The sequence below is a fragment of the Platalea leucorodia genome (assembly GCF_965183815.1).
Source record: "Platalea leucorodia genome assembly, chromosome: 2".
Taxonomy (NCBI): Eukaryota; Metazoa; Chordata; class Aves; order Pelecaniformes; family Threskiornithidae; genus Platalea; species Platalea leucorodia.
Genome location: NC_138824.1, coordinates 11,790,300 through 11,931,845, shown reverse-complemented (window position 1 = coordinate 11,931,845; position 141,546 = coordinate 11,790,300). Strand labels below are relative to the sequence as shown.

General features: G+C 42.3%; 7 protein-coding genes across 18 annotated transcripts; 4 read left to right on the top strand and 3 right to left on the bottom strand.

The window, feature by feature from the left end:
• Positions 1–404: 404 nt before the first annotated feature.
• Positions 405–12,465, top strand: LOC309587087 (transmembrane 4 L6 family member 1-like; the record flags this gene model as incomplete). The annotated part of the gene is made up of 5 exons (XM_082304967.1): positions 405–575; positions 5,750–5,815; positions 11,251–11,396; positions 12,175–12,361; positions 12,421–12,465. The coding sequence occupies 5 exons, from the start codon at positions 405–407 to the stop codon at positions 12,463–12,465; spliced, it is 615 nt and encodes a 204-aa protein (XP_082161093.1).
• A 7,257-nt stretch (positions 12,466–19,722) lies between these two features.
• LOC309587086 (high affinity choline transporter 1-like) lies at positions 19,723–27,286 on the top strand (the record flags this gene model as incomplete). The annotated part of the gene is made up of 8 exons (XM_082304966.1): positions 19,723–19,900; positions 20,918–21,031; positions 22,619–22,774; positions 23,269–23,417; positions 23,924–24,067; positions 25,066–25,219; positions 26,099–26,316; positions 26,765–27,286. 8 exons carry the CDS (start codon positions 19,723–19,725, stop codon positions 27,284–27,286), a joined length of 1,635 nt encoding a protein of 544 aa, XP_082161092.1.
• Positions 27,287–46,649: 19,363 nt separating this feature from the next.
• On the top strand, positions 46,650–52,081 carry VSTM5 (V-set and transmembrane domain containing 5; the record flags this gene model as incomplete). The annotated part of the gene is made up of 4 exons (XM_082331108.1): positions 46,650–46,734; positions 49,765–50,094; positions 50,221–50,361; positions 52,038–52,081. 4 exons carry the CDS (start codon positions 46,650–46,652, stop codon positions 52,079–52,081), a joined length of 600 nt encoding a protein of 199 aa, XP_082187234.1.
• Positions 52,082–55,725: 3,644 nt separating this feature from the next.
• Positions 55,726–68,421, bottom strand: MED17 (mediator complex subunit 17). 2 transcript variants are annotated; one of them, XM_082304479.1, is made up of 12 exons: positions 68,115–68,421; positions 67,608–67,774; positions 67,035–67,254; positions 65,654–65,790; positions 65,471–65,555; positions 64,210–64,362; positions 63,261–63,391; positions 62,015–62,199; positions 61,287–61,424; positions 60,170–60,287; positions 58,712–58,871; positions 55,727–57,183 (listed from the first exon to the last, which is right to left on the bottom strand). In XM_082304479.1, the coding sequence occupies exons 1-12, from the start codon at positions 68,344–68,346 to the stop codon at positions 56,978–56,980; spliced, it is 1,932 nt and encodes a 643-aa protein (XP_082160605.1). In that variant the 5' UTR covers positions 68,347–68,421; the 3' UTR covers positions 55,727–56,977. The 2 variants fall into 2 exon arrangements, with proteins under 2 accessions (XP_082160606.1, XP_082160605.1); XM_082304480.1 differs by lacking the exon at positions 58,712–58,871 and having other exon boundaries at positions 55,726–57,183.
• A 987-nt stretch (positions 68,422–69,408) lies between these two features.
• On the bottom strand, positions 69,409–81,685 carry LOC309601841 (ester hydrolase C11orf54 homolog). 2 transcript variants are annotated; one of them, XM_082335021.1, is made up of 10 exons: positions 81,568–81,685; positions 80,476–80,567; positions 78,693–78,816; positions 76,459–76,557; positions 75,431–75,504; positions 74,524–74,625; positions 73,375–73,551; positions 72,473–72,622; positions 71,764–71,880; positions 69,409–69,695 (listed from the first exon to the last, which is right to left on the bottom strand). In XM_082335021.1, exons 3-10 carry the CDS (start codon positions 78,748–78,750, stop codon positions 69,522–69,524), a joined length of 951 nt encoding a protein of 316 aa, XP_082191147.1. In that variant the 5' UTR covers positions 78,751–78,816; positions 80,476–80,567; positions 81,568–81,685; the 3' UTR covers positions 69,409–69,521. The 2 variants fall into 2 exon arrangements, with proteins under 2 accessions (XP_082191147.1, XP_082191148.1); XM_082335022.1 differs by lacking the exon at positions 81,568–81,685 and adding an exon at positions 81,017–81,099.
• A 24-nt stretch (positions 81,686–81,709) lies between these two features.
• On the top strand, positions 81,710–96,187 carry TAF1D (TATA-box binding protein associated factor, RNA polymerase I subunit D). 8 transcript variants are annotated; one of them, XM_082334951.1, is made up of 17 exons: positions 82,170–82,330; positions 83,903–84,157; positions 84,250–84,709; positions 84,984–85,159; positions 86,738–86,795; positions 87,123–87,410; positions 88,762–88,831; positions 89,084–89,135; positions 89,467–89,693; positions 90,409–90,554; positions 90,902–90,949; positions 91,843–91,880; positions 92,442–92,515; positions 93,266–93,321; positions 94,292–94,364; positions 95,234–95,306; positions 96,050–96,187. In XM_082334951.1, exons 2-6 carry the CDS (start codon positions 83,916–83,918, stop codon positions 87,276–87,278), a joined length of 1,092 nt encoding a protein of 363 aa, XP_082191077.1. In that variant the 5' UTR covers positions 82,170–82,330; positions 83,903–83,915; the 3' UTR covers positions 87,279–87,410; positions 88,762–88,831; positions 89,084–89,135; positions 89,467–89,693; positions 90,409–90,554; positions 90,902–90,949; positions 91,843–91,880; positions 92,442–92,515; positions 93,266–93,321; positions 94,292–94,364; positions 95,234–95,306; positions 96,050–96,187. The 8 variants fall into 8 exon arrangements, with proteins under 8 accessions (XP_082191075.1, XP_082191076.1, XP_082191074.1 ...); XM_082334949.1 differs by lacking the exons at positions 93,266–93,321; positions 94,292–94,364; positions 95,234–95,306; positions 96,050–96,187 and adding an exon at positions 81,710–81,790 and having other exon boundaries at positions 82,258–82,330; positions 92,442–92,578; XM_082334950.1 differs by lacking the exons at positions 93,266–93,321; positions 94,292–94,364; positions 95,234–95,306; positions 96,050–96,187 and adding an exon at positions 81,782–81,858 and having other exon boundaries at positions 82,258–82,330; positions 92,442–92,578.
• A 1,032-nt stretch (positions 96,188–97,219) lies between these two features.
• CEP295 (centrosomal protein 295) lies at positions 97,220–141,142 on the bottom strand. Of its 3 annotated transcripts, XM_082334918.1 has the most exons (29): positions 140,885–141,142; positions 139,348–139,481; positions 137,789–137,989; positions 136,489–136,613; positions 135,497–135,590; positions 130,873–130,986; positions 129,331–129,471; positions 128,004–128,187; positions 125,984–126,175; positions 124,802–125,026; positions 123,382–123,488; positions 121,629–121,841; positions 120,705–120,802; positions 119,495–120,578; positions 118,532–118,703; positions 118,251–118,403; positions 116,722–116,946; positions 111,342–111,448; positions 109,652–109,790; positions 107,836–108,069; positions 106,265–106,419; positions 105,841–106,003; positions 102,868–103,508; positions 101,894–102,067; positions 100,688–100,805; positions 99,720–99,920; positions 99,105–99,213; positions 98,466–98,565; positions 97,223–97,627 (listed from the first exon to the last, which is right to left on the bottom strand). In XM_082334918.1, the coding sequence occupies exons 1-29, from the start codon at positions 141,117–141,119 to the stop codon at positions 97,583–97,585; spliced, it is 5,883 nt and encodes a 1,960-aa protein (XP_082191044.1). In that variant the 5' UTR covers positions 141,120–141,142; the 3' UTR covers positions 97,223–97,582. The 3 variants fall into 3 exon arrangements, with proteins under 3 accessions (XP_082191046.1, XP_082191044.1, XP_082191045.1); XM_082334919.1 differs by lacking the exon at positions 99,720–99,920 and having other exon boundaries at positions 97,223–98,565; XM_082334920.1 differs by lacking the exons at positions 136,489–136,613; positions 139,348–139,481; positions 140,885–141,142 and having other exon boundaries at positions 97,220–98,565; positions 129,331–129,505; positions 137,789–137,875.
• Positions 141,143–141,546: the final 404 nt, after the last annotated feature.

Below are 141,546 nucleotides of genomic sequence, written 5' to 3'. Positions count from 1 at the left end.
GGCAGCCACCTGCTCTTCCACCCAAGGACTTAGCCCCATCATGAAGTCTGCCAGCCAGGGCATCAGTTTGTGTGGCCGTGGTTGTGTTATTGATGTTCCAAATGGACAGACAATTGTCCATTAACAGCTAAAATGAAACTCTCCGTTCATTTCATACCAACACATGTTTAGTCCTGGCAATTTTAAATAAATTCAGTTAAACATTACAGTTTTTAATAATTCCATTTTAAATAAAGTCTCTGAAGGGAACAGGCTCTGTAGAACAGGATTCTCTGTGTCAGTCTTAACTGGAACGCTTCTTGCTTCAAAATTGATTTTTCTTTCATTAAAGAAGAAAAATGCTGAAATCCCGTGCTCTCTGTGCTGCAGTAACCCAAACCTCCCTGTGTCTTTCCTCAGCTACCATGTGCACAGGGAAGTGTTCGAAGTGCATTGGGATCACCCTGTTCCCGCTGGCAGCGTGTGCCATCGTCTCCAACATCCTCCTGTACTTCCCCAACGGACGAGTTCTGCAGCTCAGCGAGATAACCGATCTGGTCTGGTTTTTCCATGGCATTCTGGGAGCTGGGATACTGGTAAGAGAGAAGTGTTGTTACTGTTTCTTATGGGGTGTTTTTTTGTTTTGTTTTGTTTTAAATTCAGGGCTAAAAAAATCTCTGTTAACAAAAAAAGTCATAGAAATGTCTTTTGCATAAATGTGTGAGTGGCTTAACTGGGAAGCTGGGGTTCAAGACCAAGAAAGTACTTTCAAGACTGAAAAAGTCCCTAATCACAGGAATAAAAGGTATTCCTGAAATAAATGTCAGGACTCCAAGTCAGGAGGAAACAATAGGACTAACTTCTCCCTGTGGAGAAGGGTGACATGGGTGTTCATGTCTCCATGAGTCAAAGCAAAGCTGAGGTCCTAAGCTTAGCTGAAGGTGGTGAGTTTCACTATTGGCTGCACCCCCTCATTACTCCTCTAACTGATTTTATGCTCACATAATTCACAAAAAACATTAAAAGAAAAACCGAAACATGTTTCAGTAGGTATTCGTTAGAGACCCAGCCAACACTCAGTGAATGTGGAGCTGCGAATGGCTTAAATCCCAAACACCTTCTATGTTCCCACACACCCACCTACCTCCTTCTGAGTTTGATCTGGTTTGTATGTGCTCTTCTATAACCAGTTCTCCATTCCACCACTCAGGAAAGATCGCTTTTATGTGAATAACCATAACTAGAAGGGAACGTGTTTGGGAATACTGATCTTTCCAGGTCACTAGAAAGCCTGCTCCCTTTATGCTCTTCCAGTTATCCACCCAAGTGCAGATAAAAAGCCGAGCGAGTAACATGCATGTGACAAGTACTGGCTGTTACGCAGCTGAGGCAGATGGTAAACTGGCACAGAGCTGCCTACCTGTACGTCAAAAAACACGAATGCTTAAGAACAATTAACTTAGAGAAAAGCAAATCTCATTGTCCTCGTTTTGGCTGGGATAGAGTTAATTTTCTTCCTAGTAGCTGGTATAGTGCTGTGTTTTGGGTGTAGGATGAGAATAATGTTAATACACTGAGGTTTTAGTTGTTGCTAAGTAGTGCTTACACTGGTCAAGGACTTTTCAGCTTTCCATGCTCTGCCAGGTGCACCAGAAGCTGGGAGGGGGCACAGCCAGGACAGCTGGCCCAGACTGGCCACAGGGCTGTTCCATACCATATGGCGTCATGCCCAGTATAGAAACTGGGGGAGCTGGCTGGGGGGCAGCAATTGCTGCTCAGGGACAGCCGGGGCATCAGTCAGTGGGTGGTGAGCCATTGCACTGTGCATCACTTGTTTTCTATATTCTTTTATCATTATTATTATTACTATTTTTTTCTTCCTCTGCTGTCCTGTTAAACTGTCTTTATCTCAACCTGCGGGTTTTACTTTTTTTTCCCAATTCACTCCCCCCATCCCACTGGCAGGGGGGAGAGTGAGCGAGAGGCTGTGTGGTGCTTAGTTGTCAACTGGGGTTAAACCACAACACTCATTCATAGTCAGGCTATGATGCAGCTACCACTTAAGTCTATGGAAAAGCTACAATGGATGTGGTTCAGACTCGTATTTCCCAAAGCAGAAACATAGTATAAGATCATTTAATAAATTATTCTCCGCCAGCAGCTTGCCTGCTTCTTCTTCCAGCTACCACTTGGGCCTATTACTCATGCTGAGCTTGAGCGTAAGCATGAGTTTGTGGAAGGCAGCCTAAAGGAAGAAGTGGAACTACATGAGAGACCTGTGGAAAATTCGTATCACTGCAAGCCCAGGAGTCATTGGCGTTCAATGAAAGGAAAGGCAGATGTTAGGAATGAGAGCGTCACAGGCTCATTGAAAACGTGCCTTCTTTTAAGGCTTCCACAGAGGCTTGCCTGTGGCCAGCACCACGTACATCAAAAATGAGAACAGCAAGTGAGAGGGGAGGAAAAATTTGCATTGACCTTCAAAACACAGCATTAGGAGTAATTATTGATCCACAAACAATGCTGTTGAGTGTACATTTTTTCCAGAAAACGGCATGACAAATGCCCACAGGTGAAGAGAAGGGGAAAGAAAGCATTATCATCAGCTCCATTTTCCAGGTGCTGGAAGCATGGAAAAATGAAGACTGGCTTCTGGGCCTCATAGGGATCTAAGCAAGGGGAAAGACTGCCCCATGACTGGAGCCTGGGCTGTATCCTGATTCCACAGTGAGGACCAACTGGGATGCACTGTGTTCCCCCATGCACCCATCTTCTCCCCAAAGGAAACTCAGGAAAGTCATGCCAACAGGCTGGAAAATCTCTCCGTAATCAGGACACAGCCTCCAGAGCCAGGACTGTGGGGGAAACTTCATAACAGCCTGGCCTGGCTCTGTGAGCCAGAAAACCTGCCTCCACCTGAGAACTTCATCCGTAGACTGATGCCTAGGTCATCAGCGGACTCTTTGGCTGAGCAGCCGGCCCCACCCTTTCCTCCTCCTCTGCTGCTTCTCTAATGGAAATTTATATGACGTGAAAACCTCTCCATTTCCTTATTTCAAAAGTTTAGGGTGTACAGAGAGGAAGACTGGCTCCATGTGTCATAGTAACGTCTTTCCTGATGGAAAGCCCATGTGCAACACTGGGAAATGCTTGACTGAGCCATGGCTTACGCGCAACCCTCATTTTACTGACAACAGCCAAATCCGTGCAACCCTCATTTTACTGACAACAGCCAAATCTAGCAAATTCTCATTCCCATGTCAAAAGGCAGGTGTATATAATCAAGCACTGCAAAAAAAAGAAAGTTGCCAAGCAAACCCTTCATCCTGAGCCAGGCTAATAAACAGTACAAAGGTGTTCACAACTTAGATGGGAAACCTCCAAAGAAGAAAGATAGCCCTAGAGGAAAGGGAGTGTTGGTTTGATGGGCAGAGGTATTAGCTTTCCTTCTGAGTGCCAGACAGTGGCATGCTGGGGCTGAAGCTGCCTTGGGGACCACCTGTGATTATTTAAGAGCTGACTTCTTTCCAGGAAGAAGAACATCTTTTTAACATCAATGCTCTACATCTGCAGGCCTCCTGCTGTGGTCCAGCAACCAATACAGGTGCTGGAGGCTGCCTCTGGGGTGTGCATAAAAGGCAACGGAGAGAAAATGCTTTGAAAAATATTCAGGGGCCTGCAAATCTAAGCAGGTTTCATAACACTGTCCTACACAATCTAACAGAGATATTCACACACGTAAATTCCCCTGGATTCATTCAGCATGGTGTATTGGGTTTGTGAGGCAAGATTTTGGTAGCAGTGGGGCTACAGGGGTGGCTTTTGTGAGAAGCTGTTAGAAGCTTCCCCCATGTCCAATAGAGCCAATGCCAGCTGGCTCCAAGACTGGCAACCACGGGCCAAGGCCAAGCCCATCAGCAATGGTGCTAGTGCCCCTGGGATAACATATTTAAGAAGGGGGGAAAAAAAACCCAACCTGTTCAACTGCAGCCGGAGAGAGGAGTGAGAATATGTGAGAGGAACAACCCTGCACACACCAGGGTCAGTGAAGAAGGAGGGGGAGGAGGTGCTCCAGGCGCCTGAGCAGAGATTCCCCTGCAGCCTGTGGGGAAGACCATGGTGAGGCAGGCTGTCCCCCTGCAGCCCATGGAGGTCCACGGTGGAGCAGAGATCCACCTGCAGCCCCCGGAGGACCCCACGCCAGAGCAGGTGGATGCCCGAAGGGGCTGTGACCCCATAGGAAGCCCACGCTGGAGCAGGCTCCTGGCAGGACCTGTGGACCCACGGAGACAGAGGAGTCCAGGCTGGAGCAGGTTTGCTGGAAGGACTGCACCCCGTGGAAGGGACCCACGCTGGGGCAGTTCATGAAGAACAGCAGCCCATGGGAAGGACTCACATTGGAGAAGTTCATGGAGGACTGTCTCCCGTGGGAGGGACCCCACGCTGGAGCAGGAGAAGAGTGTGAGGAGTCCTCCCCCTGAGGAGGAAGGAGCGGCAGAGACAACGTGTGATGAACTGACCACAACACCCATTCCCCATCCCCCTGTGCTGCTTGGGGGAGGAGATAGAGAAACTGGGAGTGAAGTTAAGGTCGGGAAGAAGGAAGAGGTGGGGGGAAGCTGTTTTAAGTTTTAGTTTTATTTCACATTATCCTGCTCTGATTTGATTGGTCATAAATGAAACTAATTTCCCCAAGTCAAGTCTGTTTTGCCTGTGACAGTAATTGCTGAGTGATCTCCCTGTCTTTCTCTCAACCCACGAGCCTTTTATTATATTTTCTCTCCCCTGTCCAGCTGAGGAGGGGAGTGATAGAGAGGTTTTGGTGGGCACCTGGTGTCCAGCCAGGGTCAACCCACCACACGTGGACATTCTGCTCTTTGTGCCCTACATGGGACAATATCTCTCCAACATCTAGTCAGGCTGTTTTTACAGCTTTTACCTTTTTTGTTGTTTGTTTGGGGCGTTCTCCTTCTTTCATTAACTTTACAGGGATCATTTCCTACTTTCTCAAATACTCATTTTCTTGCATTGCTCTTTGAGATGCCTACACAAGCAGTGGTGGGCAGAAGCAAGGCAGCAGGAGTGCTCTGGCTGCACAGCTAGACCCACAAAAGCTTTCTTGCCCTCTAGCTACCAAACTAAATGCAGCTTTTCCTATCTCCACAGTGCCTCTGTAAGGTGGCATTATATCCTGAGACACAGGTGGTTGCTGACTCCATTGTATCGGTCCAGCTCCACCTGATAATTACCCTGGAGAAAGCCGATGTGAACTGGGAGTTCCCTGTTGAGTGAAGCCCATTTTGTAGGTTTTTCAGAAGCTTAGCACAAAGAACTGAAGTCAGATGTGTTTCAGGAAGTTTAAGACTGATTTCCCAATTATAATCCAGAGCACGATGCTTAGAAGATTTAAAGTGACATAATTCTTACTCCTGTGATGCATCTTTTCTGAGCAGAAATTCCATTTTCTCAAAACTGACATGTTTGTTCCTGAAAAAAAAAACCAAAAAAACAAGAAACCCCTGCTGAAAAGCAGTATAGCTTCAGCAGCCAGAAGTACTGTACCAGAAACTTGCCAGCCAGCTCTAGCTGTAATCCCACGCTTCTTCCTGAGTTACTCTTCAGTAAGCACCAACATCTAAGTGGGTGTAACTCACAGAGAAGAGGCAGAAGGTGCTTTGCATTTGAGGAACATGATGCCCCAGCTCCTAGACTTTAAAAACCATCCCAGCAGAAGTCCTGCACACCAATTTGTCTTGTGCTTTTCTCACAGGTTATTTTGCCGGCATTCATGATGCTGGGAGCAGGCGGAGCAGGATGTTGCGCTAACAGATGTGGGGTAAGTAGATACTTATGTGTTGAAATGGCACTATAGGATTTGCACAATAGCTCTTAAATGGCTGCTCATCAGGTGGAAACGTACAGTGACAAACCATCACACCACCATCAACAGCCATGTCAGGGAAATGCAGAAGAAGAGCTTGATCTACAGCGTCCCTGGGCTGGGGCTGAGAGCTCAGTTAGCCAACAAGAATGTTATGATACTGCAGCCACTGATACGAGGGAAATCATACTCAGCCAGAGCAGGTACTGGAGCATTTAGCCACATCGCTGAGGGCAGAGGGGGACGAAGCTACTTCACTTCACCCCACATAAAGTAAAGCACGGCTCCAGCTTCCTCCTGCTCAAGGTGATCCTAAAGATTGAGACAGCTGCCTGCTCCTTCTGCTTTCAGCTGGTCCTGTTTCCTCCATCCCCTTCCATGCCAATTTGCTTTTTATCCCTGCTTACCTCTGTAGGGGCAGATAGCTCCCCTACTTTGCAGGCCCATGCTAAAAGCCTGAGCTGCTGCCGGCACTCAGGAGCCAGCACTGCTTCCTGGAGGCTGGTCCCCGTGGAAGGCTTTGACCCGTAGCGTGCATTTGCCCAAGCATTATGCCCATGAAAGGTGCAAATGCAATTTGGGCTCTCTGTAATCCTTTGTCTGGCCAGAGAGACTTTTTCCCTTGATAATTAAGAATGTTATAAAGCAACATGTTATACAGGCATCTCTATTAATCCTCAAGCCCTGGGCACAGACTTCTATGTGGCTATCATTATTAGCAAGAATAAATTGACTTAGAAATGTTTTTTTAGTCTGCATCCTTCCCAGAAGCAGCCTGGAACAAGAGATTCCACACAATAAAGCATGTATCTTCTGTACTCTTCAATTAATATTTAGTTTGATCCATGAGAAGACCTTTACCCCTTCAAGATGTTTTACTTAATTTAATTCATTATTCATAATACCAAAATAATATTCTTCATTAGGATGTCAGCAAGTGCATCCCAAGGGACATGTCATTACATTGATTTTACCAAATGTCACATGCACAATGGGGATGCTAATGATGGCCAAGTAGGCCAGTTGCAGAGCTGGGATGTGAACCCAGGCCCTGAACCCAGTGCTTGAGCCAGCTGCTTCTCCTGGTTTTGAGTGATGTAGAAAGCGGTGGTGAAAACCAGCCGTACCATGGCTGTTCCCATGCTCTGCTGAACATGGTAAGTCACAAGGGAAAATTCAGCTGAACCACGTTCAGTTCATACAGCACCTCAGGGCTCCCTTCTTCATCCTTTATCCCAGCATTAAATATTACAGAGCCCAGAGTCAAACTTGCCCAGACTGGCTGGGTTCACTCCCCCAGCCCACCGATGCAGGTGGTAGCACAGTGCCGTCCAGCAGCCCACACCCACAGACCCACGGCACTCCTCTGCTCCCCTCCACCACCCTTTCGCTGCCTGAGCCATTCCTAGCAGCAGCACGTGGATGCCAGGTATCCTGTCTGCACCTTCCCATCACTGATCGGTTACCTACAAGCTGTTCCTCCTCTTCCTTATTTGCTGTTATAGAGGAACACAATAAATATTGTTGAGAAATAGTTTGCTTATGTGCTATGATATTTGTATAAAGAGAGCTAGCTGATGGCCAGGTGATGAAGCTACTCAAACCAGAGAACAGGCTCGATAAGGACAGTATATCTTTAAAAATGCTGTCTTCTGGGACTGTGGGAATTGCCCACCTCTTTGAGGGGGAAAGGGGTGAAGTTCTACAAGTCCCTCTACGGTTTAAACAGAATGTGGCTTAATGTAGAGATGCGATGGGGACATGAGCAAAGAGCAAGTGGCTATGAACGGAATTAAAAACAACTGTTTCCCCTGCACAGCTCCTGGGGAAGAGTGATTTCCAAGCGTGCAAAAAGAGGTGAGTATTGCAGGGAGGTCTGAAGGTTAATGAAGTGCTTCTTCAGGAGAGGAAACCTCAAGGAAGCTTTGCTTTGGGGACAGCGGGAGGAAATGCACAGACACCCACGGCAGGGCTGCTCAGATGCCCTGACCGTATGGGCTGTGTACCCAAGGCGGGGTATGCTGTGAATCACCAGGCGCTGGAGAGCAGAGGAGCCCTGGGACTGGTTCAAACATGCATGATGGCAGCAACTTCCCAAGGTGCCAGAGCTCCTTGAGAGGTGTCTGGGTGGGCCTGATACTGGGTCCCCAACTCTTGGTGGCTTGTCCACCAACCTCTGCCTACTGGCAGAAAAATAGCCCACACTGGAGCTACTCAGGAGCCTCTGTAATCCAAAGGTTAGTTTGTCCACCTTTCTGCTTTGGGGACTTTAGGTATAAAGTTATAATTTACACTGAATACTCAGCATTGCATTTCATGGGAAAAAAAAGGCTAAAGAACTAATACTGATCAGAATAATTATTCAATCAGAACATAACCATTTTCCTCAGGGTAGGGACTCTATCCTATTATATTTTGTGCAATCCTTGGTTTAATAGTTTCAGACTTCATCACAGCCTTTACATGCTGCTGAAGTATCAACAACAGTAATAACAATTACTAAACTTCTCATCCTTTTATTTACCTTATTGACCTCTCCAGCTCACGCTGATTATGTGCTGCATTGAGTAAGTTTTTTCATTAATACATTTTAAATTGTTGCCTGCAAACATACCTAGATGGCTTCTTGTCCTTGTGTTATGGAGTAATGGTTTTGGAAAGTAACAGGTTTAGAAAGCTTCTGTGTCGTGCAGCTTAGCATGTGCACATCTGAAAGCATCCACTGCACTGGCACAATGAGGAAAAAAGGTTCCCCAAAATACAGCTTCTGTCCTTGCATCAACAAACATACTCCAGTATTTCTCTCTAAGCCCTCCTTAAGAGTTACTAGTAGAACAAGAATAGCCATAGCAGCTTTCCAGACAAATAAACCGAGATAAGCAAAGATACCTGGATAACCAGACAGAATGCTAATTCCACAAAAAAGCATCTCCAGAGAAAGAAACAGAGAAGGAAGAAATGTGCATGAAGCAAGAACCAGAGCAATAAAGAGCAGCACAAGCTGGGACAGGAGGAACTTGGTAACTTCACCAAAGCAGCTGATGCAAATGCTCAAAGAATGAATGCTGAAAGTCTTCATCAGCTCATCAGAGACAATCCAACTGTGTGAAAGATAAAGCAGGGAAAACATTAAAAGAAAATCAGCAAAAATAATCAGCTAAACCTTTGCAAGAGGTAGAGAACAGGCCAACACCATGGGAAACTAATTTCAACAAACTCAAGCATCCCAGCTTAGACCTCATGTTGCAACTGAAGACACAAATGAGGAAATAAAAAATTTTTTAAAAAAACTGATGAATGAAGATGGTACAGCTAGGGAAAATGCTGAAAGGTTGAGATGATGCAACAGTTAATAAAATTGTTGGATTTCCGTAGAATATGGGACAAGCCTCCAGAAAAGACACCAGAAGAGTAGATATAATGGGGAAATGCCACTGTGTGTCTAGAAAATGCCCAGGAGAGCCAATTTAACAGCTGCAGCAACTTCAGACTCCCCTTTCAGTGACAAGTAGTCTTTGTCTGTATAAACGTGTATAAACAGTAAAGGAAATAGGTGAGATGAAGGTGGCCATACAGCCAACAGATTTCAAATGAGAAAATCATGTGTCAAAGCACTAATGAGTACTACTAGTACTAACCACTATCATAAAACATAGTAGTAGCAAAAGACCATTTGACTTTTTCTGTCATAATTGTCTTTGGGATGCCCATACTGCTATGCTGTGCTAAAACAAATCATTAGCATAATTAAGATCCTTCAACCAAGATGCAGAATGCACAGTTGAAGTAAATGAGAAAATAGGTGGAGAGAAGTGGTTCAGCGTAGGCAGGCATTTCAGACAGAGTATCAGTCACCCTCACCGCAAGGCATGGCTGGTGATGTTATGAGAAACGGTGCATCAGCTACAACCCAGCGCTGCTTTGGTCTGGGACAATATACTAAATTACCTACATTTTGCTGACAATGAAGCTCTGCTAAGAGGCAACTCAGCCAACATGCAGATAAAGACAAAAAGGGTGTTCAGCTTTGCAAAAAAAGACAGTTATTAGTTACGATGAAATAAATCTCATGAGAAATCCCAGCAACTTTTAACTCAAGGATTGCTTTAGAGGCAAAAGGACACACAAAATTTGTCAATTCACACACTGGCAGCACGCAGGGTTGTACAGAAAGCAGTAATGTCATCGGCTGGCAAGTTGGAAACGGCATTCACCAGCTTGAACGCGTTTGGATAGTGAATAGTTTTCAAGACCATGTCACAAATCTTCAGCGTGGATGGTGGATATTTCCATTTGACTCTGTACCACAGCACTCTGTGGAGCAGCTGGCATTAGGAGAAGGTTTCTACCTTCCTCGTGGGCTATTAGATTTCATTGGTATTTGCTGGCAACAGGGAAATGTTGCCAGAGGTATTTGGCTTCAAACCCAAGTTATAGATGGGAGTGTTTCCCATGTACTTCCTCAGCCATGCCTCTGCCCTGACTCTGCGGCAATCTTGCTGCCTTGCCCCTAGTCCAGGTCTTCCCCTGGCTCTGTCAGTCTGCTCCAGAGTTTCCTTTTCTCTTCTCCTTCTTGGCAGAGTTGTGAACAACCACAGGCCGGGACTCTTAACAAGACTAGTGGGAAGCCCGTGCCAGATACAACCCCAGTAGCACGTGCCTGAGATTCTTGTTTCTATATACAAACAGCAACCAGATACATTCCATCCATTAATAGAAAACTACCCCAAAACAGAGCAAAGGTAACGTTTCTGTGGGAGTGGCCAATGTAAAACGTACAGGTGCATTACATATAACTCGAAGTCACTGCTGGTTCATTGCCACACGCAGCACAATTAGATTTCTCAACACGAGCAGTCATGCTGTTGCAAAATGAAGGAAAGCAGCAATAAGAAAGGCTCTTTTGCATTCCTCATCAATTAGCAAAAACAACTACTGCATCTTCTGTTGCTTTCATACTTGGTTTGGTAGTTGCTTGCTAGTTTCTGTTGGTACAAGGGCTGAGAAGGGTGCTCTTGGTGAAGAGGTGGAAACGCCAAGGCACATGATGCGGAACACATCAAGCCAGTACTGGCTTCATATTGGCTCTTTGAAAGACCACCACCAGATTTTTCATAATTGATTGGTCAAGTATAAAACTCTGAATAATTAAAGCTCTGGGCTTACCCAATTTTAAAAGCAAAACAAATACAGTCTGAAATCCTTTCACATCTACAATAGCTGCATTAGTCAGAAAAAGTCAACTATTTTTTATTCCCACAAATATCATACTATCACTACGAGTTTCAGCATATAGTAAGAAACAGATAATTTCCTTCCCATTCAGTGTAAGCTTTCCATGCTACTCAATGCCTCTGTGCATGCAATGTTGAAGGTCTTTTCCCTTTCAGATGCTGCTGTCAGTGGTCCTGGCTGTGCTGGGATTCGCGGGAGGAGCATATTGTGCGGTTATCTCCTCACTGGGGCTGATTGGGGGCCCTCTGTGCGACACGGGTGATGGAGAATACCTCTACCCTTTCAGGAATGACACTCTGGAGTGAGTATGACTTACAGGCTCCTTCAACTTTGCTTTCCCTAATCCCCCCCGCTCACATCTTTTTATAGCAAATTTGAATTTTTCCAAAGTGAACTGATGGTCCACCTGGTCTACAAATAAATTCACAGTTCTCTGAGCCAGCATGTTCCAGCTGGTCTTCTCTTTGACCAAGGATCATCTTTGGGCAAACAGCCCGAGTTTCTTTTGTTGTGCTTGTCAGCAGCGCCTTGTGCCAGTTGCACCATGCTTTCAAAAGGCTGCTGAACTGTGACTCCCACCGGAGTCAAAAAGAAATGTTCAATAAGTATGCCACATTAATCTGTTAAATCATCGTGAATTGAGTCTACTCTACCTACTTCCGAAAAGCAAAGCAAAAATCTTTTCTAACTCTTTAAAGTTAACCTTGGCAACCACAGTTTTCAAGCCAGAGCTAGAGATGATGGATGGACTGGGTTGAGATACCACAGCAGGAAAGGAGAACATGGAGACACATTTTAAAACCATTATGGACCTTTCCCTTCAGTTGTTAGCACTTCCATAAAACAAAAGGGAGGTTCTCGGGCATGCGACAAAGTACAGATGTTGCTCTCTTCCCTAGTCATCGATTGCACCTCTGCAAAGGCAATTCTGAAGACAATCATCAGCTTTTACCAATTGTAGTAGAATTTGAGAGTCACTTTGTGCAATCAAGTTCAGAAAATGTAATGCCAGAAAACACAGAAAGCATTCTCGAATTTTTATTTTCTAATACATTGCCAACTATTTTTCTCTATCACAGAGAAAATTACTTGTTCAACCAGACAACATGGAGCATTTGCAAAGAACCTGAAAACATCATCCTTTGGAATATCGTCCTTTTCTCTATTCTCCTGGCCATTGGTGTGATTGAAGCTATTCTTTGTCTTATTCAAGTCATCAATGGACTTACCGGCTTCATATGTGGCACATGTATGAGGAAAAGAAAGGTTGGTATGCAGCAAAAGGTATCAGAGTGCTTTACGTTCTTGCCACTTTTATTTTTCAGGATCTGGGAATGGTACATGATCAGAGAGATCTGCACAGCCCCTGAATGAGCTCCTCCGGGGAGCTGAGGCAGTACAGATGCATTTGCACGCTCTCTCTCTCTCGGTCACATTGTAGTCAGGGATAACGTGGTCCTCAGATATTTCAAAACAGCAGAGCAGTGTGATGTATTGACATACTCAGTTGCATGGTTGTGTTCCTATTCAAGAAGACTTTTTGATAAAGTGGAATGACTCCCCAGCATCCGTAAGTGAGAGAGAAGTAGAAGTGGTTTTAGCTGGTCAACAGTAGTAGAAATGTCATTTTACAAAATGGAAGAAAACCTCTTTCAAGTTTCATTTATCACCACTGCTTCCTTTTCACTGTTTATTTTCATTGTACAAGATGCTTGCATTGAGTCTGATATCCCTCTGGAATATTAATTGATCATCTTTCATTCATTGCCTTTCAGACAAATATTTCTGGAATGTGACTGATCTACAGGGAATGCCAGGACAAGCCCCGAGCTGCCGATTCACATACAATAAGGATAGTGTGCTGTGCTGTATTTATGGGGGGATGACAAAGAAAGCCCAAAATGTTCAGGAGTTTTATGAAGCAAAATGAATATTTTATGAAGAAGTCAGGGTGGAAAAAGACATTTAGATCTGAGACACCAAATTTTCATCTCTCTAAATATTCCTGCTACATCTCAGGTATTGGCAAAAACACTAACCTGACTGGTCCTGACCGCTGTACTTGTGCATAAAACACAAAGGTCCCCAGATCAAAGCTCACCACTTGCCCTCTTGTGTATATGGGAAACTGAACCATTGTTAAGGTGTGCATTTATCAGCTGCACGAAGCAGGCACTCTCTGGCTGGATGTAAATAACCTCCCATCCCCTCCAAATCCCACCTTGAGCTCACCTGTCTGTTCCTATTAACTTGCTACCCAGGCACTCCCAGATTTAAATTAGGATGCACAGAGAATATATCAAGCAGCATTTGTGACACCACAGAGGCAACTGAAGCGCGTAGTCTTCAGCCTCCCTCAGCCACTCTGGAGCGAAATCCCCTTGTGCTCATTCGGTAGCTTGCTATCATGTTTGACAAAGTCCAGCGCACTTCTCCATCAGTTCTTCAGGAGCATCTGAGAGACGCGGTAGCCCTGGAGGGGCTATCTGGGTCAATATAGACAATAGAGTTTGGAGCAAGAGTTTAACAATGTCCTGTTTAACTAAAGAGGGAGAACCTCAGCACCAATTTTGCCCTCACGAGACTGCATAGGAGTCTCACTAATTTCCACACAGGTCTGTAGAGCTGTTCTAGAATAGATCACATGGACAAGCAATTAACTGGTAAAGATAAACATTAAATTGATAAAGGTAGTAATTACGCGCAGCTTAGTAACAAATAACAGATATAATCTGAAAGGCAACAAATTACATCAGTCTTAGTGTTACAGAAACAGTAATCCCAAGCAGGAGCTGCGTAATTCCCTATCATCACTCAAGACCAAGCCCTTGATGCTACAGTCCATGACTGGCAAATTTCAGAAACCCCATCACTTCGGTGACTTCCTCAAAGGTTAATTCTTGGACATGCCACTGAATTCCCTGAGTCAGCCAAACTGTAAGATAATCTTTATCCATCCTGAAGGCATGTATGCCGTTATGAAAATCTGAAGATATTTAAAGCACTTGGAGTCTATTTTTCAAAGAGAGATATTTATGTTTTCTCAGCCAAAAGTTGTTCATATTTCTGCATTGTAGCACGGGAGCAAGTTATTTGAACACAGTTATTGCAGACCTGCATGGCTGGTTGTGCTGTTCTCTAATGCAGCGCACAGACCCCTTCATACAAAATGGAGAAGAAAACGCCAGCTGTGCTAAGATGAGGAGCACATGTACACTTCCTTGGAGCATAGTTTCACCCCTAGTAGAAGGAAATCTGACCATAAAACTTAAAAGTACCGTCTATAAAAAAAGCATAAGACTCGTTGAAGTTTGCAGTCACGACTAGGTGCATCCAAACCTGCCAGGTGGCTTAAAAAGCTCATGTTCATTGTCAGCAGTGAAGCCTGCACAGTGCTACCATATAAAGTGGACTTCAAAATAAAGCCAAGTGACTCAACCAGAAAAAGAGGCAAGGAGGCAGCTAGAAGTAAGGATATTCAGCATGTAGCCAGACCGAGAGAGATTCCTTTGTCAGCAGAGGGGCTCTATGAGCTCTTCAGAGCCCTTAAATATCAGCCCTGCCCTCATCCTTTAATTTTGTCTCCCTGACTCTCATCTCTATGATAAAGCCAGTTTGGGCTGTGCCAGCACTGGGCGAGGGAGAGGTACCCAGTGGCACACATCACCTCCAGCGTGGGAAAGTGCATGCACTGTACTGCTGCTATCTGCTTGTTCCAAGCTGTCCTGCCCTGGGGATGTTTAGTGTCACATCTGTGCGCTAACAGGGACACCCTCTGTCCTGTCAACTGTGCAATCACTGGCCTGACATTTAATATGTGTAAATATTAAATATTGTTATTCTGAAGTTATTTTCTGGCTTGATTTGTGTGACTTAAAGGACTTGTGACTTCAAACTAGCTCTGGTAGAAAGACATATGGAATAACACAGAAAGTAGAATTAAATTCATCTTGTCTAACTTGAACCACTGAAAAGGAGTCTTTTCTGGGGTAAGCATCAAGCCATGTAGTCCATGGAGAGAGGTGGCCTTCCCCCAGCCCATACTGAAAGAGATGTCTAAAGCAAGGGGGAGGAATTGCCTCTCCAGGCAAGATTCAGTTGTCCACCCTAGACAGGTGCATGTGGTGCCATTTGAAGTGCAGCAAAGCATCCTGCTCAGCCTCCCGAGGCCACTTGAGGTGGCAAGGGTCTCCCACATGTCCTGTGTCACACCTGAGAGCCACTTGCAGATCTCTAGAAACCCAAGTATCTCAGCTGGAGCTAGCAACACGGAGGTGCAGGTGACCAAAGCAAACGCCTGTCTCTTGCAAGCACAAGGATGCTAAAAATTCACTTAGCCAAGATACCTAAAGGTGGATAAAATTAGGTGAAATCATTTCATTTCATGGCTTTTCGCATCCCCCAAATCACCTTTTACATGTGTGTCAAAGCCTGAGCCCTCGGCAGTGTCCCCAGAGCCTTCTCCGGGAGCCGGCTGGTACATCGCAACAGGGGCAGCTCCTCACACCGAGCACTGCAGAGAAACCTGTAAGAAAATGGCTACATAACACTAATAACAATAATTTTGGTTTGGACAGAGAGTTGGCTTGAGTAAAGATAAAATATCATGTTTCAGAATTGGTATTACTACAGATTTTAATTTTTTTTTTTTTTCTAAAATGGGAAGAATTATTTCAGTGAAATCTCCTAACAAAGGAAAAGAGGCATTTTGTCTCTGAATGTTTTATGTATTGAACACATGAAGTATTTAGTAAAACTAAGGAACTCATAATATTTTCTATATCTATCTTTTATGTCTATTCATCTTCTATCTATCTGTCTGTCTATCTATCTACCTACCTATCTATCAATCTGTCTTCTCTATATCTACCAATATTAAATAATTAATGGTCAAAAACTCACACAGGCATAATGACAAAATATTTGTTAAATTTTTATATTTGTTACTCACTGTGCAGTATCACCACGCAGGCTCTCATACAAGGAGTAAAAATGTGATACTTTCTAATCAAATTATCCCTCTCCCTTCTGCATTTGAAACTCATGCGGAGCAGCCACTTGCAAATCTGAGTTGGTTGGAAGAGATGATACTTCTAACACATGAGGAAAAAGTGTTCCTGGGATTGACTTGGGATAGGAATAAAACTTTAGACCAAGCACACCATGTGAAAAATTGTAAATGTCTGGAGACAAATGGCCCAAGTGTTTTAGCTGCCAAGATCAAGGGCATGATTCAAATACCTGGGTTGGAAACCACAGACTAGTTCATACTGTCTCATTTCAAGAGGAACTGTCAGATCATTTTGATGCAAATAGCTTAGATGCCTCAGGCCCCAGTGCTCGGTTTTTCTTGGTGAGCAGAGCAAAGCAAACCAGTGAGAGGTTGGTCCCTGCAGAGCTCCGTGTGCCACAGCCTCTGCTCCACTGCCCCATCCCCAGCTCCTCCCAGGGAGCTCCTCCCAGGCAACCACTTCTTTGCAAAGAAACTTCAAAAAAATCCCAAAGGAAACAATGATTAAAAAAAAAAAAAAAAAAAAAGACAACCACCAAAAATTTTTACCTTTCCAGATTCTCAGAGTACTTTATTTCCTTTCCTACAGAGCACCAGCTCACTGGGTTTGTCCCTTTCTGGAGGAGTGACAGGGGACAGCCACCCTTCAGAAATGCCCTTCCCTGCTGGACCTCTCTCACCCCACAGCCCCCCTTTCCTCCTGAGCCCATGGGCCACAGAGGGCTGCCTAAAGTTTGTCATCAATAATGTAGCACATTTAACCCAGAAAGGCAGGGCAAGGACTTTATCTTAGGCACAGAGGCCACTGTTTTGTCCATCTTTATTTCTTCCTTTCGGTAAGCTTCAAAGCAGAATAGCTCTAAGTGCTCACTATGGTGCAGATCATTTCCACCATAGATAGAAAACTTCCCTGGTACACAGCACTGCTCACTTTCTCCATGAACTCTATTTTTATCAACCACCCATGTCAGAGTTTGTTCCATCAAGGTCAAGTGATAAGGAGAGAGGAAGAGCTCAGCTGAGTAACCCCCAAGGTAGGTACTCAGTACCATTGGACATATGGCAGAATATCCTGGCTGCTGCCCCAGAAGGGCATGTGTCTCCCACAGGGACTCTGTAACATCTGCTTGCCCATGTGGCCATCTCAGAGGCTTTAGAGCATCTCAGGTGGCGCCAGCCATCGCTATGTGAGCATCCGAATCAAGCCCTGAAACATCTACTGGGTACAGCAACACGGCTCTTAAAAGCAGCCCTGAGTCCAGCAGACTGAGATCTGCCCTCGCCCTATCCTGCCCCACAGGACCCAAAATAGGTCAGTGAATCACCTCCTAAAATTGCATATTTCTCCCCACGGGTTACACAGGGAGCTTGAAGTGAGTGGCGCAGCAGCTGGCACCTGAAGATGCAGCCGTCCATCATGAGCAGAGAGGTGAAACCCACCTCAAACATCTCTCCTTTAGTGAGATTTCTTTTTTTTGGTAAAATAGATGCATTAGCCATCTAGTGGCAAAAGAGCACAACAGATTCAGTGTGGAATTGGTCTTCTTGATATAACTTCATGCTTTTACAATCCTTCTTCCATGTACTGTACATCATCAAAAACACTCCAGCTTCAGATGAACTACTTTACACATACTTTTTCTCTAAGTCCCCTTCATTCCACCATTTAACATTTTCCCTTACATTTTGTCCTACCACGTCTGCCCTCCATCCCTCTGGGTAATTAACTGAAGTTTTCCTGCAGATTTTTATGCCTGCTGCTTTTTACTGTTTTTTTTTACAGACGTTCTCTGCAGATGTCAAAGAACAAATTCAAATCTTGCTTTGGATGTGTTGAATTTAGTTGATCCCTACATGAAGGACGCAACGCCAGGTATTTCGTCCCAGGAGTGCCTGGCTACAGAGCGGGCTGAGACCCGGCTGCGTGCACCTTCAGCCACATGCACCTTCAACCCGTTTCTGTTCATGCCTAGGAAATATGTTGCAAAACATTTGTTCATAGAAAAAAGCTTAGTGTGTGCCTGTGTATAAACAACATTTTAAAAGTTTTTGAAATATCCCATTTTGAGCAAGGAAGGCAACCCAGAGAAACCAATGGCTCCGTTGCCACCGACAGCTGCAGTTTCTATGACTTTGTAGCAGGTACATTTAAGGTGGAAGGGAGTGTTTCTAATTACCACCCAGAAAATGTACCTTTAAAATGCACAGCGTCCCTTTTTGTACATAAACAATTGGGTCAAAGTTAAAACCCCTTACTCAGTCAAAATAGCACTGGATTATAAATATAAACGAATATTTGTCCTAAGGCAGGATAAATAATCATCTGTTTGTCAGGCTTTTTCATCTTTTTTAATTTCCACTTTTTTTTAAACCCTTCTGATAGAGTCTTCCCACCAGATCACTGCATAACTTACTGAAACCCTTATTCTCCCCTGTACAGAGAGGGGGTTCCTGCACTTCTCCCCGCTTCTTCCCACAGCCATCGCCCATGTGCCCGTGTGTTCCTACCACGTCCTGCCCATGGGACGTGCTTAACCTGTGCCACTGTCATTTCCACGCACAGTTACTCCTGGCTGGCTGCAGGAGATGGCACACTGCAGAAAACCTTCCTAAAGATTTGGGCTTTCAAACTCCTGCTCAGAGCGCATCTGTGAAGAAGAAATCTGTGATTTCCATGTGGAAAGGAGTTACCTGCTCCACAGATGAACGCGAGTATCCAGGAAAGCCAAACAAATGCCCTAAATAGGGCAGTTTTTACATAGAATTGGTTATGAAGAGTCATACCTGGACAGATGAAAAACATTCACAGGGCAACTAAAAAGATATCAGCATGGCAACTCTATAATAAACATAACTGACTTAATTCCTTAACGCATATATGAGTTTTTCTTGGAATTATGTCAGTTTAAAGGGAGCTTCACAAAGTAGTTTTAAAAAGTCTGTGTCTTTCCTGTAGTTTTTTTGCAGGGTCTAACACCACCTTGCTCTCCTGCCTGTTCCCTGCAGTGAAATGATGATGCGCTTGCTTTGAATATCAGCATGGATCTCCTTCGGCTGGTCGGTGGTAAATCTTCTTTTACTGTTTCCTAGGTTTATTTTGATGATTATTGTGGGTTTAGTTCAGTCAACTTTAAACAGACAAATTCTTAGCCCTATCTTCTGCATTAGCCTTGTGCCTACAACCTAGAGAAATCTGGATTATTTTCATACCATTGCATAACAGACAAAATATAACATTTCCCCTCCTTTAAGCCGAGCTGGTATTTTCCCTCACATTAGTGCTCCATTGCTCTTATCAACACTAATTCCTACCCTCTTAATCTCTGCGCCCCACAAAAATAAGATTGGATATCTTCTAAAGAAGGGGGAAGACTGAAGAATTGCTAGTAGTCCTCCAAAGACTTTCCATCCAGTTCTGAAGACTTTTGGGTTTATGGCTCTCTTTCGTATGGCATCTTTCCTCACAAAATACAGCAAACTAATACTTAGCAGTTTCTTTGCAAGGCGGCACTATTTTTTCTGATTTTTTTCTATTTTTTTCTGATTGTGGACTCAATCAAAGAATATTATCATCAAGCCATTATTCCTCTCGATGATCTAAATTAGGCAACAGAATATGGCTCTAAATATACCAGGCTTAGTATCTTTGATTGGGTTTTTTATGTTAACTTTAGCTACTGGAATCTGGGCTTCTTGGAAAAGCAAAAAGGACCAGCAGAACAGAAACCCAACTGAAATGGCCATAGTTGGAGGCAGGAATGTAAATGTTTTCATTGGATTGTTTACTGCAACAGGTAAGTTTTCTTAAAGGACTTTTATAAATTCTTCTTAAAACACATGCATTACATGGATCTGGGGGACTTTTCTTTCAAAGCAGGTGAACTCCTTTAATGTCAGGGCAGATTTTACCTAAGTGTGGCTTTAAAGGAGTATGGTTTCATGAATCATTTTGGGATGGATTCTTCCAAACCTCTTCACACTAAGCAGAACGTAATGTTTATGTAGATTCTTTTAAATTAAAGAGATTAATTTAAGAGTTTAGTTAAGAGTTAAAGAGTTTAATTTAAGAGTGACTGAAGAATACGACAGTTTTCATTAAGGAGGACTGTGGTCTTAATCTTGAACCAGTTTCTGTTATCCAGCATAACAGAAGAATTTTACCTCTGGAACAATCCAGTTCTGTGTGGAATAAATTGCTACTCATGGCGAGCACTGGCCTCTCTCCTAAAGAGAAAATGTTTCTCCACTGACCGCTGCCCTCCGCGTCCCTTTTCTCCCCTTGCTGCCTGGCATCATTTTTTGTCAAGGCTTCCCCGAGTGGTATTTGCCTGGCTAAGACACTTAAGTCCATGTTGTAGGTTTGTATTCTGACAGCAATGTCTGCTTGCATTTTTTTTTCCTAATGTCTGTTTTCTTAGACTGTGTAAGTGATGCTCATGAAGGATGGTCTATATTAGACTTGGCAGAATAAAAAAGGCAATTCTGTTTGCTCTAACAAAAGTCTTTCACTGAGAAAAACGAAATTAAAAATGATTATATTCAAATTGCCTCTAGATGTTTAAACATTGAGCTTTTCCATGCACACATAAATATTCATTCTTGAACCTGGCAAATTATTTAGGGTGAGATTCTAATACTGTTACCTGTACTCAGCAGCATGTCTCACTGTGGGAGCAAACTTTTTGTAAAGAAAATAGAAGCATGATTAAATATTTGTATGAGAAAAAGGTTTACAAGCTCTCAGAGTGTTCTACAAGACTAGTCGAGAATATGTATCACAATTCTTACCTTTCCATCTTCCATGTTTACAGCCACCTGGGTTGGAGGAGCATATATCAATGGCACAGCTGAAATTGTCTACCTGCCTTCAAAGGGACTACTGTGGGTCCAGGCACCTGTGGGATTCGCCTTGTCCCTTGTTATTGGTAAATAATTCACGTAATCAGGACACATAAGCTTTAAAAAAAAAGTCATATGAGTATATTAAGATGCATAACAGAGTATAGAGTACATTTTAAAGGTGATTTTGTTTCTTCAATCTCCCATAGATCCAGAATAAGCATTTATAATGCTATCCTCCAAACTCAAACATAAGAAATGGGGTAGCTTGGACCTAGTGTAGAGTTTTGCCTGCTTGGAGCAATTTATAGGACAAAAATCTTATCTGAGAACTTTAGAAGCATGTGGCTATGTGCATATTGCTTTTCTGTCACAGTCTCTTATTCACAGACTATTGAGAGTATTGGTATCATTTTAATTTTTTCTTTGAAATTTCTGTGTGGTGAAATAATACTATCTTGTTTTTTCCACTAAAAATGCATTCTTCTGAGTAGTCTCATCTCAGGATGAATTTGTCGTGCATCCAGCTTATTCCACTTTACAGCTGGTCACTATTATTTATTTTGTTGAAACTAAGCTGAGTTTGCAGTGTCCTATGCCTAAGATGCCATTTCTAACTCCAAGAATTATTGGACTCATGCTGAGGTTCACCTGTCTTGCCAAGACCAAAGTTTCTTCCAGCCCACACTGAGTTATACCATAACTCTCTAGGGACACAGGATGATTAAAGCAAGGAGACCTGTGCAGACCTTGCACAGGAATTTCTAAAAGAACAATAACCTTTATTCTCAAGTGAGAGAGAGGAGTCCAACTGACGTGAATATGAATCAGGCTTGGAAATATACTGCCAGCATTTCTTATGTGAGTAATTCTTACTAATGAAATTGAGAAGTGCAGGTCTGATCCTGCAATCTTTACTCAGGTCAGCAGCGCCCAGACAAGCAGTCCTGTTGGCTTCAGGCTTAGGCACAATACGTATTCTTTGGTTTTAATGAGACGGCTGTACATCTGAAGTCTAATATTTAGATGATGGTGGGTGGGACTCAGCTCAATGTGCAGATTAAAACAATATAGTTCTGGGAAGAGACAATGAAGCCACCAAAATGAAAATGTAACCAGAAAAGGAATGTATATCGACATGTTGCATCATATGGTCAAGGACAAAAGTTTGTCTCTTTTTTTAGCTAAATATGAGTCTTCAATGCCTCACTCTGCCTACTGACACTTTCCACAGGAAGCATTTCCGAAAACTATTCTGTCTCAGGTTGGTAGGTCATTGGAGATGGAGAGGAGATTGTATGTGGGTGTCCTCTGAACTAAGTTACAGTCACACAGGTATCTTATGCCATTTAGGGTGCCCTAGGGGGTCCCACCTGGCCTCCAGTAGCCACTCCAGAAAGCCACTCCAGGTCTGCCAAAAGTGGTGGGTCGTATCTGCCAGCTGGAAGCAGATGTCCTTTATAACTTGGAACCTCTGAAATGGATGAAACCCCATACTTAGGCAGGTGAATTGAGGCCCCAGTGTCTGGTTGGCTGCATCATTCTCTAGGGTCCATTATGTACGAATTCCACACGCACTATATAGGTCTGATACCCAAATACCAAACTTTTACGTTTTTTTCCTGGAATATAATACATGCAAAGTTCTACCAAAATGTCATCACTTCTGATAGGTGGTTTCTTCTTTGTAAATCCAATGAGATCCAAGAATTATGTGACAGTGATGGATCCCCTTCAAGAAACTTACGGGAACGTGATGGGAAGCTTACTCTTCATTCCACCACTGCTAGGAGAGGTGTTCTGGTTTGCAGCTATCCTAGCATCCCTGGGTAAATATTTACTTTGCTGTTACATTTGTTAAATGTCATGCGGCACAACTATCAGAGTATAATACACGTTTGGGAATTGTGTTGGACTAAGCTATGGAAAGCTGTGCTTCATGTCTCCTTTTGTGAGCAGAACACAAGCATTTCTCATTTCTGGAAAATATGGTTTTAGGTTTAAAACAAATGACAGTAGTATATATTCATGATATTATAATAGAGAGGTCTGGCAATATGAGTTAGTACCTTCCTCTTGCCTGTGGGAGACCAGATGTAAAAAGTCAAAGTGCCTTGGCAAAGACCATGCAGCAAGGTAGCAGCAAGAGCAGAAAGGGAACATGGGCTCTCCTGGGTCCTCACTCTGCCCACTCTCTGTAGACTGTGGGCTTCTCATACAGCACAGTGTGCTGGCATCAAGGGAACAACATATCCTTATTTATTCTGTATTCTGCATGTATAAAAACTGTCTTAAAATACTTGACCACTGTCCTTGTCTGCAGGAGCAACAATGAGGGTCATCTTGGATATTGGAGGTTCTTTGGCTATCATCGTCTCAGCATGCACTGTCATACTCTACACTCTACTGGGAGGCCTCTACTCTGTTGCATACACAGATGTCACCCAGCTGGTTTTCATTACCCTCAGCCTGGTAAGTCTTGTGCATTTCTTTGTTCCCACTTTCCTAACTAAGGGAAAAAGTCCTGCTCTTCTTTTCAGTATATCTCAGACCAAAAATAGCTCCACCAATACTGGCCCTTGCCCTACAGTTCCTCTTCAGAACAGGTATCCTGAAACGTCTTACAGTCCTTATGCATTTCAGACAGTGCTCACATAAGCTATCGGCCTCGCTGGGTGAACACACTGCTCACAAGTAAAGTCTGCAGAACCTGTCCTGAACAATCTTGGCTGGAAGGAGAGAGATCTATCTGCTGAAGGCACCAGTTGACCTCAGTTACTGACTTATGTTCTTGATGATGCCATGAACGAGAAACATGTAGATTTAGTGTAAGGAAGGGGGATAAAGGAAGACTCTTTGTCTGGGTTTAATCTTATGTAACTTTATGTTCTACATCTACCTTAATTTCAATATCTGAATAGATTCTCCAAGAACAAAGACCCTGGGGAAATGGTTCACTATTTCCATTTCTATCCTAGTGGGTCTGTATCCCCTTTGCCCTGGTGAATTCTGCAACAGAAAGTATTTATTACACTGCAACTCATCAATCTCACCAAGACCCTTGGATTGGGAAGATAGAAAAACGGTATCTTGGAAGGTGGCTGGATGACTTCTTCTACCTGGTATGGAGTATTTCTTCAACAGGTGGTTGTGAGAAGGGATTGTGGGGGGACTTTTTGTATGTAAAACTTGTGGGTTCTTCCAGCCAGGAGCCTTAAGTTGCACAGCTGGCAGGGACAGGATGATGTGTAAAACCTTCTCTCAACCACTCTGCAGCACACGGAATGGACTGGGGAGATCCAGAGCTCAGCTGTGGGATGGAAAGAAGCAGTAGGGAGACTCCATCCTTCACCCATGTGAAGGAATGTACCTCTTGAGTAAGACCATCTAGGCAACTAGTTCTACTGCTGGCACCTAAATGAGGCATTTCCTACCTTTTGAGAGGTTGGTCTTGCAGCCTCAATAGTGTGCTTTTAACATAATTACATAAAATTCCCTCTATTTGAAAAAAAATATTAAAATGGCATGGCTGCAGGTCATGAGCAAACATGGTGCCATTGGCTCCGCTACACAACTGAACTTTGAGCTACCAGTATAGCAAAGATTACAGGAGGTTGTTGTGTTCTTGCTAGACTGGTAAGAGGGACACACCGAAGCTTGAGTTTGTTTGGTGAGGACAGAATCTTCAGATTTTATCTATCTATCTGATTAAATTTGTCTGCTAAGAAAGTGAAAATGGTTATTCTATTTTTAATTTTAGATTATACTGTAGCTAAGTTTGGGTAGATTTTTTACAAAATTGCATTCCTGAAAAACTTCTCTTTTCCTTCCTCTGTGCCTGTTTCACTATGCCAAGCAACCTATTTTTCAGCTTTCTCAGTCTGCCAAACCATTAACTGGTTTTGATCAAAATTTCAATTCCATCACAATGAAAACAAAGAAAAAGGACACCCTCAACCATCAGAAATATCATCCTCAATAGTTAAAGCTGGGCAACATTTATGCATTTGAAATGAGAGTTTTATCACAGTAAAGCTTATCATCCATCTGAATGGATGGATGATGTCCTACAGCTGCCAGCAGCCTGGTGGGTACCACTGGCAACATCTGAATGTTTCAGGTGCTTGGGAGTATCCCGTGGCAAACTTACTTCCAAAGAGTGCTCTCCGCTGCCTCGCCAGGACAGGCAAGGCTCATATCCTACCTCTCTGGACTTGGGTGCTTTTCAATGGCCATCCCCTCTGTGCTCATTGGTGCAGTTGCAGCATCAACAGGTAAAACTAATTGTTTGTCTCTGAATAATGAACATGTTTTTGTCAAAGGTGATTAAAACGGGATCCAAAGAAGTCCTGATTTAGGCTTCAAATTACCTACTCCTGTGTACCTAAAAGCGTAGCCCTCGCCACCAAGCTAGGTGTTCTGTAACAGAAATGTGGAGCCCTCTGAGGTTCAGTGCACAACTACCTAGAGACATTTAAACAGTCCCAAGACCTGTTTAAAGCTATTTCATTATGATGAATTAGCTTTTCATGGACGTTGTGTTGAGAAAAGATGAAGGCAGCCCCTGTAAAACCCTGTATAATCCTATTTTCCAAGAAATCTTACGCTTGCTTCTGTTAATGCCTTCTGCATGTAAGACCTAGCAATATTACTACAGATTGTTAATAAGGTTCTGAAGAAAACCTGCTTGAAGGAATCAAGAAGGTCAGTCCTGTAAACTCACAGCCCCTGCCCAGGGGATCAGTCCTGTGAGCAACGGTTAAAGAGCAGCCAAGTCACTGAACATTTAATCAATTGAACTCATTAATTCATCTGTCACTAGGTGCATCAGAGCAAAATTCCCCTCTCCTCACGAGCAGGGTCTAGAAGGTTGACCTTTAACTGTCTCAGTTCTGGAAACACATGAAGCACAGCTATTTCTATAGGTGCTACTGGGGAAAAGGAAAATCTTTGACCTAGTGAGAGCTGCAGCATGCTAAGGGGAATCACAGGAGATCATAAGAGAATCCAAAAAATTCATCCAAGTCCTAAAATACCGAGTGGGTCTCAGTCCTTAGCCCTGCTGTGACTGGTACCTGCGGAAAGGCAGCTTCAGAGACAGCAGAAATGTCAATGAAGGATTTGTTGTGATTTTTCCTTGTTCTGTTTTAAAGACTGGAACCAGACAAGCTACGGTCTTCCGAGTCCACTCGAGAGAGGGGAATCGGCAATGATACTGCCACTTGTTTTACACTATCTCTGCCCAGCATACATCTCCATTGCTGGTTTGGGAGCCATCGCTGCTGCTGCAATGTCTTCTGCAGATTCAGCTCTTCTCTCCGCCAGCTCCATGTTCGCTCACAATATCTACAGGAAAATCCTGAGGAAAAAGGTACTTGGTTACAGCATTCAGTAGTTTTGGTGTCAGGAAAGATGTTTTTGTTTCAAGACTATTTCAAATACAGTGTGTGTGGTGTGTGATTAGAGGTGTCTGTTCTTCAGCTGCTGAACTCAGTTCTGGAGCCAGAGCTTCAAACATAGGTCAGGGGTGTTCATATCCTTGGTAGGGATACAAATACCCACACTGGTGAGCTTTGCTCTTTGCAAAATGACTGGTATAAAATTTGGACTAGGATATTAATGGAAACAGCATGAAACCGTGACCCTTAAAATTACAGAGGGCAGCTGCATCTCCAGGGGTGCCTGCCCTGGGCAGCTGCTGGTGGCAAGCATTGCCTGAAAGCAGCGAGGGCTTGGTGAGAACCAGCTCAGGGCAGGGCAGTGCTGGTCACCCCGCCAGTAAACACCATGTCTGTAATGTGACAATCTCTGTTTTACAGGCGACGGAGATGGAGGTCTTATGGGCCATGAGGACCTCCATGCTGGTGTTTGGGGCCGGGGCTGCCGGTCTGGCTTTTTACTCCAGCTCTGTCTATGACCTCTGGTTCCTCAGCGGGGAGCTGGTGTACACCCTGCTCTTCCCCCAGCTCTGCTGTGCCCTCTTCGTTCCCAGCACCAACACCTACGGCTCAGCTGCTGGCTTTTTGGTTGGGCTCCTCCTGAGGCTGCTGGCGGGGGAGCCTGCCCTGGGCATCCCCCCTGTCATCTGCTACCCAGCCTGCTCCCTGGTGAACGGGACTTACAGTCAGCTCTTCCCCTTTAAAACATTCACCATGCTTCTCACCTTGGGGACAATTGTTGCTGTTTCATACCTGGCTGCAGTTTTGTTTCAGAGAAACCTCCTTCCCCGCAGGTGGGATGTTTGCAATATCATGGGGGGAACTGGCACCCTCATCCCCCTGCAGCAGATGGAGAAACAGATGGATTCACCAACGGTTGCACTAGAAGAGAATCGTGATTAACTGTGGGGCCTCGTTTGAAAGGTCACCGTGCATTCAGCAATTAGAGTATGGCACAAACAGCATCGCTCTTCCCTTTGCTTTCTGCAGTAATGAATTATTTAAAGTCCTCACAGAGTAATAAAGACGCACTCTGTTCATCCAAGGAGAATGTGTGAGCTTGAAGTCTGCAGTGATTAAAGGTGATGGAGCATGATCTTGTGGTGGTGACCACAGGGCACCTCAGGCCCCAGCAGTGTTTGCTTCGGGGTGCCCCTGGTACCCCACCTGAAAGCAAGGCTACAAATCATACTCCAACATTTATGGCATTCTCAAGTCACATACTTTTCTCACCACAAAGGAGACAAATTAATGCTTAATAGATTGGATATTCTTGATTAAAAAAAAAAGGTGAGCAAACCTGTTCCCATTTGTGCTGGTTTTGGCTGGAATAGAGTTGATTTTCTTCATAGTAGCTAGTATGAGGCTATGTTTTGGATTTGTGCTGACAACAGTGTTGATAACACAGGGATGTTTTTGTTATTGCTGAGCAGTGCTCACACAGAGTCAAGGCCTTTTCTGCCTCTCACCCCACCCCACCAGCGAGGAGGCTGGGGGTGCACAAGGAGCTGGGAGGGGACACAGCTGGGACAGCTGACCCCAAGTGACCAAAGGGCTATCCCACACCATATGGCGTCATGCTCAGCACAGAAAGCTGGGGGAAGAAGAAGGAAAGGGGGGACATTCAGAGCGATAGCATTTGTTTTCCCAAGTAAGCATTACGCATGATGGAGCCCTGCTTTCCTGGAGATGGCTGAACACCTGCCTGCCGATGGGAAGCAGTGAGTGAATTCCTTGTTTTGCTTTGCTTGCATGTGCGGCTTTTGCTTTACCTATTAAACTGTCATTATCTCAACCCACGAGTTTTCTTACTTTTACCCTTTCAATTCTCTCCCCCGTCCCACTGGCGAGCGGGGAGTGAGCGAGTGGCTGGGTGGAGCTTAGTTGCCGGCTGGGGTTAAACCACGACACCATTACAACAGCTAGAGTTTTAACATAATCATCCCTGGGGAGCACATCAGACCTATAAAAACACAGATTACTGAATGCAGTGCAACCACTACAGCAGTCCAGCAGAAATATCAGTTCTGCACCATTCTTTGTATACTCTACAAAGCTTCCCTTGATACCGCAAAAACTTTTGCATATGCCTCTCCCCAAGCTCAGTCTCAGGCCACACAGCCAGTCTGCTGCCACATGGCTGAGGAGAGGACATCCCCTCTCATATGACCTGGTAGGGCAGAAGCAGATGAGCAAGATGAAGCAACAGCCCTTAATTACTGGATAAGACAGTTTTACATAGCCACTATTTACAAAAACTCAACCAGCTGGAAAAATGGAGGTGCCAGAGAGACTTTTGAATGAGTCTTCTCAAGAACACCTGATTAAATCACTCATGTGAAGCTGTTACCCAAGCACAGCGGTGGGATGGCATGGGACACGTACACAAACTGGTGTGTAATTCAGAGGAGGTTCAGAAGGAGGAGGTTCAGAGGTTCAGAATTCAGAGGACTGTGATGACAGAAAGGTGCTGGAAACTGACCCTGAACCTGCCTGCAGGGACACAAAATCCTGAGGGCAAGATCCCAAAAGATTCAAACCACCAGGTCTGTACAGAAAAGCCCCTGACACCTTGTTGGCATAAATTCTCAATGGGTCAGAAGAAAAGCAACTCAGCTAACTAGTGAGCTTGGCTTCTAGCCTGAAGTCTGATGGACCAAGACCATCCTACAGTGGGATGGGTCGTTAATATGGGAGCTGAAATAAAGATTCAGAAGGATCCTGCAGTGATGGCTCAAGGATGGCTGTCATTTTATACTTCCCTCGGCAGCTGTGCAGTGGCTCACCAGGGGTCAGGAGCAATCCACCCACAACAGCCAGCAAGAACTGCGCTCCGGGCAGCCCCTCGCCACAAAACCTTTACAGAGTGGTTGTGGGAGCTGCTGTGCGTGGAAACACCTGGCACCGTTGGAGGGAAGATATTTACTGACATATCCAAAATACCCCACAGCAGAGCAACCCTGACAGCCAACTGAGCTGCTGAGGGTGAAAACAATATGCTGCTCAGTGAATTGCTTCCAGCACGTGCTGAATATGCACGCCATGTATGCCCAAGACAAAAAACTCTGCTGGTGCCACCATGCACGGCCGCAGCAAACTCAGCGAGGAGCCCTGTGTCACTCTGAACTGTACCAAGGCAAGTGCGGTGGCTCGGGAGGAGGACTGGCAGCCCTAAGCTCTAGATATAGCTTTCATGACTCTGCTCCCCATGGGGAGCATCCTTCTCCTTTAAAATACCCATCCTCAGCAAGGTGGAGATTCTGCTCTTCATCAGAAAAATATCACATAGCTTTATGCTTTTCCCTAGGGTTAGTAAACACCTGGACACACTTAACTTCCTGTGCACAGCAGTCCTGTTCATATGCTTTGTTAAACCAACACCAAAAATTCTTTTCTGTATCTCTAGAGACTGTCATAATATTAATTCTGTATCTCTAGAGACTGTCATAATATTAATTCTGTATCTCTAGAGACTGTCATAATATTAATTATAACATGTGTCTAGAAAAGGGAAAAAAACTGCTTTGAAAATGAAAAGCATTACCATTAACTATGGCCCTAGGCGGTCACCCACTGAAGTCTTTCACACCCCAGTGATCTGAGTGGGAGCACGTAAGGTCGTGCTTAGCTAAGGGAGACAACAAAGCTATCATTACCATCATGCCAGAAGAACTGGGCTGCTGTTGTTAAATCACAGTTACTGTATGCTGATCCAAGCATATACTCCCCTGAAAGATTTAGGGATGACCTCGTTTGGAGACCTGTATGGTCCTCTGTGTGGAGCAGACCAAAGCTGGCATAGTGCACTTGCACAAGGGCACAGACCTGCTGCATGGCCCAGATGAGGGTGAAACTCCAGTGTCCTCATGTCAAGGTCAGCATCCCACTCACTGACCATCCCACCTAGCAACTCTGAAAGGCAAATGACTACATCTGGAGATAGATACCTTTTCTCCACACCACTGTGCCCAACTTCTCCTGCTGTTCCCCTGCAGAGTCACAAAGTTCGATATTAAAGCCTTTCCGTGCTCATGCGCTTGGCCTGGCGGGCAGTAGATCCACAGCTTCCTGAGACTGTGTCGAAGGACAGCACTCCGGGGTAGGACATTGCTGAAGAGCGTCACCACCACCGCTACGTCACCACCCAGCGTCACCGCAGAAAACTCCCAGTGACTTCAAATAGGAAAGTCTTAGCGCTGTAAGGGGTATCTGGCATACTCAGCAGAGACACTTTGCCCTTACAAAGCTTCTCTGAATTTCATACCACTAAAACAGGCTCTGCTTTGTGTGGAGAGACAAAAATGTCAAAGACACAATTACTGTAACTCTCCTAAACGTTTACCATTTTCCATCCTTCTATGACTCCCTCCTCAGAACATCCCCCAGCAAGCTTAAAAAGAAAACATTCATCAAGGTCAGGCAAAGTTTTGAAAGCAATTAGCTGCAAGTAAAATAAATATAAAAGCAATTCTAGCCTATACTTAATGACAAAATGCCTAGTTGTTCCAGCCCAGCACACTTAAAGTCCTTGAGGTGTTGCCAGCACTGGGGATGATGACCCAGCTCCCATGAAATCATTCCTCTCATAGGTTACTGCTTCCAGTTCAGTATTCCTTTTTTTTTCCTTGCCCCCTTTTTATAAAAAAATCGCTCAAGCACTGGAGAGTCCCAGTTTACCCCTCCACTTGTGGATTTACCTCCTTTGCCTCCTCAATGTGTCCATGCCAATGATTCTGTACAGTTCCAGTTTTCATTAACTTTTCCCAGCCTAGACAGCTGCTACCTGTTTCTGGCATTTTTGAGGTTAATAATACCCTATCTGTCATGTCTAATTAAAAAAACAAAACAAAACAAAAAAAAACCTGCAATTTGGGAAGCATTTGGTCTGCAGTGAGTTCTCAGCATCTCATCAGACCCTCACCAGGCATCTTTGGATGTCTGATTTACGTAGATGAGAAAAATAGGAACATAACACTTCCAAAGGGAAATCTGCATCTCTTCCCCTTCTCACTTATGCTCATTTTTAGGGTTTCCTAAATGTGTCCTCACTGGAATAACAGCTGGTGTCCAGCAAGAAAGCAGAGAAACACTTGCAGGTTTGCCAGACATTTCTAGCACTGTCAGGGAGATACTTCCCCGTGAGCGATGAGCTGCGTGGGGCCAGGGTGATCCTCTCATCGTTTCCACATGAATGCCATGCTCCCTGGCTTTATCCCATGTGCCACACACCAATCTTCCCTCACAGTTCTCAGACTTTACTACAACCTCTGCTGAGAATAGCTCAGCTAGCAGAGCTTTTCAGTCTTCTAATAACTTTCCCTGCTCTAGATCACCACTGACTTTTGTGCTCCTATAACAAGGGAAGAATTCGAAGGCATTAATCCCCCACAGCAGGACATTTGTAAATCAAAAAGAAAAGCAAGCTTGCTTTGCTGATCTTTAAAACTTCGAGGCAATCCATCATCATCCTCAGGGATGGGAATGCTGCTGCAGCAAAGCCCCCAGGTAGGGGCCAGGATCATCTTTGTGACTGGAATTTGGGCTGTCTGGAATAATCAAAAAAAGGAGAAAAACGTGAACCGGATTAATGTTTCCATTATCAGACACAAAAGCATGAACATGCCAAATGATGTATAGCTAAAGTCTTCCTTAAGTCTGCTGGGAAATGTCTTTCTTCAACATTAAAGAACCTCAAGAACAGACAGTATTTTGTTTCAGTTCTGTGGCCAAATGGCCAGATGGTTGTTTAGCTGTTTTAAATCTTTTGGCAGGTCTCTTGAAGTAATACAGGATCTGCCTTGGCAGAGATGTCCATTTTCCTCCTCCCCTCCTCAGTTTCCCTCCACCAGCTGTCTTATCTGACCCTGGAGGTATTGCTGCACAAGTTAGACTTTGCAGATCTACCTTAGGCAACTCACTTGACTCACTCATGCTCTACTTTCCCAGTCTCTTGAAGAGGGACAGCATTTTAACTGACTGCAAGAAGGATTTTGAGATCTTTGGAAGAAAGCTCTGTTATACATGGTGAACACTCATTTTGCATGAGTTGAGAACTTCTGTTCATAGCTGGAGGGCAGTTTTCCTGGTCAGTTTAATTCACAACTCTGAACAAGTGCACATTGTTTATCTTTGCTTTAGCAAGGCTTTTGACACTGCATCTAACAAAATCCTCACAAGCAAACTGATGAAGTACAGGTGAGATAAGTGGACAGTGAGGTGGACTGAAAAGTGGCTGAACTGCCAGGCTCAGAGGCCTGCAATCCACAGCACAAGGTCCAGCTGGATGCCAGTCACTAGTGGTGTACCCCAGGGTTTGATGCTGGGACCACTACTGTATACCATCTGCATTAACAGCCTTAGTGTTGGGGCACAGTGCACACTCAGCATGTTTGCAGATGATACAAAACCAGGAGGAGTGGCTGATACAGCAGATGGGTGTGCTGCCATCCAGAGGGACCTGGACAGGCTGGAGAAATGGGCTGAGAGGAACCTTGTGAAGTTCAGCAAAGGGAAGCGCAAAGTCCTGCACCTGAGGAGGGATAACCCCGGGCAGCAGGACAGGCTGCGGGTCAACAAGCTTGAGAGCAGCTTTACAGAAAAGGACCTGGGGGTCCTGGTTGCCAGCAAGCTGACCATGAGCCAGCAATGTGCCCTTGTGACAAAGAACACCAACAGCCTCCTGGGCATTGCCAGCGGGTCGAGGGACATGACCCTTCCCCTCCACGCAGCCCTGGTGAGGCTCATCTGGAGTGCTGTGTCCAGTGCTGGGCTGCCCAGTACAAGTAACAAGCGATAGGACAAGAGGAAACAGCCTCAAGCTGCGCCAGGGGAGGTTTAGATTGGATATTAGGAAAAATTTCTTCACCGAAAGGGTTGCCAAGCACTGGAACAGGCTGCCCAGGGAAGTGGTTGAGTCCCCATCCCCGGAGGTATCTAAAAGATGTGTAGATGTGGTGCTTAGGGGCATGGTTTAGTGGTGGACGTGGTAGTGCTGGGTTAAGGGTTGGACTTGATGATCTTAAGGGTCTTTTCCAACCTAAACGATTCTGTGATTCTATGATTCTAAGAGAGACATGGACTTACTGGAGAGAGTCCACTGAAGGACTATGAGGATGATTAAGGGCTTGGCACATCTTTCATACGACAAGAGGCTGAGAGAGCTGGGACTGTTCAGCTTGGAGAAGAGAAGGCTCAGGGGGATCTTATCAATGCATATAAATACTTGAAGGGGGGAAAAACAGATGACAGAGCCAGACTCTTTTCAGTGGTGCCTGGTGAGAGGACAAGAGGCAATGAGCACAAACTGAAATACAGGATAATCCATAAGAAAAGTTTTTTCACTGTGAGTGTTCATCAGGCATTGGAACAGGTCACCCACTCCATCCTTGGAGATATGAAAGCCAGCTGGATACAGGTTTGAGCAACCTGCTCTCGCTGACCCTGCTCTAAGCAGGAGGTTGGACTAAACAATTTCCAGAGGTGCCTGGAAATTCAGCCACTCTGTGATTTTGTGACCCTGGAAGAGTGCCAGTCTCATGGCAGGATCAAGAAGGTAAACTCCTTCAGCAGCAGCATCTCTTCAGTGGGCTGGACTGAGGCTCTTGTCAGATATATTCTCACTTTAGTCATTGGTAATAACAAAAGTTGAATCTTAGAAAGTTTTCATTTTGAAGTTATCATAAAACTATGGGGTTTTTATTGCTGTAGAATGATCTGGACTCCAAATTCTCCAAGATAACAGAAGTCCAGCTTAGCCAGCGGCAGGCAAGTGTTTATGAAGACTAACAAAGCTGGGACAAAAAGGGCAGAACAGTCTGGATCATTTATGTGAATATGGGTGTGATAAAGAGTCTTCAAGGCTCCTGGTGCCATTTTGGTTTGTGCATGACAATGAGCAGAAAAATTCTAAAAATGGGAAAAGTAGCTTCCAGATGAAAACAGTGGCTGGACTGGGTTTTGGTCAGCTACCTCAAAGGAGGTGAATTGCCTCTTGAACATTGCTTGTGCTGAGTCACTCCACGGAGCAGGGAGAGGACCCAATGGACTCAAAGGTTATGTCTAAATGACTAAATGCTTCTGCATGAAGGAGCAGTCCTGGGCTCCTAGGTCAAGTTGCAGAGTGAATGCAACCAGTCTGTAGGGGTGCAAAGCTTGCTGGAATAGAAGTGTAAGACTGCAGAAGCTGGAGGAGCCAAATCCAGTTCAACCTTAGTCCTGTGGAGTGATCTGGAGTGAACTTTCTCCAGAATAGCACCTGAGTTTTGGTTTTGAAGAAACCAGTTGGTTCACTCCAAAAAACACCCAGGGAATGCACTAACATTCACGCAAAGTGGACCGTCAGTGGCCTGGGACCTGGGACTGAACTAAGAGGATAAAGTATTTGCAATAGACAGACTTAAAGCAGCAAACACCAGCATCTGGGCAGCACTCTACTGTCGCCTGGGCTGGCAGGATCCTGAGGCTTCCATTGTCTTGGTTTTCCTTGACTTTTTTAGATTTCATCTCCTGTGGAGCATCTGTGATAGTATCAGACAGAAATTTGATTAAGAAACAAGAACAATACAAAATCAATGCCATGTACATTAGGTGGATTAACAACTGGCTAACTGACAAGTCTTGAAATGTAATTACAAGTAGGAAATTATCATCCAGCATCTGTATCTCTAGTGAGACTGATTCTTGGCATTATGCTATTGAACTGCACTTGTCAATGACTGGGTAGGCAATGAGGAGCAGTCCACATTGTGTGCTCAGCTGGGCAAACAAACAAGACACACTTCAGTATGGGCTAATGGACAATCTAACACAGACGTCTATAGACAGATCAGGTGAATCACAGCCTAAAACTGACTATTGCCTGTGTTGTCCTGCAAGGAAGCCCCAAGTGATGCTATGCACTGTAATGCTGAAATTTAGATGAGATGAATCATACCCAAAGCATGTTTCTGCTACTTTGGTAATGTCTCTTCTCTCATAGGCAGGGCTTGTGACAAGATCCAATGTCTGAAAGTTAAAACTAGACAAATTCAGACTACAAACAAGACTCAGCTTTTAAGGACCTTTTAAGGTCCTTTAAATGTTAGAACAAATTGCCAAGGATTGAGGTGGATTCTTCAACACTAAAAATGTTACCGTGAAATTGGAAGCTTTTTGGAAAGTTATCTTCTTTTTTAAGGAGGAATTCATTCACAGAGCCCTAGGGTAGGTGATGTTCAGCCCAGAGTTCAGACTGGCAAACCCCAGTGATGTCTTCTGTTCCTTACTTCTTCCAACCCTGACCTCACGGCTGGAGATGGGCAACCAAGTACCATCCAGGTAACCACTACGGCTTTTAGCTTAATGCTGACAAACGCTCAAAGCCTTGCTGTTACCCTTGAGCTTCAACCATGGAGAAGAAGTCAAGACCATAGTGCGACTTGGGAACTCTTGCTATGCAACTGCAAGCTGTGACACTTGCGTTGCATTGCAGAAAGGGCACGACAGGGTTTTCTTTAATGCAAACATGGGATTTATTTTCTCCCAGAGTTCACCTATGCTCATAATTCAATAATAACAGACCTTGACTTCATTACAGAACTGGAGAGAAATTTTACACTGTGGGACTAAAAAAAACTGAAAAATTTCCAACTTTTCCACATTTTTTACAATTTCGGTGAACTGTGCAATGTTGTGTTGTACATCGCATAATGCAGCTCTGGACAGGGCTCAGATCACAGTGCGATGAGCACAGTCCAAGGATTGATATGCAACAGAACTGACCAGGACAGTTTGAAACGATGCCTAGCAGAGATTAATTCCCCTGCACATCCCTTCATCATGCTAAGTTTTCAAGCCAAGATTAACTACCTAATTGATGATTACCATATTAGATGGAATTAGGAAGGAACAGGTAGGGAGCCCTGCCAGTTTGAAAGTGTTCATTGGTACAGGCAAGGAAACAAGAGGGAAGAGCAGAAGAGCCACAGACAGGAAAGAGAGGGAAACACATAGGAAACGGGATTGAGGAGCACAGCACAGGATAGTCATAGATATGGTGCTCAAAGCGAGAATATTTTCTATGGGGAAATATTCCCTCCTTGAGGATGCTTAAATGGCCTCAAGCTGCACCAGGGGAAGTTTAGGTTAGATATTAGGAAAAACTTCTTCACGGAAAGGGTAGTCAGGCATTGGAACAGGCTGCCCAGGGAAGTGGTTGAGTCTCCATCCCTGGAGGTATTTAAAGGACGGATAGATGTGGTGCTCAAGAACATAGTATAGTGATGGACTTGGCAGTGATAGGTTAATGGTTGGACTTGATGATCTTAAGGGTCTTTTCCAATCTTAATGACTCTATGATTCTAAAGTAGCAATAAGGTAGCGAACAATGGCCAGAAGCTCAGCAACTAGTAACATCCACCTTCACCGAAACCTGCCTTTGACATCAGAAAAAGGTCTGTGTTGGATAAATTTACCTCGTTGTCCCACAGCATCATTAATTAAAGGAGAACTGGGATGTAGGAGTGGGAAGTTTATGGGTGGTAAAGGGAAACTTTCAGTTCTACTTTCCCAAGTAGTATTCTGCTCAGATAGATATCACACATACTGGATCTTGAATATTAGGAACTATGCAGTTGTCATCGTTTCATTGGGTAGTGAAACAGAGATAAAGAAAATGGAGCCGATTTAGGTACTGAAAGGGCTTTTTAAATTTTTTTATTTCTTGGCCTCACTACCCAGTTCCTAATTGTAAATGTAAGACACACTTTATGGACATGGAGTTATACACTGGACATAAAACAGAGACATTTGGTTTCTAGAAATGAGTTATTTTATGCACCACTGGTGTGTAGCTTCTCCTTGGATGGATGTGGCTGGTTAGAGACAGGCTTTCGTACCTCTGCTCTGGACCCAAGGAGAAGGGATACGGGAAGCAATCATTGGGTCTGTAGTGGGAATGTAGGCAGGGTGTATTAACTGTGCCCTCTCTGAGGTTCTCAGGCACTGAGAATAACACACTACTCTGAACATGAAGTCTTTAATGTCTGTGAGCACTGGTGGCCACCTGAACAGCAAAGCATAAAGGAAAAGATAGCCTTTAGCAGCACCGCTGTCACCAAAGGCCATGCAGAGGTTGTGTCCTGACATAATTGAAGGAAATTAATGCCACCTTAGCACGAATTCATACTAACTTGCATGCAGTCTATAAGAGATTACTGCTCAATCCCATCAAGGCAGATCTAGACCAACCTCACTGAAGCTGCTTTGGCTATATAACCCCCTCATCAGGGGGAAGGTCACCTTTGTACATATCAGCCTGGGAATAAGACTGTAAAAAAAGTGGAAATGAGGCTGAAATCAAACCTGCAGTCTCTGCCCTGGGGCTCCTTCAGTTCATCCAATTAAAACACAGGTCCTCCACAGGCTTATGAGAAGTTTTCTGAAAAGCAGGAATCAAATATTTAATGAAGTTCAGAGATGAATACAGATTGAATATCAAACTTTTTCCTCAGTTGCTGTATTGATTTTTCTACATCAATTCATTAAGAGACTACCTTTCCAAAGCCCTTCCAGGTTCAGAGAATTGTTTAGACATTTGAAATAGAAATCTGAGATACAGAAATATACCGGTAAGCTTAAATTTGCAGAAAACACTAAATTCACAGAACTAAAAGGCCTCTTACAAAAGTAAAACCTACAGGAAAAAATAAATGCTGTTTGAAGTAGATGAAACCTGAGCAAACCCTTCAAGAGCACTAGATGAACCATCCCCGCTTGCTGTCCTTAGGACCAAGCACTTTTTAATTCCGTGTGTAACAATTTATAGTACTCCTGTTCACTTCATGATGGTGATTAAAATCTAGGAAACACTACACAAACTGAGGTCATGGTCTTGCAGTGATCTCTCTGGATGCAAGGGTCAGTGCACATGCATGAAGCTCCAGGAAGCCCTGGGGCTTTGGACAGGGCTCTGTGCTGATCAGCTGCACGTGCCGCTGTGTAGCCCTGTCCTGGAAACTCAAAACCAACCCCACAGGTGACAAGACCACAGCTGCGGAAGGGTGTAGAAAAGACAAAGGGCTACAGCTTGCAATATGGAGCATAGGTTTGACCGCATTAGACCTTGCTTTTAACTTTGCAGTGGAGATTATGTCTGCCAGATTGACACACTACTGTTAAAACCAACCGTAAAACTTAAAACTGGCTAGTTGGATATAAAACCTGGAATTTCTAGCTGTACTTCCACTGTGGAGTCCAACATCATCATACGCTGGCCCTGTTGCTATGAGGGACCAAATTCTAGGTCCTACACATTTTTCATAAAGCAAGTACCATGTCTGAGAGCCCTTATCCAAACGCTGGTACGCCAGGGCTATAAACCACCCAAGAGCAAAAGGATGCTTACCTTCAAGAGGTGAATAGGATACTAAAACTCACTCAGGCTCCAAATTCCTGCAGGCAGACTCGATATGGGAGAAGCCCTGCCATGCTCTGCCGAAGATGAGCACCACCCTACCCAGTTCTCCTCTCCCCCACACAACTCGCAGGGCAATGCAAATGCCTGGTGCCAATCCTGAGGTGCCTGGCAAGAAAGGAGAATGGGGTTTCTTGGGAAGTTGGAAGAAATAGGACCAGCAGGAGAGGCAGGATAGAGGCTGCGCTCGCCACTCCCCCAGTTGTGTTCTTATGGGCAAGAGAATGCATAAGTCATGTTTTGGGCTGCGAATTTTTATTTGGACTATATCACTCTAAATACCTCTCTGGTGGAAATTTCAGGGAAGGATTTTGTCACTGGATAAATCTGGAGGGTCTCCTGTTCTTCAAATCAAGTTTTGAGAACACACTAAAAAGGTAAGACAATTTAAGTTTCCTTTGCCTTAAACATCGCAGCCCTGGCATGTCCTGTAACGTGCAACTTATTGGGTAGTGTTGAGTCCACCCAATCACCATTCTTCACAAGATGTTTGAGGGACAAACGTTGCTGAACTCCCCATCCAGACACCCAAATTGCAGAGACATTTTAATTATTTACTCTCTAGCACCACCTAAGCTCAGCCCCAAGTAACACAGACCAGCGCTTCGCTTTCAGAGCACTCCTTTCCCCATGCCTTGATGAGGCTCTCCCAGTATCACCAGAAGTGTCCTCACCAGGAGACGCAGACTGTCACCAAGCACCATCGCCTGCCACTTGCCAGTCAGATATGCACCTCCCCAAGTGGCCAGTGGCCTTTGGGCCCTGGCAAGGCACCTGCAGCCCATCCCAGGCCACCATGCACTGGGTGCCTCTGGTAAGGTTCTTGGGAGGTCTTCTGCTGTCAGTGGTGGTGCTGCATGACCTCCTCCACCAGCCACCTACCCACACTGCACTCCTGCAGATTAGAAGCAATGAAAATAAATGAAGTTTCCATCTCTGATATGTTTGGAGCAGTTCCTAAGTCCTCCCAACACACAGGCTGAGGTGGGGAGCTGAGGCCAAGGCTATAATTGATGTTGTGACGTCCGTGGTGCTCCAGGAGGAAACCAGCCATGGTGCACGTGCAAGGGTCTGAGCTGTGACTGCCCTGAGTTACCCACACTTGCTTCCGTGGGAGACACCATAATGACACCACCATTGCTCAATCATAGTCTTTATTTGAAAGGCAACATGCCTAAAATGCTTCAGCAGTCATTCTGCAGGGCCAGATGGGCTTGACTGAATTTGCTTCGGTGCTGCATATTCCCAGCTGCCCCGCAGGCACCGTGTCCAAACATGGGAGGCAACATGGGCAGCGAGGCTGCCCTCAGCAAAGAGCATCAAGCCTGGCTCTCCAGAGAGACCCTGTGGGCAGCCCCCGCGCAGCCCTTCTGCAAACCCAGAGAGAGCCTAAATCAGTGGTAAGAAAAGAGGGTTCTGGTTTCGGCAGCTCAGTTAGGCCACCTGAGGACACAGCTGTGCTGACAGGGCAGGTCAAAGTAAATTCTTTGCACCAAATTTACACCAAATGAAACAGAGAGGTGCTCAGGTCATCCACATAAAAAGAGCTGTTGAGACTCAAGTGTAGATATTTAAATGGTCCATTTCAACTAGACCAGCTTAATCATGCTTAATTGTTGCCTTGTTTAACTATTTACTCACGCTTAATTCTATTCAAGTTCTCACCTCATCTGTACATATCACTACTCCTGCACCTTAGGACAGTGACCGAATTCGAGATGGGAGACAGGCTTGAGAGCCTGGGGCATCCCAAGATTTTGGATGACAAAACTGTTCCAGTAACAGCAAGGAGAAAATCAAAACTCACAGGGAAAAAAGGGAAGACACAAGAGTGCCTTTGCGTATTTTCCCCTTTTTGAGATTGTTTTCATTCTGCACACAGCAGCTAGATGTGCCATTTGCTTTGCTGAATTCTTCAATTGAAATTATTCACACTACTAATAATCAGTAGTGAAAGTGACCATGGATCAGCAAAGTAGAACTGGAGTATCTTGGAAAATGGTCAGATGGTTCTTACGTGATAAAAGCTCCTTTTATATTTTCTTTGTATGGTGTAACACTAACCAGGCCCTTTTCTAGACAACAGACAATAACTTCAGACATTGGTGTGAGGTGAAGGGTTATATGAATGACTGACCTTCTGGCGTCCTGGTCAAACTGGAACACAAATATTTTTATTTAATCAGAAATGCATGATTATTTTGTCTTTGTTTTCTGAAATTAAGCCTACCTTGTTCTGTGGAGTTAACATGTCAAAGTAAAAGAAATGGGCATCCAGTTATCCTCCTCCATCCCACCTCTCCAGAAGTGTCCACATTTGACCTGGGTCTCCCATTTCTTTGGTGTGAGCTTCTACCCCAATCTGTTGAATATAAGGCAAGAGGAAAAAGACCGTACACCCTGCTTATGGGCTTTTGGACGGTAGCCTGGGAAAAGAATCCTGAAAATATTCAGCAAACAAGATTCAAATTCTTGAGCAGCTTTAGATGAATCAAAACAAGTTTTTGATAATAGATTTACCTACTGGGCAATGCCTGAGATTCTTTAAGCCTCTTTGATTTATAGAGCTGGACTATAAAATCTGAGAAACAAGCCTTCAAGTGACACAAATACAGCTTTCTGGGACAGCCAGCCTGCCTGTGTCACTAGACACAGCATCTCCGAGGTCCCCGGAGGCAAGCACCGACTGTGCCAGGCTGGAAATCCCAACCTAGCAGTAGTAGCAAAAGTGAGGTGCGGATGCAATCATCGTCTTCCTTCAGTCTCTGGGAAGATCGTGATGGCAGAGCCATACCAGAAAGCCATTGTAGCCAACTCCTACAAGATTTACTTCTAATTTTGCAGGATTTGAGTAAGTTTTCATGGCTCTCACACCTGCCCTGATTGGTGCCGTAGCTGCTTCTCTGGGTCAAGCAGTTTTTCTTGGCATTGCTTGTGGCACAAGAATTGCAGCTGGTGTTGATAACCAATGCCCCAGAGCCTTAGGCATCCCCTGCAGGCAGGCGCATTGAGCATGATGAACTGGCCAAAGGAGGAGGAAGGAAGACAGAGAGAGAGAAAAACGCTAATGAAGAGCTCAATGAATTGCAGTGGTCATATAATGGGTCCTGATACCATGCAAGCCTGCAGCCACTGTCCCTGTGCTGGCTGTGGCCTGTGCTCTTGCCACATCTTCTGGGAGGGATAAAGGCCACCTCAGAGGCTCAAGAAAGCGAGGATTTTTTTTTTCTCTGTTTTGCCATAAACTTCCTAGAAAAAAGCAACTTCGTGCTTTGGTTTCCCGTTGAAAGAAAATGGAGGTATTGCACTCTCTGTAAATACAGAAGGAAGATGTAACATCTTGGAAGAGTTTTAATGCCACGTAGTGAAAGCCTGTTTCATTTCTGACACTGAACAGTGCCTCGGGGGCGAATGCAATGACCCAGCTATCCCCACTCAAAGGTGTGCTTTGAGTACCTCCCATTTGATAAAAGCTGTTTCCAAATATCTCCCTTCTACTAAGCATCTGTGCATCCTCAGATATACATTTCTGCATCTTTCAAGGTTGAGTTTCACTTAATTTCATTTTTTCCTCTATTTTCCTAACCCCCAAAACCACAGACCAAAACCACAAGGAGACTCAGGCAGTCTAGATAGCTTAAAAAGGGGAGGAATGCTGACAGATCAGGACTGCCCATGGTTTCTCCTCTTACAGGTATTGATTGATTTGGGGTAAGAGAAGGGCTTTTTGCACTGTGCCTCTGCCAAAAAAATAAAAGGCAAAAAGAAACCACTGACAAACAAAGTGCAGATTTGGCCAGGTTCTACTTCAGATGCTGAAAAAGCCTTTTTTTCATCTTATATAGATGGAAGGAATGTTTTTACCCACTGAGACCTCCCAAGGAATGTTCTTTTCGCTTCCAGATCAGAATAAAGTAAGCCTGGACCACCAACTTCATGTGAAAGAGGGGGGTCCAGCAGGATGTTACCTATTTTTCTTCTATACCTGTGCCTGGTGTACCTTTCTGTTGCCGGTTCAGAAGCCTGCGGCTGTTCCCTGCTCTCTGCCAGCTGTTTGCCAGCTCACTGCATCCACCAAGAGCATCTCAAGGCAGTGGTGAGCAGCCTCCGCAGCCCTCTGACCCTTCAGATGCAATGCCCTGCAGTCCCTGTTAACATTGCTTTGCTGAATTTTCTCCCATCGTTTCTTGCAGGATGAAATTATCTCTAAAGTGCTATTGCAGGTCTGGAATCTCTGTGAATTTTTAACTCTGGTGTTTTTTAGCTTTTCTTCAGCAAAAGACAAGGTCAAGCATTTTTTGAGTCCAAAAAGACATCAAAGGAAAAGGGCAAGAAAAAAAAAAGCAAACCCTCTGTATAAAGCATTTCAGAGTACTCATGCAGCATATTAGAGAGCAAAAGGAGCTTTCTGGCTCCTATCTGGCTGTTGTTGCAACTGTTAATGTGGTTTTGTTCCATTATTAATGACACCAGAAAGAGAAATTAGGCCTTCCAGACAAACTTGAGAGACTCTCAGACAGCAAAGAAAAAAAATAACAAACAAACCTTAAAATAATGGAAATAAGCAAAGGGAAGGGAAGGGAAAACTTAATATACATAGCATGTAGCAATAAAAATCTGCAGGTGTCTATAGCACCATAGGCATGGTGAACCAAATCTCTTACAAGCTTGTAAATCATTCCCAGAGCCTGCTAGTTTAAGGGCACTTTGTAATTAAACCAGGAAAAATGAATTTCTTACAGCCTATACTATATTGCTTGATACATTCGTGTTTCCTAGAACTGCTGTTTGACAAGCACAGAAAAATAAAACCAGAAAAGCAACATTAATGGACAAAATACCTGTAACCCAGAGCGGCGTATCATTAGCCTCATCTGAATGTGGTTGAACAGGATTTCAATAAAAAGCTTTGTTAGGAAAATACATCATGAATATGCCAAGGCAAGTAATCTCAGGATTAGCACTCCAATCTGGCTTTCCTGTAAAGTTACTGTGAGTTAGCGACCAAATCAGCATCCCTGCAGAAGAGGCGGGCAGGGCGCACCCCTTTGCTCCCACTCCGCAAAAACAGCTCCACTGCTGAAGCCTTGCACTGATGCCCGAGTACTGAAGCCCGGGACCCACCACCGGCTCATCAGCAGCATCCTCTTCAAATGCCATCCCCAAGAGAAGAAGAGATCTGCTGAAGCTCATCCCCCATTGCATTTGGGGTGCTGGGAGGCAGGCAGATGCTGGGGGGACTCAGAGGGGCCAAGCATCAAGGCTAAATTTGGTTAGACTGGCTGCTAATCAATAATAAGCTGTCATTGGTACTCCTTTAAGTCAAGTGCCTCTCTCTGCAGTCACTTGTTGATGGGGCTGCACCCTGTGGTCCCCAGCACCAGCCCTGACAGTGCTTCTTGCCACGGCCACACTCCTTCGCAGGCTGCTAGCGGGGAGCCTGCCCCAAAAATCCCCCCTGCCCTCTGCTCCGCTGCCCTGCCAGCGGGCTCCCACCCTGCCCAAAGCGCTCTCCCACTGTTGCCATCTCACACCCCCATGCATCTCCTTAAGAGAAGCCTCCTCCCTTGCAGAGGGAATGTCTGTAGCACAGCGGGAGAAAGTCTTGCTTGCAATGAGCTCTCAGGGAGAGAGGAACCAGCTGGCTTTCAGATAAATAGGGTTTATAAAAACCTGATTAAATGTTCTCTTAATACTGGGCATTTTGTCATATTTGTCACTGTATTTCTTGAAGTGCAGTTTATATTAAAATAAAACAACCTCTAGACTTTTTATAATTTTCCCTTTAAAAAGAAGGCATCTGAAAGCTTTTTGCTGTTAATTATTGATGCTGAAAACACTCGTTTCTTGTCCCAGGACTGAACACTTGACCTATACTGCAAAGCCAAAACTGCCAATATTTGGGAAGAACTCCAGTCCTGGATTTCAATTTCATGACTAACATCTGTCTTTCCAATAGAGTGGATTAAATCAATGAAACCAGTGTGATATATTTTAAATTACTTGAAGTTCAATTCATTTTATATGAGTGTATGCCCTGTATGTTGTACTGCCAAAATAGGTCACTGGCCCAAGAGCTCAAAAATAATTTAGATAAAGGTTTAAAGAAATGAAGAAGGAAAATGACATAGATTTACATTACCATGAGACCTTCTTTATGCTTTGACGAATAAAACTGCCATGAAGCAATGGGATCAGAAAGCAATTTTGCCCCGAGGATCTCATTTTCAGCAGGGACACCCAGACACAATGTCGGCCTGACGCAGCAGAGGGGATCTGGCAAAGCCCAGCAGCAGCTCGGACAGATGGGGTGGAGGGGAAGCACTTTGCAGGCTGCCTTTGCAGATGAAGTGCAGCCATCCTTTCAGGCACCACGGCAGCCTGCAAAACCTACGTGAGATCAAATATTCAGGCAGTATGTCTTCACTGACCTCTCCTCCCCCTGTCCCTTCAGCTGACTCCCATTGCTGAAGCTTCAAGAGATGTACCAGAAGTCAGGGAAGCTGGAGATTTTATTGTACCCTGAATAAAAGATGGTCCCTGGAGCCCATGCAGATTGCACCCTCACTTGCCAAGGCCTGACCTAAGTCCTATTAAGATCCCCCCTGAGGTGTGCAAGTAGGAAACCCTAATGTCACACGGAGGCTTTCACCTGGCTGCACCTGACAGCATCACACTTGTTGGAAAGCCCCAGCGGGAGCAGGTCTCCCTCAGCCAAACCCTGAGCAAGCCCAGCCCTGCCCCTGCTCGGCCCCCTGCCTGGCACTGTGCTTCGGCCACCCAGACCCCCGCGGGACTCACTCGTCATCCTCGCAGACAACCAGTACATGGGGAAACCTGCGCTAGTCCGTACAGCGCAGCGGGAGATGCGGCTGTCCGGTGCAGAGGGCTCCGGCAGACCTCAGCCATCCCTCCTCGTGCGAGGAGCTGCCCTTTCCTCCCACCCACCCTGAGAAGCCCGTGCTGACCGGCAGATCGAGGTGTCTCTTTTATCCACACCCTACTAAAGAAAACTTGAGGACAGGGAAACACGAGGGAGATGGAAGATCTGCAAAAGGGCCACCCCGGCGTGTAGCCCCTTCGCCGGTCAGAGGGCGGCTCTCCCGGGGGTACTTAAGGCCTCTGGCAGCATCCGCCCCTGGGCGAGGGTCAGTTTTCAGGATTGGGGCACTCAGGTGTTTTCTAATGATGCTGCTCCCCAGCTCACGCTGTTCCATGCTTTCTGAAAGAAGGACGAGCATTTCTGGGGACCTCCTCTGGAAGCCGGTGGAAGGGAGAGAGGAGCGCCCAGTGGTTATGCTGGGTTGGGTGGGATGGAGCGGGGCTCACTGCCAGCGTGGTCCCCCGAGGTGACCCCTGGGAACACAGAGATGCTGCTGCCCAGCCCCGCCATCTCACCCCCAGCATCACCAGCCTCCTCGGGGCAATAAAGTCATTTTTTACACCCCGAAGGGAAATTTCCCTTGCGAGTTCGTGTTCCCTCAGCGATCACAGGAAAAAAAAAAAGAAAAAAAAAGGCATCCCCGCCGGCGGCCCATTAGCGCCCATTTCCTGGCCGGGGCGATGGCAGGCGGCCGGGCAGCGCTTTCCCTTCCTCAGCCAATTGCATCTTCAACCGGTATCGCAGGATCGCGGGGTGGGAGAGCCCGGGGCGCCGGGGGGGAGCTGCCGCCGGCCCCGGCGCCGCGGCAGGAGGGGGAGGAAGAGGAGGGAGAGGAGCGAGGAAGAGGCCCGGGGCGGGCAGCCCCCGGGGTCGGGCGGCGCTGGCCGGCCCAGCCGCTTCAATGCAACCCCTGGGGCACCGGCTTCTCTCCGATGAGACCGCTCCAGGGCTGCCGGCGGCGGGGCGTCGTCGTGGGGACCGTCACCCTCTGCCTGGCCGCCGGGTGGGCTCTGCAGAGTAAGTGTCCCTTTCCCCCTCCGCTTCCTCCCCCTGCCCCTTCCTCCTCCTCCTCGGCCGCCCCTCCGCGGGCTCCGGCCGCGGCCGCCCGCGCCGGGCTGCCGGCGAGAGCCCTCCCGCAGCCGGCCTGGAGCGGGAGCGCCCGGAGGGGCGCCGGGAGGGGCCGGGGCCGGGGCCGGGGGCTCAGGCAGGCAGCGCTGCTCCCTGCGGGCTGGAGGCGGCCTGGGCGGGCTCGTCCCCGCTCCGGCCGCGCCGAGGGAGCGGGGGAGCGGAGCGGGGCCAGCCCCGAGCAGCCGCCGATCCCCTCTGCCTGCCCCACGACGCGGGGAAGCAAGGAGGGGGAAAGAAATCCCGGTTAACCAGCCCGAAGGGGCTCGGGTCACGCTGGGAAGCGCGGCGGTGAAGAGGGAGGGTGGATTTCAAGCCCGCAGCCCACGGCGGGGCGAGTGGGGACGGGGCAGGAGGCCCAGAGCCGGCCAGTCCTCGCCAAGGCAGGGCTGGAGGGGGCTGCAGCCAGCCCCCACGCCTGGGAACTGGGGTGGGCAGTGCCACCGGTGGGTTTGGTTTGGACACATCATGCCACCTCCTTCATCATCAAGGTGACGCACAAGCAGGACACCGAAGGATGGAGGGACTGTCCCCAGGGTTTAAGAGCTCCTTTTCAGAATGGTTCCCCCCATTCTACAGCTCCTGCGTGGGGGCTGCTCGCTGCCAGCCCTTTCCCCTGCTCCCCAGCACGCTGCAGGCCCAGCTGCGTTGCTGCGGCCAGCTCTGGTCCACAGAGCCGCGCTTCCAGCTTTGGCGCCAGCTTTGACTCCGGGCCAGGCGAATACTTTGGAGTGCAGCAGCGTGCCAGGGACAGCAAACCCGGCACGGGCACCCTGCTCTCCCCCGTCGTGTTTTACTGGGCGTGAAGGGTCTGGTTCTGCAACCAGGAGAGCACAGCAGCCTTGCGCAGGGCGCTGCAGGTGGGTGGGACGTTTGCTCTCGAGGCTGATGCAGCTCTCTCTGGGTTAGGCTGGTTCAGGTGATCTAGGTGGACTGCTTATTAAAAATATTTTTGAATGGTCAGATATTGCATTGCCTTTTTTGGCTTTGTGTGCTGGATAGGGACAGAACACGTTTGCAAATAATTTAATGGAAGGATTATTTTTTTTTTTTACATTGACCTTGCAATCAGATATTCAAAACAAAACCATGCCTTTATCAAAACATAAAAGGGTCACTGTGGTGAGACACTCAGCTCCTGTCTGGTCAGAAACAGGGCAAAAGGCCTTTAAATAAACACATGGAGCAGAAAACAATTGGAACAATTTGCAGCGATTACCCGAGGTTTCCGTCTGTTCTGTTTCTCTGGCTGGCACAAACCCCTTTTTCGCAGCTCTGGTTAGTCTCTCCTGCTCACGGGCCGAACGGCAAACCACAGCTTAGCTGAGGGTGCGCTGGGCTACCCGGAAAGCGTGGTGTCCCTGCAAGGGGACTGGGCAGCACGAGCGTGACAAGGTGCCCAGGAAGGGGGAATCCCAGGAGTGTTATCTTGGAAAAAGCCTAGATCCTATCCGTTAAAAAAATATGGAGTGGCTGGGGCTTTCTCCTGTGTTGGTCCCATAGGTGAGGATCTGGGAATCAAACTGGCTTCTCGAGCTTCCCTGCCTTACCTTGACCAGCAGAGTTTCTGAATTCTGCTAGAGATCCCAAATAGAGCAAAGTCAGCTTGTAATTCATTTACCCATCTCTCTCCATTTGTGGTTGCTCTGAGGTTTTGGCCATGGGGGGGGTTTCTTATTTTTTTATAAGATTTTTAAAAATAATTTCTTTTCCTTGGTGATTTTTTTTCTTTACCTTTTTTAACCATTCTTTTCCCTGAAGATGCTGCAGAACCTTCAGGAGCATCCCCCGGGGTCCTGCTTTGTGCTCCTGCGGCATAGCTGTGGGTCTCGTCCTCCCTCCCCGCTGGGTTACAGACATTTGCAGCTCAGCATTATTTTTTCAGCTCTGCTCTTGCAGTCAGGCTGTTCCCACAGTATGAGAGGAGAGCGGGTGAGCTGCTCCAAGCCAAACCAGGAAAAGGCATTCAGCGGTGAGGCTTACTCTGTGCTTTATCTGCCTTTTGTCTGGTTTGATTTTTGTGGGTAGATTACAGGATTTCAGTCTCTAGCCAAGTGTCTCAAACATGCTGCTAATTATTAAAACAAAAGGTATGCCAATTGAAACTCAGATGTTTGGTGTTCATCCAAATCTCCCTGCAGAAATACCCACATGCAAGCAGAAATTATTGCAGTTACACATTAAACTAAATGGTCAGTTCAGTTCCACAGTGTTATGAACAGCTCCGTAATCACATCAGTAGGAACTAGGTAAGAATTAAATGTTCTTTCACATGCATTTTTGCCTGGAAAACATCAGGAACATGAGGTCCCTGACTTTGCATGAAGCTGTGTACCTTTGATTACATGCGATTTATCTGCACTGGCATATAACTGGCTGCCTTTATGAAGCTGTTGTCTTAAACATTGATTACGCATCCCAAAAACATGGTGAAGTCCTTGCCAAGTCTTCACATACCTTGCTTTTGGGGGATGGTAATTAATTAATATAATAGGTTACCTTGGCCATGGAGATTAAACTTTCCATTTAAATGCAGGATTTTAAAGGAAAGCCAGTTACTGATGAATACAAGAGCATTGCTCAGTTTTCAGAAAATATTATGCTCCCTTACTCAGAAAGACTCTTCCAAACTCTCTCCTCTTGGGTATCGAAACACTGAAACACATGCAATTACTTGTCCTGTATGGTGGAAGCGTTTCTCCTGACTAACACCAATTAAAAATGTGTATTTAGTCTTTAATTTAAGTATGTATGTTCCTTTTATGGTCAGCAGAAAGAAAGAGAAACTGCAGAGCATAATCCATCTCTCTTAAAACAGACCACTGAGACAGGTGGGATGAATCACGCCCCAGAGGTCCCATCTTGCCCTGGACGGTTGGTGCAGCATCACCTCCACACTTATCGTCCTCCTTTGTCTTTCAGCTCCCGGAGGAGTATCGTTACTTGTCCCACAACCCAACATCAACGCAACCGTGGCACAAAACATCCTCCTCTCAGTTGAATACTCTTGCAGAGGCGTCGCCACCATTGAGTGGAAGCATGTGTCGAGCTGGGGCACCACCAAAATTGTTGAGTGGAGAAGTGGGAATTATGTCAACATATCCACGGTCTACAAGGACAGAGTGACTACTTTTGAAAATGGCTCTATAGAGCTTCTGAACGTGGGCATGAGAGATGCCGGCTACTATTTTATCACTGTAACAGAGGAACATGGAACCAACACCTATGGCACTATCATAGTCAACGTTTACGGTACAAGCTAGATGGGACTTCTTGGCTTTACCCTGTGTTTAAACATTACTCTGCTTGTAATCAATTTTATATTAATCAATATTATAATATTAATTTTTTTTATTAATTTTTTTCTGTCCTCTGCAGAGATTATCTATGAAGATTTACATTTTGTAGCAGTTCTCTTTGCATTTCTCGCTGCAGTATCTGCCATTTTGATCTGCTTCATGTGGCTGTGTAATAAATCTCTGCATCTATTTCAGAAGAAGACGACACACAAACTAACAGGTATCTCTCTAAGAATGCAGTCAAGGTGTAGGGTTCTCAAGTCTGAATTTTGAGCCTGAAATTCACTTGTGATTTGAGCCATAAAGGTGCTAAGCAGGGACACTGAGAAACAAGATGGGAAGGCCTCGTTTCAGTTATCCTGTTCAACTCTTTACTAGCTGAGGCAACTGAATAAGAGGTATTTAGTTGCAGAACAATCCACAGAAACCACAAAACACGTCCCAACATTGCTAACTGCAAAACTTAGGGAGAAAAGGCCAGAGCTACAATAGCCCCCATCAGAGGGCAGGAGACAAAGTCAAAAGCATTCAGCAATGCTCTCAGGGTCTGCACCAGAAGGGTATCTCCTAGGGGAAAGTACTCAAATGGCCCTTGGGAGCGGCCCCACCTCAGTTCACGGAGGACTGCACCTCTTCTCCTCTCAACTCCCCCCTTTCATCTGTCTTCATGTTTGATCCAGTTGCGGGCTTCAACAGACACTAATATCAAAACCAGACTCTTAACGCGCGCCAAAGACACCAGTCATGAAAAGCAGATCAAGGGGACATAAGGGCTGCACTGAAGGGAACGTTCACATATTAGAGAAGAAATTTCCAAGCCACAGCCAGGGATATTCATAGAATCATAGAACCGTTAAGGTTGGAAAAGACCCTTAAGATCATCGAGTCCAACTGTTAACCTAGCACTGCTAAGTCCACCACTAAACCATGTCCTCGTTCAGCCTAGGCAGCAAGACAAGGTGCCATGGTACAGGCCTCGGCTCAGGCTCTGGGCACATCCTTGGAAGGGGAGGTTTCTTTTGCCACTTCAAAACATTTCAGGTGTTCACTTCCCTTCTTTGTTAAGGGCAGATCCACTAGTGGTTTTTTGCCCTGTAGGAAAAAGGTCTGTATTTCTTCTCTAATAAGCACTGCTTAAGCTGTTACATTGCAACAAGCAGCCTAAATATCAGTATTTTACTAGACCAACACAGATGCTCAAGAATCCTAAGCCTCATGGCCCAGACTTTGTCTCAACTCTGCAAAACCTGATACAAGAAGAGATGAATTTGGCTGGAGCTGTCTCTTCCTTTCTGCCGCTCGCCTACAGCTCTAAGGGCTGCTGCTGTTTTCATGGTGCACACACTGCTCACAAGCTTCTGCAGCTCCTGAACCTTTTTCTATCATGCCAGAATATACAGGCTTTTGTTTGGATAAAGCCTCTCCTTCCTCCAGTTAAAGCCACTCTTCCTACAGAGCCAGAGTTTTACAAAGTCTGAATCAAATACAGTTATTTGGCAGAGTTCAGGAAAACCACAGTTCTGGAGACTTGCTCGGTCATCTCCCAGAACATGATCCAAAGCAGGGACCAAACTTCTGCCCCGATTCCACCTCAGAAAAGCCCTCCTTTCAAAAGTCACGAAGAGAGGTATAAGGACTGGCCCTGTGGACTTTAGTTTTCATAGTGCCTTTAGTCTTGTATTGGAAGAAATCAGTGTCAATGTAAAGATTGTGAGGAACTCTTCATGCAGTTAAACATTTTGAAAAGATGTATTTAAAACCTAATTGTAGATGAGTAAGCTTGAGCTAATATTAAAAAGTTCAAAATGTCTCAGCTATTAACACAGCATTGTTAATTTTGGAACGCTGGCCTTCCAATCCATTTGCCAATCAATAATAATATCCTTTTATTTGCAGCAAGTACAACTGAAGAGATTGAATTGGAAACCATTGAGTGTTAGCCAAGGACTCTCTCATAACAAAAATAACAATCCTACCTCAGGAGAAAGTATTGGCAAGGGAAGCGAGAAGAAACCTAAAAGGTAAAATGTTTGTGACTACTGTAGAAACATCCTGACTTGCAAAGCTCATTAGACATGAAAGCAGCAGTGGCTGATGGAGCTGTTTTGACCTGTTAAGATTTCGGCTCTGCTAGCCAAGGTCAAAGTAAGAAAGAGTATGCTTTCATGCTGAGCACGAACTCATTTTTGTGGCTAATTAATAAAATCTACAGCCTCTACCACACTTAAAACCAACCAACCAAGCCTCTAAGATGAACCCATAAAGGAAATGATCATGGTCTTGAAGGACACCTGTATTTTGGCTACAGCAAGTCTCCTATTACAGACAGAGCAGCCATTAGCATCCTTCAACATAATAAATTTAATGTCTAATTACAGTATTACATTAAAAAATTAATTGCAAGGATTGAATCCTGTTTATTGTGCCTATGCTGCTACTTTTGGGCCTAAGGAATTTCCTGAAGCTCTGAAGACAAACTGTAATTCTTCGTGAGACAGAACTGACTTTGAAACAACACGGAGCTGGTCAAAGTTCCCCCACTTACTTACATTTCCAATTGTTTACGCTGCCCCGGGATATTAACACAGATTTTATGACATTACTAGGAAAGGTTGTTGAACAAGGAACTACACACAGGCACGGAAGAGGATGCTGTCTGTAGTGATTAGAGGGGTCAGATGAAATACTCACAACATCACACTGGTGGGGTGGCAAAATACCAAACGGTTTCATTGTGAAAGATGTCGAGTCCTTTGCAAACTTAGCCCACCGACGAATTGTCTATCTGGGAAGAAAAGTTAAAAGAGCATTACTTTGAAATTTAGTATTTACAAATACAGTGCTGAAATTGCTCTTGTTGAGAAGCCACCTTTGCTTTCCTATGTTATGTTGTAAGAAACCATGAAGTGATCTAACTAGTGTTTTCGTGAACTTGCATATCACACATTTTCCACCTGCAGAGCTTCTGGGTGGAATAACATTTGGTTTTGTCAGTGAGAAAGCACTACACTGATCAGGCTTCAACTTAATCCTGTTTTGATTTTGTAAAGGGAAGAATTTTGCAGTGTGAAATAAACTTTGAACATATAAGAGATCACGGACTAGTGTGTGCAGATTGCCACGTGGCTTTTTGAGCTGAACTGCTGCTGCTGCCTCTCACACGTCAGCTCGCCTCTTCGCATAAGGCTTTCACAGGAGAGGCTGACAGAGCTTCCCTCTGGTCAGGGACTGGGATGCTCAGCTGCAGAGGTGCGACGGGTTAGATACGGAAAACCAAAGGATTTCTCACCAAGTGCGTGGCAGTGCAAACAGGCTTTTCCCAAAGCACCCTGTACACAGTACTGTATAAAAGTCAGCCCCGCATTGAACTGGCCGTTTGCAGTACAAAGTACTCGCTCACTCATAAACTCGGGTACCGGCTTCAGCTGGTTGCTGCTTCCTGCCTTGAGGATAAGAGGTCAAAACAGGCAAGAAATTAAAAAAAAATATCCCAGCTACAGCACAGCTTGGCAAAGTTAAGTTTGCTCTGATTCTTCGCTTTAAGTATATATTGCCGCTCTTTTGCATCTTTGGGTGAATTAAGCTTTGACAACGCAAGTGCGTCTGTTTTAATCACCAAGCTTGAAGTATTTTGTGAAGTATCCATATAGCATAAGGAAAACATTATTAAATATGGGTGTTTTTTCTGTTTATCTGTTCCAGATTTTTTTTTTTTAATCCCTGAAACTTAGAACTTCAAGTTACACATTAGGCTGAGCTGAGTATATAACAGGTGCACTGCCAGACTTAGAAAGGACAGAAAGAGCAGCTTACACGTAACACCGTTACGATCTGCTGACGTTGGCCTGAACACTGCAATTGTCAAAGGAAACGTCAGGAAATGTATGCAGGCGTGAATGCCCGTTTGAATGCGTTGCTGTAATTGGAGAGATCACTTACGCCTTTAATCTACAATATTTGAAAGTTGCGATGAAAGTAGGAAACGACCACTTCAAATTCTTCAATTTAAGATGCTCTAGAACAGCAGGAAGAAGTTTCTTGTACGTCTCAGCTTGGCTAAAGATACAGCAACTTCAGGCACCCATCCTTGGCTATTGACACTGGTGCCAACCTCGCTTTTAGGTAGTAACGTCCTAGATGAACAACGGGGAATCAAATAACATTCCGTGAGGACACACAGTACGGGTAGCCTATGCACTGCTTTCCTTATAGACAACGCCTCACCCACACGTTTTACCCAGAATTTAACATGCTCACTCTACATAGCGAGGGTCACTTATAAAATAGCCGCGTTTTCTGAAACTGATGTTTGTCAATATGCATTATTAACATCAATAATATTTGATATAGGGAACGTGAGGCTAAGCTGGCTGTAGCAGTTTCTCGCTACACTGGAGGTGCCTGAAAGTGTCCGAAGATCTTATGGCAAGCTGTTAAAGTGGAAGTTTAGAAACGAATAGCTATTCTTACTCCAGTCGTAAACTCCATGCAGAACAGCAGCAAACTTAATATTTAGAGCATTCCAAGTGATCAAAGGGATTAAAGCATTTTGCATTTAAACTTTAATTAAAGAGATGTCCAAGTTCACAAGATTGCTTTGGCAATCAATTGTAAAGGTCTTAATCATCCACTAATGTCTTCATTTCACGTTCAGAGATGCACTACCAAGAATTTCAAGACTGTTGCTCTGGTAGAAGCCTAATCAGTCTGTTTTCCATTAAAATTAGGAATCTCTGTGTATTCGACACTAAAAGACAGATTCTCCAGGTCCCTAATAATTCCTTTTTTTTTTTTTTCTTTTTCAGCTAGGCCTGGAAGTCTTGACAAATGTCTTCACTGCTAATGTGCAGTGCTTGCACTTCTGCAACACAAGAGAAGTCCTCTTGCATCCATTGTTTCCTTTCAGAAGGGGACAAATCCTGCAACTATGAGATCGTAATAGCTCCAGAGTGATCCTGTTACTTGGTAATGAAGAACTCATTTGACAAAAAGGCTATCACTACATGCAGACCTGTCAATTTAGGTTAAGAGCAGTGAAGTGTAAAGACACCTTAAGTTTCATATGCTCATCTTCTAATTATTAGTAAGAGAAAAGGTGTTGTGTTGCAGAGTCAAAGCAGCCTCATATAATCAGATGCACAAGCAGATGCATCAGGCTGTTGGCTGAACTGTTGACCAAGGAACAAACCCCCCGGCTGCCTGCAGCCAAGCAGTACGGGACCTGGCATCGCAGGTGCTGCGTAAGAGTCGCCCATCTTTCAAGATCGAGAGGCTATTTTCCACTAGTACTTCTTCCTTTCCGTAAGTCATCTTGGGCAACTCATCAGAACCTGCAAGGGAAACCCTTTCAGGGGTTCAGTTGCACAGAAGTACTTCAAGGAACTGAAATAATGAGATGTTCTACAGCGGCAAACACCAGTGTAAGTACAAGAGCTGCTTTGGATACACACTGAGCAGCGGCTTGCCACAAGCAGTTGCTTAATATGTATTTCCTACAACTATTCTTTATTGCTCAAGAATACAGCAAGGTAACAACTGTCACCGTACAAGTATGATGTTCAATTCAAACATGTTCTATGTGCAAGAAGTTCTCATCTCTATATACATATATATATACACACACCCCTCCTAACACACAATATGGGCGTAAGTCTTAACCAGTTCATACAGACAGGTTTCAAAGAGATCTTTAGCAATTAATCGTCAAACAAAAGAAAAGCTTTGTGCAACACCTTACTAGAAGCTTCAAGAAGGGTACAATTACAACCAAAAAAGACAAGAACATGACTTTTTTTTATTTTAAAAGAACTCAAAAGAGCTGATCTTCAGGACGATATTATTGTTTCGCTGGATGATAATCAGTGACAGTGCAGAAAAAAAAACAAAAAAAACCACAAAAGCAAAAAACCTAGCACAAGTGTGGAGATCCAAGGTCTGCATGAGAGTTATCTGCTTCTGTACAAACATGAATTTACACAAGTCACCCACAAACTCCAATTGTCGGAATTTTGCAAGCAGAGTAAGACCCTTTCCTCTACATGTTTGCAAAAAGCAAGGACAGAAAACAGAAGCAAAGTAACCGACACCACATAGGCTCATCTCTAGGCATCAGAGAGGAAAGATGTTTGCCACAAGCTGTGACTTCTTAACGCTCTCAACTTAAACAAATACCTAACTAAATCTCTCTCAAAAAGAAATGGGTCACCCAGAAGCCACATCAATGTACAGTTAACACAAACAAACCTCAACTCAAGAACGTCACGCAGTGAAGACTCTTCCTTGAATCTTCAGTTTTGTTTAGTCTTCGTTCTTGACAAGGGAGCTCTGCTTCTCCTGTTGTCCCACTTTTAATCAGACAAGTCCATTAGCTTCCACAAGGATAGCCATTCCCTGTGGTATAAGCCACTAAACGGCTTATTGATAGCACAATTCAATTCTAATCATTTTCATCTTTCAGAAATAATTGCAAAGATGTATTGAGAAAACGTAAGGGCATGAGGGGAAAGGGAATGACTCTGAGCAGACACCTTTCATGTAGCAAAGGACTACTGAAATCAATTTTATAAAAGAAAAATACCTTAATTACTCAGCTATGTTACTCTAGATAGAGCAATCTGCAAAGATACAGCTGAAAGGAACTTTTTCAAAAAGTTGTATTTTATCATTGAAAAAAGTTTTATTACAAACACTACGATGGGCATATCTGTACAGGAAATAAATTTGGTTTTGCTTTCTTGTATTGCCCCATAGGTTCCATTCCCCTTTGCTGCACGGGCAGTGATCGTTCGCAGCACAGCGATGATTCAACGCCCGCCCCCGGAGAGGCTGATGGATTATTAGCATGGAGTTAGGGCGGCCATGAGGAGTTCCATTTTATACACAAAGTTACGGCCTTCCATTTTATTCCACTGCACTTCCTTGAACGGCCCTCGAAGATGATTCCACTTGTTGTCTTGCAGTACGTCTCCTTTGGGGAGATCCTTGCACTGACTCCGTGGAAACTGAACCATAACTTTGCTGCCACTTTCCGGACCATTACGGACTGTGAGGAACAGAGATTTTTATGAGCATTTTTACACTGTAGGAATTCCTCATATTAAATATCCTTCCTCACGTGTGCTATACATTACTCCTACTCAATTCCAAACATGCTGAAAGTAAACAAAGGAAATTACCTTACTTTTTTTTTAAAAAAAGTTTTTCTCTTTGAATTTTCTCTCTTGTCTCCCACTTCTCTTATGATTTTGTTGCTTTAGCACCGCATGCTCTTACAGCAGACCCGAGAAACTTTTGACAAAAAACCTCACACATACACTTTACAAAAGCATTTCTTTTTCCCTAATGATGCCAGGAAGGGCAAAGGGTTTTTTTGCTGATTCTTTCCTTGGATGTATTCCCCACCATTCTGTTGAAAAACGTGACCAAAAAGATATTGTTTCTAGTGGATTTATCTCAAACAGACAGGAATGAAGTCACTCAAGATAGCTGTTGCTTTTAATCACAGAATTCTGCAAGACTGGAGGGGTGGTGGTATTCTGTTGGCTTGGATGGGGTTTTGTGTTTTGATGTTGGGGGGTGGTGGTGTTTGTTTATTTTTAAATAAGCAGTTAGGGAGATACTACTTTGCTTTCCCCTCACCTACCAAGCTAGCCTTCCACAAAGAGATGACTATCAGGCTGATTGAACATGATTTCTCCTTCATAAATTGATGCTGACTATTCCCCATCACCTTCTTGACCTTTATATGTTTGGAAACTGCTTCTGGGGCTGTTTTTTTGCTTCATCTTCCCAGTAATTGCAATGAGGCTGACCAGGCTGTAGTCCCCTAGATTCTCCTTCTTGCATACAGGATGTGACATCTGCCTTCTTCCAGTCCTCAGGAACCCTTCCTGATCACCATGACCTTTCAAAGATGATCAAGAGTGGCCTTACAATGACATCAGCCAGCTCCCTCAGCACGCATGCACTCAGCACTATCTTCCTCCCAGGTCAACTGATCCCGCTTATAATCTCTTGCAGCTTCCTTTTTATGTCATGAGTTTAGTCATAAGCTCCCTGTTCATCCACACAGATCTTCCGTCACCTTTGCACAAATTCCTGGACATAAAAATGACTTGAAAGAGATGAGCCTTGGAAAAAAAAAAAAAACCAAACAGCTCTCTTGGACCCTTCCTCTCTCCATCCCATAGGATGGTATCCCATAGGATTCTTCCAGGAAGATCCCTGAAGAGACCAAACTCTGTTCTCGTTAAGTCCAGAGTTGTGATCCTGTTGTTTGCCTTGCTCCCTTCTCTCAGGATCTCGATGGTTTCTGTAATCTATTTTACTATGCTAATTCTAAGAAATATTTTCAAGCCCATGTGAATTGAATCAGGTTTACATTAAGTGGCTTATGGGTAAAGTATTGATTCTATTTAGGTGTCAATTCCATACAGAAAAGAGATTTTTTCTACAATATTTTGCTATAAATTGACATTCTATGAAAGTCTAGAGACCATCTCAGAAAGAGACTTACAAAGCCTGTGGAATTCGCTTAAGATTTTCCATACATTTGGAATAGAAAACACTACCTGAAATGGCATAGTCTCCATTTGGTGATGCTACAGTTATTGCTGATGCATTGCCAATGCTCTCCACTGGCCCCAGACCAACATGATTACTGAAACTCAGCACATGCCATCCCATAACTTTCGCAAGCTGCTGAACTGCATGTACTTGGTGCTGTGACATCTGAAAGATAACAAGAGGTTCATCTTCTGTTCAATATTTGCACACCACAAAAAGAATTGCTTACTGGTTTTACCAGCTTTTTTTCTTCTAGTGTAGTTATTTAGAAAAGTGACTTTGTCTTATAAGTTCTCTAGTTTCAGAGGAGCTTTTTTTTTCTTTTTTTTTTTTAACATACATGCTGTATAAATGCTAGTAGAACTTTGTGTTATTTGAACTTAGACTAGTTCCTCTGGAGACAGAGAAGACCACTGCATTAAGCACACTATGCAGTTAGATGAATTCTTCATATGTATATGGGTTTATGCATTTTATTTAATGATGGCTTTCAATTTACAAAATCCTTTATTTAGGTCTCAAGAACTAATTGAAGTGATAAACAGGATTTTGAAATAATCCTTTCTTTGAATGGAAATGAGATTTCTGCTGTAAAATATAAAAAATCTGTGAGAGTATTATCATAGCAAACTCAGGGGAAAAAAGTTGAGGTTCGCAGATTCATGATTATCTCCATTAATGGTCAAGTGTAAGCATTGAGCTTTAACAGCTTAAAAGTTTAAATGCTAATGTTTTTCTGTATCATGACTTAACACTTGTAACAGGGAACTATCTAGCATTGTTTAGCAGTTCTCTGTGAACAAGTCTGGAAACACTTAACCAAAAAGAGACACCTTGAGCAGAATCTGTTTCAACTTGTTTTCCGTGTCGTAGTTTCGTATAACTGCAACGGGCCAACCACTGTTATTAAAGACCTGTATTCAGAGTATTTATAATGCATAGTAGGGAGACTGTCACTTCTCAATAAAACCAGCAGCTTGCTCTAATTAAGAAAACAAAGTTCATTCAAATATCAGCTGATTTAGCAATGGCTGATGCAAAGTGAACATTAACAAGAAAATGTTGAAATGACAGTAATTGTGGGCTCATTAAGATCTCTACTCTAGACAGGACTTGGTTACAGTAAGTTTCATATATTGAATACCTTATTGTCTGCTACGACTTTCACTGACTTGTTCTGACGTAAGCAAAAATCTTAGTGCTCCCATAATGAGTAGCATAAAGAAATGTATTTTAAATGGGAGGGAAAATTAATTATTACTACTGACCTTAGTAAAAACTGGCATTATATTTTAGTAACAGTTGCTAAAGTCACTATACAAACATACTGAAAAATTCAGTCATCCACCTTCCTATTTTCACTATCTTTATTTGAAGTTTTCTACATAGATAAAGGTGAGATTCTAACAACTTCTCTTTCCCAAACGCTACAAGAAAGGGAAGAATGACGTATATGAGTCTACCTGAGATAAAAGGAAATCCTGCAGTTCTTGCTCTTGATGGGACAACGTAATAACTCTTCCATCTCTATGCACAACTCTGATCTGTTCCACTCCGATGTTCAGCTGTAGTTGAATGGATCTTTGAAGACAAGATGCATATTTATTCAAAATGCATTACAACACTTCAGAAAACAGGAAACTGCGAACACAGAATCCCTCCCATTCATTGACAAGAACTCTAAGATGAGGATGGTGCAAAGCCTATGGAATACGACAGCAACTCCAAACATTTCAGTTCCATCACTCACCAGTTCCCTCTATACTGCAGGGGACACATTCTGTGGCATGTTCCCAGACCTGGCCCACTGCTTCTTCAGGTCAAGGAACCTCCTGGAGTGCCTCACAGCTCCCTGCCTGCCACTGTGCCCACGTTCCCTTCCAGAAGTGAAGGGGAAAATGGTGTGGGCCTGTTCTATCCTACAGCCAAGACTTGGGCAGCGTATGTACTCTGGAACTGAGACTGCAAATTGCACCAATGAGCGCAGTCTGCTCCACACTGTGGACACAGCCAGAGGGGAATGCTCAAAAATGGCAAAAGCAACTGGGTCATCCACTGTCAATGCATTAGTTAATTCACTGCTGGGCAGCATGTAGACTTTCATTTCTGGAACATGAAATCTCTTATTTCAATGACAATATGCATAACTAATAGCATGAATTACACGAGTTTCGCGTTTCAGTACCTATGCAACCAAGCTAGAACTGAGCACTGACCAGCTCTCCATGACCAAACTGGAAGTTTAGAATCCAGCACATATAAAGATACTTTATATAGCTACCCCTATCCAAAGTAAATCCCCCCTTGAACGGCCACTTTCACCTTCAATTCCTTCTTTGCAAGGAAACTGTGCTAGTTAATGACTTACTAAGTTTCTTCATTCAAGTGTGAAGTGGGTGAAGAGTTTTCTTAGGGTGGCTGCTCCCCCCACAACTCAGAAAAACAAACACTTGCACACAAATAACAGGCTCCTACTTGTCCCTCTGAAGAGAATCTAAACCCGTAAACCACAAATTGAATGCACTCTACCATTGCTGCATGCTGCTACAACTAGAAAGATATATGCATTTTCATACTTACTTGCATATTTGTTCGTATCCTTGAGAAGTTATTAGAACTTTAACACTGGATTCATAAACATCATTTATATTGGACCAGTGGGCCTGAATCTGAGGATCCTCAATACGACTAGCCAGACTGTCAATGGTTCGAGCAGTTCTGGAAGATAAAGATGTATTCCCTGCACAATAATCTAGACAGTTTGTGCTGTTATCTTGTTTAAAGGAAATGAGTAGGTTATTAGTTTGGTTAGTTTGGGGTATTTTTTTGTGGCACACAAAAAAAAAAAAAAAAAAAAAAAAGGCAAATTTAACAGAACCATGTGGATTGAAGTTCTATTTCAGCAATATTCCGGTGCCAATGAAGTGCACTTGTTTACTCTGTACATTTCACATATATCCTGCAGCAGTATTAAAGTGGTATTACACAGTACTGGCTACTGTACAGCAAAGAATACTAAAAAAGATTTAGGCAGTTTAAGAAAAGTAGGGACAATTAGCAGCAGCCTGCATCAAAACTGTCACAGAGATCTCGAGGAAATCTGATTTTTTTTTCTTTTTTTTTTACTAGTCAAGTGTTGTTTGCTCATATTGCATGATATGTTATCAGTTCTTAGTACTTAAAAATTAAGACTATTTTAGCAGTGAAGGAAGAAGTACCTAGTTTTAAGAACACTGAAAAAAGATCAATTGTATTCTACATAATGGTACATTTTATTGTAACTTCAACAAGTATAGCTAGTGACCCACCTGCGTCTCAAAAAGATATGTTTTGCCTGCTTTATTATCTTTTCCAGAAGTCCTTCATTTGACTGTAGAGAGCTGATATCATTTTTATCAAAAGCCTGGGGTCCCGCGAGTCTCATTCTCTTATGGCCAAAAGGTGCACTAGCTGGATGTGGCATCACTGTTGAGCTCAAGGTTTGCTTGTGACACTGCAACAAACAGATGTTATAAAAGGAAGTGACCAAATAATGTATCTACAAGAAATAATATGTACACTACAATATGCTGCTTCACATCAGGTTTTTTAAATGTACGTACTTTCAAAAAGTGCAACTTTTTTACTTTATAAACTTGACAGCACTTTAAAGCCAGCTTTACATTCATACTTTGCCTCCCCTGTTTATGCAGGTCTTTTCAAACTTTACGGAAAGTGCGTTTTAAAAAAAGGTGCTAGCTAACAAAAATTTGGTAGTATGGCAGCAGCTCCTACTAAGAAGTCTGCCTTGTATACATCTCTGGAGACAGACAGAAAGGTCAAACAAAAATAAAGGAAGCATTTTAGAGATAAAAAATTGAGGCACAAAAAGATTTAGCAACCTGTTCAAAGTCAAGAAAGGAAATGCACAACAGAGCTGGGCACTGAGCCAAAGCTTCATGAAACCTAGTTCAGTGTTTAAAACACTGGACTATTCCACACGACTCCATGACTTGCAGAGCCACGCTCTAAGGAGATGAACGCTCTGGAACACAGTTTCACAACTGCTTAGACATCTAAAATTGTGCTCCTTTCCTGAAGAGATGCAACCTCAAACTTCTACCCCAGCTCCTTCTGCTAGATTAGATGAGAATCTAAAACACTGAAGCAGAGAAGTAAGTGGACCTCAAAGGAAGCGAAGTTATTATGGTAATTGATTGTTCTTTCTCCATGGGAGTACTGTCTGAACAGATGCTCACTTAAAGTACTTGACAAGCACTAATTAGACACAAAGAAAAAAAAGGAAGACTGATGAGCTGTACTGGAAAAACCTTGCACTGCTTTTCTGAAGTGAGCAGCCAGGCCTGAGGTTAAGTAAAGAACTCCTACCATTCTTAGTAAAGAACTCCCTAACCACCCATACATACTAAAACTGACCGGTAGGTTGCCTTACGCAAATGGATAGAAAGTGACTGGCCTCTAGTGGCACTCTGTTGTTACAGCAGTGCTGCACAGTATGTAGAAGTCTGAACAAAAGCCCAAAAACTCTTCAGTACTTGACCATAAATGCATTACCTCTCTGATAAGTTGATGCAAATTGTGTTCCAGGACATAGAGATGATCCTCTGGATTCTGTTTTTCGGAAGCGGACTTTTGTGATTTTTTGTCATTGGAAGAGTGACACAGAGAAATAGACAACTGCAAACCTGTACAAAGCAGATGAAAAAAACAGCGAGGACACTGACAATTTCCAAGCAGGCTACTTAGAACTGCTTTATCTTCACATTTTATAGTTTTACAACCAGTATTCACCGTATCAGAGAAAAATCAAAGAATGATGTTGGACAGCACAGCACCAAAGGCAAGACTGGCTACTCGCTGAAGTGTGAAAGGCCAACTAATAAATCACTAGGTGCATTTCACACCAATTTCTATGACTCGATCCCACACAAAAAGAAGAGTCCCCAGGACCCCATTCCTTCCCCAAAGAAGGAATGATTTACCATCATAGAAATTTTAAGCAATCCAGAAACATATTCTTCACATGATATAATCAGTTGTGTACTCCTTGTAAGAACAGAGGATTCACCAGCCGACTTTGAGCCATCTTCACGCTGTTTAATTATCCTCATGGAAAAGTATTAGCCTCGTTCTTCTGAAGACCCATTAACTCAAGTCTTAAATTTCACCTGCATGCAATCCAGGAGCAATGACTTATGCACAGCTCCAAACTGCAATGTGCACATGGCATTACAGCTGACAGCTTTAAGCACTACTGACAAAAAACACAATCACAAAGAAAAACAATCCAAAATCCACAAACTAAAATATTAGTAAATTAGAAACTAAAGTGCATTAGTTGAATTTTTCTATAATTATCAAGCAAAATTCAAATTATGGGAAATTACGTTTTTTAAAACCTTTGAAAAACAAGGAGATTACTTTTTTTTTTTTTTGCCCCCCAGAATTTCAGTTCATGTTTAAGCAAATAATCATAGGTTAAGAATTCTAAAAAGTTTCCTACCTGGGAAAGGCTGGGAGATTATCTGATTTTTCACAACAATGTGAGGAATTTGTGATTTAATTTGAACAGCTTCTCGTGACAGCTGGGCAAAAATTTCTTTACATAAAAGAACGTTCTGTGCAGTCTCCAACTTTGTCTGCCAGTGTGGAGAACCTAAAAAATATAAATCAACGTTTGCAGAAGGAAAGAGTAAAGAGAAGCTATAAAGGTAGCTTCAGATACCAGGTACTGCACAGTAGCTATGAGTAATTGCTAAGATAAGGTAGTCAGTATCTTCCACCCAAATTGAGTATTTTCAGAATTTTCTCTCAGATAAGCAAGCACTTTAAGATAACACTAGTGTGTTTTACTTCAATTTTATCATATATGTATATTGTGAACTGCACCTCCCTTCTGGAACTGCCTATTACACTTCCCAGGCCTTTTGTGAACTCTGCTTATGAAGCCGTGCTTCGTAGTTGCAATTTACTTTCAATGATACTTTTAGCTTTATTAAATTCACTTTACAACGAACCACCAAATGTTAAATTCACGTACGTGCTTTTACAGGATTTATAGGCCCAAAATTCTTGGAAGATTCTGGTCTGAGTAAGTACGCAAGCTCTACGCTGTGCCCTGAACACCACATGAAACATCTACTTAATACAACATCCTATGTTCAAGACAGCACAAGCATCTGTGTCACAGATCACTGTGAAACAAAATCCTGCCAGTTCTGTTTAATCCTGAGGAGTTAAGGATGAATTTTTAATCCCAAAGGCTTACACCTTCAGATACTGTCACATATCAGATGAATCAAGCTACTATCTGCCAGTGATAGCTGAGCTGTTGGTAATTAATGCACATGCTGCCAGCACACTTTCAGATTCAAAGAAAACATACGAGCCACAGAAAAAAATGATGCATTTGGGGCAAAGTTAAGAGCGAACGGACATTTAGTCCAGTTGAAGCACAACACCTTGGTTTGCTTTTGGTTATGTGCTCAAACTCTTAATGACTAACGAAAGGTGCTCCAGAATACCTAAAATACAATCCTAGTAATTTTATTTCAGAAATTGAGTGAACACACATGAAAAACTGAAGGAGTACACTTTGAAAGCACCATCTTTCCAAAGCCCAAGCAGCACCTACACAGAAAATTTCAGTTTAAATAAGAATATTCTTGTTCGCTCTTCTTTCAAGCTAGAATTTTCAAATAAACATCAGATGCAAACCCATTTCTTAAGAATGTGCTCCAAAAACAACGTATAGCCAGCTATACCTGGTTTTGATTTTGGCATGGGCCTTTTAAAAAGATTGACTGTCCCAAGGTCACCAATGTCTGGAGCTTGCTTCTGAATAGAAACCTAGGCAAAAGAGAACGTTGTTTGATGTTTGTTCAGTTGCAAGCATACAAATAACAGAACAAAACCCATGCTATATCATTAAAGTTTATCTGGCAAACCTTTATATAGGCTGATCCTTCTAAATCACTTGGAATTTGAACATCCAAAGGACAGTAATCCTCAGGTATCTTCTTATCCAAGTCAATGTCAGTGTTCTTTATCACCTCAAATGTGCCGTGATGAAGAAAAAGGGAGCCTAAGAAATGAAGGACAAAGACACACAGACTATAAAACATCTTCTGCAAATAATTAATCTCATACCGCCATTTTGGAAGAACATGTATTTCTAAGACTCCAAACCCCCATAGTTGCGCTTGACTCAAATTTCTTAATGAATTCTTAAAAAAACAGGTAAGTTAGAAAGCTCATTTCAGCACATCAGCATCTCAGTCCTCCAGTGTGTGATATGTAGTATTTTACAGTAAGTTAGCAAGTAGTATTTAATAGTTATGGGAGAAAACAAACAGTGTTTCAAAATGGTGTCATCAGAAGCAGGGAAAGAGAAAAAAGGGTATTTGGTTAAAACAAGACGAAAACATTTAACTGCCCAAAGTTTTGCAAGCAAGTAGCTTAAGGTGCAACACCCCTACTGATTTAAAGGAATGCTGATGGCTTGCAATCTTAGAACTATGACAGTGTTCAGTCTGTAAAAACCAGCCATACAGCCAGTCCTTCCAGTGGGACGGATAAAGGCAGATGCCCGCTTCTGTCCTAGTTGCATCCCTTTTACATCCAGGGCATGGTTCATCTAGTTTAGGATAAATCATCTAAAAAGAGACATCTCCCAGGTTACATCTACAGCTTCTTCATGAACACAAGATTAATAACCCTAAATTTGACAATGATGACAACTGGAGCCCAACATAACCAGTTCAGATGCCTGCTTTGTATCTACATCTTACGTTCAGCGAGATTCTGTATTCACTCATTCACTCCACAACTGGCTCTAGAACTCTGGGCTGGTTACCCTCTCTCACTGTAATCCATGAAATAATGCATATTCTCAGCATAATTTCTCACAAGTGTAGCACTAATAGGTATGACAAATCTGTCTTCACTCAGAGAAAAATGCAAGATGCTCCTCAATCTTCTAAAAATGCTTTACAGACCAAATGTAGATAAAAGCCAGAGATTTACAAGGTCTACCTGTCAATTGATCAGCTACATTGTCAATGCAGAATTGCTTCTGTAAAGGAATCTCTACTGTAATCCTACACAGCCAGCTTTTAAAATCACTTTCTAGATTGAGGATGGCAGGATATTTTCCCTGATAATAAAACAAGTTTCCTCCTTTTATAATTGTGTTATAACTATAATAATATTTTATTATCTGATATTATTTGTTATTACTAATATTCCATCTGTTTTCCCAGTTACAAAAAAAAATTTGTAAAATATAAATATCCATTCTTGAGAAAAAAAAAAGACCCTACTGTTTACCTGCACTTCTATAGCTCAGATCGCCAAGAATTTTGTCTCCCACTTTTCTCAGCTTCCAATGTTGTCTCAGTCTTAGCAGTTCAGAGTTGAAGTCTCTTTGTCGCTTATTTTCCTGGTTTTCTGCCACCGATTTGGATAATCTTTCAGCGCCTTTCAACAGGATTTGAGCTGCTCCAGCTAATGACTTCTTTTTTGAAATCAGCTGTAGAAACTGAGGATTCTAGTAACAAATAAAGAGAAAAAAAACTTATTGTATTTTAATTCTCAAAAAATTATTATTAGTGGAACTAAGTGACAGTGACTGATAACTTAGTTTTGCTGGGTGTTCAGTAGTAACTTTCATGACAATATTACATAGCCACAAGTAGCGCTTTGACTTACAGCTTCAGCAAAGAGGCCTGTGAAATCAGCCTCGCCTCCCATTCTCGGCCTTCCCCTGACCCATAAAGCACTGTACCAGCACATCACAGGGAACATTTTACTAAATCTTGCATGTATCATACATGAAAAATCCCAGTGAAATAAAATCTTTAGTATCAAGCCTTAAAAACTACACGACTAGGTACAATATACCTGTTTTGGAGGAAGGGGATCCTGCACAACCGGATCTAGAGTCATGAACTTTTTATCCTTGACAATACTAAGAACATCATACAACACACACATCTCAGTCAAGGCGCTTCTTAAGTTGTTCCTCACTGAATCCCAAGGCCAGAGGGACGGCTGAAACTTTACCAACCCTAAAAAATAAAACAAAAGAAGGGAAAACAAAGGATTGTAAAAAGATACGGTGTAAGGCTCATTCTTAAACCACGGAGGGATCATAACAGCATGAAATACAACATGACAGCACGATATCTGGATCTATTCTTTCCCGCTCTGCCACTGTAATTTGTTGGGACTCGGTCACGAATGTCCCGACCCGGTCCACGGCCATCGGCGGGCACCCACGGGGGCCGCCAAGCCGCGCCCGCGGGCCCGCAGGCCGGGCACCGCCACAGCCCGCCAGGCCTCCGTCAGGGGGCTCCGGGCACAGCCGCGGGCCGACTGACAGGGAGCCGCGGGCCCGCCGCCCCTCACCTTCCTCATCCTCCGCCTCGCCCGGCTCGGCCCAGGCGCGGCCCGCCGAACCCGGCTCGTCCTCCTCGGAGCCGGAGCCCTGGCTGAAGTCGATGCGCTGCGCCAGGCGCGCCAGGTTCTGCGACATGGAGAGCGGCTGCAGGTAGGTCTCGCTGCCATCCAGCCCCACCTCCTGCACCTGCTTCTCGCACGCCGACTCGATGCTGATGCGCACCGCCGGCACGCCCGCCATCTTGCTGCGACCTCCCGCCGCGCCGGCCCGCCTGCGCCCCCCCCGCGCCGACTACGGGTGCCGGGCGGGGGCGGGAGGGCGAGGGGGCGGGGCCAGCGCCGGGCGGGCTCGGCTGTTTCCGGAAGGCGCTCGGGAGGGGGCGGAGCCGCGCCGCCCTGAGGGGACGGGGAGAGGGGCGGTCCCGCTGTGCCGCTGCAGGGCGTTTGGCGCTGGGGCAGGCTGCCCACGGAAGCGGCGGCGTCCCCATCCCCGGAGGTATTTAAAAGAGGCGTAGATGTGGTGCTTAGGGACATGGTTCAGTGGTGGACGTGGCAGTGCTGGGTTAACGCTTGGAGCTGATGATCTTAAGGGTCTTTTCCAACCTAAACGATTCCCATTTCCACAATACACGGCCACTTTCCTTCTCACATTGCAGGCAAACCCCAGCCGGGTTCGCTCCTCAGAGATGGCCACGCAGGTCTGAGCTGCTGCAATTTTCTTTTACGGCGTTATTTTTGACCAGAAGTTGGTTTAATTCCCCATTCTAAGCATAACTTCACCTCTGGTTCTCCATCACCAGCTGTGACCACGCAGGAAGCTCAACCAAATAGCAAAAGAAAAATACACAATGCTACTGCAGTGAAATTACAGTTTGAATTCATAGAATCACAGAATGGTTTGGGTTGGAAGGGGCCTTAAAGATCATCTGGTTCCAACGCCCCTGCCATGGGCAGGGACGCCTTCCACTAGACCAGGTTGCCCAAAGCCCCGTCCAGCCTGCCCCAGGGATGGGGCATCCACAGCTTCTCTGGGCAACCTGTGCCAGTGCCTCACCACCCTCATAGCAAAGAGCTTCTTCCTTATATCTAATCTAAATCTAACCTCTGTCAGTTTAAAGCCATTACCCCTTGTCCTATCACTACATACCCTTGTAAAAAGCCCCTCTCCAGCTTTCTTGTAGGCCGCCTTCAGGAACTGGAAGGTTGCTATTTCAGTCATAACAATTCAGTTATAACAATTCCAATTACATGTACACGCTGAATTTCTCGCTTTAACAAAATTAAGAAGTCGGCAGTTTACTGCTCTCATATTTATTCTTCACTCTGATAAATGTGCATAATGAAAAGCGTTACAAAAATCAGCGTTTGTATTTTAGAAAGATTAAATTGCGATGCCTTCTCCAGAGCCTCCCTGCCTCAGTCCCTCCCGACGAGGTGCGTCTCCTGGGGCCTGTCGATGCGGAAGAGCAGCTCGGCGGGCAGGAGGTACCCCAGGTACTGCACGCTGTCGGGGCTGGTGTCCTGGTGGTAGTGCCCTCCTTCCCCGTGGTGGCTGAAACAGTGGGTGTGCTCCACACGCAGATCAAAGCCCTGTCACCAGAGAAAGGCCCATGAACACGCATTCCTGTGAACTGTGGTTAAAATTCCAGCGATAGTCTCCTTTATACTGCATATTTCCACCCATCTCAGAGCCCACTCCAACCATTAAGCAGTGCAAACTTGCAAGATGCTTGTGAAACTAAGAAGGCAAAAGAAAAGGAGCTGTACAGGGCTTTACCATAGGACATCAAGGAGAAAAGAATTTAGAAACCCTGACAGTCCCCAACTTTGGTGTCAATCTCCCAGAGATTTCCTTTTTTTTTTTTTTCTCCTTCCTTTCTTTCCATTGGGATTAAATAAAGCAGTCACACCAAGGAACTCCTACTGGAAATCAGAACCCCTTTGCACTGAATGCCACAGACCCATGCAATAAAGGGACAATCTCTACTCCAGTTCTGAGAGCCAGCTTACATGAAAGTGAGAATAGCGAATAAAATAACAACTAGCATATTAAACCGTGACATCACCCCCACCACTTTTATATATATATCACAGAATCATAGAATGGTTTGGGTTGGAAGGGACCTTTAAACATCATCTAGTCCAACACCCCTGCAATGATCAGGGACACCTTCCACTAGGTCAGGTCGCTCAAAGCCCTGTCCAGCCTGACCTTGAACACTTCCAGGGATGGGGCATCCACAGCTTCTCTGGGCAACCCGTGCCAGTGTCTCACCGCCTTCATCGTAAAAAAAATTCTTCCTAATATCTAATCTAAATCTGTTCTCTTTCATTTTAAAACCGTTGCCCCTTCTCCTGTCACTGCAGGCTCTGGTAAAAAGTCTCACTCCCTCTTTCTTATAAGCCCCCTTTAAGTGTTCAAAGGCCGCAATAAGGTCTCCCTGGAGCCTTCTCTTCTCCAGGCTGAACAACGCCGACTCTCTCAGCCTTTCTTCACAGGAGAGGTCTTCCATCCCTCTGATCACTTTTGTGGCCCTCCTCTGGACCTGCTCCAACAGGTCCATGTCTTTCTTGGGGCCCCGGAGCTGGATGCAGCACTCCAGGTGGGGTGTCATGAGGGGCAGAATCACCTCCCTTGACCTGCTGGCCACGCTTCGTTTGACACAGCCCAGGTTTTCTGGGCTGCAAGGGGATACTGACGAGTAATGCGATGGCATTTGAATGCCATCTTCTACTGCTGTCTCTGTAGTGACACTCACACATTTCCAAACCCATAGGCTTAGCACAGTGCTGTTGAGCTTGCAGTGGATACAGATGGGAGTAACCCAGCGGCATCCACTGCACAAGTTACACTGGTTCTGAATGGAGCAGCTGTTGATGGCTGTTTTCAAAGTACTCATCAGTTGATTCCGGGAAGGCGCACACAATTTAGCCTTAGGCCAAAGGCTGCCACATAATAACACAGTAAAGTCATGCCCTTGAACATATCCAAGCCTACAGCACGACTCATTTAACTCTGGAAAAAATGTTTTTATGTTACTTATGACTGCATTGTTATTTATAAAATAGTCATTTTCATCTCTGGTTTCCTGGTTACTTTTAAATAGTCTTCCTAATGACGAACATCTTAATGGCTTTTGAAACCAGATTGGTTTTTATCCTGAACTGTTTGCTGATAATTCAGTGCTTGTGGAAGATGCTAGATAACTTTCTAGCATGAGGCTTTGCAGACTTTAATTTGCATCAGCGATTATGAGACACGTTTCACATATTTCAACACAGCTTTAGCAGAGACAGCTCTTACAAAAGTGAACTACATGAACACACAGCTGAACAAGCTTCCATGCTCTTGACATTTCTCCTGGTGTGGCCAGCAGTGAATGCAAACCATGCTGTTGGGTTTGGGACAGACACTTGTACACTTGCAATTGGAACTGAATCATTCAGTTCAATCCACTATGAACAGCCACGAGGTTTCAGAACAGATTGACCTAGCCTCAATTCAGCCCGTGACAGAAATGAGAAGCTTCTATTTCATTACACCACCTCTGGAAGAGTTTAAACACAACATATACACACTCCTGTTCTTAAAAGGAAAATCACATCCAAAATTCATTACAAGTCTCAGTTTACACTTAGAAGTGAGAAAGAGACTCACCGGATCTCTGGAAACTATTACTGTCTGACAAATCAGTGGAGCCTTCATTTCAAAGAATTTAAGCCAGTTATTCACATCCTCATCGGTATTCAGAGGACAGGCAGAAAACTCTGGAGGCTACAGCAAAAATAAAAGCTTTATAAGTGAAAGGAAGACACTTGAATCAAGATACTTTTTCTCTGGCAACTTCCCTTCACTTTTCCCCTCCCCACTATTCTGTTCACATTCCTTCTCGCCTAAAAGAAGCTCGCCAGTGCCCATTACTGTGTTTCTGCCAGAAATGGAAGTGACCAGAATATTGCTTTTTTTCACTGCACAGGTAGTGGGAGAACTACTGAAGTAAGGATTCTCCTCCTGGTAGATTTTAGAAGCTCGGTTATTTTAAAATAAGTCTATTGCTTCTAAGAAGTACCATCTCAGTTCACGTATTTCATTTCAATTCATTTTACAATAGTTCTACAGTTCTTTAGCTGCCCATGGATTTCAAAAGAAAAGATGACTGTATTAAGGCCAGGTAATACAGCATCATTAGTTTTGTAATGTCAGTTTTGTAACATCAGCTCCTTACTTTAATACGCTGCTTATCTTAATAGTTTATGCAGGCATTTAAAAATACCAAACAAAGTCAAGGCACTAAGATGTTACACCCTGATTTATAATTCTGTTTTCAGAAGGATGAAGGAAGTTAGATGAATTGAGAACAACTTACCATAATGTGAATCTTTGCTTTCCCCTTCTGAATGATAAATGTACCACCCATCCCAACTGGCTTTTCTCCATAGTGTTTCTCTAAAATTTGTCTCAGACAAGACACAAAGTTAAGTTCCCCAGTTCTTCCATTGGCTTTCACTTCAATGACCTGGAGAATAAAGTTAATTTGTCACTGCTGTCTCCCGCTGCAACAGTCTGCAAAGGTCTGTGGAAGCTGCTCTGAAATTCTCCCAAGCTTATAACCCAAGATTACTTTTTGAAAATGCGAGTTTCCCTGCAAGTGCTGCTCCACTTGCATCCTTCCAGTACCTGAGCAACTCTCTTTCCTGACTTTCTGTTCAACGCTAGCTTTGCCTGTGAAGGGTGCTGGGCAGCAAGTCATTTACTCATCATACACGAGACAACGCTATAAGTAACCCCTTTCTGTCCACCAGCTGGCTTCCACTCTGTTATAAAGAAACTCTTGGAAACAGAGAAGACTGCTCAGTTTCCTTGCAGCAGTCAGGTTTTTGACTGCTCTGCCGACACCCTTTTGTGCTAGCTGCGTTGGGGGAAGCACTTCTACAAAAAACTAGACAAGTGCCCAGATCTGATTTACACAAGGACATTGTACAACCATTACCTTAAACCACTGCTAGTTTTGACTGGATTTGGATGGATGATTTATGATGGAAAAGGTTTAATAAACTAATACTTATCCCTCAAAAATTCAAACGCCTCTCTGCCTCTACCAATTCTTCCCCTCGTTCACTGGCATCAGTTCCTTATGTTTGGATATTTCTTTCATGGAATTACTACTTTACTATTATCACAGAAAACTGATAGGATAACATCGAAACATGAGTTTTCCTTCAGCCACAAAGCTCTACAAGCAAAGTCACCTTTGATCCAAGCACGTACCTTACCAGGTTGGCCCTCACTGGCATAAAGGTTGGCCAACAGCCCAAACTCACAGTCAGTGTATTTACTGCTGTACTTCTCAAGCAGGCACCCTTTATCTGCAGGATTTATCTGAGCAATGTAGCTCCCATTTACAGCAGGCTTTTTTTCACTCTTAGTTTGAACAATGGGGATAAGCTGAGAAAAAGAACATGTAAGAACAAGTCAAGTAAGTCAATAAGAACGTGTAAGAGTCAGTCAAATGAACAGAAGTCACATAAATGCAATTTAAGCTTTGGACCATGATCCCAAGAAATAATCCCTTTCGTCACACAGCTCTGTTTCTCAGGATGAGGTCTGTACTGGTAAGAAAAATGCACTAATATTGTAATGTAATTGAAAACTCCAGAAAACAGTTTTACTTTTTCTGGACAGTTACATTTAATGTTATGTGAAGATGAATGCTAGTGTTAAAAAAAAAGAAAAAGAAGAAAAAAAAGTCTAACCATTGAGATCTGAGGCCTGCATGCAAGTACTGGAATTCTATGTAATACTTTCTCAGTGTACAGTAACAACCACTATTATAGTGGCCCAAATTTAATGCTCAGAGGGACTGTCTCATCTGCAAATAAATGCATCAACAGGAGATGGCAAGGTCAGAGGTTTATGCTTGAAAAGACTCTGAGACTCTGACTAACCAAAGCCTCCACAGGCAGTAGTTTGTCTTCCACCTCTCCTGCAGGTGATCATTTTATATGTGGCATCTTTAAAATTTACAATGATAAACCAAAGCCATCCAAGAGGGCGAAAGACGGGAAGTATTTCAAAGGCATTTACCAGTAACTTTGACAAGCATTTCTAAATCTTGTCATTCAAACCTCTGGTCAGGTCTTTGTCAATCAGTTTCAAAAAAATCATGTTTCTTGCATGCTTCAAAGCAATCACATGCTTCCTGGAGAATTACAAGTTAAAAATTAATCTTTATTATCTCAGTAATAGATACCTCGTTGGATGGCCCTCATCTGAATTCCTTCTAATGTGTTTTATGTGCTTTTCGCAAGAATGGTGTTTATTAAATGTTTTATTGTAAATGTGAAATACCCAGCATGATACTGCTCTACTATTATACTTCCATGAATTCATTGAGAACCATCACATTTATTTACTGACCTCAGCATTTACTCCAAGAATTTTAGATGAAGCAGCTCCAGCTCCAAGAATGAAAGCTCCAGGCAGCTCTATGTCTTTTGCAACTGTATTTAGATCGTAAACCTGCAAGAGAAACAATCCTTTGATTTTGGTGTGGTGCTCTGATTCGGAATTGTCATTATGTTCACTGTAACCCCTGGATGCATTTAATTCACAACACCCTCCTTAGTATTCTGGATAATTAGGTTGGACGCAGTTTCTGAACAACACAACATTGTTGTAAGTAGTAACAAAGTTGTAGTAACAAATTGGGTACATGTCCATTTCTTTTCTGAAAGGTAGAGTCTGCCTGTATAGTCCCCTGCCATTTTACCCAAAATCTGAATTATTGTTCTTATTGAAATTTATATTTGTGTAAAATAAAAAATGGAAAGGAATAGTATATAGAGACAGATATGGTGAGATGTCAGAAAGGAGGCATGATATTCTTGGAAAAGGACAGTAATGTGAATCCAGTATTGGCCTGAAAATGCAAACACAGCCAGTTTTTACAAAGAAGCATGGCTGTGACTTGAAATCACAGGCATGCAGCAAACCATATATAAACATGCAGACAAGCCCCTTGTTTAGTAGTTCTTTCCATAGCTCCGGTCACAGATGGTATGTTTCCAAACCTGCCTTGTATTTGAGGGCAGAAGGTGAACCATCAACCACGATATGCTATTTTTGCTACGATGTGTAAGATTTCCTGACATAGTCTATGTTTAACACACGTCAGAATCAATCTCATAAAACGCTGAAAAGTAAGCCTCTTTCATAAGTGGAATCTTATAGTACCTGTTAGTCCTTAGTTTTATTTATATTTCAACAAGATATTGCTTTTCTTTTGACAAATGCATTATACCCCACAGCTACAGGAAAAACTCACTTTTTCTTTCTGTACAACAGGTATGAGGTATGGAACACCTCCCACATCCGCTATTCTAGGCTTTCCGCAGATTCCTGGAAGAATACAGCCAGTTAGCTTGGTAAAATATTTTTTCCTAATAATCTTAAATGAGCATGCAGTCTAATCCACCAAAGAACCGGTTCCTCACACTTGTAAAACCCTTTGAGAACACTGTTTCCCTAGCATGCTTAGGTAAAGCGTTGCACTACTAAGAAGTCCAAGAACAGCAAGCCCTAAAGTGATTCACAGTAGGATTTAATGCTAGGCAACCTGTTGCAAAATTCACATTCTCTAAGCACAAAAAAATATTACAGTGGGCAACAACTGCTATTTGCCAGTTCTCCAGTAAGATGCCCTCACCACACAGTGGATATCCCCCCTGGGACTCCACTTGCAAAATTTCAGCAGGGCTGAATGCCCAAGTCTCAGGCCAATTCATCCCACTTGTTTGGACATGTATTTTAAGAAGGGATGAATCACCTGGAGGTGTTTCTTTCACTACACTGACAACAGAGGGAACTCAGATGAGCAGCACAGGTGACATGTCTGTCCTCCAGACAGCTAATGCCAAAGAAGATGAATCCCCCTCAGAATAAGACAGCTTCACTCCACCGACATACAGGAATGGCAGGAATTTACAAATGAGTGGAAGTGCAACAACTTAGGTTCAGACAGTGATTGGCATGGACCTAAAAAATTTCTCCATCTGGAAGATAACTTAATTTCAAATCCTTTTCAGTACATGAAATAAAGCTTATGAAGTGAGTGAGTATTGCAATCATAGGTTAAGAAAAAAAAATTACAACAAGTATTTGGTAATGACTTGTCCTTGTTCATACATCAACTAAGAAGCAAATCCAGGAATAAAATGTAGCTTTCCTCTCATGCGTACTCTTTACCTGAAAAACAGTTTAAGCTCTCCCAATGTCTTTAGAAGATCAAAACCAAGTAGGATCAGGGAGAAAGAACTGGAGAAGTCTTAGCGGAAGACAGGAATGCTAGGTTACCTTTGGCAGGAAAGTTGAAGGGTTCCTGAGTCAGATCAGGACAGTCTACAACAGAGACTTGAGCATCAGCAAAGTTTTCTTTAAGCCCTTTCTGCAAAACTATAATAAAGAATAATGGCAAAGTTATTGACAATAAAAAATTACCAAGAGTTTGACAAGTTACTAACAACAATGAATATATCTGTTTAGGCTTTATGTCAGCAAGATACATTAAAGGACTTATGCTTACCCTAAGTAACTACATTGATGTAAATGTTACCGTCTGTAAGCACTTGTTTCCTGAGTCAGAGCTTCAGAGAAGAGCAAAAGCTTGTTCAGGTAATTGTTTGCTACCACTTTAATTCATTTTAAGAATTTTAAAAGCCTTTTAATTGAAATACAATAACGGACTGCTCCTAGTAGCGCTAGGAGCAGCACAATGTGAAGTAACATGGGTAAACTTAAACCACATTCAGCAGTGGTTTTGCTTCACAAAAGCAGACAATTATGATCACAGTCAAATATCATGTGAGAGCAAAGGAGGAAGTGACTGAAGTGACAATCACTTCTCTAAATATATTAATTAGACTGTTTGCAATAGTTTGATTATCACTTCAAACTGTCTCTGCTGTCTGGAAACTTCTGCTGTTACAGGATATTGTCTGTCATGTGGAGATTTTCTGGCAAGTGCCACTGTCAGTACAAGACAGATGATGAATGGTGCTGATAATAATGAACAGCCCCAAATCTAAACTTTTGGGTTTGCTTCATATCAATGTTTTTAGGCTCAGAACCTGCAAAGTCACTCAGACAACAAGGAGGATTCTGACTTAGACAGGTGCACTGTTTGGAAACAACTTCCAAACCTTAATTGAGTGTGAGACTGCCTTCACATAAACTGCTTCAAATACCACGTTAAAAGGTCCAAGTTCTTTCATGCCTGGAGGTCTGCTTTGACAGATGTCTCAAACTAAGGAGCAGAAAATCCAGTCTATGATCTCAAATCAGGCAGTTCCTTATTTACTCAGAAGACTTTCCCGTGCCTTTGTTTCCTCCAGTCAGGATTTCAGCTGTACCTTACTTCTTGGGAGCAGATTTACCACGCTGTTGACCACAAGGGTCAGTACAAGGTACTTGGCACGTTTCTAAATACATCTCAGTACCTTCTGGTAAGTGGAAAAGCACAATAAGGGACAAGAAGGACAAAAGGGCACTCCTCAAGTTATACTCAAGAGCTGAACAGCAACAAAATTCACAGCTTACTGGAGGTCCTCAGGACAGACAGGGGAAAAAAAAGAAAATTCTGCTTTGTGACTCATGTTTTCTACTACTGTTTTAAGCTGTTCTACGGCAAGTACATGCTGCTCTCTGCAGACCCCACAGGTCTGTAGCAGCCCTGGCCTGTTGCCCCAGCCTGACAGCTACTGGGTGAGAAAAGCACAGAGAACCACCCAGGGTACTGCTGGGACCACACTTTCTCAAAGCATGGAAATGTCAAACTGACACAGATTTGGGAGAGTGGCAGACTGAACTTGAGGATCTCTCTGAAAGAAAAAAAACAAACGCACCAACCAAACCAAAAAAACCCCACACTTTAGTACATCTGCTGCAGGAGACAGACTGCCAGAAGGAATAATGCCTTTCTACTAGGGCAAGGAAAGAAGCTCATGAGCCGGCGGGTTGGACCGAATCACCTCCAGAGGTCCCTTCCAACCTCGACCATTCTGTTTTTCTGAGCACATTTTGTGAAGGCTTTGGAAATAAACAAACTAAATAAAATGTTTCCTGCAGCCTGGTTCTAAGGCAATCACCAAAAGAGGAGCCAATTAGGTTCAAGCAAGAAGACCTGCCATGCTATACTGCACCTTGTCAGCTGTGGTTTGAGTAGCCCTGAAAAAGAAAGAAATACTGGTGGGTAGAAGAGGACAGATGATCCCATATGTGTAAGCAAGTTTGGTCTGTAACTGTCAAACTTTCACAACCCACGCACGAATCTGCAAATGCAGCAGACGGTGTTAAAGGGTTTGAGAGCCTGTTTGTGTGCTTAAATATCATTGGGGCTTTGGGGAGGAGTCATTGTTTGCTTTCAGGAAATAACAGCATATAGAAAAACAGTGCTTTTCTTTACAGCTCAGTGTGCTAAGAGCAGGAACATACTGAACGTACTAGCTGTAGAAATGTTTTGATAGGAGCTTTAAGATAAGTTTGAAGAGTACATTATAAGTTTGTAAAAAGTTACATGCTGCATGACTTACCCCCAGCAAGCTCCTCCAGACTTGGAACGTGAAAAGCAAATCTTTCAACTTTGGCCATTTCCTAATTGGTGCTGATTTCTTCAGGTAAGAAATTACAATATACCGCACTGTAGGACTGACTGACCTGTCAACAAGGATAATAGTTTAATGATTAAAACAGGCTGTTTTCAATATGTTACTTATTTTTCAATTTCACTCAAGAATACATAGACAGTAGAACTGTAGTTCTGCCATCAAAGGAAAGACCAACAGCTTCAATATTAATGTTAATTTTCTCATGTGCTTTGGAAGAAGATGTGACTGTCAGCTCTACAGCAGGCTCAGAGCATTACATATGCTAGTCCTCGAGCTTACAGCTGGGTGTAGGCAAAACATATCCTACGCTGAATCCAATTCAAAGGACAGGTCAGGAGATTTATCTGTCCTTTGTAAGCCTGGAGTCGTAATTTGTTTTTGAAAGAAAACTGGGCTTTTCTGAGCACATTAGCTGCCTCCTCAAGTCTTCCCTACCTTAATGTTTACTTTTCCAGCATTGGCTATGGTGGATTTTCAACCTCAGCTGTGACATGGTCTCCAATTGATTCTGGGCACGTGTTTCCCCTTCCAGAGGGGAACAGGCTAGCAGCAAAACAGAAAACAACAGCGGCAAGTTCTGCAGTATCAGGCTGTGTACAGGTACAGAGCCTGTAACAAGAAGTTTTGTTTGAACATAAGTTTAAGAACCCCTTTACAAATGAACTCTATTTCAGTTAGCCTTGCAACAACAAAGTCAGTGACTAGGACAAACCACTAGCTCAGGGCAGAAACAGCTGATTACACACTACCTATAAATCAGCCACAGCAATCATTAACTCCTTAGGCACATGCTTGCTGCACACAGCAGAAAAAGAAAATGGGTCCCACTTACCCAGATCTCAGGCCTCAGAGGAAAAAGCCAAAAACCTAATTACAGTCCCAGACCTGGCAGAGCTTTTGTTAGGAAGGACTATAATGTGAGCTAGCTGTTTACATACACTTTTAGCTTCTATTTTTTAAAAATCCTAGCTCCTATGATTGTCAAAAATTGTAACTGTCCTTGTACCATCAGCCTCTCAAGTCTACATAAAGGAAAAAAAAAAACCAGCAGAAAAAAAAGAAATAGAGTTGGGAGATCATAGCAGTCACCTAACTGAAGTCTTTGAGCTCGAAGTTCAGCCACCCCAAATTACTGCTGTAGTAAGCAGTAGAGAAAGGGAGAAATACGGCTACCCGTGTATAGTAATTCTCATCTTAGTTGGTCTTATCCGTCTCCACAAGTGACTCCCTCCCTCCTCTGGCTGTGGAGGAGAAAGTTACAGGCTGAATTTGGTGCCTCTGGTAGAAGACTACCATCAGATGGAGTGAATAACACCCCAACACTTGAAGTGTGCACCAAACACAAGAAAGGGAGTAATTAGAGAAAGAAAATGAGAAGATGGCTTTGGCAGCATTGTTTTAGATGATCCTCATCCTCTCGAGAACCTTTTTCCACATCTGGAAGGAGGCTGTGCCAGCACTCAAGACACCAGCTGAAAAAGTCCTGAAACAGACTGAGAAGACAGGCTAGAACTGCTGTTGTGCCAAAGGCAGAGGCAAGACTTGGACACGGTTCAAATAAGTAGGCTCAGATATAACACCCAGACCATAACCTGCTGTTTAAAGGACAGTAGTCAGCTCCCCACAATCAAGAAAGGAGGGAAAGACTGTGGGGAAAGCTTGGTGTACCATAATAAACCTGATCTGATTGCTAGACAGTAGTCCTTACCGGGAGGGACACAAAAGGGAAGCAGATCCGTGAGTCACCACCGCAAGGAGAGCATTCACACCGGAGTTTGTGTGGTGTGGGAGAGGGAGAACCTGAAAGGAGACAACAGACAATTAAGATCCATCATGGAGGGGTGGAGTGACATTGAATTACTGTAGAAGACTTTCAAAGAAAGAACACAAACGCTAAAGTGACTATAAGGTTATTAGATCTGGGACGGTGCAACAAGAATGGAGAGAACAAGCATCTAAAGATTTTAAAAGTCTCTCTTTTTGAAGCAGGAACAAACATCAGAGAGAATAGTCAAGGGCCAGGAGAACGCAGATGAAACGGGAACCATGATATTAACGGGGTATGGGGGGTTGTCTACTATCAAAATCTGAATTAAAACTAGTTTGGAGGGTAGAAGCCAGAAAGGAGAGGTTACAGGCAGGCCAGAGATGAGTCAAGGTGCGGGGAAAAGAAATATCAGGGAAAAACCGAAGATGGTAGTCAGCGAGAGAGGAGAAGTTTGGCGGTGACACCAAGAAGAGCGAAACACCTGCAGGCGGGCGGGCAGAGGCCGTGCTCCTCCGCGGGGCGATGCGGGGGACCCCGCCCGCGGCAGGGGAAGGCGGCGGGGCGGCAGGGGCATCTGCTCCAGCGGCTGGGGCTTGGGAAGGGGCGGGCGACGGCGGGGCCGGGGCGGGCGACGGCGGGGCCGGGGCGGGCCAGGCGAGAGCGGGGCCTCGGGGCCAGCCCCCGGGCAGTCACAGGCAGCGAGGAAACGCTAGAGCCGGCACGGCGCTGGGCACGGCGGCTAGAGGGAAGAAGGGGTTGGTCGGGCTGGAGCCGCCAGCTCGGGGGAGACTGGGCGGCAGCGGGAAGGAGAGGCGGGACAGCAGTAACGAGAGGCCGACGGCGCAACGAGCGGCTCCTCGGAGTCCCACACCGAGCGGGAAGCGCGGGCACTGCGCCCTGAAGGGGAGCCCGGACCCCCGGGCCAGGCGGCGAGCGGCTGAAGCGGGAGACAGCTGCCCTAAGCCTGCAAAAGCGCCGCAGGCGATCCCCGGCCCCGCACCCGGCCACCGCTAAGCGCCTGACCGCACGTACCTGCCCCGCCGTCCGGGCTGCGCGGCGGCACGGCCCGCCCCCGCCGCGGGCCGCCCCCGGGGACGGACGGACCGACCGCCACCCCCAGCATGGCGGCACCGGGCCGCCGGCCCTCGCCTCCCTCCCGTCAGCCCGCGCGCCTCTCGCGAGAGCCCGGCGCTACTTAAGCGCGAAGGCGGCCATTTCCCGCCCTTGGCGGCGGCGGTGCGTGAGGGGAGCGGAGGTGGACGGCGGGGCGCTCGGCATCCGCCGCCATCCGCGGCGCTGGGGCGGCGGGAGCGAGGGACCCGGGTGAGGGGGGAAGAGGGGCGGCGGCGGCATCGAGCCGTGCCCGCTCGCCGGGCGCCTCCGCCGGGGCAGGCTGGCAGAGCGGCCCGGCCTGCCCCGGCGGGGGTTGTCTTCGGGAGCGGGCTGTGTGGCGGCCGTCGGGGAGGGCCTCCTCGGGAGCGGTGCCGGTGGGGCGTCCCCGACCTGTGGTAACTTGGTGGGTGCCCACGTACAAAATGCCTGCCGCGCCGCCGGCCCCAGCGCGCTGCTGGCAGCCGAGCTCGGCGAGGGGGGGCGAGCGGTGTGTCCAGCGCCTTCCACCCGAGGTGAATATGGGCGAAGCGATCGATGGCTCTTTCGGGAGGAGAGAAGTTGGTGTGGAATAATCAGCCAGTTACATGTTGGTGGTTTCTCTTCCCGAAGGGATCTGTGTGGCGTGCAGGCCGCTACGAATAGAGCTGCAGTAGCGGTGGTGAACGATGCTGAGCTGCTAACCGTAAGTACCAGCCACAGCCTGTGCGGTTAGAGTGCTGTTGTTGCACGGGTACCTGCTTTGATGTTGGGCTGTTTCTGGGCCTTGTGTCTGTCAGGCCTTGGGTGAACGCGTGTTAGCGGTGTGCCCGCAGTTCGTCCAGGGCATGGGTGCAGGTTGCTGTCAAAAATCATTTTTCCTCACGGTGAAGGGCGGATTGGACCCCTGTGCCGCTATTTTAAGTGCGTCAGGGCGAGTTTAAGGTCCACTGTACTTCTAAGCCTGCATTTAATGCATTTTTTGAATGAAATATTTTCATTTTGAAAAATTGTAACGGTGTGTTCTGCCTTGAACAGTTGGATGATGCAAAAAAGCAGTCAATCACATGGCTGGAGCAGATCTGTGGTATTTTTATTCTCTCTGTTCTGAGAATAACTTCGAGGTCACTGTGGCTGTATGGGTTAGAGAAGAAATGGAACTTCATATTGTGAGCAGTCACGGCTATTTGTGTTCTACAGCCATTTGTTCTGGCCTGCTGTTCCTACTCTTTACTTAGTCATATGTATGTACTGTATTTCCAGACTTCTCAGTTTGCTGTTGCATACCTTTGTCTTCCCATGCCGTTGGGAAGGCTTCTTCCTGAATCTGTACTCTGAAACGTGAAACTGTTATCCAGATGATAACAGGTTATCTGAGGACGTGAGATGAGCTCTGCTATAGTGTCTTCAGATGCTAAATTGTGTGTAACGACATTTGAAATATTAATGGGTATGATGATGGGTTTGTGAAACTGTAAAAAGCACAGTAAAATAACGAAGATACAGGTCTGCAGGACTAGTAGATGACTGACAAGCAGGTAAAGATAACTCTAATGGAAAGGACAGGTTCTTCTCCTGTGTGTTTCAGTCCCTTTTGTGTGGACTTGGGCAGCTGAATGGGTGGATTGGGTTGTCTTGCAGATCCAACAGAAAATTAACATTTTGTTTGTGGGGCTTGTCTCCATGTTGATTGATAACCAGTGAACAAGGGATTGATAGATTGTTAGAGCAGGAGGCTTTAGGTATCACGTAGCTAGCAAAAGAACAGAGGGAAGATGGCATTGCTTCTGATGGTGGCACTGTCTTAGGTTAGTTTGAAAAGGTTGTAAACCACAAGGAAGTGAGTATTTGTGTATGAGTTAAAACTGCAACATCCTTACAAGTATGAGAAGCTGTTGGCTACATGTGTGCTTATTTAACGGAAAAGTTATTCCTAGTAGGGAGAGGGTTAAAACATTCAGAACTTATCTCTGTAAGTGTCTGAACAATCTGATGTAACTCTGAAGTTAGCCTTGCTTTGAGCAGGAGTTGGATCAAAAGAGCTGTAAAAATCCCTTCTGACCTAAATTATGCTATGAATATCTTGAGATAAGTCGCTGCAACTTAACTGTTGCTCTGGAGGTTAATATGTTTGCTTGTGGTTCATAGGCAAATCTATGTTGAAGTTTGCTCACAGATAGTTTTTCTAAGTTTACCCTGTTGGGTGGAGTGGTGGAAGGCTTGTTACCTGATTAACATAGAATTTTCTTTAATTTTTTGAATTCTCATTGATTTTTAGGGCAAACGGAAACATGACTGATACAGATGAATCTCCGGCTTCTGGCTCCGATTACCCTGATGCCCAAGAGCTAATATGCAGTCGGCAGAAAGAACCATACAAGGTACATGCCCGTGAAACAAATACAGGAATGGAGTGTTCACGTTCAAGGCAGAAGAATGCTGCTCCTGAGGAGTCTTCAGATGAGCTTACCAGAATACGTAAATCACCAGCTGCTTCAGCTGAGGTTTTCCTGGACAGCAGTGATTCAGAAAGGTGAGTTTTTATTTCTAGTCCATGTACAGAACCTGTGTGATACATCATAAAAGTACACATTCTTTTGAAAGTAAATATTGTTTTTTCTTTAGCAGTCTCTCTGCTGCTAGTGGCAGTGAATACCATCCTGAGGGCTCCATTTCACCTTCAAAGCAAAAAACCAGATCTAAACCTTCAGGGCAACAAGCAGAATCTGTTGCAGGACTGCCTGATGATGAAAGTTCAGATTCTTCTCTGTCTCCTCAAAGTCCGGTGAAACCATCGGAAACTTCCCAAAAGCAGAAGTCAAAACTCAATTTGAAAGCCATTTTCGCCTATCACTTCAGGGGAAAGAAGTTTAAGGCTGCTGCACACCGAAAATACAGGGGTGGCTCAGGGAAGAAGAAGAAGAAAAAGTATGAGAGCACACACATGCCTACGGGGAGGCCACCACTGACAGCCTCACCACAAGAGCAAAAGAGAAGGCTTCTAGATAGAGGTTTTCAATTCCCTTTTGTTGAAAAACATTATGGGAAGAAACACATTCCCTTAAAGATGGTTCTTGGCTATGAGGTGAGTCCTCTGTTTTGTGGGATAAGTGTCTTTATTTTTGTATCTAGTCTAAAAATAGTGAATTTAAATTGTGCTTCTACCTGATGTGCTACAGTGTAACAAATCTGTTTTTGTTAAACAGGAGGCTTGATGTTGTCTGTTTAATGCCTTTAAGGCAAACACAGATAAAATATATGTGTCAATTTAATAGTACAATTCAGTTGATAATAGAAATGCTTTATTTCTTTGCTTTGTAGTGATATTTTTAAGATCTCACCTGATGCATTTTTTTCAGCAAGCAGCTGCCAAGGGATATTTCCAGTACATTGAAATGCTTAAATATGAAGAACATCTCAAAAAAGCTTTAAAAGCCCTTCAGGCTAGTGAAGACTTAGAAAGAGAATGTCTGGCAGAACGGAAACACAAATATTTAGATGATGAAGGCCCCATTTCCCCTATCCAGGAGATGAAGTAAGTTTGTCTTTATATTTTTAGGTGGTGTAAAACTTGCTTTTTTGTTCTTAACTTAGATATAAGTTTGTGTGTATACAGGTAGATGCATGACACCACCCCAGCCCCCAGCTCTTGGTTACCCCCAGCCTGTTTGCTGGGGTGGGGAGGGCATCAGCACAGTTTTAGTTGCAAGTCCAAACCAGCACCGTACAGGCTGCTATGAAGAAACCTAACTCCATCCCAGCCAGACTGTTGCAGTTGAGGAATTCAGGAGGTAGTACAGATGTAGTAGCGTGTGTCTGAGTTGTAGGTGTATCGGGTTCAGTACCTATGCTGTCCTTCTAGCCTATATCAACATTGTGTAATCTAAATGTGACTGTCTGCTTATGAAAGCATTGTTTATTTTGGGAACAAAACGCTCTGCCACTTGGGATTCTGTGCTTGTAAATGTGACTTGGAACTTCTCATAGAATGATCAGTCTTTAGATTTAAAATATTTCATTATTTCAAGTGGTGATTTGTACTGTCTCATTAAAATGGCATGGCAGAAATGTTTTAAAAAAAAAAAAAGTATTTCCTAAAATTAGTTATCCTATAGTTATTGCAAGTAAAGGAGTGTTTTATGGCAAAGACTAAAGGATATTTTTTCATTTCCTTTTTACTTTAGTAAGTATTGAAGTATCATGTTACATCTTTCTTTATGGTCAAACAGTTAGCTTGCAATAAAGGGATCAGTAAATCAGTAAGAATACTTACTGTTGTAAATACACTCAGCACCTTAAAACTAGAAAGCCTAAAAGACCGTGTAAAAGTACAAAGCTGTCTTTCAGCTACTGTTCAGTTTAGCAATCACTTAAACTGCTAATTTATGTGAGTTGAAGTATTAGGGTGAGCCTGTAAAATGAGTAACAATAATTAGTTTGCTCTCTTACAAAAGAGCAGAAGAAACAAAGTTCTGTAGCATAAATGCAAGCCAGCTCATCCAGACACTCAATTCTTTACATAAAATGAGTACTAGAAGATCTTCTAGGTTTTGGAACCAGTCCTCCTGGTGCCACCTGTTGAAACCATAGTACTAAAATGGCTTCACCTCTTTCTGGGGAGTTCTTTCTGTCTTGAGAGAAAAACCTGTGGACAGTAGTGAAATTGAATTTCGTGCTTGTGGTTCATGGCAGTATGGAGATAACATTTCTCAGTTGTAGTATCAGGAAGATGGGTGTGTACTCTTGTTAGCCGAGGCCTATCCTCTTATTTTCTTGATTGTATTCTGCTTGTTTTCTAACTTGCTGACTTTGTAGCCTGTTTGGCAGTGTAATTCTAAACAACTCAATACTACTATTGATGCCGACTACTAAATCTCTGTTCTGCTGCTAAGCACTGCTTCCATCCTGCTGGCGTTGCCAGTTAGGATGCAATTCTGCTGTCAGAAGCTATCATTTGAGAACAACCTCATGTAGAAGTAGTATTATCTTACACCTACAAGCTGTAGCACTTCCATACACGTTAAGAGAAACCCGGAGTTGCAGTAGGAAAATAGTTAGTGCATTTTAGGCTACTATAAAAGTACAGAGCTTAATTTGAATTTTTATATTTCAGTGATGATGATGACAGCTTGAATTCTGATAATCAAGAAGACCTTGATGCCAGAGTAGTGGTGAGTAAATATTCCTTAACTCAAGAAACTCTAACCTTTCTTTTGTGAGGTTGAAGAATTAGTAGATGTTTTGAGTACTTAATTCTTGAGCTTAGATCCAGAGTTAACTGTGTGATAACTGTATGATACCTGCGAATCCTGATCTACAATGCAGAAAGGAATTGTTTTGAGAGTCCACACTCTCCTCCTTGAAATAATGCTGGAATGTATAGGAATTCTGGAGTTCTCTTCAGAGTTCTTCAAGTTTGCAAAGTTACTACCAAAATCTTAACCTTTTAAGTATCTCAAAACTAGACTTGTGAATACTTCTGTCTTCTGTTTTCTTAGGAGAACAGCTCTTTCATTATAAGCAGCAAAATTCCTAGTAAGAAAAAATCAAAGCCAGAAATGAAACGTGCAAAATCAATTGAAGTGATAGAAGTAGAGGAGGAAGACGACTGTGCTGCTGAGAAATCTGGGCTTCTGCAGGGTTCACCTCAGTGAACAGAAAACTAACAAATGAGGTGGCAGTAGTCACTCTTCAGATACCTTTTTCATGGCCTGCCTGGTTTAAAACACTGCTCTGAAGTCAATGTTGAGCTATCAACCAAGCAACCTAGTCAGACTAGGTTTAAGGTGAGTATATTGGGCTTGTGTCTGAGATAGTTACAAAAAAAAGTATAATCTGTCTTTTTGCTAAGCTTTTTAAGTGTCTTCTGTGCTGTCCTGTATCAAGTGTATCATGTCCTTGATTCAGTGGCTGATAATCTTGCTGAAATGTTAGCTTCTGCACCCTGACCTCTATTAACCAATGGATCATAGAATTTATGTAATTAAAGATACGAAAACAAGTTCTAAATATTGTAACATAGCAGCAGCACACTATGGAAAGGTGTATGCATTTGCATACATGCATATACATGTTCATGGTAAAGGGCAGTTTGGACCCCTTTTGCTTTCATAGCTGACTTTTTTGCGAGTGGTACTTGAGGGATTATTTTCCTGTATCTTAAGGAAATGCAGGTTATGCTTTGAAATACTTTAAGAGCTGAGTAAGGTTGAAGACAGAATTGAAGCTTAATGCAATTCTTTGTGCCAACAGTAAAAATGCAAAAGTGGTTAGTCAACTTGGACAAAAGTGTATTGCAAAATATGGTTAATGCATTCGAACGATGATAAAATCAATTTGTGTGATTGAGGTTGTCCATTCCATGCAGAATAACTTTTCAGAAAGCTAATTCTCTGCTCCTGAATCTAGTACAATAATCTGAAGTTGTAAGTTATCTTAAAAATAACTGTAGCGGTATAGTGAATCTTAGCTTAAAAGATTCTTTTTCCCCTCCTGCCCTCCTTTGTCCAGAATGGGGTCTGATGTGAACATGACTAAGCAGAAGATGAAAACTCTTTATAATGACAGTACTTAAGAAGCGTTGCCCCAATTGCAAATACCTTTCTCAAGGTGTTTTAGGCAGTTGGAAACATGAGTAGTGAATATTTAGAAGTGGTCTGAATATGGCTAACTCTTAGATGACAAGGCTGTGTTTGTAGCAGTAGAAATAAAAGAACTGTTTGAAAAGTTTACTTGTGAATCAACAACATTTAAAAAACAAAGGATGATCTGCCTCACTCAAATACTCTTAATAACCAACCAACCAAACAGCTGTTCAGCAGCTAAAAGTAGTCTGTGCTGAACAGGAATGTTGTCAGATCTGTTGGTTTAATTTCCTTCAACATGTAGTTGACAGTGTGAGGAGATGCACAGTAGGTGCTATGTATAATGTATAATGAGAGCAGGTCAAGTTGCATTATATGCTTGAATTAAGGTCCCAAATCTTTGTAAAGGAAGTTTGGGGTTTCCCAGTTGCAACTTGGTAGCAATTAGGGAGTAGTAGCAACTACGGAGTGAGACTGCAAAAATTACTCTTCAGTAGTTGAAGACCACGTTTACTACTCACCCAGAATTAATGGCTAAATGTAACTCTTTTAGGCATCTACCTGAGGGATACTCTACGGCTTGAAAGACTCATCCTGGATCTCGGAGCGGGGTTCTTGCTTGGGTAAGGCATAGCGAGGTGGTATGTGGAGTCTCGCTCATTCTGCAGTTCATGTGATGAATTCTTCTGTTCAACTGCTGAGTGACTCAGAAATGAACTAAATTTCAATTCTGATTAGAACTGGATAACTACACAGGAAAATCAAGCTTATTACAACTGTTAAATTGATTGCTAAAACCTAGCTTTTGTCTTTAGGAATCTTCAGTTGTTTGACCTTACCTGATAGTTCTTATCACTTTACTTTTTTTCTTGTAGTTTATGTTGCTTTTGGAAGATGAAATACTGCTCAGTTTTCTTGATGTGCAAGGTAAGCTCTTACTTGGTTTGCAGTTCCTATTTTTCTTCAGGTAGCTTTTTTGCTTTGTTTCACAAAATGTTTTGGAAAAACAGTATTCCACAGGTCAAGTGTGACTATATTACCAAGTTTCATAGCTGTGCGACTTCTGTGTGAAGCTTCCAAGGTATTGAGTTCAGTGCAACTGATCTCTTTTATCAGTCTGACCAGAATTAGAGCCTGTAGTCTCTGCTTGAATGAAAACTAAAACTTCCAAGCTCTTGAGTACTTGTGTATTAAATGCAGTTTTTTTAGAAGTTATATATAGAAATACTTTGTTTTTACCTGATGTTCAATGCTGCAGGGCAACTTAATCTGTCTGATTTGGTTTGGACATTACCTGGGATTGTCTCTGCTGAAGATGTTGGAGAACTACTGTATTCTCCTGGTGCGGTCCCACCCACACTTTCTGTGCTGGGGTGTATCGCACAGCTGCAGCTTCTGATTGCTTCCCTGTGGTAAAATGTCATCTTAATGCATGTCCCATGCAAGAACAGGAGGAACAGTAGAAAGAAGCTGGTGTTCTTGCACGTATGTATTGCTAAAGCTGTGAAACTTCTTACTGTAGGATGCTACCAAGTTTGTGTGACTTCAGGAGAGGAAACAGGAATAGGAAATAGCATGGAAGAAAAAGCCATGGAAGATTACTGGACAGGAAAACATCTTTAAGATGGGAAGCCCTGAGCTAAAGCTGCGCAAGTCTTACAAGAACATACTTGAGTAAGAGGATAGGAACAGGGCATCTTATTTGGCCATTGCTGTAGTGAGGGTACTGGACTAGATAGATAGCGTATCAGTTTGACACAGCATAAATTGTTCTTAGGACAGCATATCTGATACTGAACTTCTTGCTGCAGTTACCTTAGTCCAAACTCTGCCCGTCTTTAGAAAACACAGTAGTGGAAAGTGACAGTTACTAACGGTAAGTATATAGTAAACTGAGAAATAGCTTCAAATGCTGTTTCAGAAATGGTGGGAAAATGAAAGCTGATGCATTCAATCTGTTCCAGCACGTGTTCAGTTTTTGTCTGTTGCTGTAGACAAAAACCTGGAACCTAGTGCTTAGAAAAAAACCCTTCTTTTGCAACCCACAGCTGATGAACGTATTAGTTGTGTTACTTATATGAAGGGACAATATTTGCATGTATTCAAAGAGCAATTCATTCAAATACTGATGAATCTAGGGCATGAGCTTCATGTTCCGGATTTGCAGAAGTGTAGTTCAGTTATATCGATTTCTTTCCAGACTTTGCAGATGAGCACACCAGCTCTGCAGCAGTGAGCAGTTGTAGCTTTTTTGGAGTGCTTGAATTCTTTACGGCTGTTTGCTGGCCTTCTGATGTACGAATCTGTTACTTCGGTGGACATTTGCGGAATGTGTTAGCGAAAGAGGTAAGCTTTGTGTTTCTTCTGCACTTCAGCATGAGAGCATTAGATTTCTTCAGACAAGTACTGTTTCCCCAGCAAGTAATCAGGCTAATTTGTGCACTGTATGGTATCTGCACCCAGCAGTATCTTCCTGACGGGGTGTTCAAAAAGCAGTGCTACAGTACTTCAACAGCTGGCATCGTTGGTTTTCATGCAGATGTGCTGGTTAAACTTGGTATTTCTGTTGAGACAAGTAGATTGGAAGTTTCTTGTTGGGAAGCTTGTCAAATACAGCTTTGAGGAACTGTCGAACTGTTATGGGATAAAAGTATAGTTAAATCAATGACGTTGTTCCAAAATCTTTCTTAAAGGGGCATTCCTGTGATGTCTGGAACACAGCGGAAAGCCTCTACTTAAGGGTAAGTATTGAGGAAATAGTTGCCTTTTCCTAGGTGGAGGTAGGTGGATGAGGATCGTAAAAGCTCAAGTCTCAGCTTTTTGGTTGCCTTTTTACAAAGAAGCAAGACTTTATTTTGAAACACAAATCCAAGTGCCAGAAGGCAGCTAGTGACATGTTTTTGTTTCTTTGTTTGTTTTTTAAAGTTAACTGCCTAGGCTTCAAAACCAGAAGCTGTTCTACAGATACTGTGCAGAGTTAATTGTTATGCCTCGTTATTCAGCAAATAGACACAAGTCACTGTGTGTCTGAATTGAAAAACGTGGCTAGAAGAGTAACAGGTTATGCTTTCCTCACTGCAAACTTAATTGCAGTGGTGACAATGAGACCTGTAACAGGTTTACTTAGTGGCACAATTATGCAAACATAGTTCAAAATGCAGCTACTGTAAAATCCCAAGGACTAGCTTGTTGTGATGTTTTTGAGTTCTGCATCCTGCCTACTAAAGGAAGTAGAATTAGGAGGTAGAGGAAAAATACACGCAGTGCTGCATTCTTGTAAATGGTTTATTAGAGCATATTTGTAAGCTGTCTTAAAATGGTATCTTGTATGTGTTTTGTTTACATCACAGTACCAGCTGGCTGTTGGGTAACTCCCTTAGTTGTATCTTCTGTGCCGTAGTCCTCCAGTTGCTTAGATTGCAGATAGATTTTGTTGATAGTTGTGCGATAGACTGGGGCCATGGCTTTGATGTCAAGAAATTTTTTGTTTTGGTGTTAGCATGCAGGCAGCATAACTGGCCTACAGTCTGCCTGCTTCATACTCAGTATAAAAGTACCTAAGTCTTCATAAATTATTAAAATACCAAAGAAACTTGGAACTGTTACTCAGATGAAACAATTTACTTCTTTTTAGGAAGTCCACATGATAGTCCAGTCTGAATTAACATCTTGGTAAGTTAAGGTGACAGATTTTTTTTTTTGAACCCTTGCCTGTTGCAGGTTAGCTGGCTGTCTTTAACTTGGTGAGCTGGTTCTATTGCTGGTTTTCTTACTGAGAAGATGCAGTGTTGCTTTAGAAAACATAAGAACTTGTCTTCCCCCAGACTTGAGAATGCTGGGAGAAAATTGTTGTGATGATTGGCAAAATGTTCAACTGCTCTGAAGAGAGTGAGTGAGAATAGCCTTTCTGAACAAATCTATTACATGAGTGTCCTTTTCGTGTCACTTTATTCTGGGCATCCATTCTGAGTATTTAACAGCAGCGGTTTGTATCAGCGAGCAAAGATCAGGACTGTGCGACTTGCTTTTAAAAATAAACAGGAAATTAAGAAGAGCTGTCAAATCAAATAGGATAACATTCAGACGTTGTAGTAGCTTTAAGTGTGATTCCAAATAGAGGCTCTCAGGAATGCCTGTGGTGGTTAGAACCACTTAAGGACTAAGTACTGCTCTGGGTTCTGCTGGCTTGTATGCACACGCACGTCAGTTTGTAACCTCATCTTGCTTTTTCAGGTGGTGTGTAATTAGAGGAAAGGAGAGAAGAAATGCGGGATGCCGTTTCACAGAAATCTGCAGCCCCTTCTAGGGTTAGTATGACATCTGAGGTTCTGCACATTCCTTAATGATTGAAGGGCTCTGGTTTTCCGTGGCTGGAAGTCTGTATCAGAGCAAGCTTACTGACTTGTGGAGGGTTTCAGGGACTTGGTTCAACACTACGCTACTGTATTTTAATGTAGCATTCACTCTGTTAAGTGAAGAATTGATTTTAACTTTGATTTGTCAGAAGGACGCTCATACAAATTTGTCAGTCAAAAAGGAGGTGATTGGCTTAACTGCTTAAACCGATGGTTTTACCTTCTACAAGTAAGCTAACACTTAGCAGGAAAGTTAGAGGGAGGATTCTGTTTGAGTACAATTCTGTAGTTAATTGCCTTTGTTGTTTGCCTTTCAGGTAACATTGACTTTTAATGTTGCTAACATTAAAACTGTTGCTAATATGAAGGAGTTAGTCATCTTCCCCAAATGTTAGTGTGTCATTTACCCTCCTCCTTCCCCCAAATGCCTTGAAAGACACCGAGTAGGATCTGTATGAGATACCTTTCCAGTCTGCTTGATTTTTATCTGTTGTGTTCATTTCTAGTACCAGGAATGTTGAGGTCTATCCCGATAGGATCTCCTCTGTAGGTTCGTGTCGTTGGAAATGCCTCACAGAATAAACTTGTGGTTTCGCTTTACCCATTGAACTACCTGTTAGCTCTGTGGGATAAAACTGCAAGACAAATCTCTGCAAATGTAGCATCCTAGGAACTGTAATAACGCATTATATTCTCCTTTAGGTACTGGCTTATGCTTTTGATGCAAATGGAAAAAATTATTCAAGTGGAAAAGCTTGGTAAGAGTCAAAAGATGGTGTGTTCTGGGACTTCCAGCGTAACCAACACGTTGGATTGCATGGGCTGAACTTAGTCTTCAGCCAGGTTTTTGTGTAGGTACCTGATGTCTAACACTGGTTCTTGTGGCTTGAGTTTTCTTGATGGCTTGAAACACTGGATTCCCCCTTTGATCATGAAGGAGTGATTCTCTATTTCTTGTTTTGGTGGCCGTAGGTAAGAAAAGACAGCACTGGTGTCTGTCTGAACTTGAAGTGACTTCATAAACACGTGGCATTGTTGTTCTGTGTCAAGTAGATGCTTGATAGCTTCACACTGAGCAGCAATATCGGGTTTTCTCTCTGTAAGTTTGAGTTTAAAGAGTTAACCTCTGAGCAGCTCAGCCAGTTTACTACTACACCATTACAATTCTTGGCTTCTGTTTTATAGAATGCAGAGTTTAAAGTAAGAAAGACAAGCAAAATACTCTGGGAGAAGTATAAATCCTTCACAGTAGGAATATAGAAAAGCTTAAAAGAATTCTGAAGCTGCTGTTCCTATTAGGTGCGATTCATGGAGTCCGTTTTCCCTCTTAGTTGCATGGCGGCTTTTGTGCAATGAAGAGCACATCCATTTAGCTTATCACTCGGCTCCAGTGGGTGCGTACAAAAAGCTTGAATGTTAAAATGAGCAGCTGTGGATGAAGAACTGCTGCAGCTCTTGCACTGTGTGGTATCTGCACCCAGCAGCGTTCTCCTGATGGGATGTTCAAAAAGCAGTGCTACAGGAGTTCAGCGTTTGGCATCGTTGGTTTTCATTCTGCTGTGGCTGTTAAACCTGGTATTTTTGCTGATACAGTCTTTGTCCTCTTCAGGGATTTGAGTGTACTTGCTTTCTGTTTTCATGTGCCAGAGCAAGAACTGGATACTGGCCTCTGGAACTGGGCAAGTGCATTCAGTTTCTTTCTCTTTTTTTTTTTTTTTCTTTTAACAGGTGCTTTAGGCTACACAACTGTGAATTTTGCCCTGTTAAAAGGATTGGCTGCGGAAGATAACCTGTCTGACAGGTAAGCGCCGAGTTACTTGTCAGTTCAGATGGTTTCACGCTACTTTACAGTTTGTGTGTTAACTTGGTATAGCGACTCCAAACCAGGGGACCCTCAGCACACTGTTCTAGAAAAGCGTAGAAATGATTGTCTAGTAGCAGAGATTGCCAGGCAGTGATCACCCCCGATTTTGGCAGTATTTGGGCGGGTTGCTTGTCTGTGAGTTATTCTTCCTTCTGTGTGTATATCTACTTCAAATGGCTGTCAGAGTTGTGCAGCCAGTTGTGGCACTAGTTTCTGAAGCAAAGGCTGATACTGGTGGTGAGGAATTCCCTGCACTTGGAGCTTTTAACAGATTTTAGGCTTGTTGGTACGCAACGTGGCTTACTTATTGGTACGATTGATTGGTCCTTGACGAGAAAGGATGGGCAAGTTGAATGCTGATTGAGGTTGGTGGTAACAGCAGTGAGAGGGGAGTACCTGGTCATTACCAAGGCTGCTGGGATGCTGCTGTTCCCGGCGAGTTGTGGACATGACCGTACAGCAAATCCATCGGACTCTGGAATCGCCACGTGATGCGGCACTAAGTCTGCTGGGAACAAAGCTTTGGTGTAGCTCAGAGACGCAGCGCTCCCTTCTGCTGCTGCTGAGAGGAAAGCAAGCTCCTGCTGCGGAGTAGGTGTGTAGCTCTGTCCTTGGGCACCTCTAACGCTTAAACTACAGCAGAACAAGAGTTCTAGTTAGAACCTTTGTAACTTGGCCTCCAGAAGCTGTGTTGTGCACACAGAAGCAAAAAGGGCAGGCAAAAAGCTGCTCTGTGCCATTTACATCCAACTTCAGTTCGTTGTAGCTCTTCACTTACGCTAACCAAACCTGCCTGTAACCCGTAGTGTCTGCTCCCACGTCGCTGCGTGCCAGAGGGGCGAGAAACACCGCCCGAGTGCCACCAGCGTGGGTCTGAAGGTAAGGGTGCTCAGCAAAATTGCTGGTACTAAAAAGAAACGCCAGGTCACTTCAAAGAGGGTTTGCGTGGCTGAAAAACCAGCAGCTCTTAACGCGGTGACCGCATATTGAAATCCTCTGCAGGATGCCGTGGACACTTGGTGTGTGCTATGGTCTATTTATGAGGAGATACACCTTATGTAGTCAGGCCTCGTGGAGTGGAAAAGGATGCTTACCTGCTGCCCTCGGGTTTTTTGAGATGCTGACATAGAATGAAGCTGCTGCTCAGTTTCATTCTGAAACCAGTTGACTTTTGCAGCATGTGAAGCTGGAGAACAACAGGTGGATAGAGTTGTGGCATGAGCAGTCTTGTAACTTCACTGCTGCTTCCTTTTCCCTTGGCGATATGAGCCATTCTTAGAGCTGCGTGGAAGTCTTGGAGTGAATAATCCTGCAACAGCAAGGTGGGGGAGGAAAGTAGTGCAGGGTGGGAATGCTACGGGCACTGCGAGTAGTTACAGGAAACAGAAAATGATGGTACTTGGGGAGCTGGCCCTGGAAATCATCTTTTGCCCCTTAAGAGCTCAGTAGGGGGTGTAGGCATGTGTTCCCTGCATTCTCCTGCTTTTATACCAGCACCATGTCCTGAAACTAAATTGCTTCAGACTAGAGGAAGAGGTGTTAGCTGAGTGTGAGGAAGACAACAGAGGTCAGATGGCTTTTCTTTCAAGTAAAAGTGCTAATTGATGCTTTTCCCCTCACAGGTCCTGGTGATGTTGCTGCAAGCCTGCTGCAAAGAACTGCACAGCTCTTCCAAATAGAGAACGAACCTTATCTGGAGTGTTTATTGCAGTAATTTGGAATTAAGCATTCATTCTAACTTCCCTTATTGCTTTGTAAATTGAAGTAGTGCATGTTACTTGGAAGCCAGTTCAGAAGCACGGGGAGGCTTTGCCTGTACCCTCTCCTCCTGGGAGGCGGGGTGGCAAGGCGTAGGATGGACACTTAGCTGCCAGCTCGGTGTTGCAGAAGAGCCAACTACACTGAGCGTATCGAGTTGTAATTTGGCAAAGGCTTTATCGGCTGTTTTCCCGCGCTTCCCTGGCACTGAACTCCGCAGTACCAAAGCTCTGGAGAGGTATTTATTCTGTACAGAATGTCACAGCATTTAAATAAAACTGGTGTCTGAAAGCTGCAGCCTGGGATTAGTTCTGTTGCTGTACAGTAAGCAAACATGGGCGGCAAGTAAATCCTGGCAGCTGAGCCCCTGTGCCTTGCTGGTGGCGCAGTGTAGGCTTGGTCTCCTCCCTTCCGATCGTGTTCCGAGAAAGGAACCAGGATATTCCTGCGTAAGAGCCTGAGCCGCCCTGGCAGAACCACAGGGGTGAAGATGAGACCGACCACACATACCACACCCTCATCTTCGCACCGCAAAAAGCCTCCACCTCACTCAGCGCCGCAGACCGACAAGTAGCTTTGCCTTACGCTCTTTACTTAGAAAGGGGGTAACAAACTGCTGTACCTACTGCAGTATGTGCAACTGCACTGCGGACTGAAATAAACTGGCGAGAACAAGCCTAAATTGTAATTAATTGCTCATCAAAATAACCTAAGCCTTCTCTCTGCTGTATTTTAAACAAACAGGACCAGATGTAATTAAAGTGCCCTGCTATTCCACCTGCTGATAACCAAGTTCAACTTGATAGCAAAAGCTGAGCTTTGCATTTGTCCTGATGATGCAGTTACTTAGCTCTGAAGCCAAGCTCAGGAAACTTGGACAGAAGAACTGCTTTTGGAAGTAGTAACAGTGTAAGGTTTTTAGTCTCTTCCTACCTTCAGGTGCTTTAAGATGCACCTCAACTGCAGGAACCTACACTTCCTCACCTTAAATCACAGTGCAAAGACCAGATTAAAATGTCAGTTTAACAGAAGAAAATGTCTTGCAGCCTGAGGAGTCAAGTCTTCTTAAAAAACTACTTTATTTGAAAATGTTTTATACATGTATATTACAAAAGTTAGTATGACCTCCCTTTAAAACACTAATGCACTTCAAGAAAGGCCTTCACAATGTCAGCCTACTCGATCTGAGACAAACCGTGTTTACAGCAGTAGTTACTCTGCTCTCAGTAAAACATGAGGGTACTTCACCGATTCTGTTCACTTGTGGTTCTCCTACAGCTTCAAGCTGAGGACTCCCAACGGCTCCACAATCGACTTCATGAAGTCTGCGTTATTCAGTGGTCTCTTGGATTGTACCAACACCGCAGTGGTCCTTGGTGCTCAGGCTCTTCTGCCAGTCACGGTGCTTTCCGGGTCTTGGCTCGTAGTTTTTCCAGCATTTTCTGCAAATAAAACAAACCATGAGACTACGGTAGCGTAGCCTAAGTGACTGCACTAAAACCAGCATAGTTAGGTGGGCGCGAGTGAGGTACCACTCGTGTAACCTCAGCATCAGTAACGGACAGCGGGTTCAGTTACTGCTCCTGCTCCAGAAAGCCCACAGACCTCAGGGGGAGGTGTGCTTATTCCTCTCATTTTCTGCTGACTGTGGAATCCGGAGCCCCCAGTAGCGGCCCCAGGCTGTCCGGATTGCCAGGCACTTCCTCCCTTCCCGTTGTCTGAGGCCCAGCAAGGGACAGGGAGAAGCAACACCTCGCGTCCTCTTGTTCGGCCCCCTGTTCCGGAGCAACTGCAGGCAAACCCAGGCAGGATTCTTGCAACCCTCAGTTCAGGTGTGCTCAGCGAGGCAGAATCTTAGGTCACCGAGAGCAGCCAACAAAGCCGGAAGAGAAGAGACTGCCTTACACTGGAAATTCAGTCACGTTTGGACTAATTAATTAAAAAAAAAACAAAACCCTGTCATTCTTTTGCCAAGACTTGTAGCAGCTGGAGTCCCCAACAGCCTTTTTGCTTACTGAAGTCGCCAGACAAATTCAGCCTGAGGCAGAGGCCCTTTAGAGGAAATTTCAGCCCTAGGAGTTGCTTCAGATGAGCAGGCACAGTCACGGGGCTGACAGGGAACTGACGTGGGATATGCCAACAGCATCCCGTAAAACCCCGACCGGTTTGATGCTCTGTCCCAGTTGCACTCCCACCACAGAACTGTCAGTCAGTCTGACCAGCAGCTCAGTGACCTCGTGAGGACCAACCAGCTGAGACGACACTGCAGGAGGCCATTACCTTTTGAAACTCTTTAGCCTTTTCCCTGTTTTTAGCATAAGTTTCTTGCCTTGTTTTTTCTTCCTTTCTGGTTTTTACTTCTGCAAGTTGATTATAAAGTCTGTCAAAACAGTAGAAAAAAAAATAATTGTATCTTGTCAGGAAGGGAAGTGGCAAAGCAGCAGTAAGTTAACAGGCTTAACAGTTTACGCTGTCTGAATTGCTAGAAATCAAAACGGGAAACGGGCTCGGCTCTCCCATAATCTAGAATCACTGGCAATTCCTCTTCAGCTGCCTGTATCGAACAAACCTGTATCAAACTAACAAACCAACAGACCTGTATCTAACAGACACCCCACTCAGGAGCTGTATTTGCATGTGACCATTAATAAGTGCCCAAGTACAATTTTGAGCTTTGTGTCAGGTTTAATCCCGTTCCGTGCATTAACTGGCAGAGCTGCCCGAGGGCTGCCAGCCGTGCTCCGTGCTTTCCCAGCGGGCACCCGTGTCAAGCACCAGGAGGGCTGCCTCTTCAGCAGCAAGCCCCCAGGCTCCAGCTGGAAGACCACAGACTGCGCTGACCAGCAGCTTTCACCGGACACAGATGAACCACTTCTGTTTTTTCAATCCCAACTTCTCCCACCTGTGTTCACGCAATACCTTGAAGTACGCTGGTGCATTTCAGCTTCTCCCGGCTTCCTGTCCTCTGGGGAAGACACTTTCACTTCTCCTACTTTCTTCAGCTGATGGGTAACCGCACCTTTTTTTCCTTTTGTAAAAAAAAAAAAAAAAAAAAAAGGCAAATATATGTTAAATCTCAAAAGTGTGAGAGGTTTCAAAGATTTTTAAATGATGTTACAAAAAAAGAAACAGGCTAGCAGAATGGAGATGACATCTTGTGTTGAAAATAAATCTTCAGTCTCACTCGTTAGGCTGCTGCCAGCCATGCTTCTCAGCAGCCAGCTCCCGCCTCCCCACGCATCAGCTCACTTCACATGGTTGCTCTTTGACAACCAACTGTTCTTTGCAAAGAGACAGCCTGTGGCTACCAACAGGGCAGGCTGTGAAAATATGAAGAGGATCCAGAAGGGCCTCAGCAACACTGACAAGGTAGCCAGACAGTGGAGAAGGAAAAAAAAAAAGCTCCCTGCATCCCTGAGAAAACAAAGAATATCCCAGTCTGCAAAGATGCAACAAGTGTGAAATCTATTCTTTGATATAAACCAGCAACTAAAAGGATGCCTAATGCTATGCCTTGTCCTCAGATAAACCCACCAGCGAGAAAAGATTCCTTTTGCCTGCTTAACTTCTCAGACTTTCCTCTTTGAAAGTGTTTGGCTTCTGGCTTTTCATTTTTTCTCTCTTTATTTTTTATTTCTTCTACTCTTTTCAGAGATTTCTGGATGAAGTCCTTCTTCCTTTTTAAAAAAGATTCTTGCAAATTTCCTGGTGTAGAAGCAAACTCCAGCAGCATCACTGTGAAAGAGAATGAAAAGCCCGAACGTTTCTCACTTACTAGAGGTGATGTTGCTCATTGCTGAAAGTCATGCGTCTCAATGTATTTCTCCTGAAATGCTGAGCTTGACCATTTTGTAAACGGTACTGGGAGAATGACATTGTGAATGATGAGTAATCTTGCAAAACAAGCAGCAGTTCAGACCTAGGGAATCTAATAACTGCAGGCAGGTCTGCCGCGGCAAACACTGTGGTAAATACTGCATCGAAAGCATCTTGATGCCTCAAAACTTAAAGACCTAAGAAGTCCCTAACACGGTTAAGTTCTGTCAATTCCCATCTTTCATGTTACTGCTGTTCATCTTGGGCAAAAAATATCTCAATATTTTACTGATGTTCCACACTATCACCAGAATAGGGAAAAAAAAAAAAAAAAAAAGACATTCTTTGGCTATGGAGCTTGGGGACAAACGGGAAATAAAAAACAAGTGAAGGTGCATAAACTACATGACAACAAGCCACAAACCACCACAGAATTTTCCAAAATGAAACAGTTACAACACAATAAAACCAGGGTATTGTAGATATTATGAACTTGCATGAAAGACAGCCTGGCATAGGAAGAAACAAGTCAGTAAGACACATATTAAACCTGGGTCAAATGTACTACAAACCAAGCCTGAATAAAAGCAGCTCTATATTTTCCAAATGAGAAGTGTATTTTATCAATGATTTTAATACTAGAAATAAAGACCCCCTCAGTATATTGAAGTTACACATGAAGTTACCTGCGGTCTGGTGTGATGGGGAGTGACTGCCGCTGGGACTCCGGGCTTTGGCAGAGCTGTCAGACTTTACAAACACTGAATAATCCGCAGCTGGAGCTAGTGGTAAAAATTCTCTCTCCTGTTTCAAAAGGAATCGGTGATTGGAAACGCTTATAATACACCACAAATTTGAATGAAGTGGCAGTACTGCACCACTAGCGTAGACCCGATGCAAACAGACCTACTCTTTTGCCTTTGTAGCAGATGCAAGAAAAACATCGGAAAATGGATCTTGATAGAATTAAAAAGCTACTTCCTAAAAACTTTTTAAAACTTAAAACCAAAATCCATTAGAGACCCTTTGCCCACTAGATTTCAATTGCTTTTTCTTAATTTGGGGCTGCCCATTCTCTCTAGTTCTCCCCCACGGCTCTCGTACTGCTGTGTCTCCTTCCCCTGCTCCCAGCCACAAGGCAACCCCCCTCCAGCAGCACAGCCTCCACCCTGCCCACATTTCGGTTACTTTATAAAGACCCATCCGTAGGCACTTTTAGGATCTTCTCTAGATGCCTCCTGCAACTGAAACATGATTTCATCCAATCTACTCATCTAACAGACACACATTACTTGGTTCTACTTTGTTGCTTCAGCACCCAAACTACCCTCTTATGACAAACCAGTCCCTCTATGATCTATGGCCTTTGCTTTACACAAGCCAACAGCAAAAAGCATGCCACAGGCAAGTGAAATATGGCAGAATGACGAGCTGATCATATTTTCCCCATAAACTAAGAACTACTGTGCTGGGTCTGGTGTAGCTCCATCCACTAGGTAGGGGATTTTTTTCCTTTTTTCCTTGTTTAGTTTGTAGCTTTTGTTTTGTCCCACCCTCTCCCCTCATTCAAATCTTCAACTTAATGGGATACAATTTAGTCTTGCAGACACCTGAAAGATGGTTCCGTTTGTCAGCAGCAGAAGTCTTCCCAAACTCTACCTATACCTGATGCGACAAGGTAGTGACGCTAAGGAACAGCCCGAATTTCAGTTCTATTAGATCTGTCCAGAAAACATAACATCATGACAAGATGATCCAAGCACTTGCTAAGCTCAGATAACCCTAACGCGCTCTCGTTTTGCAACAGTGGATTAACTGCTGTAGTAGGGCCTGTCCTTATTCTGATCAAGACTAAGTTAAAATCAGAATTACATTAGATAATAAAGGCTCACCTCAGTAAAAACATTAAATCCAGACTGATCCACACATGCTGGGTTACTGATTTTATCCTCCTTAATTTTCTCTGGGTTAGAATGTTCAATGTCTGATTCTGCAACGCTGATGTCATTTGAGCTTATCAGAGTGAGCTCAGGTTCTTCCATAATACCACGCCCTGACTCAGTCTCCTAGAAAATGAATTACACAAGACATCAGTGTAAAAAAGTGTAAAAAAGAAAAAAAAAATGTAAAAAAATAAGCCACTCTTTCCAGCAATAGCAACAGCTGTTATCTTGTCAGAAAGAGGAGGCTCATTCAACACGTACAAGAAGGAAAATCCGCCCCCAAGCAATAAATGAAATGCAGGAAGAGCATTTCGCCTGAGGTTTTGATGCACGCAAGCCCTGGAACCTAAGTCCAATGTGAAGGACTTCATCTACCAGTGTTAAAAAAAACAAAAAACAAACAAGTAACCCAAAGCAACGAAACAACAACAAAAACTCCGCCTCTCCTCCACTCACCTCAAGTTTAAACTACTTAATTCTAGGGCAAACTTTTTTTTTTTTTTAAAGCTACATCAAAGCTGTTTCCTTAAGTTTGCTTTGGTTAAATTATTTACCTCCTCCAGGCTTCTCCCTGGGGAGAGGGGCTGTTCAGTTCAGTGACGGTACCACGTAATACAGATGCATACGCTGCACCGACTGATGCTAAGAGCGGGAGACGCAACAGAGACGCTATAGCTCCTCCAGCAATCACGGCAACGCCAGCTCATTTTAGCTACTGCCATTTATTTCAGTGCTATGATCTCAAAGAAGTAGTAGGGCAGAAGTCCAGGAAACACACGAGTCTCAAACTAGAATTGTAAAATCAACATTTGCCAAGCTTTCAGATATTAAAGGTCTAAAATAACGTGGTGCAACAACAAAAAAAAAAACCCCAACAGAAGAGCCTGCACAAGTTACTGCTTTTGGAAATCTGTTTTACTCACCCAGACTGGAATACAACATGAGCTTCTGGGCACAGAATTAGAATGTTTTTCATGTCTTTCCAGGAAAGAACCATTCTGTTGTACGACAATCTGTAAAGGGACGTCTGAGTCTTCCAAGCTGTTTTCTCTGGGAACCCTCGAAGATTTCTGTGCTTCTGGAAAGCCTTGATCTGGCTCCTTTATATTTGTATTGCACTGAGAATCCAGTTCCACAGCTTTATTTGCTTCATGTACACAAACTGATTTTTCAGGAAGCTTCACATACTCCTTACCAGGTGCCTCCGCAGGTAATTTTTCAGAAGAGACACTCTCTTTTAATAAGTGTTGAGGGAAAGTTTCATCCACTGTAACTGGTGCGGTATTTAGCTGATAAAATGATTTTTGCTCTTCCAGTGGATTCAGACTTTCATATTGCAGATCTTCCATTGAACACTGGAGATTAATACATTCCATATTTCTTGCCAGTTCTTCATATTCTCTGGCAGAGGAAACACAGTTCTCATTGCTCCGTTTTTTAATTCCAGGGGTTTGTTCAAAAGATCTCTGTAACGCAGCATTAAGGTCTGCTGGCTGATCGGTGTTCTGACAGTGATCACTCAGAGTAGATTCTAATTGCAGCAGGTGAAAAGATGCTTCAGATCCTGTTTCAAAAATTATCAAGAGTCAAAATTCTACCTAACAAAACAGAATTTCAACTTTAAAAAGTCCCTCCATAATGAGACTTTTCAGTAATGTATAATAAGTAATCTAGTAAATAGGAAGAAGTACTTTGTTTTAAAAGAGTCTGCTTAAGTTTCTTCAAACATAATACCATTAACATCACATAAAATGATTCCTTCACTGTACACAAAACAAGTTCAAGAAACAACACTTTTGGTTGCATCTTAAAGTATGTTTAGGGACAGACTTTGTGGTGCTGCTGACATAACTACATCGAAAGCCAGTGGATTTTACAATTCATACTCTGTAAATGGAAGGCCTTTGAGTCCCTTTTGGGCCTCCAACCAAGTCTCTAAATCAGGAAGAAACCAATCCAAAACACCATTACTCAGGCAGAAACCCTTCAGAGCAGAAAACATCCAAATTGGAACAGTGATTGCTGTTCCTACAGGTTAGGATATTGCACTCTAAATTATCTTTCCCTTAAGATCTACACATACAAATGAAGACTTTTTTTTTCCAGAAGAGGCTGGGAAAAGAGAAAGATTGGGTATCAGCATTTTAATTTCTGGGGAGGCATTTCAGCAGTACAGCATATGCCAAACACACCAGCATTGTTTAAAACCATTTTTTTTTTTAAATGTGCCTCTGACCCAAGTTTGATAAAATCAGTTACACAAATTCCAGCATCATGCTATTAATAGGCTTTTTATACACACAGAAATATATCACATAAACATTTAAAGGTTTCCTTTAAAGATTTTTTTTGCATTGACACATTAAAAATATCTAGTTTTACATGTATAAAGAATATTGTCTCCTGATAAATAGCTGTAATGGGGAAGGAGAAATTACACTGCAACATCAACCATTGCTAGAAAATTCTCCAGATGATGGACTTACACATCAATCTACCTGGAACTGACAACCCAAAACAGTTTTTACTTGCTTAGCCTGTTGCTTATGTTATTTTCCCCCCCTTGTAAAGCACAAGAATAATTAGTTCGGGACTATAAAAACACGTAAGAGACGGGGAGATACTGCAGTTACATTTAAAGCACAAAGATTGTTTCTATAAGCAATTTAGAAACAGAATGTTTTGAAGTTAGAAGGGAGTTTCCCAAGTCCTATTTGCTGCGACCACAGGTAGGCTCAAAGTGTAAGCCTCTTGTGGCATTTTTTATTACCTTTTTTTTTTTGTACCAGCATCTACCAGCTAAAGAGGAAGAGAAGTATAATAAACACAGAATAGGTGCTTGCAGCTTTAAAGATAGTGTGTGTTTTCAAAAATTAGATGTGTGTATATATATATATATATATGCAAATAACAAAAAGATAAGTGACCAGGAACATTTACATTATAAAGACATCTACCCCTTAAAATATCGTGCTGTGTTTCCTGTTGCTGTTCAGCTTTCTGTTGGAGCACCTTAAAACTCAAACTCCTGTTGCTTGGTAAATAAGAGCTTCAGAAATATTTAGATTACTGCTAGATGCATTTGGAATTTCAGATTGGTCCTTCTCTTTAGAACACATAAAATATCAAGTTCATTTGAATTCAACTGCAAAACATTAAAAAAATACTTTGTCCTGCTATGAGCTGCAGTTAACTTAATGCTGCTGTAGAATAATAAACTTTTACTCTACTAAATTAATTACTACATTGTAACCTAAAAGTTTATTCCTTCCTCTCTTCCGCTCCTTTATTTTGTAGATAAAGCAATTCTATAATCAGACCAAATATCACAGCATGCAGTATGTAATGACTATTGGTGTAACTTAACAGTGGAAAAAGGAAAATTCAACAGTTTCTTGAAGGACACAATGTATAAAAGAAAAACAAGTAAGATCAGAGAGATTCTAACACATGTACCTCAAAAAGTTTTAATCAATTTATGGAACGTCCTTAATTTCCTCAAACTTACAAAACGACGGATATGCATGAACAAGTATTTGGAAAAGTACTGAAACAGACAGTTTCAGCCAGAGTTGATATTTCTTCACTAGCATCATAATTACTGCCCAAGTAGTAACTAACACAATATCCATTACAGCGACGTGAACATGCGGGTCTGCTTTCGTATTAAAGTCATAACTGCTGAGGAAATAAAGAACTTAGCAAAATTTAGGAGTTCCACCCATTAAAGGTGGTGGAGAAGGCAGTGCGTGAGAGCTGCAGCAGAGTTAAGCCATTTCACAGGAGGGTTGGTAGAGAAGTGAAGAGTCCCTTCCCAGTTTCAACACAGCAAGGCCACCTTCAGGGCTGGCAACGGGCTGATTTTGAGATCATTGATCTGACGTTACTGTACATACCTGGAATAACATTGTCTTTAACAGACTCTTCCCCCAATGTAATGTTGTTTGGCCCGTTTGTTTCAAGACTAGAAGGCACACTGCTTCTTTGTATATTCAAACTGCAGTTTCCCACTTCTAGAAATGTAGACATGCCTTGACTTTTTGTTGAAAATTTTGAAGTCTAATGGCAGGGGAAAAAAAAAAAAAAAAATCTTGCTTTAAGATTCATTTTCTCAGAAATATGAAGGATAAAAAGTTCAAGGTTATACTTGATTTTTGCACCATATTTCTGCTACAATCAGCAAAACCACTTCCAGTTCTAAGTATATCCGAGATTATTATTGTGTTTCTTCTAAACAGAAGACAGTATAGGGATTATACATTTAAATCTTACAGAAATCCTAAGCCAAAGTATTCCTCCATCAGAGTTTTTCTGCAGTACCTTGCTCAATTCTCTACTGTGTTGGGAAATTCTGTATTGAGAAGAGGACGATGAAGTATCAAAGTCAAGACTTGGTTCCAAAGGCTGAAAGAACTGGTGGTGTAAGTTCGGAAAATGTCTCTCAGTTTCAGGAAGATCAAGTTCAGCTGCTAGAGCTGTAAGAAAAGAGGTTATTTTAAAAACAAACAAAAAACCTGCTGAAGAACAACCCCCCTCAAAAAAACAGCGGACTTATCACACCTTGCTTCTCTACACAGTAAATAAAGTATGTAGAATTCTGCAGGTATACAAATACTAGCTTGTAAAAAAAAAAAAAAAAAAAAAAAATCTTTACGACATCCAATTCTTTCTTCTGATACAATGCAGGTACAAAAAGCAGCAAGAAACTGCTACACTGATGCAAAGGGGTTTTTTTTGGTTTTTTTGTTTTGTTTTGGTTTGGTTTGGTTTGTTTGTTTTAAATGAAAAGCCGAAGTCCATAAGCTTTCTGTTCAGCACTTGTGAGACTGCATCAGAAGCAGCGTGGGCTTCCCAGTACAAACCATGCAGTGGCACAGTGAAGCAAGCCCAATGAGGAGCCACAAGGATGACTAAGGGAAGGATGAAGCACATGATGTTCAAAGAGAAGCTAAAAAACTGAGTTTGTTCAATCTTAAGAAAGGCTTGGGGGCGTGGGGGAAGGGGCACAGAAATCTCTGCTGTCAACTACATCCTAAGAGGCAGTATAGAGAAGATGCAGTCAGTCTTCTTGGACACACTCAGTCAAAGAAAGAGAGAGAATGGACACAGAACGGAACATGGGGAATTCTGGTTGGATACAATCAAAATTAAAATAAAAGAGAAGAGAAGAAGTAAGTTGTTAAAACGTTGCCCAGGGGAGTGTGGAATCTCTGTCCTTGGAGATATTCAGAACTCGCCTGGACAAGGCCTTAAGCAACCTGGTCTAAGTTGGCTCTGCTGTGAGCAGAAAGGAGAATTTAGATCACATAACTGGAAGTCCTTCCTGGTCTCGATTAATCTATAATTCTATGATTCTAGGTTTTCAAACATTCCATGAGGAAGTGGTTCAAATTAAAATATTAGTGTTATCTTCATGATAGCTAATAAAGATGTTCTTATTTTCATAAATTGTTACATTTTTCTAGAGAGCACAGAACCCCCACCAGTCCGTTAATCAGTGTTTCATCAACTATGTGACCCTACGTGAACAATAATGTATTATATGTTCTTGTCTCTACCTTCCCGAAGAGAAAGTTGTGCATAAACAAGCGATAAAATCGGCACAAACAGTCCAGCCATGGGAGCAGGAGGCTGTGCCAAACTAGACTATGATCAGACAGATACCTGACCAGACTATTTTTTTTTTTTTTGCACTACACTATGCTATGTGGACATACACATAAAGCAAGGCATGAAAATATCAAAGCATCAAAGTTCTCACATGTAGAATCCTTATTGACTTTAAACTGTAAGCTGAATATAAATAATACAGACTAACACGTAACATTGAGTAAACTCCTCATTCTCTATGATGAGAGCACGGCACAAAAATGCTTTAAAATGGCAAATACCTTGGAAACGTGTATTGTCCTTTGAGTAAGAGTTCAAGTCTCCAGTACATTTCCCCAAGATCTGCTGTATCTGACTTCCTTTATAAACGTGCAGCTCTCCTTCGGGCAACTGAGTTTCGGAGGCTCCAGAAAAATTCTCTTGCCTCTGCTGCAAGGTAAAAGGCAGCGAGGAGTTCCAAGGGTGGCTTGCTGTTCCTCTCAAAATTCGATCTTCTGTACTATCAGAAGACAATCCTGAAATAGTAAGCTAGATGTTCACAGTTTTGCATATAAACCACTTGCATGAAGTCATCTGACAAGACACTGCTTAATATTCTGAAATATTCATAAAGAGCTTCGGGATTTTGTTTCTTTAATTGTCTCCTATCAATGGTCTCACAAACCCTACCACAAATTTCCACAGATTCAAGTAGATAATATCTAATTAGGTAGTAGTCAGTACAGCTTAGCACTTTTAGAGTATGTAGACTTAGGAAATACCAAAACAATAAAACCAGAAAAGAATTATTACTGTTATTTTATGCTAGCTAGCATATTTTTACTTCCTATCACACATAAATGCGTCAATCCTTTAATATAATCTTGAGTGTCTTTATGACAACGGGCAGTAGTTTTATTCATGCTTAAACAGAAATCGCCTAATACCAACACAAGACATCCGAGGGAACCAAGGAAACCAAAATCGTGTTCCTAGGTAGCACACCAGCCCCTCTTTGTCTATACGCTTCCAGGAGAACTGCACAAAGCTACCAGAAAAGGTCATGATAAGATAGAGCTAGACTTGAAAAATGTATTCATGTAGCTGAGTAACCAAGACCTTTGGTATTTTGATTCCACAACTAAAAAACAATAGAAAAGCTACAAACAAATGATCTTAGAATTTGCCTTAGCTTTTTTACATCAACAAAACTCAGATTTGTCACATGAGTTATGAAGTTTATTATTCAAAGTAACACTTGCCAGTTTAGAACATTAGGGTTAAAATACAGCCTGAGATTTCAGTGGCTCAAAAACTGTAGTCTTCAAGAATTGATTTATAAACACGGAATAACTCTCATACGCATATGGTTGTTTATGACATCAGATATGTGTCAGATTAACACAATATTAAGCCTTAAAATAAATAAATCCACAGGTCACTGTCTAATCACTTTCAAACTCACTTCCCATGTTCACAAGTGACAATGTTGGTATATAGAGGAGCAACTACATATTTATTATGAAGGAATTATTTTTAATTTTATGAAAAGCTAACTTAAGATCGAAACACAGACTGCAAGCAAAAAAGGACATGAACACGTATTTCCCAGAAAACTATTAAAAGTCAATATGGCATTCAAATGACATTTTCACAAATAAGTTATTAAGAATTACTATGGTGATGAGCAGATATTGGAAAAAATTCTCTTAACAGCAAGACAACAATCATAGCTCTGTAACAATCTATGATATATATTGATTTGAAAACTTTTTTCAGTGTATCATTTGGGGAATCTTTTTTTTTTTTTTTTTTTTTAAATTTCCCACTTGAAAACTGCTAGTGTTAGAGTTGCTTAATAAAACTCAAAATATCCTTTGCCAAACCTGATGTGTTACAAGGTTAAATTATTATAAAAGTAAAAACATCATGAGCACGTAACAAAATATTCCAGTTACACTCAACTCTATAAGACATATCAATCATTCTTAAGTGAAGTTCCCCGTTAGCCTATTTCAGAAGAATTTATGTCCAGTGAGTTAGACTTGTTCTGTTATAAAATAAGGAGCACACACAATTTTCCTTTTAGAAGAACAACAACAAAACTCAAACACTTACCAGTGTCAACAGGGCTTGCATCCAACGTTTCACTAGTCAAAAAGCTTCCAGTGGAAATTGTTGAAGACAAGTCACAGGGTATTCCTCGCATGAAAGCCTCTGAGCCTAAGTTCGTAGATACTACTTTAGAAAGCACTTCCTAGGATGAAATAACATACCTGTTACCATGTATTTGGAGGTTCATCATTAAAGCTTTAAAACCACGCATCTCATTCTGAGCTCAGTTCAAGTGTAGAAGCCTTCATGTTTTGCACAGTCAGGCAAATACAGATTCATCGTTGCTCAGTACAAAACATTCGCACCCAAAGTCCCGGACCCATCACCCCCCCCCCCCCCAGCCCCCTCCCCTCAACACACACACACACACACACACTGTTATAAAGCCTCTCAGAACTGCATACAAATCATGACACCTGGAAGATTATTTTATCTTCTGGTCATCAGATTTGGCTATTTCTCATCACAGACCCACTTCAGTAGAATTGTGGATCTCAGAGGAACATATATGCAACACATGAAAAACTCAGGAATTTTACAGGTACTTGCAAGACTAAGCCTTTTGCATACAGGAGACTGACTTAAAAATTTAAATCTACAGAATTAAACAAAAAACATACAAAATATCCTAAAATGTTATCTTCCTTAATTTTGAGGTAAGCTCTACAAAGTCACAAAACAGAGAATGAAGGTTGTTGTACTTCCAAATTTTGAAGAATTAGATGTGAACATTTCTTCCCAAACTCTGAATTAAAATATGCACTAAGAAAATAAAAGACAAAAATCTAAGAAACTCTTCCCCTACATTTTTCATTATATACTACCTTATATAAATACATTTAACATACACATATTTAAAAGTAATGTTATATATACACCTTATACATAGCATTTTTTAAATACTGTTTTTATCTCCTGACAAAATGATGGGATCTTTGGGTGAGAGGAAAGCAGGGAATATCATTGATGTTGATTTTGGCAAGGCTTTTGACAGTCTCTCTCACAACATTCTTGTATCCCAGTCTGGATGTCACAACTTGGATGGGTGGATGACGAGATGGGTAACAAACTGGCTGGATAATCAGGCTCAGAGGACAGTGATTAAAGGGTTACACCCTACCTGGAGGTGGGAACAAGTGGAGTGTGACACAGCTCCATCCAAGGAGCTGTCCTCTTTAACACCTTAGGCAATGACCCAGAGGAGGGGAAACCACACTTTTACCAAGTTTGCAGATGGCACTAAGCTGGGAGGACCATCCGATACAGTAAATGGCAGGGCTGACATCTAGAAGGACCTCGTGAGGCTGGCCCTGCAGGAACGTCATGAAACTCAGCAAGAACAAAGGCAAAAGTCCAGTGCCTGGGAAGGAAGAAGCCCATCCCTCAGTCCAAGCTGGGGCCTGCCTGCGGAGCAGCCCCGTGAGAAAGGACCCGGGAGTCTCAGCAGACAGCGAGCTGAGCGTAAGCCCACGGTGTGCCCTGGCAGCAAAGACGGACAACAACGTCCTGCGCTGTATGAACAGGAGTACAGCCGGTAGATCCACCGCAGTGATTACCTCTCTTTACTCGGTGCTTGTTATACTGCTGCATCTAGAATACCGCACCCAGTCTTAGCCTCCCAATATGAGACAGAAAGATTGCATCACAAAATAAAGAGTAAGTTATGTTATATGGTTATTTTGATATGACTAACCATGTTATTGAGTCCGAATGATGGTCCAGAATGCGTTGTAACTCCCTCTCCAACTTCAGCAGCAAGAACTGGTGAATCTTGAGCCACTTGAGAATCCTGGGACTGGGCTGAACACAAATGTGATACAAGCAATAAGTAACAGAAAGCAACTTTTGAGTTCATAATTAGCAATTTTTTTTTGAACACCAGATGACAGCAATACTCTACCACTGCTGTCCTCACTAATAGGGCACTGATTTTGCCCATCCTTACCACTTTCTTCTCACCTGCAACATACTTTCTGCTCCACTGTACCACCGATTTAATTGGCAACCAGCGGTTCTCCTTGATCAGCCTTCCTAAAATGTCTAACCAGCACGACTTCATAATTACCTCAACCTCCTGCAAAGCTGGGTCTGTTAAACAACACTGTTCCACTACAGATAAAATTATAAATCTAAGAGCGCAGAACACTGGCTTTTGACCCCTTTTCTACAAGTACGTGACAGAGGTCTTCAGGTTCACAGGAAAGATAACTTTTAAGGTTTGAGTAGAACAAGGTGGCGACAAGCTGCTTGGCTGGATGTGGCAGCAGTGTGACTGAGTCTACATACGCTGCAGAATTCTGCTCTTCTTTGGAGTAGAATATAGGAGACAGAGGATCCTGAAAATGAGCAAGGCCTTGAAGAGAATTCCTTGAATCAGGATGAAAACTGCAATCATATCATCTCCTGGTATTTAAATATCTCCATAGGAGAAAAAACACACAGGACAAAAGATTTCTAAACTCAAAGAAGGTAATGACAAGAAGCAGTGGCTACAAATGGCTGCCAGGTATTCTGAAACTGGAAATAGACCATTTATTTCATAATTCGATAGAAAAATTAAATGCTGGAACAAGCTACCAAAGAATTCTCTATTTCCTGATACCTTTACATCAAGATTAGATATTTTTCTGAAAGAAGTAATTTTATTTTCTGAAGGATATCAGTGTGACAGGTAGTAATTTAGGATACATATGAGATGAGATTCAAGCACTTAATACTCTCTTGTATATAAATTCTATAGAGAGCTATACTACTAATGTTTCATTACTATGCTGTAATAACCTGCATTCTGAATCTGAATCTGAATTCTCTCAGTGCCAGGAGGCACACAAGGCGCAAACATCGTTCTTCCACTTCGATCGGTCTGCGGCTGCGTGCTCTGGAGTCCCAAGGGCCACAGCGCAGTCTTCTGTTGGTTTTTTCCTCAAGACATGACCCATCCAGCTCCATCTCCTCCTCCTCACTTCATTACTGATTTTCTCCATCTCCGAGTTGATGCTCGTCATTTCTGCAACTTTTTTTTTTTTTTTTTTTTTCCGGGAGGAGGTAGTTGGCCTCCTGCCCAACCCCCATGACTTGGAGGGCCAGTGGTTTTTCTGTCAGGGTGGCCTTCCCTTAGGCTGCGTTGGTTCGCGGCACCTTCTTCAATTTTATCCGGTGCACCCTCCAGAGAGGGATCCCCTATCCACCACCCAGGGGACGCGCCTTCTAGCCGTGCAGCCCCAGCCGAAGGAATAACCTGCATTGCTCTTGTGATGTTAATACAAGGCATGAGCAGTAGGAATTTCATGCTATAAACCAAATTATTTGATTAAAAATACAACATGCTCAGACCTTGTGACTTTATTACATTAATATCCTTAAAAAAACCCAAACAACTGTATTTAGTGACTCACAAATGAGGGTTTTTTATTCTTCTCTCCTCCCTCCAAACTAACAGTGCAAGGTTCTTGGTCCTCATAGCTTCCTGACATCAACATGGGACTGTCATGTTTTAACCTCCTAGCTACCACACTGTGACAAAGAATTTGTATTTAAAAATTGAGGCTGTAATATCCAGAATGCTTTTCCCGCCTCGCCCCAACCGAAATTGCTGTAAAATAGCAGCAATTACTTTAGGGTGCAATTTGAAAACAGAGGACTGAATGACAAACCACTCAGTGAAGACAATATAAAAACAAGGATTAATCCAAATCCAACCATACAGACAAACAAAAAAAAAAGTACTCCATGCTAGCTTGGCTAAATTGGTGATGGATAAGACAATCTGTCACAATAATGAATTATGGACAAATATTTGGGATTATCAAAAATAAACTGAAATCTTAGGTTAGCTTGGATCACACAAAAAAATAATCATGCTTGGAATAACATCTCTGTATAGGGTAGCAATACATGAAGATAATCACAGCTGGAACACTGCTCAAGGGGACCATTAAAAGATGAATAGAGACAAGCCTGTTGATATGTAATGAAGGAGAACTGTGTAAGAGATGTATGTATCAAATCTAGTTACTCTTTTTAGGCTGATTTCCTAAGGAAATGAGATTTATGCCATCAAACTGCCTGTCTCATCTGTAGGGTTATTCCATATTACCGATTTGCATTCTATTAGCCCATTTTAACCAAATTGGATTGGAAGAAGAAATATCGAGTGTCCGAAGTTCCCACCTCATCTTGTCATTCATCAGTGGCATTGTAACAGAGAACAATCCAAATCTTAGCCTCACTGGTGGCATTTACTGCACCATCACTTTAACAGTACCTGTCCTCTTCTCCTGCCAACCAGCTGATCAGTTTATGTAGCACTTGCAACCAACTCAATACAGAGCATAGGGATTCATCCTCCCCTAACCAGAAGCAGTCCTCAAGACCCATTTTATGTTCACATGTCTGCTTCTAAATTTGAGAAGGTTAAAGTTATTTTTCTTCTTGTAATAACTGGTAGAAAGAAATACAGCTAATTATAGAAATTAAAAAAAAAAAAAAATTGCCTGTTACCCAAGGACAAGTCGCATATCAAAGGACACTCACCTTTGTTGATGAGGTATCCAAGCATATTTACCAAGTTTACCTTTTTAAAAACCTGTATAACTTGTACCTTTTTATCTTTAATGCTTTATTTTGAGAAAGCATGTGAGCAGTGATCAACAGGATTTGTGCATATCTAGTACTCCCTTCGAGATTACAGAACCACAACTCACAAACTGTAAAGCTTTACATTATTTGATCGAAGGTAGAAACCACCACAAACAATGTCAAAGAATAAGGTCAAAGATCACACATACAAAGCACTCATTTGCTCTCACCTTTAGAGACACAATTACAAACACTGGAAAACTGCAAACATGTTCTGGTTAGAATCAAGTAGCAAAAAAAAAAAAAAAAAAATAAAAAAAAAATATTTAAACCCCAACAATTAAATTAAAAAAAATATCCAAGCTACCATCATAAGTAACAACTTAAAATGCACCTTAAATTTCCCCTTCAGAAACTTCATATTTAACACAGGCTGTAGATTTTCTTGCTAAAGATACTGCACTAGTTACCAAAAGCACCACAGAGTGCTGCACAGCCTTCAAATTATACTATCAACAATTTTGGTTGTTCAACTGTTCAAGAGGACAAGCCTCTTAAATACATAATTCACAGAAAGCTATTTCTTTTTTTTTAATATAGATGTTCACATGAAGTTTCCTAATCCTCTTACAAAAACCATTGCACTGTTCATATACTCACTAATAGTCACTAATATAAAAAGACGCTACACTAAGATATTTCATATTAATTTGATAACGGCTGATCTAGCAATGCTTCTATGACATACTCAGAAAAATACAAGCCTTTTCTTCAAATATTGTTAAAAAAACAAAATTCTTTAGTGATAATTTAAGTTTAAATATAGATATATTTAAAAAAAGAATATTCTGAGAATTAAAGGAAGCAGTTGAAAGAAAATGAGCTTCTATGTACTTATTCAAAATAATTCCAATTCCTAGTAAATCCTGATTGAATTGAAAAGGATACCTCAACACAAACTAAATGAAAAGTTATCTGAAGATTTGAGGCAGCGGTGAAATCCCTAGCAAAACCAGGAGGTGCATACTACATAGCTGTATTGCTCGTAAAGATGTACATACAAGGTAGCAGAGTTGCTGAAAACTCTTTTGCAGCTCTATTAATATATTTATTTTAGATGGTTACTGAAAACTGTACTGGACCATGAGATGCTGTCATCTTGTAAAAAGCTTCAAATTGCTTTAGTTCACATTTTGCAAACTTTGTGTACCAGTTTCCAGCAAGTCAGGCATAGCATTTCTCAATTACAGCAACAATAAACTGCACTTCAATCTGCAGGAAACTTGAAGAGAAGCGAGTGCATTGCAACTGAAAGTCCTGGAGCCTTTGAGTTAACATTATTCCAAGACTGAAGCTAAATTTGTATAGGCAGGGAAAAAAACAGTAGGAATTAAAAACCTTGACATCCACTTGTTAGTCCAATCTCTTGAAAAACTTCTCAGTAACCTGCCTTCTTTGTTTACCTAACTAGTCCCCTTTGTCCTTTTATAAAGCCAGTCAAGCTACCCATAACATGTTTCGTAGGTTTCAACAACCCTGTAGCAAAATTATTTTGAACATTTGCAAACCACTTTATAAGAAAACCAACTTTTTTTTTTTGATAACCAAAACAACTTGGTTTTATTTATGGAATTGGACTGTCACATAGGGACACAGCCTATCCTCAAAGGTGCGATCTCTAATAAAGGTGTGATCTCTTCACAGATGAACAGAAAAGATCAGAATTAAAGTAATCCTTACATGATTGCACTATTTTTATTTCTGTCACAACTAACAGCTGATTCTATCAAAGTTGTTTCTTTGAGCTAAGGCTAACACTCAGCCTTCTATTTTTTGTCTCAACCGTATTTTTAAGCAATTTCGTATATACATTGACCTTTCAGCGGACATCTGCATCAGCACGTTAACACTCTAGAGTCCTCTTGAAGCATTAGTTTCCTTTGTGTCGATACCAGGCATCACTGGGTATGAATCAGGCACGCTACTGGTCTGCTCAACACAGGTGCCCCCCGGGGAAGCTGCAAAGCTGAACACCCCACAGTCAGGACAGCAGATGCCTCCCTCAGGAGGAAGACACACCGGTGGCTTTCTACGGCAGCTTGCTCCCTAGGCACGCATGGGATTCTGCTGGTAAGGGCAGGGCAACCAGGTAGTACAAAAGTTTCTTTACAGACAATTCAACAAGGTACAGATACAAAGCACGTGCCTTGGATGAGGAACTGGTGATTAGCAATGAAGTTTACTGCAGTGTGGACTTTTGTTACTAGAATGGTAATGGGTCACCAAAAAAAAAAAAAAAAAAAAAGATTAAAACTTAGTCATTCCGAGACACATGCTTATTGCAACACCCTTCTTTACACTTAAAATTACACAGTACTTAAATAGCACCGCATATTCTTTTACAAGTCAGGTCATATGCTGCAAATAAATAGCAGTAGCATTAGCAGTGTTGAATGGCATACGCATAATTCCTCGAAGGAAGAGGATTTCCTCACCTGAATCATATGAATTTTCAGCAGTCATCATCAGCACCTCTTGTAATAATCTACTTGACTGTTTACTTTGCCTTGGACTCCCATTAGAGATTTGTTCCTCATAGTTTGTTATGCTCGAAGGTAACCTGCCTTCTTCACGAAGAGCGTGACTGTAGCGTTTCACATATGCAGACTCCCCAAGGGTCGAAATGGGAGAAGATTCTCCACCAACAGAATCTGTTTTATCTGAATTTAAAACATTTGTAATCAGTTTAGGTATAGAAATGCAGTGGTTTGCACTTCATGAAAAACATTAAGGTGCACATTCTATTCTACAGAAATAACCAGCTGAATTCATACAGTGCTCCATTTTAATAAAGTTAGCTATATCAGGTCAGTAAAAACCTTTGTATTACACAGTTTATGGATTATACAGGTTGAAAGATTATACAGGTCATAGACTTCCCAAAAAACAATTCCTAACTCAAGTAAAATATTTCTTCCAAAAAAATTCAGACAGATTTTTCCACATAGCAAATTCACCAAAACTTTTAGTAATTTTTCCAAATCCAGAGGCAATGTAACTTCTCTGCTCTGGCTTAAAGATATCTTTTCTCCCCAACCCACCCCCCCCCCCCCAACAACTCTTTTTGGCCACCCAATCCAATAAAAAACTCAAGACCAACTTTTTACTACCTATCACAGCAAATGAGTATTCCCTGCTCTAGAATTCCACTGTATAATATTTCATAAAACTTCTTTGGTATGTATTTTCATTTTTAATCTTTCTTTTTTTTTTTTTAAATTATGATGTGTAACACTAAGTCAAGTGCTTTTGAGAATATATTCTTCAATCAAAACTTTCACCAAAAAAACTTGTTGTCTAGTCAAGATACCAAATTGGTCCAACAAGAATTATTCTGCATAAACCGATTCTGACTAGCATTAATTACTTTAATTAAAAAATGTCCCATATCAGCTGTTTTATTATTTCATTATTTTGCTCAAGATGAATGTCAAGATTATTTTTTTTTTTTACAGTGTTTTACAATTGAAAAAAACTAAAAAGATAGTCTAAAAATTCCTGTAGAAACTTGATACTAACTCCTTATTTAAAAGATTTCACACTTACTTTCTTGGTATGCTCAAAAGCTAAACCTTTAAACACCTTCCATCAACTCTGATGGTTCTCTTCAAAATTATTGTACAATTGTCTATTACCACAGACCCTGCCCAATAGAAAAATCAACAGGGAACTTAAATCATGGAATTACAGTGAATTTTCTTTTCTTGGTGAATTTTTGTTTCAATTATGTTTTTCTAGACAGACACTGACAGAATAAGCTTTTCTCAACTATAATTCACTTTGCTAGTATATAAATTATACCTTAAAAAAGGGCAGCAGTATCAGCTATTATTTCATAACCAATCATCTCAAAGACTCTTCAGAAAAGATCAATTTCCTCCAATCTGTATTTCTCAGGAACAGCAGCATTTATTATATATTTTATATTCATATATATATATATATATATTTATTTTTTTTTTACCTGCAAAAGAAATGTTGCAACTCTTCGGTGTGTCTACCTCTGGTATAACACTGAGTTCATGTTGTTCCAAATCAAGCCCTAACTTGACTTTTGCCACAGGTGGTTTGGAAGATCTCCATTTCTGTTCTCTACATAGAATTTTCTCAGACTGTTCTGTAAAACAAAGTTTTGCATGTTGCAATAATATATACATATATATCAAATTAACTTGGGGAAATGGAAGATAACTCCATTTCAGCTGCAAAATGAGAAAAATAATGAAAAATACCATACAGCCATACCAGTTTGCTCAGCTGGACCGATGCACTGTGAAATCATTTCACTTCCATGAAATTTACTCCTGCCACAATTCTCTTGCTGGTAGTTTTCTGAGACTTGGAAAAAGTCAGTCCTATTTATCCAGTCAGGCTTTTGTGCTTCTGTCATTTCTTCATTTGTGCAGATATGTCTCACCTTAGGTGGGGGGAAAGTAACTGTATATAAGATTATATTTATACTCATTTATCAAACCAGCATTTTCTTGTGTGTGTATTCCATGCAGGACAATATTGAATACTTTGAGAAAGTAGTTCAAGTATGCAAGACAGTGGACACACTTGTTTAGCTTACAGAAACATTTGGACATATAGGTATTTTATTTAGGTCTACAAACCTAATGTGCTAAAACATAATTATTTACATTTTCAAGGCCTTTGTTAGATTAGATTAGAATACTCAGCATTTTTAACAGGAACAATTCCTGAAAAGTCTGCTTTTAGTTTTTCAGCTCCTGAATTCAGGAATTTTAGCTGTTTGGAGACTGCAGAAGCAAGAGACAGGGACTCTAGGTAATAGTTATTTTTCTAAGATGGCCTCTTTTTAAGAAGAAAAAAAAAAAAAAAAGGGCAAAAGGAGCTTCTTTAGAAACTCAAAAATAAGCTTGGATTTTTCTTCTGTTTCCCAGAAACAAGCAAAATTACAAGTCAAGCGTGCAGCTGACAAACCAATTTCCTAACACATACACATAAAAAGACAAACTTTAAGAAATAATATGTTCAAAATGCTTATGATATCCTTTGAAGTACTGCTTAGGTATTTTTAATACACGAGTCATTTTACAAATCACAAGTCCTAATTAAAATTTTCATTATGGTAAATCACCTAAAACTATCAACACTCCATGGGATATTTTGCTAATTGGTGGCATTCACTCAAGTTTGATTACCTACTAGATGACTCGCCATGCAAGCATTTATAAGGCTTACCTGCTTGTTTAGAAATCCTTTCAAAGCCTCTTGCTGTCTCTGCATCTGTTCCTTCAATTTATCTTGCTTCTTTAAAAGTAGCTGTTCTTGTATTTTCTGTCTAGAAAGAAGAGCTTCTCTTTGGGCATCTAGCTGTTCTTGCAATTCTTTCAAATACTTTTGCTGAGCTTGGATGCTTTCTGATGAGGCCAACACTCTGTCCCTTAAATTCAGTATACCAGAATAATTTAACAAAGATTCATCTCCCATTTTTGATATCAAGAATTCCTCAACACCCTGTGCTTTAGATTCTTTATGAGATAAAGTCACGGGTTCAGAAAGATTGAGGTGTTGTTCAAGGCTTGTTTTGATATTGCCCTCTGCAGATCCCTGCTGATACGCCAAAGAATCACCTGAGGCTGCCTGAACTATATGAGATCCCTTTGTTGCTGGCATGAGAGGTGTCTTAAATAGAGGCTCTTCTCCAGCCTCTGTCTCTGTTTGATGGTTAGACATCTTCTGAGATGACTCTTTAAAGTGCACCATTTCTGAAGGCTCAGAGGAATCTTCTGCAGGCAAACCAAATCTAACATGCTGTACGTGTGCTTCTGGTTGCATTCTTACTGCAGCGACATCTTTCGTGACTAACCCTGATGGTAACTGGAACCCAGATGGTTCTCTGACGTGATTATTGGGGGGTTCCAACATTCCCACTTGGTCCTGCGAGGGACAGCCACATGGCAAGCAAAACTCTCCGTGCTTCACTTTTGATGCTTCTAAAAACTGCACGTGTCTGCCGGCACAAGTGTTATGCATTTGCTCTTCATGTTTCTGTGAAGATGGTTTTTCCAACATACGCAATGTTCCTGAAGACACAGGTAGCGACCATGAATACTCTTGTGCATGAACTTGTTCAAATGACTGGTATTGTGTTGGTTGCACTCCTTGCCTCTGTAGAAGTGGTTCTGAGATAGGCTTTAAATTAATTGATTTTGTTTCCACAGAGCTCGGAGGTGTTGCAGAAGTAGACAAGTATCTTTGCTTCAGTTTATTCTGATACTCCTGGAGACGCTTTCTAGCTTCTTCAATGTTCTGTTTGTGCACCCTGAACAGAACAAAAATATGAATCTTTCCAGAGTGGTGCAAAGATAAACATCAACTTCAATAATCAAAGCAATTCAAATTATTTTGAAACAGGCAACTCAGACTTCCATTTCATAAAGGAATTCACCTATTTTGCTGTAGAAGGCGTTGTTGATAATTACGAATCATCTGTAAATGGCTGTCTTCTCTAGGACTCCTGGTTTCCGATACAGTAGTATTTCCAGTCTAATCAAAATAAAAATTATTTTAAGTGCATATATACAAATAACTCACAGAAAACTACTGGAGCAACAATATTAAGCTGTACGTTCTTTCTCCTAAGTTTACAGAAGCCACTCTGTACCACTCTCTGAAGTCTGTGAGATTTCAGCCTGAGGCAATGAAGCTAAAGCAGTTTCTGGAACAGATGGCCTACAGCTACAGTCTCTCTTGGCAAGTCGAGCATACACCGTCAAAGTCAATGGTGCTTACAGCAGCTTAGCTCAAAGAGGTAAATGTACCCAGCAGCAAAGTCAGGGAGCAATGACCCAACAGAGCTGCATTCAAAAGGCAATCAGATTCTCAGAAGAGTACAGGTTGTTCAAATGATCCAAGATTTTTAAAAAGATTACTTTCCTTCAACATCCTCAATAAATTCCTCTCCTTTAAGTAGACATTTGAGATTTAGACAGACAAAAACAGAGGTGGGTTTTTTTTGTTTTCCCCCCACCCCCGTTATTTTTTCTTTTTGAAAAAGGATACATGTACATGCATAATCATTATATGACTCTAATTAGATTTTACCAACAGGTACTTCAAACAGACATGCTGTCCCTGGGACTATGTAAAGACGGTCCAATATTCAAAGTCCGGTGACATCATGTGAAATACAAGCTGCTACGTTAGGCAAAAGGAAGCTTTTGCATGTACAAACGTCTGATTCATAGTCTAAGAAATAAAGACTGATTGATTGTCTTGATTGATATAATTTCAAAAATTGGCAAATAGTGCTCTTGATTTTTATCATAAGGTTAATTAAAAAAACTACACACGATTTTCTACAATTCTTCACCTCATGTTCCACTTTGTTCTGCTGATCTGTAAAAGGAACACTGTGGCTTTGTACCATCTGATCTTGCTCTTCCTCCTCTTTTTTTTTCTTAGCCTCCTCCAAACAGGTTTGCATTTGGATCTTCAGAAAATCAGCCTCCAAACGTGCTCTCTCTTCTTCTATTTTTTTAAGCAAGGCCAGCTGTTCCTGTTTCTGTTTCTCTATTTGCTCTTTCTATTGAGAAGAAAAATGAGGGTGAATCTCCAGAACTGAATGACAAAGAAATCAAAAGACCCCTCACACATACCACCACACACAAAATTTTGTCCCGCTTACAAAAGAAATTTTATTGCTTGTGACAGGCATTTCTGAATTTTAAGAGGCTTTTAAAAATAGGTCCAAAGTTTACAAGAATAATTTTGTTTTACTGGCTAGATATTTCTAATAGTCCCTGAATCCATATACTATTATCTGTTCTCAAATTAATAGAACGGATAAAATCAGACTCTAACCATTCAGGATACATTATCATTTTCCAGAGACTGCAAAAGAAGTCCTTTTCTTAAATTGAATTCAGAAACCTACTTTGCATTTTATAGAGCTTTTCATCAAGAGTTCAACACATTTAAATGTTAATTCAAGCCTTATAAAACTTCTGAAATAGCTAATGTATAACCACTTTAAGAGCACTCCATAAATCTCTGAAGTGGTTTGTTTATTTTTATTCTCTTTCCATGTACCTATCAGCTAGAAATCACATAGATCCACGTGTAGCAACAGCAGACATACTTTTAGAATGGAAACAAAGAAAAATTTCAAAGTACTGGCAAAGATGAAGTGGACAACAGCCTTTAACGAGACAGTCTGAATGGGGATATCAGGAAGAGCAACCTGAGAAAAAGCTAGACCTGAGAACAGCTAATGTGTATATAGCAGGTGCAGGCAGGGCATGGCACCTGGGCACGTGCAAAGTGGGAGAAAACAAACGTTAAAGAAAGTAACCACACTTTCACAGAGGATCTGCTGCTTTCTTTTTTCCCTAAAACAATATTATTTTGTCAAATTTTTGTTTCCTGAATTTCTGAACTTTAACTCCGCAATTTAAGGATGCACTAAGACCTGAATTTCAACTTTTTTTTTTTTTTTTTTAAATTGATAAACCACCACGTAATAGCTGGTAGGTCTCTAAGGATACAACAAAAATGAAAACATAATGAAAGACACACACAATACATATAATGAAATAATACACAGTTATTTTCTAAATATAATAGATGTAGCATTCCCATAGACACAAAAGACTTTCTGCATTTGATTCCTAGTTAATTTAAAAAAAAACAAACACAAAATATTCAAGGTTCGTAAGCTTTTCCTGTCACTCTAAATGCAATCCTACAGACCTTGCTACGTTATTACACAGGGTTAGTAAAGTTTTCACAGTTGTGTATTGTTGACTACACCCTACCTAAAGCAAATCTACAATTGGGATTCTCATTTAATCATATGGTGGCATCCCTTGCCTACAGCACTTGTTAGATTTTAAGAAACTGGGTTTTTCCATTGTATTCTAAATTCCAGCTAGAGCTTAGTCATTTTTAAAAAGTTAATACACAGAGGCTAAGTAGAGAAAATGTTACAGCAAAAGCTTATTTAAGGGTTACAAGCATGTTAAAGGAATCTATAGCTGCTATATAACCTGAAGCACCTTAAAGTCTTCTGTAAATCACTTTTTTTACACTATAACCAAGATAGGAATAAGTAAACACCCACTTACCAGCTTTTGTCTCTCCTCTCCAATTCTAATTTTAGTTGCTTGTTCTTGAGCATGGATTAGAATTGAATTTTCAGCTGCAACTGTATTTTCCAACATTTCCACAGAGTCTAAAATATACATGTCATTTAACTGTAATTGCAGTCAGAAAGGGCCTTGGATCTTCTTTACATCTTGCTTTACAGTTTCACAACCTCTCTAAACAAAATGCATCAGGTGCTCTTGAAAAGATTACCATCTCTGCCCCACTACTCTGCCTGTCTCCATAAGCTAGAAAATCAGGTTTTTGTATTATTTAAGCCTTTAATGGCCCTTTATCATGTGTCTTTCTGGAATATACAGAAATGGCTCAGCTACAACAGGACTGAGGATTGCTTCTACCCAGATTACATGGTAGCCTAATAGCAAAATCATCCTGAGGAATAAGAAGCCACACATTAGCCTCTTGGAACAAAGGTATAAAACTGGCACTCTCTGAACAAAATGATCTAACATTTCACTACTGCGCAAAAAGTGAGTCTCCATCCTGTGTTATCAGCTTCAAACAGCATCACATTTTCCTCAGAGGCATGTTTCCACTCATGCTGCACTCACCAATCCCCAGGAATTATGCTGGTGTATCCACGTACACGATTGAACTATATCGCTTAATCTCATTAAAAAAAAAAACAACCAACCAACCAAAAACCCAAGCACCCTATGAAAGCAAAAAAAAAAAAAAAAAAAAAAAAAAAAAAAAAAAAAACACACCCAAACAAACCCGCCACAATTTAATCACTTTAATAGACTTCAGAAATCCCACTTAGCATACAAGTTCACCAACTTCAGCACTAGCATAACCAAAAGAGCACAGAGGATTGAAATGGGAAGTAACCCCAAAATGATTTGGTTACCAAAGTGGAACATCTAATTGCTATAAATTCCACTTTTACAAAGAAGCTTTTCAGAATGGTGCCTAGAAGCAGAAAAAAAAACCCCACATGATTTCAGACACATCAGCTCATGCTTGTCTTGTGCATTTCTGGCTGTGAATCTCTGAAGCATGTGGCTTTTCCAGTTCAACAGATACAGAACTTCAGTGCTGCCCTGAGAATTCTACTCCTGGAGGCAAACACCTGTTAAAGCATGGCAACACCAAGTGCGACAACAATTCGGGTGAGATTTAAAAGATACAAAGGTATTTTGGACATCTTTCCTCCACAAGATCTTAACAGGCAAGTTAGACACAAGAGCAAAAACCTCTCCTACTTGTGGTTTCAACAAATCCACAATGCACTATGGGCAAAGATAGAAGAATTGTACTTTCTGGCAACACGACAAAACACAACCACTGAAAAGTCATTAAACAGTTTTGTTATAGTTCACCCTTACAAGCCTTTTTGCTCCTACACAACAAATTTTGATGCAAGCATGTATTACATACCTTTGGTGTCACATACTGTGTTTTTCTGTAGCTTATAGTTAAGTTCTAAATCACATAATGGTCTCTCTTCACTAGCAATTGTGCCTGATTCAATAGTCTCAATTTCACTTTGAATCTCTTTCTCACTTTTTGATGTCCACTCCTCTTTTTGGCTTCTAATCCTGTTCAGCAATTTCTTTAAGGCAAGTTTTGACTGAGGTTGGTGAGTTTTTGCTTCTTCATGATCTATAAAGGATATATACTGCTAAGAGTTTTGGGTAATGAATATCTTCACATCATAAAACCAAAAAAACTTTTTTTTTTTTTTAATTGCTTACACAGTTGGGACAAATAGCTCAGATATATTACCAAGTTTTAAAAGCTTACCAATATTTTCTCTTACCTGCAAGAGAGCAGCAGTAATTTGTCTCAGCATACTATAAAAGGAGGGCTAAGCTAGTTGCAGTGTTTCACAGTCAGACTACTCCTGGACTGTACTGCTGCAGAAATAAGCAGTACTATCCCCCTGCCTGCCTGCTTTGTATTAGCACTGGCAACACAGTCCCTCACAAACCAAAAAACAGATTATGCCAGGAAAGGGATGTACCAGAAATGCTTGGCTAAGCAGTGAAGTTCACTAATACACTTCTTGTTCACATCGCATTATCCTGTACGCGCCACAAGCAAAGAGTGTACACACACATGTGCGCAACTGTTGCAGCCTACTCACAATATGGAGCAACTCAATCACAAATCTGAACGTAAAGGACATACAATAAGTAGACTTTCATACAAAGTCAAGCTTTAACTTTGAAACATTTCAAAACACAAAATGAAAACCACTGCAGTTCACATACCAGCATCATCCCATAATCTACACTAATGATACAGGAATTATTATGGCTATTAACAACGTAGTTCTTAAAACAATTAAAAATTATTCTCAGTCTACTAATGAACTGAAGTATAGTAGAAAAAGACGACACATTTTCATGTTTAAATTCATAATCATTAGAGTATTATCATCCATGATAAACATCATAAACCACTTGATACTGAAATACTTCACAGGCATTTAAAGAATTTTAAGTACTTAAGACATTTTAGTTAATACTAAAGTTAATTTGATACATTAAACTAAATCTCTTCTCTTCTACTATAAAACCAAAAAGTTTAAGTTAAACTTAAATTTTAAAAGCTTACTTTCTGATTCTTTGGGGACCTCCTCTTCTATCATCTGTCCCGATTCTTGCTGAGTACCACAAACAGATTCTGGTTGAGTGTCACAAGCAGATTCTTGCTCCAAAGAGATATCAAGATCATTATCTTGAGATCTATCAGACGGGGCTGGCAAAGGTTGTGGCTCAAACTGCAAAATCAGGTCCCCTTTCATTTCTAATTAAAAGAACACAACAACATAACACGACCAATTGGAATAAAAAGCAAACAACATTGCAAGACTATGCTTATCATACAAATCCCTAAGAAGTTCAAATATCAATAGCTTGTTTCACAACAGATTTAATCCAACTATTTTTTTTCCAAAATAGAAGATTCATAATTGTTTAAATCATTAGCCATCTATTAATTCAGAAATTCCACAGGGTTTTCCACTAGAATACGCTATGCCTTTCAAAATAAAAGTTTATATGATAAGAGGCTCATCTTTACACAAAAAGCAGCACACAGGAACAATTACATGCAGGAGGATCCCAATAACTTCATCAGAGAAAAGGCGCACCCTGACCTGGCTGCTCACAGGCCTGTCACAGGAGGGTGACCGAGTACGTGGTCCAGGTGCGAAGTCCTAGAAGAGAAGTCAACAGGAGTTCTCCCAGGATCACCTTACCAACTGAGGGGGTTAATGCCAACAGGACGCGTGGGACACATGGGAAGATCATCTTGGGATTGTATGCTTATTATAGATATTTAGGGGAGGAACCAAAAGGTAGGGAAAGGAAAGGATCAAGTTAGTCTGGGGAGAAACAAGTGTGAGGAAAAGTATAAGAAGAAGGGGATGAAGGGGGCCAGTCAGCACACTTGTCTGGCCAGGGACTGTGCCCGACAGTCCGTCCTCTCTTCTCACTAAATTCCATTTCTAGCTGTTTTCCTGGGTGAGGAACCCTCTATTTTGTATGCATGTGTGTGTATGGATATATAAGGGCCAGCAACTGGAGTGAGGGCCAAAAGTCACACGGGCACCTGTGCCCAGAGTGCTGCCAACAACTGCAGAGACCAGAACAAGTGCACGTTATGCAGGTATGAGTATCAGCATGCAGTGGCTAGCAAATCACAAGCCAGACTAGCCAGAAAGAACAGTAAGAGGCTTAGGAGCTAGGTATCAATCAGCTGTTAAGACTGGGCTGGATACTGGAGAGGCCAGGGGATCTGCAAGTTGGCTAGTGGAGGGATCAGGAGATCCAAGCATCCAAGCCAGCTACAGGGGAGACCATGGGGTCTCAGGGTCGACTAAGAAACTGTGCGTGCATCTCAGAGACAATCGGACACAAGAGGATCCAGGGTCAGCTACTGGGCAGACTGAGCATTTAAGGACAGTTACTGCAGGGATCCACAATGTGCAGGTCTGTGCACGTACCCAACTGGGTCTGTGTAGCAGTGACGAGTGGAGCAGCAGGCCTTGGGGGTTCACAAGCCCAGGAGCCAGCAACTGGGGAGACCAAGGACTGAGGGCCAGCTGCTAGGCAGTCAGTGTCTAAAGCCACCGAGTGATCCATAGCACATATTTGAGCAGGTCAGTGCCTATGTGGACACGTGAGGTACCTGGAAGGCTGCAGGGTCCAGGATGAATTACTGGATAGACCGGGTGTCTAAGACCTGTTACTGGGGGATCCATGGTGTGACGGGTGGAGACGTGGGATGCAGGTGACAGCTACTGGGGAGACTTGAGTGTCTAAGACCAACTGCTGGAGGGATCCATACCATATATACAGGTGTATACCCTACTAACAGGCCTTCATCCTGATCAGCCAGAGCAGCAAACAGGATGAGGCCACGTGTGCAGTTTGTGTTTAATTGAGTGCTGCGTTTTCTGTGGTGGCCTGTGTGGCCAGCTGCATGTATGTGTACTGAAAGCCTGTTCGTGTGTGTGCCTACTGCGAATACGCACACAGCCTTGCTACCGGCTGGACCTGGGAACAGGCAGCTGCAGCAGCCTCTCCTCTACCGGGCTACCAGATTCAGCAACCTCCAACAAATTACTTACTCCTGTCTTCACTGTACATATCTTCAAATGCAAACTCCAGTTCTCTCTGCCATTCTTCTTTCATTTCCATGCGTTTGTATGCAGGCACAAAAATTTGAGGTGGCACCTGCGCTACAATCTGTCTTCTGCGCATCCGATCCATATTCTGCATTTGCTCAAGTTCTTTCAGTAGCTTTTCCCTATCCTTCAAGTATAAAGAAGGAATAACGTAAACATTTAGCGTTCACATTCAGACATGTGTCAGGACTGATAAAATACTTCCATTTGGTTACCATGAAGTTTGCTTAATCCTTAATGTTTAATTTTATCCTAGGGAGAAGGTGCTTCCTCAGGAGAAGGCAGTATCTGACCTTTAAACCCAAGAGTCATCAATACCACCTAGAAAACCTAATGTTAAAAGGATCAGACTGTACAACTGTAGGCCAACTTTCCTCAACAGAATTAAATCTTCTGTTTTATAAGGTAAATGACTACTTCCTTTGGCAAGTTACTTTTGTCAGTATGTACTTCAGCAATTGCTACTTTTGAAGACATGAACTAAATACTCTTGGCACACTACAATTATATATGAAATCTATTTAAAAAAAGCTTTATTTGGAGTTTGGTTGAGTTTTTTTCCTATTAACTTCATGAGCATCAGTAATATTTCCACAGTTCCCTGTTTGAGTTAGGTTACTCATTCAGGGCCATTCATATCTCGACTAAAAACCAGGAAGCTCTTGCTATTTCTAGCCTCCAAAAATACTTGTGAAGATAACAGACAATAAAACAAATTTCAGAGCATACTTGTAGGTACAAAGACATTTCTCAATAGTTCAGTTTTTACGTTTCAAAGAAAACAATTTCAATATTTACAGACTTATACACTAAGAGAACCCCAGTCTTTAAGTAAAAACTTTGAAAAGTTTTACAAAAATAAAAATATAAATTGTTGCCTTCTTAATAATAAACGATTTTTTTTCCCCTGAAGCACAGAATAATCAACTCCAACTAAAGCTGATGTGAAAAAGTAGAGTTTATCACCTATTAAAACAGTTTATCTTGATTATTACCAACTGGTTAACAGCTGGTCAAATATTAAGATAAAAAAAAAATTAAAGGATGTTCTTCTAAAGGTTGGGCTTTATCTGTGTGCTTTCATTCTCCTTCCTTCCAGACAGCCAAACTAAGCAAACAGAGTTTGATGGTTTTTAAACACATTCTGAAAACTCCATTTAGTCCATCAATTTTCCTTCTGTACCTATAATTCCTATACTAATCAGCTACCTACAACTTACTTAACACTGGCCATTTTGACATTAAAAACAGGCACAACTGCTTTGCCTACCTGAGCCAAAAGGACCTTCTTCAAGGCATGACTTCCTCTGAGGTGTGCCTTTTCAAGCTGCTCTCTTCTCTCCCTCTCTGCCTCTCTGTGTAGTTTCTCCAAACGCTTCCCTTCTTCTTCAGCAGCTAGCCGAGCATCTGGCTGGCAGTCAATCAATAGTTTAGTCCATGAAGTTCTTTGTGGTAGTTTAAAGCATATGTAACAATGAATAAATGAATAATTCTGTAGCAAAAGCACTTAAAAAAGACATACAATGCCATACGAACACCCTTGAAGGTTTATAATTCTTGGTTGTAAGCAGGACCAAACTAGTTTTTTACCTTTAAAATAAAAAGGTACATTTACATATTCCATAAGTATAGCTGTTAAAGTGTTCTAGTTTCAAGCTGTACTAGGGACAATCACTTGTATGATTTATTTGTTATAGCAGAGTGGTTACTTTTCCTACAGTACAAGGTAAAATGAATACTACAGTCTATTACAGATTGACTACTTCTATCCTCATGATTTTGTTTTAAACAAGGCCAGGAGGGGGATAAATAAATCCATAAGTGTTTTCATTGTCATTTGGGAAACCAGAAACAATCTGCAACTTTTAAATAACCAAAATCTTACTAACACATGAAAATGAAAAAAAAAAAATACTGAAGTAAAAAAAAAAATCATTGCACATAAGCAAGGCTACAAAGATTAACATTTTGGAATTTTCCATTACAAAGCTGAGCAAACTACAGCATGCCATTGTTTAGGCCTAGTCCTTCAAACGTTAAGAAAACCTAAAACTTAATGAATGAAAACTTCATGAATGCACTGAAGAACATTCACAAAAACAAATTTATCAAGAGCGCTTTTCTAGTCTAAAAGAGGCTGATCCAGAACAGGAACTTAGATTGTGGTCTCACCAAACTATTGTTTAGTTAACTTTTCAACAGCACTACCTTAATTCAAAAATTGCTCTAAAAGCTAAGCTCTTGCTCCATCTCTCACTTTTCCAGGTCCTCCCCTTCTTCTGATCCGACTTTGGCCTTTGAGTGTACTGTAAACTTGAGTAAACTTTCCCATTTGTCAAAGATCTATTCATTGTTCTTTTTCCCCAAATTAGACTTCTGCCATTTTGGCAAACTGAAACTGTTGACGGCACAAACAGATGAACACAAATATGAGGTAAAGACTGGGAGTACACAGCTAAAAGAGGGGAAGAGAAAAAAGCAGGGCAACCACAACTATTAATTTAGCATAAGCCACAAAGCAGAAGATTTGGGTGTGCTAATGTTACGTCAGTCTTGTGAACTCACCTCCTTGCTGAGGACTGTTCAGATAAGAAAGACTGCCAGGTGTGATCCCGCAAGTGACTGAGCACATTAACAGGCCTTGCAAGTTTCCCCATCTAATATTCTGATTAGTAGGTTGTGTAATGGCTTCTTTATACAAGTTCATACTTTTAACCAAGTGCTAGAAAACTGAATTGCTGATATCCAGACACTGTATGCAATATAAAGAAAGATATATGGAAGCATGAATCAAACACTTGGAGTTAATCACCTGCTCTCCATCCACTTCTCTGTCCACATAAGGTTCGGATATATGATAACGTGTTACAGAAAAGTTGTCAGCACTATAGGCCTTCACTGCAGGAGTCTTTTTCACTTCAAAATTCTAGAAAGAAAATTACAAGTACAGCTGTATCAGAGAACAGTATCTCTAGCAAAGCAACTGAACAGAACATACGTGATCTGTACGCTTAAACAAGTATGAAAAGAAAGTCACCCTCCCAAATTCTCTCCTGAAAATACTGTTGTTTAAAACTTTACATACATTTAAGAATTAATCACATCAGCATGAGGCAGATATAGAGGGCTTAACAACTGAGAGCATCTAACAGCCCAAGGCAAACTCCTCCACGCAAACTGACATTCAGGGAGCTCTACCTTCATGTTTCAAAAGCATTACCTTAATTTAAAAGCACTTGAGTTTAATGTACTAATACAAATCCCACTTACAACAGCTGTCACACCCACCTCAAAGCAGGGCAACCACAGATCCACAATATAATTATTCCTAACAGCAAAATAACATTTTTCAAGTACGGACTTTCTTTACAAAACTCAGAACCATTATGTCCAACTTACTAATTGACCAGAGAAAAAAGCATTTTCCATAACTTCACTGAAAAGTGTCTATTCATATAAGGCAAAGTATTGATTTTTTGTAAAAGTTTTGGGTACACTACCACATTTCAACCCTTGCCCAAAAGAGTTTGAACGCTGACCCTCCCTCTTTGGCTCAGCCTGATATTCTCAGTAGTGAGGTAGCCAGGTTAGGTAACCCAGTATTCTGTAGGACCTGCCTTTGTACTTATAACATCTCCTCCATTAATTTTCTCTCAGCTTCCTCTTCCCTAGACTTTCTCCTAAAAAAGGATTCTTATCCCCAGTAACTAAACCAGCAGGTTTCATAGCCTGAGCCTGTAAACAAATGCACATACACAAAGAGCAGCATTAAGTCTCAGGAATATCTTAAACTTACCTCTACATAAGATGAGGTATACAAAATTACAGTACTTATTATCTCTTGCTATTTTATAGACTGTAAAAAGTGAATTATTTAAATTAAAATCCTATGATATGCAACTAGTTTTAGCCTTACCTACAGAACTTCAGTGACTTATTTTATAGTTCTTAAGCAAATGTGTGTTATTCTAGTAGGAAGAAAAAAAATGTACAAATAAAAGCACACAATCAAGAATTTAACTTTTATTTGTACATGATAATGCTGTTTAAAAATTGCTAACTTTCTTAATCACTAAATCATAGTAATTGTAGCAGATCAACATTAACCGTTTGTAGATACTGATTATAGCTCTGAAAACAGACATGTCCCATGCCTAAACCTCATTAGCCAGATCACCACCTGCTTGACCTATACTGTGTTACTTTCAGAATGTAGAATTAAACCTGTCTTCTGAATTATTTAAAAAAATGCAAAACTAACAAATCAGTAATTAATAATCACATTTAATCAGTCATATCTCCAGAATTTTATTCAAAAGCTGTGAAGATGTGAGAATTATGTTGGAGGATGCAATTTTCCAATTAATGTCAAAAGCAATTTAGGTTGAAAAAATACTGGTAACATTACACCTCATGGTGGAACCACTGCAGTTAAGAATCCATCTATACTTCCATCAAGAGGTTTGTAATTCCCCTCCCCCTTTTATTTTTCCTTAAAAAAGTAAATAATTCTATACTAAAATCTGGCAAAACTGGAATGTATCATTAAATAAAAATAAAAAGAAAACCCAACTCTACAAATGTTTTGAATACTCAAGAAGAGTACAGTAACATTTTTAGGTTGTATTTCCATTACATAAAAATCTTATAGATCATATAAAAAGAAATTAAGTTCAAGAACTCTGTGACACTTGTCAATAAAATGGTGTTTTCAGTTTAACTTCAATTAAGTAACTTAACAGTTGGTCTAACTAAATAAGGCCTCAATTCCTAAAAGCCATCCTTCTGAGAATTAAACTTGATTATGACAATATATCTACAGTAAAAACATGTCTTTTGTAACTGGGTAAAGTAACAATAATAGGAGTATCTTCAGAAAATGTTTCTTACATTCTAAGTAATCCTGCAATGAACAACACCGCCCTAGCTCCATTTTATGAAATTTTATTCAATTGTTATTGCAACAGAGCATCAGATTATGATTACAGTTAGGTTTAACAAGCTCTTTATGCAAAGTGATTCAAGAAAATAAGCATGCTTATGCAGATGACCTTGTCATTTGCTGTAATTCACAGGATTTAGAGTAAAGTTAAGCAATGCAAATTCAGTGCCTTTTGAGTAATTCATTTGCAAGACAAAGCCCCAGATTTTCCCCCCCCTGAAATTGACAGTTAACATCTTTTGTTTTCTCCCTCTATACAGAATTAGGAATAAGCCACAGCTCTAACCATCTCTGATCTTTCAGTTACTTCGCATTTATCCCATGCAGTACATGGCACCCAGTTACTCTTCCAAAAAAATAACTTTATTCTTCACCCTGTGCCCTCCCAGCAACACAGGCCTATGACAAAAGGATGAAAATCCAGAGAGATGAAAACTAGGGAAAAGGCTCTAAGTCAGCTAGTCTTTACATGGACCAGATGGACATGCTGTGCTGTATTTAAACAATGCAATGCAATCTCTTTCCTCAACAAAAATCCAACATGTCTGCAGAATTGTTGATTCAATCTGCCATTATCAGAGCATGAACTTCTTAAAAGAAACAAACCCCACGTATGGTAGAAAATCCAGATGTTTGAGAACTCTGCTAAAAACAGCTAAAATCCCATTTGCTGAAAAGGTCAGTAAAGGACATTTACTCATGGGTGGAAATGCATTAAATTGTAGAATTTCAGGAAAGAAAGTTATGATTCTGCAATACTTAAACAGGATACTGACCCAGACCTGTCATCCCACACAATCGCAAATGCAACTGTACCAGAACCTGGAGAAACCTGAACAAAGCCGTCTTGCCTGTCCTGGTGAAAAAAACGAAAGAATAAGAAGGAAATTCTGCATTTGTAAAATGGAAAGAGAGATGCATTACTGAGGTTGTTAGATGATTATATAGCACCGTGTCTTTTTAGCTGTTATATCACCTACACGCACGTTAACTGTGGCTGACTTTCGGTCACCAATTACAAACTTTTTTTTTTTTTTAATAGAAAGCAACATAGAACACATCCTAAACTGCAAAAGTGACTAGAAAGCAATGCTGCAGCATCTCATGCTTTTCCAACAATGCCAACTGAGCAACACAAGCATCTGAAAACCAGGAAATGAAGAGTCAAAGTTGTAACTGATACAGCCTTCATCTGCTCTACAGCAGATATACTGCGAATATGACATGTGGAACAACACAGAGGAGAACAGCAGCACGAAAGAGTGAATTTACCTTCTTCCATCTGTTCTGAATTCCAGTATTGCATATACTTCACCAGAAATAACCCCAAACTTTACCACTCCCTTACAACACTTGCTTTAATGCTCACTCATATCCAGCTTCCACAATTAGAAAACCCTTGGGCAGCCAGCGAGGAGACCTACAGAGAAGCGTGTGCTAAGAGATACAAATGAAAGTATATAGGCACTCCTCCTTCAAATCATTCTGAAAACTGTGAGGGTCAAACCTTACTCAGTTTTTCCAGATACGTCAGTACCAAACGCCTATCATCCAACACACTAACCTGTACATAACGTGCTGGATGTAGCTAGGAAAAGCCTTGATAACTTCACTGGCTCTGAGAGGGACTAGTACACCTTAATCCTTTCTATTCTTGTCAGTGGTCTGAATATCCCTGAACCTGTCGGTCTGAAAGGGCACAACACGTAAGGCAACTTAAACTCCGCATTAATGAAGTTCCATTAAATTAAATTTACTAAAACTTAACTCCAAAGTAAAAATGCACATAATGTTCTTCCTGCAGTTCAGATCTGCAATCCTACAGTAACTTCTATACCTATGCAGAGTCTCTCTGAAATCAAAGAAGCATGAAGGAGGTGCAAAGTTGCCCCCTAAAAAGGGTACAGCATAGAATTAAAAATATGGGTTTTATCTCCTTTCCTCCCCAATAGCCTTAAGCACTGGTTTGCTATCAAAATTAAACAGCTCACCCTATATTTAATATTCCCCACAAAAAACAAAGAAATTAGAGGGGAAAAAAAAACAAACCAACAAAAAACCTCACAGCTAAAAAGGTAGAACTCTTGTCATCACAGAACTAAACAAAATGCTACTACTGCATCATTATGACAGAAGGCTGAGGTAGTGTGTACCTGCTGAGAAAGATCATTGTAGAGTTTAATACCACTGTGGCTATTAGATGAAAATGAGATCATGATAAAGTTTAAGACAGATTAACTACAAAAATAAGATCTCGGATGACAAGAAATAAAATCCACACATAACAAGAGATCAGAAATAAACAAATACCAAAGCTTAGTAAGTCTGATAGTACATAATTCATTAATTTTCTTTATTTTTGCTGAACTACTCTCCTTATAGTATGCAAATAGCAATTTTGGATATCCTGTTGTGAGGAATCAGACTAATAAATAAATCATTACATTATACGGTACCCTGAAATTGTGATCACTGCCGCATCATGGATACATACCTCAAGAGGACGTGGCGGAGGAGGTGGCAGGCTTGCAATTTTGGCTGCTCTTTGTCTTTCCACTTCCAGAGCATGTTTACGTGCATTTGTTCGTCTTGGGGGGAAAACACAAAAACAACCAAAAAAAATACCACATACATAAAAGAGAAAAAAACACAAGAGAGAAAAGGAAAGTTAGTCAAGCAACAATGACAGCACTGGGCAAAATAAAAGGCAAACCTGAAACTAAACAGATTCAGATGTACCTGAATTGAATGCTTGGGAGGTAGGGATGGGCAAGCACACTGAAAAGTCAACAGAACTTATGCTGGAAGGCAGCACTGGAAAATTAATTTCTTGAAGTAATGCAAAAACGTTAATACAGACTAGCTTCTAAAGAACAAAGCAAAATCCCTGCTTTTCACTTAAGTTTTCAGAAAGCACTGCATCATTTCAACACATTTTAATTGCTCAAGCGTGGACAAAACTAAGTATTTAATCAATAGGTCTCAGCTCTACTCAAGCACAACTATCCCCAAGAGCACACAGCTCATTTTTCATGCCAGCTCAAGTTCGGTCCAACCTGCTTAAAACAAGCAAACTAACAAACACACACACTAAGAAGGAAGACCATCACAAATGCAATAGGTCGTTTTTTCAAGTCGGTAACTCTCCATCAGGAACTGGCCTGAGAACATTTCATTTCATATGTCACTGAATAGCTGTCAGCCAACAATCTAGATGATTATAGCCATATAGGCCCCCCACTCACTGAGAGTCTATAAGGCCAGCTCTTTTATTTGACATACTCCTATACTTGACATTTTTGTCTTGGTTTTAAAACTACAGTTCTTATCAAAATCCACAAGCTTTGTCCATGAGCATTAACTCTAACCCAGAAAATTTCAAGATTAGAAAAGCTCCAAGCAAGAAGCATCAAGATTTTTGCGTTCCACCTTGTGACATTGTAAAATGCATTCTATGCTTAATAAAACTAGATAGCTATTGCATACCGGGCTTGCTCACGAAGTAATTTTTCTTTTTGGTACTTCTGCTCTTTCAGGGCTTTCCTATGTCTCTTCTCTGCTCTTTGTTTCCTTTCCTCTGCTTGCTTTGCCAGAGCTTCTAAGTCAGGTTCCTTAACAATAAAATATTGTAAGCACTTAATACAGGATTTTACTCACTTCTTATACTATCAGTGTGATATTTCAAATTAACTTTTCCTTCTCTGCCATCTTCTTTACTCTCTTCTTCTCTACCACCAACAACAGCAAATTTGCCACATTCCCCAGCCAATGTAACCCAATATTGATGTGGAAACCTTAGCTTCTCTCCGCATCTCTTTATCAAAGAGGGTAATGTAAATATACTCACACATTTTAGCAAATGCTGACTGTGCAGCGAAAGCATGTTACTACCTTTCAGTCATTAATTACAACAATCACGTATCAACAGAAACATTTCCTTATGATTAGTTCTCTGTTCCTATAGCATTGGTACCACAGTTTTCCCACACACTCATCCACCCTAGCATCGGAAAGGACTTGACAAAGAAGTTGATATAGAGACTCTGAGATATGGAAAAGTATAACGTTATTTTACTTGGGTTAAAAAGCCTGACTAATTCAGGAAGCAAGCTAGTTTGCAAAATTCATGCAAGAAATCTGTGGCACTGCTGATTTCTATAAACCTGGTTCCGAGTCAAATCTATGGAAAATTTCTACCCAACATCAATGATCTCTCAAAGAGAGCCTACACAACTTATAGGATTTTAAAGAAAGTGAAAATAGTTTATAGGTGCAGAATTAAGAAGTGACACCAGTTTGTAGTCTAGGCAAAGGCCTCTGAAGCCCTTACCAAGATTTTCCATGTCACTTGAGCACTGAAGAAAAAAAGAAAAAAAAGGTGTGTCTTTTCTTAACCGTAGTAAAGATACTGTTACACAGTAGAAAGAAAAAGTTACTATATTACTGGCATACTTGAGACAATGATTCACCATATGCAATTTAGTCAAGTACAAACATACACCATCATATACGTGTACAATCTAACATAAACAAAATAACTTTAAGAGTATGCACAGCAAAAGCCTTAGCCTAGGCCTGCTAGACCATTTAATCCTGGTCTTGTGGAAAGGTATCTGCAAAAAAGTATATAAACATTTCTAAGAAATTTCCATTCTTACAAAACTGTTGTTTTAGGTATTAGGACTGCAAGATCAAGAATATATTAAAAAAAAAAAAATCAAACCGCAATCTTGGTATTTCTAGAACATCAAGAATTTCTCTGACAACATTAAGCTGTTTTACTTACGTTCTCCTTGGCTTGACGGTGACCCTCACCAATCGCTCTTAAGCTTGATAAATACAGTTTTTCTAAGGCTTTCATCTTTTCATCCTGTGCTTTTTGCCATTCAGCTCTCAGTGCCTCCTCTAACTGATGTAGTTGTTCTTCTCTCCTCTGCTTTACTTTCTGTCTTATCTGCAAGGCGATATACTTCTGTTGCTCTCTAACCTGGAGAAATAGCATTTATGTTTTTTCAGCAACTTAAAAAAAGCACAATATTTTTGCAGCAAGTCTTTCCACAACATACTCTACCCTCCTTTCAGCTTTCCATCTCATCTACTATTCCATTAACCATCTGTCCAGAAAATACTTTAAAGTTGCTGTTACCTTTTTCCAAAATTAACATTTAAATAATAAATTCAATTAGTTAAATGTTGCAGTTAAAGTCCAAAGAGCAACATACTACTGATAAACAAAATGCAAAAACTGCTTGGAATATCCTTCCTTCCAAAAATACAAGACAATAATTTATTAAAGACTCCAACTACAATGCAACATGGTTTAAAGAAAATCAGCAACTATACTGATAAATTAAAGTCTGTTTACTAAGTCTGTTTTCCACTTTGAGTAAAACTCTCATCACTAAAGTGAAAAACATATCAAGAAAAAAAAGCCCAAGAGGAGCAAAAGGCTAGTATATAGTAAATGCCTTGAAAATGTATATCTTTTGAAGATGTGAAAGACCTGAACAGCTTGTGTAGGACAAAGCAGAGGAAGGCTAAGAAAAGAGTAAGAATGAAATGGAGAAATAGTCCTGTGTTCTAACAACAGGACAGAAATAGAAGAAAGACAAGATGATCCACAGACATGTTCTGAAGAACATAAAGGTACTCAGACATTCTAAAAGGACCAGTACTTAAAGCTTTTAGAGCTATGAGGGTGGCGAGGCACTGGCACAGGTTGCCCAGAGAAGCTGTGGATGCCCTCTCCTTGGAAGTGTTCAAGGCCAGGCTGGATGGGGCTTTGGGCAACCTGGTCTAGTGGAAGGTGTCCCTGCCCATGGCAGGGGGGTTGGAACCAGATGATCTTTAAGGTCCCTTCCAACCCAAACCATTCTGTGATTCTACGACATATTGTAGCAATTCAGTTCATCTAGTAGAATGCTGTGAAATTCTGTATTAGTAGTAGTTGTCTTATTTTTTTCCGCATGATCACTCTGAAAACACCTGGAACACTGTAAGAGGTTTGAATCCTTACACAAGTGACACATCAGCAGAAGAGAGACAACTGCATGTTCACAGCCAAATAAAAATGGCAGATACCAGGAAGCTGGCAGGGAATAAGAGATTCTGGAACAGAGGCCAAAGTGAATCTAACAAACAAAGAAGGTATCACAAGCAAAATTTGCATTTAGTAGTAAATAAACATGAGAAAAGCAAAACAATTCACAAGCTAAATACAAAGCTAATACACAATATTATGATCCTGAAATTTAGTTTCCATGAAATGAATTTTTCAGTTAATTTACCTAAATTATTTGTTACATCATTAAATGAAATACACAATGTGCAAGAATACAGGCATACTTGCTGTAGCCTCAGTTTTCTTCTTCTTTCATATTCTTCTTTCAGAAGCATGGCTTCTTCATTAGGACTAAGCCTCAATTTCCCAACTTTTGCAACTTTCCTCTTCATCTTTGGAAATGCCGAGTAATCGACTTCTGTGAGAACAACATGAAAAACAGAAATTGTGCATAAACGATACAGGTAAACCAGCTATAAAAAACAGATATTGCCATAATCTTACAAATCTATCATGCTATCTAGGAGCAAGAGCTACAACTGTTCACATCTGTTTCAACTGTGCTGAACGACATTGGCACTGTCTTTGTCACAGTCACAAAACGTACTGCTTTTGAACTATTATGTTACATAGCAAACTCTGCAACAGTATCACATTCACATTCTACACTGTGGACCAGACAGGCACATCTGCAAAGTGAATAGCCAACACCATTCCACTCCTGGGAAGATAAAAAAAAAAATCTACTGAAAACCACACCACACAGTGAAGCAGGTTGGTCACTTAGGTGATCTGTACTGAAATATTCTCATAACAATTATAAGATATTGAGTTTGTTAACATTTTTGACTGCAGTCCAAGGCTTTCTGCCTTGAAGGCTCCGAAACTCTGACAACAGTCTGCATGCCAAGCATTTCACTAGAATGCTAAAATGGCTCACTGACAATTTTTTATTCAAGTTTTCTTAAGCAGCCATTTCAAATGATGTTTTCCTGTAGATTTTACTGTGGAACCAGAATCTGCTGGTTCTACAGATTGTTTCCTGTTTTCCTTGCAATTATAATTTTCATCTGCACAGCAAAAAAAACTTTTTCAGCCCGATATGCAGCCTAGTCCAAAACTGCCCACCCCCCAAAAAAAAAATCTTTATTTGATCTTTAAATATCTATATGCCTGAAAATACTCTCCCAAAACAAACCAACAAAGACTTTCAAAAGTCACTCTTTATTTCTAAAAATCTAAAGCTTATTACTAGTGAACAATCCACATAGCACTAAAAATTTAACCAACGTTACACCTGGAAAGATTTCTTTTCAGTATCATAAATAAAAAAAAAAACAAAACAGCAAACACAAAAAAACCCAAACCAAAACTCTGAAGAAACCAGGTGAGGTGTAAAAATGTAATCATTATCCATAAGATACTTTTGGTACAAGGTGATTAAGCCAATGAATCCCAGGTTCACTACAGGATAAACAGGGACAGAGTCTCATGGATCCCGCTAGCCTTCCCTTATTCAGCTGATGAGGTACAAAACAAGTTTATCAACACACGTAATTAAGAGGCAAATGAGTACGTTCCCTCCCTTCCCCCCAAGAAAGGAAAAATCTGGAGGATGAACAATACAAAGTCTAGATCTAACAGTTAAAGAATAAGAGCAAAAGCCGACGATGCAAACGCCACAGTAAAGTAATCAACATTTGCACAGGTGCAGTTGCAGTACAAAGCAATCGGTAAATGCACGGCAGTTAAAACTAAGGCAGCCCTCCCCGGGAACACTGCACTAGAGAGGTTCCCGTAAGCCACGTTAGCGCCTCTTACCACCCTGCCCAGGAGAGCGAGCAGAAAGCCCTTCTCCAGAGGCGGGAAGAGCAGCAGCAGAGTTAGAAGGCAACGGCAGGCGCGGCGCCCCGGCCGGGAGCTCAGCCCCGAGGCGGGCGGCTCGGCTGCCTCGGGGGCCGTGAGGAGGCTGGAGCACGCAGGAGCACAGGCAGGCCCCAGGGAGGGCCCCGCCGCCAGCCAGCCCTGCCCAGCAGGCCCCGGGCCCGCTCCCCATCGGTCACCCGGAGCCGCCACCGCGGCCGCTGGACCAGCCCGAGCCGAGCAGGGACGATGGGGAGGGAAGGGGAAGGAGAGCAGGCTCTCGCCCACGCGGGGGAAGGGAAAGGAGCGACCCCGCGGCGGGGCTGCCCGCACCTACCCGCCGCTTCCCCCGCCGCCAAATGGCCCCTCCCGCCCGCCGTCGCCACCAACGGCTGCCTACTCCGCCTGCGTCACCCGCAACGCTCAGCCCGAGCGGCCAATGAGCGCGGGCGCAGCGGGAAACCGAGCGCCACGGCGGGCCCCGCCCCCTGCGCATGCCCAGCACCGCCTCCCAGCTGGCTGAGCCCCGCCCCTGCTCCTGCTGACCAATGGGAACCGAGGAAAGCGGTGACTGGCCGGCGAGGCCGCACGCGGCGAATATAAAACGGGCGCCGTCTTCC

What these genes read in the sequence shown, in the direction of transcription:
- MED17 (XM_082304479.1), bottom strand. Translation starts at nt 68,346, where the DNA reads ATGGCGGGCGTGCCGGCGGTGCGCATCAGCATCGAGTCGGCGTGCGAG. An exon ending in CATATCTTTTTGAGACGCAG is followed by an intron (nt 61,425 to 62,014) that starts GTGGGTCACTAG and finishes TTTATCTTCCAG; the next exon opens with AACTGCTCGAACCATTGACA. An exon ending in GGATACGAACAAATATGCAA is followed by an intron (nt 60,288 to 61,286) that starts GTAAGTATGAAA and finishes TTGTCTTCAAAG; the next exon opens with ATCCATTCAACTACAGCTGA.
- LOC309601841 (XM_082335021.1), bottom strand. Translation starts at nt 78,750, where the DNA reads ATGGCCAAAGTTGAAAGATTTGCTTTTCACGTTCCAAGTCTGGAGGAG. An exon ending in CTGTTGTACAGAAAGAAAAA is followed by an intron (nt 74,626 to 75,430) that starts GTGAGTTTTTCC and finishes TTTCTCTTGCAG; the next exon opens with GTTTACGATCTAAATACAGT. An exon ending in TAATAGTTTCCAGAGATCCG is followed by an intron (nt 69,696 to 71,763) that starts GTGAGTCTCTTT and finishes CTCTGGTGACAG; the next exon opens with GGCTTTGATCTGCGTGTGGA.
- TAF1D (XM_082334951.1), top strand. Translation starts at nt 83,916, where the DNA reads ATGACTGATACAGATGAATCTCCGGCTTCTGGCTCCGATTACCCTGAT. An exon ending in AGATGGTTCTTGGCTATGAG is followed by an intron (nt 84,710 to 84,983) that starts GTGAGTCCTCTG and finishes CATTTTTTTCAG; the next exon opens with CAAGCAGCTGCCAAGGGATA. An exon ending in TCCCCTATCCAGGAGATGAA is followed by an intron (nt 85,160 to 86,737) that starts GTAAGTTTGTCT and finishes TTTATATTTCAG; the next exon opens with TGATGATGATGACAGCTTGA.
- CEP295 (XM_082334918.1), bottom strand. Translation starts at nt 141,119, where the DNA reads ATGGGGAGCGGGCCCGGGGCCTGCTGGGCAGGGCTGGCTGGCGGCGGG. An exon ending in CACAGTATGTGACACCAAAG is followed by an intron (nt 123,489 to 124,801) that starts GTATGTAATACA and finishes TGTATATTTTAG; the next exon opens with ACTCTGTGGAAATGTTGGAA. An exon ending in TTGCAACATTTCTTTTGCAG is followed by an intron (nt 116,947 to 118,250) that starts GTAAAAAAAAAA and finishes TTTTAAATTCAG; the next exon opens with ATAAAACAGATTCTGTTGGT.